This window comes from Trifolium pratense, linkage group LG1 (genome assembly GCF_020283565.1).
Source record: "Trifolium pratense cultivar HEN17-A07 linkage group LG1, ARS_RC_1.1, whole genome shotgun sequence".
In the NCBI taxonomy this organism is placed as follows: domain Eukaryota; kingdom Viridiplantae; phylum Streptophyta; class Magnoliopsida; order Fabales; family Fabaceae; genus Trifolium; species Trifolium pratense.
The window spans coordinates 28,508,355-28,652,533 of NC_060059.1; the positions used below are offsets into that span (position 1 = coordinate 28,508,355).

The following is a 144,179-nucleotide window of genomic DNA, read 5'->3' on the forward strand; positions in this document are numbered from 1 at the left end:
TTAAGATTCTTTTGATATGTTTCATTAGTGGGAGTTATTTTAAATTTTATATTTACTCTTTTATAATGTTGAAATTATTTCTTATATATCAAATATAAATAAATAAATAAAGTTGTTCACTATGAATCTGTCACTACAATTTGCTATCATATAAGAGTAAAATGTGTGAATCCTTTTCTTATACACATTTTTTTTTATAGTCTATCAAGTATAAGATCTTTATGTTGAATATGTAAATTGATTTTGGGTTTGTTAATTTTGGGCCTTAGGAATTTTAAGCCCAAACTTAGTAATAAGTAGTAGGTCTAAAGAATGTTCTAGAGATATGTAGAAATAACTAGTAGAAGTTATAATATGTAGTAGTAGAGAGAAGTGTGTAGAAGTCTCTCATAGAATTATGTAGAACTCTCTCTTAGAAGTATGTAGAAGAGTCTCTAGGAGTATGTAGAACTCTCCCTTGAAGACTATAAATAGGGAGAGGTAGTCATTTGTAAACCAAGCCAAAAATTACAAACACTCGATAATATAAATAGCATTCCCTTCCAACAAGTTTTATATCCTCTCTCAAATACTTAAACACTTTCTCCACCTATTAAAGCTTCCTTCCAACACTTTATGCTACAGGTGATGCATACCTTTGCCTTATATGTACAAATATGAAAGAATTCTAGTTTTTGATAATTTTTCTTAGTCTCAATTTTGGTTTGGTTTGTTTGGCTAATTTGTTGCGGAGATCAAAAGCTTGTTGACTTAAACTGAGCCTATGTGATTTTGTGAATGTGTGGTTTTACAAAATATGGGTACATATTCATTCACACGTTCCTTTCTTTAGCTGGAAGCTTTGGTTACTGTTATTCATTTTAAAATAACCATGTATCATGGTTTGTTGGAGATATATATTAGGGTAAATAGTGTTATACCCCCCTGCAAAATAGGCGAATTTTGCGTTACCCCCTGCAAAATATTTTTTTGAGATTACCCCCCTGCAATGTCAAGATTCTTTGCGTTACCCCCCTGACTCAACAAGTGGGCATCTGATATGACATGGAAGAATCTTGACGTGGCATGACACATGGAAATTAATTTATTTTTTATTTATTTTTAATTGCCAACTCATTAATTAATGTGGGTTTTTAATTAAAAAAATGAAAAAAAAACTTAAAAGTTGTTATATTTTTATGAACTTACTTAAAAGAAAGTTTTTTTTTTTTTTTACTAAAAGTTGTTATTATATATATATAAAAAAATTCTTATATATATATAATAACTAATAATAGAGTAACCAAAAAAAAAACGAAGATGAAAAAAAAACTAATAATAATAATAGTAACCAAAAAACTAATAATAATAATAATAATAATAATAATAACTAATAATAATAGAGTAACCAAAAAAAAAAACTGCAATCACATAGTAACGCAAGAACAATCGCTTTGCCCTAACCCCCAAATTGAAATTGAAAACGAAGAACAATCGTTGCATATGAACGGAACGAAAAAAAAAAAAGTTTCTTTAAATAAAAAAATTTCTTTAAAAAAAAAAGTTTCTTTAAAAAAAAGTTTCTTTAAAAAAAGTTTTTTTTTAAAAAAAAAGTTTCTTTAAAAAAAAAAGTTTTTTTCATTTTTTTTAATTAAAAAATAAATAATTACTGAGTTGGCAATTAAAAATAAATAAAAAATAAATTAATTTCCACGTGTCATGCCACGTCAAGATTCGTCCATGTCATATGCCCACTTGTTGAGCCAGGGGGGTAACGCAAGGAATCTTGACATTGCAGGGGGGTAATCTCAAAAAAATATTTTGCAGGGGGTGACGCAAAACTCGCCTATTTTGCAGGGGGGTATGACACTATTTACCCTATATATTAAAGACTTATCTACCTAAATAATTCAAGTTTTCATATATGATGGATTGGGTTTTTGAGTCAATTCAAAATTTTGATTCAGGCTTTAGTTTATGCAATATGATGGATTGTTGTGCCTTGCTGAAGGAACCGTAGTGTATGACAATTGATATATGTGAAAATTTTGAGCTCAGTGTTATTAGGACTGTGCCCGTGGTCTACAATATTTTGGAGTTGAGGCATTACATAAATCCTACCAAGTAAAACAAATAGATAAAACTCCAAAAGAAGTTACAGATATTGAAAGAAAACCATTGCATTTTAGTTTTACAATTCCAACAAATGTTGTGAAAGTCCCTTAGCCCCAAACACTTTGCACCTAAGATGGTGGACAAAGGTGGAAATAGGAAACTGTGGAAGATCAGATAAAATAATGACCATTTGATGTCATGCTGCAAATTGAACAGGGAGGAATCTGATTAAAAAAAAAAAAATACATGAATTTTGCCGAAAAATTAATACTCATGGCAGTGACAATAATGACTCAGTAACAAAGTGTCCAGAAATAAAAGTTAACTTATAAATATAGTGAGCTCGATGTTTCAAAAAAATACAGAGAGCTCGAGACAAAAGGATCCGGTACTTATTTCTTGTGGGTGAGCTTGGTATGGTTCGAAACTGATTTGAAATGCGGGGATTGAAAATACAAACATCTTTGATCGTAAAATAAATTGGTGGATTTCGTAAATAAGATAGTGAGGAATATAAATCTGATTTTTTTTTTTTAAGATCGAATTTTGTGGTGTGCGGAAATGGCCTTTGAAGGCGGAGGAGCTCTAACAAGAATAGTGGTAGTTTGTTGAGTTGTTTGGTGTCGGTGATAGAGTTTGACAAGGGGAGAAAAATGGCGGTGGTGGCACGTCCATTGGTGGTAGCTGGTCGGTAGTGGAGATACTCTGTTGCTATATATTTTGGAGATGGTGAGAAGAATATCTAATATAATGGATTGTAGAAGATACTGTGAGAACAAATGTTTATAAGCAAGTGGCAGTCGTCACCTTATAAGTTGGTTTTGTGAGAATGACTTAGGCTCATACTTATTTCTAACAGAAAAATTTAAAAATGTTGTATGAGATGTGAATTAACAAAGTTGGTAATTAACAAAGAACCATGTTAAGGTCATGGCAAGTGTAGTAATGCTGCTGATTTCAATGGAAAGTATTCTTTCTCAAGATGCATTCATGTTATGGAGGTAATCTCTCCTTTTCCGTATAGTGCACAAATTATAACCAACTCATCCCGCCGATACCCACCATAACCAACTTTCGTTCCAAAACCGAACCTTTTGTAGCAGCAAAAATACATCATCAATCAACCAAAAAAACAAAAATAGAAATACGTTTCCAAGGTAGTTTATATATATATATATAGGATGGGGTCAGCCTCACATATTTATACACTTATCATCCACCACACGTCTAATTTGGACCTAGGTCCAATGTCTACTTTGCAGTCCTTAACCGGCTCTAATACCATGTTATCAAAAGTGGAATACAAAGGAGAAGACAAACGGAGGCAAGAGTTTCATAAGATTACAATGACATGACATATAAAAGTTACAAGCAAATGTATAGTAAAACTTAATGGACTAGTACATAGAAACTTTATTGCCTAACAACATAAGCTCAATAACTTATTATCGAACCATGAGAACAAACAATTATTGATCGATCTTTATCTACTTCGTAGCCAAACTCTAAATTACCGAACTTTTCCTCCTAAAAAACCTGTAATGGCAAAAGTGTCATTCTCATTGATATTGATCGCATCCTATGGTCTTATATAGGCAAAACACCATATACAAGTCAATGAGCCTAAGTACAACAATTACACAATGGACCTAAACATACAATAAGGCCCAATACACAACAAAACCAAGGTATTTTCCTTTGAAAATCAGAGAGTTAATAAAATAAAATAAAACGAATTCTAATTACTTTTGTTCATTCCAATACTTTGCATCTCTTCTCATTCGTTATATTCCAGTTAATGTGATTTGATAAAATAAAGAATCAAAGTCTTGGTACTCACATCTTACATCATGATAATATTATGTATTACACCTAGTTTGAAAATTATTAGTTCAATGTTGTTAAAATCAATTGTTTATAGTTTCTTTTTTTTTTTTTGACTAATTGTTTATAGTTTTTTATTAAGACGTAATCAAAGTTTCTTATTACTGGTATATCGATCATGTATTGTTATATATAATTTGTAATTTACTGCAAGTAGCCATAAACGCCAATTTTTTCCAGCTCATACCGTGATTAAAATAAATAGTATGGTTTGTCAAAAATATATATAGTATGGTAAGTGGTTACGACACTTCGCTAATTTATAAATAAAATGGCATATCATTGAAAACACACGCACAGAGGACAGGGGTTTGTACCTCAATCATGACGTCTGATCTAACAATTTCGACATTTCAGTCAATTAAGCTAGGATTTATGGACTAACTTAGGTGTATTTTATATGTAAGTAAATGCAACTTTTAAAATTGAACATGTTGGTAGTCACATTCAATTCACACCTAATTTCAAGTTGTTAATAAAAATACGAAAAGACTTTTGCTAGACATTGACGTACCATGTAGTATATTATTCTTCTAATGCCCTGTAATCCACCACATTGCATAGCCATTGACTTTTGCATTATTCCTCTTAGCTTATATGAACTTACTTCATTACCTCATTGCTTTCATTCCCACTTCTGCTCACTAAAACCCAACCCAAAGCTAATCCACATATGGCAAAATCACTCCTCTTCAGTGTTGCAGATTCATTCATAGGCAAACTTACTTCTCGACTTCTTGATGAAGCTTCCTTGGCACTAGGCGTCTATGACGATTAACGACGGATCAAAGACACTTCGTCACTAATCAAAGCTGTGTTGTTGGATGCTGAACAAAAGCAGTGGCAGAACAATGAGTTGTGTGAATGGTTGAGACAGATTAAGCATGTCTTCTCTGATGCCGAAGATGTCATTGATGATTTTGAGTGCGAGGCATTGAAGTTGCAAGTTGTCAACACCTCTGGTAGCATTAGAAGGAAGGTACACCGTTTCTTCTCAAGTTCTAATCCTTTTGTTTATCGCGTCAAGATGGCACATCAGATCAAAGATATCAATGCAAGATTAACTAAGGTTGCGGCTGATAGGCATAATTTTGGCCTTCAAACCAATTACAGTGATACTCGTGTTGTGCAAAAGCGCGAATTGACTCATTCTCATATAAATAATTCAGATGTCATAGGAAGAAAGCATGATAAACAAATAATCATAGACCTCTTGTTGGAATGGGGGGTATGGGAAAGACTACACTTGCAAAATCGGTGTTCAATGATGAACGTTTAGGCGAGGCTTTTCAAAAAAAATATGTGGGTATGTGTCTCTCATGATTTTGAACTTAAGCATTTACTTGTTAAAATCCTCAATTCTGCTAGTGATTCTTCTCCTACCACACTTCAACAAGAAAACTTTCAAAACATTGATATACAGCAATTACAAAATCACTTAAGAAACACACTTGCCGATCAAAAGTTCTTGCTCGTCCTAGACGACGTATGGAACGAGAATCGGGTAAAATGGGAAGAATTGAAGGATTTAATTCAAGTATGTGCTAAAGGAAGTAAAGTACTAGTGACTACACGTAGCCACAAAACAGCTGATATGATGAGCACTAACACATCTCACATTTTAGAAGGTCTTTCCCAAAAGGATTCATTGTCTGTATTTGTTAAATGGGCTTTCAAAGAAGGAGAAGATAAAAAACATCCAGAGTTGATGGAGGTGGGAAAAGATATTGTGCAAAAATGTGGAGGTCTTCCTTTGGCCATAAGAACATTGGGGAGTTCCCTGTTCTTAAAGATAGTGAAGATTTGTCAAAGATAGTGGGATTTGGAATTTACCACAAGAAGATAATGGTATTTTGCCGGCTATTAAATTGAGTTATGATCAATTACCTTCTTACTTAAAACGATGTTTTGCATGTTTCTCCCTATTTGAAAAGAGCACTCGTCTTAATGATTTTCATGTTACTGCATTTTGGGACGCACTTGGTTTTCTTCCAACACCAAAACAAGGTGAAAATTCGGGAGATATACGAAAGCAACTCTTGCTTGAGCTTTGGTCAAGGTCTTTTCTTCAAAATTTTGTAGATTTTGGTGGTGGTATCAATTTTGAATTGCACGATTTGGTGCATGATCTAGCATTATATGTTGCAAGAGATGATTTTCAACGGTTGAACTTTCAATATGAAAATATAAGAGAGAATGTCCGCCATTTGTCAGTTCTTGAAAATGATTTGTTGCTTGGACAAATTTCAATTTCGGCTGGGTTGAGAACCATACTTTTTCCTGATGGAGCAAACAGTAAACCTTTCTTGAACACTTGTCTATCAAGGTGCAAATACTTGCGACTTTTGAAATTAACCAATTCTAGATACAAAAGTTTGCCCCGCTCCATTGGCAAGTTGAAACATTTAAGATGTCTCGATCTTCGACGAATGCAACTGGAGAGGCTTCCTAATTCTGTGTGCAAACTCCAAAATTTGCAAACTTTAAATCTCTAAGGATGTGAAAAGCTACAAAAATTGCCTAATGGAATAGGAAATTTGATTAAACTAAAAGAACTATATATAACCACAAAGCAATCTAACTTCCCAAAAGAGATAGCCAAATTGTCTTCTCTAGAAATTCTAGAATGCAGTCATTGTGATAATTTGATGTTTTCTTTTGAAGGAATACAATTTCCTAAACTTAAAAGGTTAATATTTGAATCATGTGGGAATCTGAAGTCATTGCCTTTTCATATCATTCCAAATATAGAGACTTTGATCATTAAGGGGCCGTTTGGTGCGCAGGATAGCATAGTGACAAGATAGAATAAAACAGGATAATGATAGGATATGATAACAGCATGATAACTGTTATACTCAGTTATCATATCCTATGTTTGGTGCACACAGGATAACAAACATGATAACTATTATATTTTGTTTTTAATACATACTTGCTCATAATAATATGATAAGATATATAACATATTTAATTGACAAAATTAGTCTTGTAAAACAATTGTTATTTTTTTAAAAATATTTTGTAATACTTTGAGTTTTATAAATAAAAAATATAAATAAGTAATCAAATAACTTTATATAATTTAAAATAAAAATCATGAGAAAATAATCAAGTTTAATTTGTTATATGAATCATGATCAAATAAATAACTCAATAATATATACATATTAGATAAGCCAAATAAATATATGATATATCTCATACGTAAATAATAAAACTACTATTGCAAAAGAATTATATTTAATTTTTTATAAAATTTAAATTAATATCCCTATTTGTCAATTTTTTAATAATTATTTTACTTTAAGATATTGTAATTTTAGTAAAATTTTGATTTTTTTAGAATATCTAAATTACAAAATTACCCCAGTGAGAAAATCACATATATATTTAAAAATTAATTATTTTATTATTTATATTTTATTTATTTTATTTTATTTTATGTATTTTAAAATATATTTTATAAAATAGATCAGTAATTTTTTTTTTCTTATACTATCCTGCTGGTAACCCAGCTCAAATTCAGGATAAGAATTATAACTAGAGAGACAGGATAGGATAAGCTTCAGGATTAACTTATCATATCCTGCTGTATCACCAAACACTGGATTGCGGCAGGATATGATACAGTTATCCTATCCTGTCTCTTATCCTGTGCACCAAACGAACCCTAACGGTTGTAATATGGTGATATTGTCAATGGGTGATAACAACAACCAAATACCCAATTTAAAGTTAAAGTTACTAACTCTTAAATCACCCTAAACCCTAAAGATGTGCATCACCTTCCAAACCTTGAACGTTTAACATTGATTGATTGTCCTGAGTTATATAGAAGATACAAGCCAGAAATTGGACAAGATTGGTACAAGATACTCCCTCCGTCCTGAATTATAAGAGAAAATAAAAAAATCACACTTATTAAGAAAAAGTAAAACATTAAAATTTGAAATATGTTTTTGTGGGTTTTCCTTGAATTAAGTTGCATAGGAAGATGTAAAAACAATTTTTATTGGTTATTGTTTATTGAGAAAATGGTAGAGATAGAAAATTAAATGTAATTTGCATTTAACTTTATGAGAATAAGAAAAAAACATTCTTGAAAATGACTTTCTCCCTTATAATTTGAGACAAAAAAATGGGTTTTTTTCCCTTATAATTTGGGACGGGGGGAGTATCACATATCAAGAAATGTACAATCAAACTTCGAATGTATTAAGTTTCTCTTGTTTGATTTTCTTTTTTGTATTTTATTATTATTTGAATAAAAATGTCTGTCTATCATGTATTGTATAACATTTCTGTTTTTCCTCTTCCTAGTATCCCTTACCTATATATTATCTTGGTTTATTTATTCTATGGAAAGTTTATTGCATTTTCATGAGGCATGATATTTAAACACAAAATCTCCAGACAAATTTTTCACAACGTATGGACATTAGAGTTTGCACGGAAAACAATAAAATGGATTATATTATTTAAAAATTGAAAAAAGTGTTTGGACAGTATATTTGTCTGGTTTGTGTTCATAAACTGTGTCAGCATAACATTTCTCCATTTTCATGTATACCACTAACAGAGATAAAAACTTATTAAAAAAACAATAAACACTAATTTAGGAAGTTGTATTGTCTCTGACTGAGATTAACAATTAAAAAAAAACAATTAATCAATCTATTAAGTACTACCTCCGTTCCTGATTATAAGATCCCATTAAAAAAATTGCGAAGATTAAGAAAGTGAGTTGTGGCATTAAATTTGTTCACAATTGATATTATTTTTATAATTTTATCCTTCAAAAAAGAGAATGAGTTATTGTTTTTGGTACAATTAAAACGGTAAACTATGTGTGTCTATACTCAGAACACTTGACTTGTATTTATTTATAATGGTGCTACAATAAATACTTTAAATGCTTACTGAATAAACACTAATTTAGGAAGTTGTATTGTCTAAGGAGATTAACAATCAATCTATTAAGTTATTCAATTAAAGGAATATCTAAAGATTTTTAATTTTAAATTGAATGAGAACATGTTTTGTAGCTTTGAGCGATTCATTTTTAAAATAGTGAAAAGTTCAACATATGAAGTTCTAGTTGATACAAGCATGGTCCATGAAATATAAACTTTTAGCGGGTGTATTGAATTCAGATTTCAAGAGATTTTAAAAGAATTTTTGATGAAAAAAGAACCGGGTGGTATTAAATGAAGATTTTTATGAAATATAAATAAATCTTGTGATATTCAATTAAGACAATTAAAATTTTTTTTAGGGCAACAAAATCTGTTGGTATTCAATTGAGATTTCTCACGACTTATAAAATGTCCGTCGGTATTCAAAAGTAGACAAATTTTGATAGATTCTTGTGAGAAATGGATTTTATAAGACTTTTTTTAGTTAAAAATATAATTTGATTTTCCGTGTAGTTCTAATCTCTTATGTTTCTGGCTGCACTTGTATCGTAAGCAGCATCATTCAACGACACACACCCGCTCTAATTTTATAGTAGCAAACATGTCCTCCTCTAAGATTTCTTAAAATAGATGGGATATCTTCCTTAAACTTAACAACGGTCAAATCATTCTACATCTTGTTCGACACTGTAGTTGCGGACGTACAAAGTCGTGGCTCGCCATTACTCAATCACAAAGGATCTAACGTGCGTCACTGTAGTGGCGGACGAGAGCTATATACATAATACATGCATAAAGCATGTGGGGACTGCATATGCGGAGAGCTATATGTGTCGTACAACACTGGTTGCTCTAGCGGTTAGTTGGTGACTTCCGCCTACTTTCCTATCTATTTATAAGGTTTTTCATGGAAGTGAATGGAGACAAATGGCTCGTGTTATTGTTAGGTGAGAAAATAGATAGGAGGTATAGGATTTATATCTCTATAATAGCTTAGGTTAAATTACTTAGTTTGGTCTATATGGAATTCTCGGAACGATGTAATTTTTGCAAATGGAACTGTTTATGTCGAATCTTTAGTTGCAAAGGTGAAACTTTCATCTTGAAAGTGGTAATTGACTAAGAATCCTAGTAACTCATGCTCTTTCTATGAGTGAGAGGTGCAATCTATCTTATGCTATGCTGGAGCCGATAGCAATCGGTGAGTTTTGGTGATGAGTCTCGGTGTCTCTAGTTGGTGGGTGTGGCCTGTTACAAGTCTGTCTACTCCTCTAAGTTTCTCTTCTCCACTTATCTTAGTTCATGTTTAAACACTTTGTATTATCGTTTTAATGATGAGACCCTTTCAGTGTTGATCGAATAATAAGGATGTTTCTGTCGTTTGGGACATTAGACTACCATTATAACAACTACATTTATAGATAACCACATAATCTCTTGAAAAATATGGCCACATAGATTTATAGATAACCAGATAATCTTTGAAAAAATATGGCCACATAAAGTAATAGATAACCAGATAATCTTTTGAAAAATATGGCCACAGATTAATACAAAAAATTAATTTTAACCACACATTGAGCGGGTCTTATCCTAGTTCGCAACTAAGCTGTTGCTGAACAATACAGTTAAAAATAAACCTTGTGCTAGCCGTTGACTCACTATCTATATATTCCTCTTAATTGGCTCTGTAATCAACAACATTCTAAAAAAAAAATCTATTGCATTTCAAATTAACTTGCTCTGTAATCACTTCTACCTCAACAACAACAACATACTCAAAATTATTCCATATGGCAGAATCACTCCTCTTCAGTGTTGCCGAGACATTCATAGGCAAACTTACTTCTCGACTTCTTGAAGAAGCTTCCTTGGCACTAGGTGTGTATGACGATTTACGACGGATCAAAGACACTTCATCACTTATCAAAGCTGTGTTGTTGGATGCTGAACAAAAGCAATGGCAGAACAATGAGTTGCGTGAATGGTTGAGACAAATTAAGTGTGTCTTCTATGATGCTGAAGATGTCATTGATGATTTCGAGTGCGAGGCGTTGAGGTTACAAGTTGTCAACACCTCTGGTAGCATTAGAAGGAAGGTACGTCATTACTTCTCAAGTTCTAATCCACTAGCATATCGCCTCAAGATGGCACATCAAATCAAAGATATCAATGCGAGATTAACTAAGGTTGCAGCTGATAGGCATAATTTTGGCCTTCAAAACAATTATAGTGATACTCGTATTGTGCAAAAGCGCGAATTAACTCATTCTCATATAATTGAGTCAGATGTCATAGGAAGAGAGCATGATAAACAAATAATCATAGACCTCTTGTTGCAAGATGGTGATGATAAAAGTCTATCTGTTATTCCTATCGTGGGAATGGGGGGTATGGGAAAGACTACACTTGCAAAATCGGTGTTCAATGATGAACGTTTAGGTGAGGCTTTTCAAAAAAAGATGTGGGTATGTGTCTCTCATGATTTTGAACTTAAGCATTTACTTGTTAAAATCCTCAATTCTGCTAGTGATTCTTCTCCTAGTGAAAACATTCAAAACTTTGCTACAGAGCAATTACAAAATCGCTTAAGAAATACACTTGTCGATCAAAAGTTCTTGCTCGTCCTGGACGACGTATGGAACGAGAATCGGGTCAAATGGGAAGAATTGAAGGATTTAATTCAAGTATGTGCTAAAGGTAGTAAAGTACTAGTGACTACACGTAGCCACGCAATAGCTGATATGATGAGCACTAACACATCTCACATTTTAGAAGGTCTTTCTCAAAAGGATTCCTTGTCTGTATTTGTTAAATGGGCTTTCAAAGAAGGAGAAGATAAAAAACATCCAGAATTGATGGAGGTGGGAAAAGATATTGTGCAAAAATGTGGAGGCCTTCCTTTGGCCATAAGAACATTGGGAAGTTCCCTGTTCTTAAAATTTCACATAGAAGAGTGGAAATCTGTCAAAGATAGTGAGATTTGGAAATTACCACAAAAAGATGATGGTATTTTGCCAGCTATCAAATTGAGTTATGACCAATTACCTTCTTACTTAAAACGATGTTTTGCATGTTTCTCCCTATTTAAAAAGAGCACTGTTTTTAGTCATGTTGAGGTTTCTATATATTGGAAAGCACTTGGTTTTCTTCCAACACCAAAACAAGGTGAAAATTCGAGAGATATTGTAAAGCAACTCGTGCATGAGCTACGGTCAAGGTCTTTTGTTCAAAATTTTCTAGATAGCGGTAGTAATATCTGTTTTGAATTGCACGATTTGGTGCATGATCTTGCATTATATGTTGCAAGAGATGATTTTCAACTCTTGAACTTTCAAGATGAAAATATAAGAGAGAATGTCCGCCATTTGTCAGTTCTTCAAAATGATTTACTTAGCCAAATTTCAATTCCCACTGGGTTGAGAACCATACTTTTTCCAGATGGCGCTAACAGTAAACCTTTCTTGAATAATTGTCTATCAAGGTGCAAATACTTACGACTTTTGAAAATAAAAAATTCTAGATACAAAAATTTGCCCCGCTCCATTGGTAAGTTGAAACATTTACGATGTCTCGGACTTGTAAGCAATCAGGAATTGGAGAGGCTTCCTGATTCTGTTTGCAAACTACAAAATTTGCAAACATTGGATCTCCGTGATTGTCAAAAACTACAAAAATTGCCCAATGGAATAGGAAATTTGATCAAACTTCAAGAACTATGTATAACCACAAAGCAATTTAACTTCCCAGTAGAGTTAGTCAAATTGTCTTCTCTAGAAATTCTACTATTCAATAATTGTGATAATTTGATGTTTTCTTTTGAAGGAATACAATTTCCTAAACTTAAACAGTTATGTTTTGCATCTTGTGGGAATCTGAAGTCACTGCCATTTCATATCATTTCAAATATAGAGACTTTGATCATTGTGGATTGTAATATGGTGATATTGTCAATGGGTGATAACAACAACCAAATACCCAAGTTAAAGTTAAAGCTAATTCGTCTTGCGTCTTTGCCTCAAATAGTGACTTTCCCACAATGGCTTCAAGGATGTGCAAACACCCTACATACCTTAATTATTGAAAACTGTGAAAATCTTGAGGAGCTTCCTAATTGGTTGTCAACTTTTATTTCTCTCAAGATCCTTTCTATTGAAAACTGTCCAAAATTGATTTCACTCCCCGAAGATGTGCATCACCTTCCAAACCTTGAAGGTTTGGCAATGAGTGGTTGTCCTGAGTTATATAGAAGATACGAGCCAGAAGTTGGACAAGATTGGTGCAAGATATCACATATCAAAGAAGTTGAATTACAAGAAACTGAAGATTAAAAGGAGTTCCTAGATATGTACAATCAAAATTTGAATGTATTAAGTTTCTCTTGTTTGATTTTCTTATTTGTATTTTTTTTTTTTTTTGGTACAATTCTTATTTGTATTTTATTATTATTTGAATAAAAATGTCTATATGTATTGTATAACATTTCCGTTCTTCCTCTTCCTAGCATATATCACATAGATCATTCATGGTCATATGCCTTTTATGGTGGTTTATTTATTCTATGGAATGTTTATTGCATTGTCATATATACAATTAACAGATATAAAAACTTATTTTTGTTATGTTTTTCAAGATGTTCTGTTTGATTCATCTTCACAATTTTAAGTGGTAGGAAAATTGACCAGAAATCAATTGCTAATAATACATGAATTGTAACTCATGTCTTATTCCCCATTTTATTATCATCATCATAATCATTTAATATATTTTATTTTCTACTTATTTGTGTCTGATTCCTTGTTGTGTGTAAGTGGCAAAACTGGTAGTTACTAACACATGTACAAATACAGGTAATTAGTTTTGACATATCTATGATTATTTTTGCTGATTTTCACATTTTTTAGATTCAAAAAGGTATATAATATAATTTATAGGGATAAAAAAGTCAAATTTTGTTTTGAAAAATCAATTTATCTCCATAACTCATTGAACACAATCAATTCATGCCCATCCCTTATCTAGTTTGTATAAAAATTATAGTTTTTGTAAAGGAATACCAAAACGTTGATGAAAGAATTAGATAAAACTCCAAAAGAAGTTACAGATATTGAAAGAAAACCATTGCATTTTAATTTTACAATTCCAACAAATAAATTGTTGTATTTGCCTTGAAATTATTATCAGAAAAAAACAGGTTGCTGCCTGCGCGAGACGCAGTGCTTGCTTCAGCAGACAGTTTTGACTTTTTTAAGGAGATTTTAGGGTTTCTAAAGCCAACAAAATACTAGGGTTTATAAGAGAACTTCTCTTGGCAAACACTAGGGTTGGGATTGATCCATCACCTTGGGAAACATTTTCATATTGAATTTCTTGGTCACGGGAAGAAATTCGGGCTTAGGGTAGAATGAAGAACAAAGCTAATTCTTGTAACTCTTTGGAGGATTTCATTGTAATCAAGTACTTCATTTGATAGTGAAACAGAGAGTTGCTCTCTCCCCTAGACTAGGTCATTGTTGGACCGAACTGGATAAATAATTCTATTGTGTTCTTTATTTATCGTCGTTTTATCTTTTCTTGTGATTGTTATTGCCGTTCACTTATTTATTTGCTTTAATCATATTTGCTCCACACATCAAGTTCCATTATTGGTGTGATTTTTAATCGAATTCACAACATAAATCACGAAAGAAATGAAACAAGGTAGTATTAAAAGAATTCACAACACAAATGATAGCCCCTGTTTTATGAAATACTACTATATGCATAATTTCTTTCCTCTGTAAATTTAAAATAGACACTAAACGAAAATATAAGATAACATAAGATCTGTTGTGTTATGTTATCTTATATTCCTCAAGATAACATAAGAAAATTTTAACGTAACCAAGTATTAATTTTGGTTCGATCTTTTACCACCTAATTTTTTTAGTCTTAAAAACAATTTTAAAACTAAAGACAGTACTATTATGGTTTTTTTTTTCTTCTTTTTTTACTAAAGTATTATTATAGTTTTTTTTTTTTACATAAACAAAATGGTATTCATTCAAATTGACGGATTACATCAAATACAATCACATAATCAACATCGCTAAAAACGTAAAGGATGAATCTGCAAACAAAACTCACAGCATCCGAGTTAATAGCATATAATACAACGACAAAATGCCTACAACAAATAATATATATGATAGTTAAAGTTAGTCACCGGAGTATCATGCCTCCGAATTTGCAGCGTTGATGTCCAAATCATTGGTTGAAGCTGTAATTGAAATGAACACCGCAACAATACGAGATAACATCGCACAAGACGACCAACAACACAACGTCGCACTCAGACAACGAAATCCCAAAAAAAATACAAAAGAAAAAACTTGATCAATATAATGAATACCACTTATTTATATTAAAAGAAGAAAAAAAATAAATGTAGAGGGATGATTCTAGATAAAAATGATCTCTAATGAACAAAGAAGAAGAATATAAGAGAAAAGAAAGATTTTTTCTCAATGGAAAACTATTGCCGGCTGGAGTTGGAATTTTACTATTATAGTTATCTTATCGAGTCTCATCGAACACATATATATTCCGGTCAATGTGATTTGATAAAATAAAGAATCAAAGTCTTGGTATTCACACCTTACATCACGATACTATTATTTATATATATTACACCTAGTTTGTGAAAATTAATATCCCAATAATGTTGTTAAAAATAATTGTTTATAGTTTCTTAGGACGTAATCAAAGTTTGTTAATACTAGTATATCATAAGAATATTGTTATATTTTTTGAAGAGGAAGACTATTGTTATATATAATTTGTAATTTACTGCAATTAGCCATTAACGCCAATATTTTCCAGCTCATACATTGATTAAAATACATGGTGTATGGTAAGTGTTAACGACACCTCGCTAATTTATAAATGAAGTTGCTTGCATATCATTTTTCTATGTAAAAATCGTCTCTTTTAGTTTCTTAAACAAGTCTTTAAAACATTTATTAATGTAGATGTAATTTTTTTTGGTACATGATAAAATAAAATGGAAAATTATTGAAAATAAATATAAAATGGAGGACCGGATTTTGTATCTTGATCATGAGATTCGACTTAACAATTTTGGTATTTTTGTCAATTTAGCTGGGATTTGTGAACTACCGTACTTCTATTTTTTTTTTTTTTTTTGGTATCTACAGTACTTGTATTGTTTTTTTGTCAAATAGTCTAGTGGCTAGAAAATCCACTTTAAAGATGAATAAGTGAAGTGTCCCGGGTTCAAACCCGGACTCCTGCACATAAAGTGCGATGTCTCTACCAACCGAGTTAACCTCACGAGGACACCGTACTTGTATTTTATATGTAAATAAATGTAACTTATAAAATTGAACATGTTGGTAGTCCATTCAATTCACACCTCCAAGCTGTTAATAAAAAAAGACTTTTGCTAGCCATTGACGTACCATGTAGTAAATTATTCTTCTAAAAAAAACTAGGTAGTACGCACGGGAATTAGGTCGTAAGGAGTCTTCAGCGCATTGCGCGTTATGAAGTTGATTTCAACGTAGTTAATTTTATAAACATAAAGAATTAGTTGATTTAAATTGTTGTGATATAATTAATTGACACAACGATCAATTAGAAGAACTAGCTGTGAGGCTGAGTATATAGCAGCAACACAAGCAGCTTGTCAAGCAGTTTGGCTTGAATCCTTAATTACTAGAAGAACTGAAGATCAACTATGTGAAGCCTATGAGATTAAATGTTGACAACAAGTCTGCAATCAGCTTGGCAAAGAACCCCATTGCACATAGAAGGTCAAAGCATATTGAAACCAAGTATCACTTTCTAAGAGACCAAGTCAACAAAGACAAATTGAATGTGATGCATTGCATAACAGAAATTCAAATTGTAGACATCATGACCAAACCACTGAAGGCTGATAGATTCAAAGAATTAAGGAAAATGGTAGGCATTACCATGATTGCATACAAGACATTGGATTGAGGAGGTGTATTGAGAAATACAATCCAATGATTTGGTGAAAACAATCAACAACTTGTTAGTTACTTGCTTAGCAAGTTAGTTATTAGTTTGATTGTTGTAACTACTTTAGTTTGTTAGATTGTTAGTAACTAACTTGAGTTAGTTACTTTAATCATGGTTACTTGTTAACCAAGTATCACACTACAATTTGTATCCCTATAAATTGTATTTCTAAGATCAATAATAATCAATCCTCATTGATGAAACTATTCCATCTCTATCAGTCTCTTCCACTCTAACATCTTGCATATCATTTTTCTATGTAAAAATCGTCTCTTTTAGTTTCTTAAACAATGTCTTTAAAACATTTATTAATGTAAATGTAATTTTTTTTTGTACATAATAAAATGGCAAATTATTGAAAATACATATAAAATGGAGGACTGCATTTTGTATCTTGATCAAGACATTCGACTTTACAATTTTGGTATTTCTGTCAATTTAGCTGGGATTTGTGAACTACCGTACTTGTATTATTTTTTTTTTGTTTTGTATCTACCGTAATTATATATATATTTTTGTCAAGTAGCCTAGTGGCTAGAAAATCCACCTTAAAGGTGAATAATTGGAGTGTCCCGGGTTCGAACCCAGACTCCTGCACATAAAGTGCAATGTCCCTATCAACTGAGTTAAGCTCACGAGGACATCGCACTTGTATTTTATATGTAAATAAAATGTAACTTTTAAAATTGAACATGTTGGTATTCAATTCACACCTCCAAGTTGTTAATAAAAAAAGACTTTTGCTAGCCATTGACGTACCATGTAGTAAATTATTCTTCTAAAAAAACTAGGTAGTACGCATGGGAATTAGGTTATAAGGGATCTTCGGCGCATTGCACGTTAAGAAGTTGGTTTCAACGTAGTTAATTTTATAAACATAAACAATTAGTTGATTTAAATTGTTGTGATATAATTAATTGACACAACAATCAATTTAGTTAGTTTATTAAAAAGTGTATCAGCGAAACAAAAATTCAAAATATTGTTGCTTTACTGATAAATATGATCATGTTAAAAATAATATTTGTCTGCAATAATACTTCGAAGAATAAAGATTAACAAAATAATTTTCAGAAAACAATTTTCCATAATATAAATAACTTTCAAAATAACTTCATGAGACTAAAAATAATGTCTTCGACAATGTTGTTGAGTTTGGTAACATAATACAGATAACAATATAGGAAGACAGTACAATCAACGAACAGAAACGCGCCACGCGTCCCTCCGTTCCCCATTCAACTGTGTTGAATTTGTTCAACACCTCTCTCATCCACATTATTCAACAACCATTTTCAACACTCCTCTTCAATGGTTTACTAGTGTTTAATGCCCATTCAACACTCATTTTCAACATCATTGTAAATGGTCTAATGAAGAGGAAACAAACGGCTAATCAACATGTACTTCTAGTTTAGTTAAAAACCTGCTATAAACATGAAACATGTCAAGATTCTCAGTCAGAAAAAATAAGAAGATTTCTTAGTAGAAGAAAATTTTACAATAAAGTAAGGAAGGTTTTGAAAACAATAAAGAACATTTTGTCAAACACATGGTGTGCATTCATAAAACTGAAAAGAACATTTTGTCAAACACATGGTGTGCATTCATAAAACTGAAACAGCATAACATAAAATTATCATCTGAAATCAAAACTTTATTCCCAGAAATAATCGGGAACTTTTTTATGAAAAAAGATAAAAAAAAAATTTCCAGAAAAAACTATCATAAATTTGTTCGGGATAGTTTTCGATTTTTTATGATAGTTTTCGGGAAAAAGATCAAAAACTTTATTCCCCGAAATTATCGGAAACTTTTTTTGAGATAGTTTTCAATTTTTTTTATTAATTGTTTATAGTTTATTAAGACGTAGTCAAAGTTTCTTATTAATTTCCAGTATATCATAAGAATATTGTTGTTTATGTATAATTTCTAATTTACTGCAAGTAGCCACCAATGCCAATATTTTCCAGCTCATACAGTGATTAAAAATACATAGTATGGTAACGACACCTCGCTAATTTATAAATGAAGAAGTCTTTTTTCTACGTAAAAATCATCTCATTTAGTTTTTAAAATGGGAACACATTGATAGAAATCTCAATCACATTGAGTTTGCTACCCATTTGAGTCCCACAAGACTCGATGAAGTAGTCTTTGCAGTTGCGCACAGTGGATATCCCACCAAAATGTGAACACATTTTTAATGACAAAATTATAACATCATGTACAAAGTGTGTGGGAGAGTATTAAAATAGATGTATAAAGAAATAATGGTATACCGTGTTGTAATTTTGTCAATGAAAATATGTATTTTTTTTAGATAGACAAAATAATAAACTATTATAATTTATAAACATACACATCATTTGTTCGTCATTTTTTACATCACTTCTTCGGTTTGGTCTTTTCTTTTTAGGTGGTTGAGTTTTCAATTTGTGTCTCCCCTAGTATTGGTAGTTTTTTCATGGTTTTTTTGGATGGAAGTAGGTAGAAAGTATAATTTAGGGTGATTGTTAATTTGACATGCTACAGTTTGGTCAATTTGGAATTCTCGGAACGATCTAATTTTTGTGAAGGAAACTATTTATGTTAAATCTTTGGTTGCAAACGTGGAACTTTCATCTTGGAAGTGGTATTTGGCTAAGAAAAATGATATCCCATGCTCCTTCTATGAGTGGGAGGTGCAATCTATCTTATGTTGGAGCCGATAGTGGTTGGTGAATTTTGGTGATGAGTCTTGTTGTCTCTGGTTGGTGGGCAGGCCTTTTCCAAATCTGTCTACTCCCCTAAGTATCTCTTATCCATTTGTCTTGGTTCAAATTTAGATCCTTAAGTGGGACAAGTGGTGAATGGTGCACCACTTGTTATTAGAATTTGAGAGACTTATACTCAACCACAAAAGTTAGCTTGAGAGTTGAGGTTTACACTACATTTATAAAGAATATATCTATGTCATATCTCTAGCCAATGTGAGACTTCTAACACTTGTCAATAACTCTATAACGAACACGAATTTTACAAATTCCACCGTTGAATTGAATGTTCAAATCATATAGATCCTCCATACAAATTTTTTTTTTAAAAAAAAAAAATATTATTTGATATGTTATTGGGACCCATTAAGATTAACAGTTTATGTTTTTTTTTTAATATCGCTAATCTTGGTTGATCTCAATAACACATCAAATGATTTTCAATTTTTTCAAAAATTTGTATGAATGATTTATATGATATAAACTTTAAATCCAACGATTAATTTTTTAAAATTCGTATTTGTTATGATGTTATTTACAAGTGTGCACCACTTGTCCCACCGTTTCATGTTAGAAGCCGCCTATTTTTTGGTGATGTTTTTGCCGATTTGTGGCATTATACTATCATTGTAAATCAGTCCACTATCTCACAACTACTTTTATTAGTTTATAGATAAACCACATAATCTTTTGAAAAACATGGCCATATATTAATACAAAAATTAATTTTAAAAGACTAAGTTGTTGCTGAACAATTAATACTGTTAAAAATAAAAGACTTGTGCTAGCCGTTGACTTACTATCTATATATTCCTCTTAATTGGCTCCTGTAATCAATTGCATTTCCAATTACCCTGCTCTTTGATCTTACTTCTCATTGTTTTCATTCTCCTTCTACCTCATCAACAATAACATAGCCAAAATTATTCCATATGGCAGAATCACTCCTCTTCAGTGTTGCCGAATCATTCATAGGCAAACTTGCTTCTCGAGTTCTTGATGAAGCTTCCTTGGCACTAGGTGTGTATGACGATTTACGACGGATCAAAGACACTTCATCTCTAATCAAAGCTGTGTTGTTGGATGCTGAACAAAAGCAGTGGCAGAACAATGAGTTGCGTGAATGGTTGAGACAGATTAAGCATGTCTTCTCTGATGCCGAAGATGTCATCGATGATTTCGAGTGCGAGGCATTGCGGATGCAAGTTGTCAACACCTCTGGTAGCATTAGAAGGAAGGTACGTCATTACTTCTCAAGTTCTAATCCACTAGCATATCGCCTCAAGATGGCACATCAAATCAAAGATATCAATGCGAGATTAACTAAGGTTGCAGCTGATAGGCATAATTTTGGCCTTCAAAACAATTATAGTGATACTCGTATTGTGCAAAAGCGCGAATCAACTCATTCTCATATAATTGAGTCAGATGTCATAGGAAGAGAGCGTGATAAACAAATAATCATAGACCTCTTGTTGCAAGATGGTGATGATAATAGTCTATCTGTTATTCCCATCGTGGGAATGGGGGGTATGGGAAAGACTACACTTGCAAAATCGGTGTTCAATGATGAACGTTTAGGTGAGGCTTTTCAAAAAAAGATGTGGGTATGTGTCTCTCATGATTTTGAACTTAAACATTTACTTGTTAAAATCCTCAATTCTGCCAGTGATTCTTCTCCTAGTGAAAACATTCAAAACTTTGATATAGAGCAATTACAAAATCACTTAAGAAATACACTTGCCGATCAAAAGTTCTTGCTCGTCCTAGACGACGTGTGGAACGAGAATCGGGTCAAATGGGAAGAATTGAAGGATTTAATACAAGTATGTGCTAAAGGAAGTAAAGTACTAGTGACTACACGCAGCCACAAAACAGCTGATATGATGAGCACTAACACATCTCACATTTTAGAAGGTCTTTCTCAAAAGGATTCATTGTCTGTATTTGTTAAATGGGCCTTCAAAGAAGGAGAAGATAAAAAACATCCAGAATTGATGGAGGTGGGAGAAAATATTCTGAAAAAATGTGGAGGCCTTCCTTTGGCAATAAGAACATTGGGGAGTTCCCTATTCTTAAAATTTGATATAAAAGAGTGGAATTTTGTCAAAGATAGTGAGATTTGGAATTTACCACAACAAGATGATGGTATTTTGCCGGCTATCAAATTGAGTTATGACCAATTACCTTCTTACTTAAAACCTATGTTGCATGGGTACTCCATTTTAGACCGAGTACCGGTACCGGATACGTACCGGGTACCGGTACGCGTATGGTACTCCCCCGGTACGCACCGACGCCGTACCTAATTTTTTTTTTTGTTTTTTGCAACGGGTACACGCGTGGTACACCTGTGGTACTCGCGTGGTACACCAATTCAAAAAAACACGATTTTTTTTCTCCTTTTTCTTTTATTATTAGTTTTTTTATAGGAAGATTTACGTTTTTTATTTGTTTATAATATAAAGTAGCAATTATTGCTAAAAAACAATAACAAAAGTAGCCGCCGGAATTATTCACTCATTCGTTGAAAAGGAATAGACTAAATTCAAAGAGAGATGAAGATCTAGTTTTTATTCATACCAATCTTCGTCTTCTCTCAAGAAAGAGAAATATTAATATTTATAATGAAAGTGCAACAAAAATGTGGGATATTCGTAGAGATGAATGAGATTTATTTAATATATAGTTGATATTCTTGAAATTGCTAGTCTTTCTCGCGGTGAACCTAACTAGAGGTCACTCTTTTTAGTGATGATGAAGAGGGAAATAATTGACTCTTTTTGAGCTAATTGGTTTTAATTTCATATTTTGATGTTTCGAACAATTTAAATTACATTTAAAGTGTGTTGTGATATTTTTATGTTTAATTATTTGTTTTAACAATATAACTATATTATTTGATATATATAATTATATTTTTTTAAAAAATTATAGGGACGTACCCGTACCTTAGTTTTTATAAAAATGACGTACCCCGTACCGGTACCGGTATCGGATACCGGTACCGTACCCGCACCCGGGCAACATAGCTTAAAACAATGTTTTGCATCTTTCTCCCTATTTGAAAAGAGCAGTGTTCTTAATGATGTTGATGTTACTACATTTTGGAAAGCACTTGGTTTTCTTCCAACACCAAAACAAGGTGAAAATTCGGGAGATAATGGAAAGCAACTGTTGCTTGAGCTATGGTCAAGGTCTTTTGTTCAAAATTTTGTAGATGGCGGTAGTATTTTCAATTTTGAATTGCACGATTTGGTGCATGATCTTGCATTATATGTTGCAAGAGATGATTTTCAACTGTTGAACTTTCAATATAAAAATATAAGAGAGAATGTCCGCCATTTGTCAGTTTTTCAAAATGTTTTGCTTAGCCAAATTTCAATTCCCACTGGGTTGAGAACCATGCTTTTTCCTGATGGAGCTGACAATAAACCTTTCTTGAATAATTGTCTATCAAGGTGCAAATACTTACGACTTTTGGAAATAAATAATTCTAGATACAAAAATTTGCCCCGCTCCATTGGTAAGTTGAAACATTTACGATGTCTCAGACTTGTAAGCAATCAGGAATTGGAGAGGCTTCCTGATTCTGTTTGCAAACTACAAAATTTGCAAACATTGGATCTCACTGATTGTCAAAAACTACAAAAATTGCCTAATGGAATAGGAAATTTGATCAAACTTCAAGAACTATGCATAACCACAATGCAATTTAACTTCCCAGAAGAATTAGCCAAATTATCTTCTCTAGAAATTCTAGAATTCAGTGATTGTGATAATTTGATGTTTTCTTTTGAAGGAATACAATTTCCTAAACTTAAAGTGTTAAGTTTTGTATCTTGTGGGAATCTGAAGTCATTGCCATTTCATATCATTCCAAATATAGAGACTTTGATCATTATGGACTGTAATATGGTGATATTGTCAATGGGTGATAACAACAACCAAATACCCAAGTTAAACTTAAAATTACTAGATCTTAAGTCTTTGCCTCAAATAGTTACTTTTCCACAATGGCTTCAAGGATGTGCAAACACCCTACATACCTTATCGATTGAGGACTGTGAAAATCTTGAGGAGCTTCCTAACTGGTTGTCAACTTTTATTTCTCTCAAGATCCTTATAATTGTAAACTGTCCAAAATTGATTTCACTCCCTGAAGATGTGCATCGCCTTCCAAACCTTGAACGTTTATCATTGATTGATTGTCCTGAGTTATATAGAAGATACCAGCCAGAAGTTGGACAAGATTGGCACAAGATATCACATATCAAACATGTTAAGGTTGTTGAACTTGAAGATTAAAAGGAGTTCCTAGAAATGTACAATCGAACTTTGAATGTATTAAGTTTCTCTTGTTTGATTTCATTCTTTGTATTTTATTATTATTTGAATAAAAATGTCTGTCTATCATGTATTGTATAACATTTCTGTTTTATTATCCCTTACCGATATATTATCTTGGTTTATTTATTCTATGGAAAGTTTATTGCATTTTCATGTATACCACTAACAGAGATAAAAACTTATTAAAAAAACAATAAACACTAATTTAGGAAGTTTTAGTTAAAAAAAAATAGGAAGTTGTATTGTCTATGACTGAGATTAACAATTAAAAAAAACAATTAATCAATCTATTAAGTACTACCTCCGTTCCTAATTATAAGACCCCATTGAAAAAATTGCGAAGATTAAAAAAGTGAGTTGTGGCATTAAATTTGTTCACAATTGATATTGTTTTTATAATTTTATCCTTCAAAAAAGAGAATAAGTTATTGTTTTTCTAAAGTAATTATTATATATTGTAGAAAAATATACACTTTAATTAGGGTATGTTGGTAAAGAAATAATTAAATCCCTTAAAAATATGAAAGAGATCTTATAAAAAGGTATAAAGAAAAAAGGTCTTATATTAATTAAACGAATAAAGAGGAAGCAAATAAACAAGTTTAAGGTTAAATTGAATGAAAATATGTTTTGTAGCTTTGATACATGCATGGTCCATGAAATATATACTTTTATATCACCAATTATTTTCTATCTAATTATATTACACGCGTAAATAGAAAATTATATGAGTCCATGTAGAACATAGCGTTATAAATATAGGAGTTGAGGTTTGAACTCCGGACACTCCACTTATCCGCCTTTAAGGTGGAATTTTTAACCACTAGACTACTTGACAATTGAAAAATATATATATATTTTAATATCCATATCATTTTTTTGATTTCGGACTATTTAGCTTGAAAAAGCAATCATCTCGCTTGCTGCTTGCTGTAGGGAGTAGCGGTACGTGGACTGTATCCGTGTTGACGGTCGGTTCATTCGCCTCGTATCTTTGAGACCTCTATTTTATCTTTTAGGATTAAATAGAAATTGGTATATTTTACTGTCCACACTTTTGTGTGGACTCACTGGGTTAGGTTTATGTCCCCCAGTTTTGTATATATTTCTTTTTTTTTTCTTTTTTAATATAATAAAGATATATAGACAAATGATGGGGCCGAAGCCTGAATTGTCCCTTAATGTCTAGATCTTCTTCGCCTTAAAAAAAACTAGTCACCGACCCGTGCTATCGCATAGGTTTTGTACAGCAGTTTATATGATATCAAAAAAATATATAATAATAATTTGAAAAAGAATAAATAAAAACAACACAATATAGTGATGATAAAAATAATAATATTCAGTACAACGATAGATATAGATAAATAGTTTACAAATTAACTACTAAACATTATGAAAAACTTATTTGTAAACCACATTTTCAGTTTCGTCTGTGTCTTTCCCTTCTTCATCGGTTATCAATATTTTCAAACCTTTCTTTGAAGTAACTCTTGACACTGCAACATATAGTTGGCCATGGGAGAAAATTGATTGTGGAAGATACACACCAACATGTTTAAGTGACTAGCCCTGACTCTTATTGATAGTCATAGCAAATGAAACAACCATTGGAAACTGTCGATGTTTAAACTTAAAAGATATTCTTTTATCTAAAGGAGTCAATGATACTCTAGGAATAAAAACTTTCTCACCAATAGGTGGTCAGTTGTTTCTGGCAGATGATCAGGAAAATATGATGAAGGAGGAGTGAACTTAGTTGGATGAATAAGATAATCAAATATGTCCTTCATAATCAATCCAAACTGACTCATCCCAATGTATAACAAAGTTACCCAAACACCAAACTGGATATTATACAAATCACGCAACGCATGTCATCCATGTGTTAAATATACATTACCATTAATTTTGTCAACTAAAACATCAAATTGATTTCCTTTTGGATCAATTAGTGTAGCATAATCATTCACAGCCTCACCAAAATCTGATGAAAATATTTTTGGCAACATGACGGAGCCCTAAAATAAAAACAATAAAATTGTTAAATTTTTGTCAATGTTAATTGACTTATTGCAACACATACGAACATATGATATGATAGAAATACTTACTTCATCAGGATGAAATTCAACATAATAAGTTTGATATTTGATCCAACAATGATTAACGTACTTTTTTAAGTCAGTTATTGGATTTGGATCCAATGGTGCTATGTGTTTAATAACAAAAAAAAAATCATCAATAATATAAAACGGGGCGAGAATTATTAGTTAGAACATATAAAATAGAGATGAAAGCAATAAAAACCTTTTAAACAACGTAGCGCAAGTTGAGTTTCTCTATTTTGATGATCCATATTGTGAATGAAAACAGAAAACACGTGAAACTTCATCTATAACATAAATGAAATGGCTTAGTGGTAAGTTTATTAAGAAATATAACTAAAAGGTCATGGGTTCGAATCCTAATGAATTTATTTTTAACATTTTGATATGAATTATTAGGGTTAAATTAGGTTTAGCCGGAAGCACTACTACTTTATATATATATATATATATATATATATATATATATATATATATATATATATATATATATATATATATATATATATATATGAGGAGGGTTATATTGACTCCAAGAGTAACTTAAAAGAGTTACTCCACATCCTAACCCTTTATTTTGTTTTAATCTAATGGACCAATATTAATCATCATTAATAATTATGTGACCTCATGTTTCTTAACTATTCTCACAATATTTATGGATTCCATTTTATTTATTTCAATTTATGGTTTCCATTTATTACTTTATGTATATTCATTTTTTCCTAAAATATTAATGCAAGAATCCAAAATTAATTATTGGTAAAAACAAAAATAGAAAGAAATGGTGCTGTTTTTTCCCACATTTTTTTCTTCTTATTTTTTTTTTTTTATAAATCGGATATTTTCCTCTTCCAATTTACTTTGATCTTGATCTCTTGCATAAAAAAAAATTACTTTGATCTTACACCAGGACGTATGGCAATCATGAATTTCTTTTGGTTTTTTTGGTTGATAAATAAGAAGAAATGGTGAATGATTTTATGATAATCAATGGAAAAGAAAATAATGATTTATTTTTTTCGAAAAAAAAAGACTTTTTTTTTGGTTTATGATGAACGTGGATCGAACCCAGGACCTATAACGTACTACCCAAATACATCATCAATAGACCAAACCTAGTGACTTTAAAAATTAAATAAATAATACTTTTGATAGAATAAAAGGAAATGTAAATATAGAGTAATTAAAGGAATCCATAAATATTGTGAGAATAGTTAAGAAACATGAGGTCACATGATTAGTAATGATGATTAATATTGGTCCATTAGATTAAAACAAAATAAAGGGTTAGGATGTGGAGTAACTCAAAAGAGTTACTCTTGGAGTCAATATAACCCTCCTCTATATATATATATATATATATATATATATATATATATATATATATATATATATATGAGTCAGGATCCGTTGACACCAACTAGTTTGACACCAAATGTTACACCTCTCAATAACGTTTTAACCGATATAAATTTTATAAAATCCACCGTTGGATTGAAAGTTTACATCATATAGATCATTTGTGTAAAATTTCAAATAAATCCAAAATCATTTGATATGTTATTGAGATACATCAAAATTAACGGTTTTTGTATTTTTTTAAATGTCGTTAATCTTTATGTGTCTCAATAGCATATCAAATGATTTTGGATTTGTCTGAAATTTTACGCAAATGATCTATATGATGTAAACTTTCAATCCAACGGTGGATTTTATAAAATTTATATCGGTTAAAACGTTATTGAGAGGTGTAACATTTGGTGTCAAACTAGTTTGTGTCAACGGATCCTGACTCTATATATATATATATATATATATATATATACTAGAACATCGACCCATGCGGTGCACGGGTCAAATTAGCCGTAAGATGTAATGATAAAATAAAATATGATAATTGCAATCATGAAAGGTATATGAAAAAATTTGAGTAACATTAAACGATAATTCAACAATAAATTTGGATAAATATTCATACAAAAAAAAATTATGGTATATTACGGATGACTTCCTTATAGACTACATTGGAAGTCTTATTCGTATTTTCACTGTCATCGTCGATGATCAATATTTTTAATCCTTCTCTAGAAATAACTCTTGAAATCGCAACATAAACTGACAATGTGAAATCACTGACGACGGAAGATATATCCCAACATGCTTTAAAGATTGTCCCAGACTCTAATTAATAGTCATCGCAAAAGAAATCATTAAAGGAAATTGTCTCCGTTGAAATTTAAAATGAATTCTTACGTCAGATTGTGTTAGAGAAAATCTAGGTATGAAAACCTGATCACCAATATTACTTCCTGAAATAATTTTTCATTCAAGAACACGTTTTCTCAATCTCGTAATAATATATAAGTCTTGTTCCATTGCATAATTCTAATTTTTTATTCAAATTCCTTAATAGCATAACTGGAACTCCAACTTTAAGTCTCAACTTGTTGTGATTTGGTAGTCCTGACATAGAAATTATTTTCAAAAATTAGGGAGTATGAACATCATCTACTATTTGACCATCTACATTATGTGTGAGTGGAGTATCATAACTCAAATATGTTTTTTCTTCATCCGAAATTAAATCCAACATATAATTATTTATTGTGTCGACTATGGAATTTTTAGGAGCTAGTATAGCTCTACTTTGAAAATACATTATATCGTTCATGTTTTGTAAAAGTTGTGGATATGTGCTTTCAACGATAGAAGCAAGAGGATCACCTGAATTTGGAATCAGTAAATCTGATGGAATGTCAAGTTCTAAATCACCGTCGTTGCCATCTCCAATTTCTCCATCGCCAACACCCAAAACCCATTCAGAAAACAATTTTCTCTGTTCAACGTCTGAACTCGAAGCACCACCGGGAAGCCTCATGTTTTTACTCAATGTTAAAACTTCACAAAAATTCCAAAGAACCGAATAATTAATAGTAGCATGAAAAACTTATGGCCTTGTACATTTGGATATTACTGGTAGAATTTGTCTGAAATCTCCGCCAAAAACAACAACTTTTCCACCGAAGGGAATGTGTTTATTTTTTTTTATCAACAGACTTGAGAATATCTTTTAAAGTTCGATCAACGGCTTCGAAGCAGTATTTGTGCATCATTGGTGCTTCATCCCATATAATGAGCTTTGCTTTTTGTATTAATAGCGCCAAAGGGCTTTTGGGAACTATGGTACATGTTGAAAACTCGTCAACATTTAGAGGAATACAAAACCTTGAATGTGTTGTTGTACCTCCAGGTATAAGCAATGCAGCGATCCCACTTGAGGCAACTGTTAAAACTATCTCACATTTTGACCGTAATGCGGCTTACATGGCCCTACAGATAAATGTCTTCTCTGTACCGCCATAACTATAAAGAAAATGACAAAGCTCTTTCTTTTGTTTGTCAATCACATGCCTTCTTTTTTTAATCTATTTATGATTTTTTTAATCTTAGCCAACCAAATGATTCAGGATAAGAAAATGTAAGTTTTTTTCGTAAAATAAGGGGGGTGTATTCAATTGAGATTTCAAAAGATTTTAAAAGACTTTTTTATAGAAAAAGAATCTTGTGGTATTCAATCAAGACTTTTATAAAATATAAACAAATCTTGTGGTATTCAATTAAGACAATTAAGATTTTTTTTTCAAGGCAACAAAATCAGTGGGCATTCGATTGAAATTTCGTATGACTTTAAAAATGTCTCTAGGTATTCAAAAGTATACTGATTTTGATGGATTCTTTTGTGGAATGAATTTTGAGAGACTTTTTTGTTGAAAATATAAATACCTTTGTCATATAACAATCTCACTCCAACCCTCAAGACTTTTCTTTTCTTCCAAAGACTTTTTTCAGCCGGCAAAATTGGTGTTCACGTTCTATTTTTTACAACCTCCTGTACTTTTCAATTGTCTTATTGAATGACTATCATATACAATTTCAGTTTGAAATCGTTGATCATATACATCTATACACCAAAAAAAGCATATATGATTGCAGAATGATCCTTCGTATACGCCAAATACATATTCTGCAACATGATCCTTATTTCAATCATTATATATATAATATATGCAACTTTGAAAAAATTTCTGCAACTTGTTACAACAAAAAACATGATTCTGCAACCATTCATAGTTTTTTAATATTTTATAATTAGTTTAAAAAAAATAAGATTGATTTATTGGTTTAATTTGATATTTATTGATTGATGATTGATATTTTTAAGGAATGATTCATTTTCATTGATTGATTCATTATTTTTTTAGAAGAAATTTGTATTGGATTTATTGAGGAATTTAAATCTTTAAAGTCTATCTTTGAAATCTCAAAAGTGTGTGATATCAAATCTCACATATTCTTGTGTTAAGAATCTTGATTGTAAAAAGTCTTTTAAAAAAGTCATTTAAAATCTTACAAAATCAATACAATCTCACAAAGTCTTATGTATTGGATTGAGATTTTATTAGACAATTTTGGCAAAAAAAAAGTCTTGATGATTTTATGAGATTTTGTTGGACTATATTGATTTTGTGAGATTTTAAAAACTTTTTTACAAGACTTTTTTACAATCAAGATTTTTAACACATGATTTGAATGGATTTTGAGAGATTTTTTTCAAAAGACTTTTTACAATCAAGATTTCATAATACTTTATATATTAGGAAACTTTCGTATATTTGGAAAATTTTAAAAGAATCAATAAATTTTAATAAAATAAATTATATTTTTTTTGGGAATCCAAATATTAAAAAAAAAAAAAAAAACCTTACTTTTTTTTAACGTATATGTTTCTAATCACCAATAAAAAAGTCATCACCACCACCATTGATGGGAAACAAAGGAAGATGAATGTTGTAACACCCAAACCCATTATTTAATAAAATTCTACCATGATAAATCTTTTTCAAAATACGTGGCGGAAAATCAAAGTTTGTTATTATAAAAGTCATGGTTCGAGCATTACACTCTTCAACCAAAATAATACTTATGTAGTTAATTAGTAAAAATGTTTGTTTATACAAAATAATCCTCTTTATTGAAAGATACAATTTTACAAATGAATACAAGAATGTCATAAAGACTCTATACCCTAAGTACACCCCTTTCCCGTGTCACAATCAGAGCGGAGCTTCACCGACGACTCGACATCGATAGTCACAAAACCTGTGAATCTGGACCCCCAACGGTCCAGCACATAACACAAAACATGAGAGTTAGATCACATAATCAAAATATAAGTGTAAGTAAAACGGTACTTAAACACTTCTTCATAAAACATGCATAATCATACATTATACATATACATCATCATCTATCATTCAATTATAAGTTCTAGATCATTATAATCAAACATCACTTCATCGAATAACAATAAGCACACTTAGGAAAATATGTGTCACATAACAATTATCACATAAATGCAAACATATGTGTCACATATCAAATATCAAATAATGTACACATATCCTAATGCAATCTAATGCCACAATCTTCATAATATGTCCCCTAGATATATCTAATGCATGTGGTACCATCGTCTTTATTAGAGTATCCCACCTCTAATATTCGTCTTTATCGGATAAATATAATCTGATATCCTTCTTTATTGGAATATCCAATATACATCAACAATTCATGAATGCATGTATGTAATTCATGAATTCACACTCACACAATTAGCATTTTGCTCGTCATTTATAATGTGGAACACTATCCGACATTTCGTCTTTATTAAGATAACACTATACCTTAATATACGTCTTTATCGAATAACATAATTCGATATACTTCTTTATTAGAATAACATACTATAATATCCTTCTTTATTAAGTTGATTAACACCTTAATATACTTCTTTGACATTTAAACAAACATCATCAACACAATCAACAACAATTATATTCCACACATGCAATCAACAATTCATCAACAATTATCATCACAGTACAATTAATCATAGTTATAAACACCTAATTGTATGTTAGAATACTCTAATCATATGTTACAAGTGCCAAATTACACTTAAACAATTAACAAAAATGTTGTTGTCACAGCGCTGTTCGCTGAGCGAACAGTAGCGAGCAGTGGCGAACCTGTTGGCGAGCTCTGGCGAACCACACCGGTGGAACACCTGCTCGTGGCGAGCAGTGGCGAACCACACTAGTCAGGAATGCTCAAACCTTGCGTTTTTCACCCAAATTCACCCAAAAATCCCATTTTTCATGTTATAAACCCCAAATAAGTTTATATTCAAGTGCAACAAACATATCTAAACACAAAAGGACGGTTCATTTCACCGATCTACCATTTTTACTACGAAAAAGTAAAGATTTACCACTTTTACTTAAAACACTCAAGAACACAATGTTCTTGAGTTTAATCCTCTATAAATCCCGTTTTTATCCATTAGATTCGTTCATACATCATGATAAGAGCATGTTAAACATGTTATGAACCTTAGAATCGATTTCCATTAAGAAAAATCCATTCAAAACTAAAACGAAAATGGGGTGGAGGAAGTTCGGGTGAGGAGAAATCGACATTCTCCCCTTCCTCGAGTCACCCACGATTATGAAACCTACTCTCATACCTTAATCCGACGAAAGCTTGACGATTGCTCCTCGAATCTCTCCTTCAAGCCTTTGCCCTAGCTCTCCTCTTGCTCTCCTTTCTCTCTACTTCTCCAAGAACAACAAAAAGTGAGACTTTCTCTCACTACATGGGCTAAATAGCGCCCCCCCTCTAACTCACAAGGCCCAATGGCCTCAAGCCCAATAACTTGGCTCAACTCGCGTTAACCCTCACTAACTCGCGCGTTAACTAAAGCTCTCGATAAATAACTTAAAGTTACTATCTTACTTAAAATCATGTCACCAAATAATTAAACACTTACATAGTGAATAATAAATTTGGGTCGTTACAAATGTGACGAAAAAAATTCGTTTGTTGTAAAAAGTTGTAATGAATCAAAAGTTTGTAAAAAAGATGTAAAATTTGTTAAAATATTTTTTGCAATAAAAAACATATTTGATAAGTAAAGAAGAAGAAAAAAAATTGGTATAATGATGATGAAAGTAAAAAGTCTTGGAGAGTTTGAAAAATTCTCAAGGCTTTTGGTGAGATTGTTGAAAAAGTGAACAAAGAAAAGAAGAAGCAAAAATCGGGTACAGTGACGATGAACTACGAAAGTAATAAAGAAAAAGAAGAAGAAGAAGTTTGATACAGTGATGATGAAAGAAAAAAGTCTTGGAGAGTTCAAAAAAGTCTCAAGGCTTTTGGTGAGATTGTTGAAAAAGTCTATCAAGTGTATTTTCAACTAAAAAGTCTCTCAAAATCCATTCCCAAAAAGAATCCATCAAAATCGGTAGACTTTTGAATACCAATAGACATTTTGAAAATAGTAACAAATCTCAATTGAATGCCAACGGATTTTGTTGCCCTGAAAAAAAAATCTTGTTTGTCTTAATTGAATACCACAAAATTTATTTAACTTTTGTAAAAGTCTTGATTGAATACCTCAAGATTTTTTTTTCATAAAAAAGTCTTTTAAAATCTCATGAAATCTCAATCCAATACACCCCCCTTAAAATTTTCAAGATTTTTTTTGTCAAAATAGTCTTGTGAAATCCCAATCCAATACACCCCCCTAAAACACAAAAAAAAAATGTATGATTTGATGATTTGCTAGATTTCTAATTATCAGTTTTTAATTGTATAAACTTTGTAATGAAAATTGGTGGTGCTTAATTGTCCTATGAAATCTTTAATATTTGATTGATGATAATTGATTCCTCAATATGGATGTAAATTAATTCCGTAAGTAATTTAATTGATTCATAACGTGAGTCAGATTTAACAATGTATCCTAATATTCGTTAAAAAAAAAGTATCCTAATATATTCAAAAAAAAAAAAACAATGTATCCTAATAACTAAATTATAATAATTGAGCTAGATGTCTACATTGGAGCGTTGCATGAGAGAAAAATAAGTGAAAGAAAGTAATAAATTTTTTTTGGAAGTGAAAGAAAGTAATAATCACTTGTTTTGGAAGTGAAAGAAAGTAATAAATTTTTTTCGTTTGGTAGGAAAGCAATTGCATGAACGAAAAGAGAAAAAATTTATTATTTTGATTGGATATAGAAAATGATGAAGAAAAATCTAATATTTTCAAAAAAAAAAAAAAAGTATCATAATATGGTGCTTAATTGTGGTATGAAATTTTTCCTTTGAAAATTGATGGTGCTTAACACTTTGTGTACATAATTTTAATCACAATTGATTCATTTGTCTTAGTGGTTGAAATATTGTATTCCTTTAATAAATTTCAATATTATTGATGGTGTTATAGTGTATATATATATATATATATATATATATATATATATATATATATATATATATATATATATATATATATATATATATATATATATATATATATATGTAACTTTCTAAATCACACGTGATAATAACTTTTCAAATCTCAAATGATAACTATTCTCTAAATTTATGATCCGGTAGAAAAAAATCATTGATCAGGAAAGACATAAAAATATTTCGTGATGAATAATATAGTTAACAATTTTTTTTTATAAGCAAAAATTGAATTATAAAGAGTACAAGGGGTACCCAACCCTTACAATTCTTATAACAACCATTACATACTAATAATACGTTTTAAGGGATCCTTACACCAATCTGAAAAAACACAAGAAGACTTACTAGCTATTTTACCTATAAACCAAAACCATGAAATATAAATAATCTTGTCTTCTAAGGCTTTCCAATTGATAGCTTCTCCTCTAAAAACCACATTGTTACGCGCACGCCATATACACCAAGTGGTGGCCAACCAAATAACGTGACGAGCTTTTTCATATTTCTTAATTTTCAATAAAGCTCCAAAAGAGGAAAAATGTTTCCACCCGTCATCAAAAGAGATGAAATCCACATTCATCCATTTAAAAATCCGCTTCCACAACTTTTGAGAAAAAGAGCAATTAACAATAATTTTGATATGATATACTTTTAAAATTGGTGGTGCTTATCAATTATTGCACATAATTTTAATCATAATTGGTATACTTGCCATAGTCATTGGAAATATTGTCTTGCACTGAAGGGTTGCGGGTTCGAATCCTAGTCAAGATAAAATTGTATTATTTTTTAATAAAAATTGCAAGATAAAATGGAGGGAAAACAGGGAAAACAAATTAGGGTTTATGGTTTGCTTGTGTATACAAGCTTATATATATATATATATATATATATATATATATATATATATATATATATATATATATATATATATATATATATAATAACATTATAACTTGCCCCCTAAGATCTCATTAAACAACATAAACACCCGCTTTAAATTTATAGTAGACATGACCACCTCTAAGATTTTATTTTTTTTTATAAGCAAACAATATATTATAAAGGAGTATAAAGGGGTACTCAATCCCTCACAATATAAAGCAAATTATAGTATGCTTTGAAGACATACAATAGGATCTAAACACCATTCAGAAAAAGAGAAAGAGGACTTACGGCCAAAACGACCCATAAACTAAAACCAAGAAAAAGTTTTAATATCATCTACAAGTTTGGAAACATCCGGTAAGGCTCCATTAAAAACAACATTATTTCTAAGCTTCCATAAGCGCCATGTAGTGGCCAGCCAAATCAAATGACGAATCCGATTACCTTTTTTTGATATAACCAAAGAACCAAAGGATAAAAAGTGATTCCAACCTTCTAAGATTTCTTATAAAATAGACGGATGTCTCCCTTGACAAGGTTCAAGGGCATTACATTACAGACTATTTAATGCATTTATTTTAGAAGTCACATTAAGCTCTGTTTGGTAACAAATAGCGGATGATTGATAAGTTAGTTTATAGCAGATAAGCTAGTTTATAGCTTATATCGGTTCGTCCATCGGATTTATGCTCCTCTTTCAATTCTTTTGGTTTTCCTTTCAACATTTGCAAGATTCGAAGGAAAGATTTGCGCATGAATTGGCAAGCGGTGGCTTGATCCTTATGGAAAGCTAGGAATGCTTGTATTTTTTAGGGAAAGGAAGTATCCGTGCAAGAATTGGTAGAGATAATTAAACATGTGTCTTTGAGGTGGTTTCTTGCTAGAAGTATACATCCTAGAAAGCACCGACACTCCTCAGATTAGGCGTGTCCGTGTAGGACACGTGTCTGTGTCTGTGTCCGTGTCCGACACTGACACTTATGATTACACTAAATTATGTCATTTTTTCAAATTTTTATCAGTGTCGACGTGTCAGTATCTGTGTCGTGTCCGATGTTCGTGCTTCTTCATAGTTGTTGTGAATATGAATGGGTAAAATATCCATTGGAATATATGTTTGGTTAGATAGATTCTTAGCATACTAGTGTTTGAGGTCTTAGGTATTTTTCGTATGCCTATAAGCGTTCTCCAGCATTATTTTTTGTTTTTTGGGTTTAGTACCACTTGTAATTCTCGGATACAGTACTCATTGTACTTGTCTCATCTTTTATATATATATATATATATATAGAGTCAGGATCCGTTGACACCAACTAGTTTGACACCAAATGTTACACCTCTCAATAACGTTTTAACCGATATAAATTTTATAAAATCCACCGTTGGATTGAAAGTTTACATCATATAGATCATTTGTGTAAAATTTCAGACAAATCCAAAATCATTTGATATGCTATTGAGACACATAAAGATTAACGGCATTTAAAAAAATACAAAAACCGTTAATTTTGATGTATCTCAATAACATATCAAATGATTTTGGATTTATTTAAAATTTTACACAAATGATCTATATGATGTAAACTTTCAATCCAACGGTGGATTTTATAAAATTTATATCGGTTAAAACGTTATTGAGAGGTGTAACATTTGGTGTCAAACTAGTTGGTGTCAACGGATCCTGACTCATATATATATATATATATATAGTTAATTAATATTTAATTTTTTCATGTAGGATCATATGGGTAAAATTTGAAGAAAAATATGATAAACTGTAAGTTATAAACTCAAAAAATTAATTGAAATAGCATCTAGAAAATAAGCGATAACTAGTAAAATAAATTATAAGCTTATAGTAAAAAACAGTTATCAAACAGAGCTTTTTTTATCATATGAGCTTATAAGCTATAACCTCAAATTGAGATCTTAACATATAAAACAATCGTATATTATCTGTAACTGATTAAGCATGTCATTTGTTTACTCTTTAGCAATTTTTTTTTTTTTTTTCACTTTGCTTTTCATGTACATTTACTTATCTGTCAATTTACTTTTATATGCACTTTATTTTGTACATTTTCTTTCAACTTCACACTTTTTGAGTATTATAAGACAGGCTAATGCTACGGTGGACTATCTTTACAAGTGGTCTACCGTGGATAAATGGTCTATCGAATATGAATTTTACGAAATTTACTGTTGGATTGAAAGTTTATATCGTATAGATCATCCATAAATTTTTTTAAATTTTTTTAAAATCATTTGATATGTTATTGAGGCTCATCAAAATTTACGTTATTTAATAAACTGTTAATCTCGATGTGCCTCAATAACATATCAAATGATTTTCAATTTTCTAAATTTTTCTATAGATGATCTATATGATATAAACTTTCAATCCAACGGTGAATTTTGTAAAATTCGTATTCATTATAATGTTATTCAAGACTGGTCCACCATGGACCACTTGATGAAATTGTCATATTATAATTTATCATGATGCTGTTAATTTCCACAAAGTATATAAGCATTGATGCAATACGTAAAATTCACATACTTGTAAGAACATTCTGAAAGAGTTAAATTTTATGGTGTTGCTAACATGTGTCATAAGGAAATACTATGTTAAGGAACTTAAAAATAGAATTTTATATAAAGAAAAAACAATATTTTGACTTTGAAATTAACCTTAAATGCACAACTTTTAAGACTAATTTTATAGTATTAAGTTACCTTAACATGTGTTATTATGACATATGTTTTTTTGAAGAAGTATTTTTTTTTTTTGAAGAAACTAAAATGGAATATATTAACACAAACAGCCTCCCCAGCACAAGGCGTACCGAGGTAGACTACACAAGTTTACAATAGAGTTAAAGAAATGCAATCACACCCAAATCAAACAAAACTCAAACACAACAATGGACTAGATAACCAGCTATGGTAGTTTAAAGCTAACGTGAAACTCGTCATCCTCAACCACCTAAAAGAGAAAAGCTTGATCTTATCCAATAAAAGATGAGGTGTGTCTATTGAGCCTTTGAATAAACGATGATTTCTCTCTGTCCATATCACCCAAGCACAAACGAGCCAAAGAAGCTGCATAAAGGATCGCCGCGCTCGGGATACACCTGCAGAAGCTGTAAACTGGACAAAATGATCACGCAAAGTAGTAGAAACCACCGGAGGAATGTCAACCCATTCGCGAACTAAGTCCCAAAGAGATCCAGCGAAGCTACATGAGAAAAATAAATGATGGGCCGACTCAGCCACTCCACAACCAAAAACACAAGTATCAACTGAAGAGGACAAAACACCACGATTGACCAGGTTGGCTCTCGTGGGCAATCTATCCCGCAATAAACGCCAAGCAAAAATGGACACCTTCAACGGAACCTGAGGGTGCCATATAAGGTTCTCCGCAGCATGCAAAATAACTGAAGCCTGAGAGGTTAGAATCTGATAAGCTCCCCTGACAGTATAACTTGTCTCTGGATCTGGGCACCACTGCCATCTATCCGAAGTCTGATCCTGCAAAGAAATATCAAGAAGTAAAGACTGACACTCCCCTAACAACTCCTCCTCCCACGCCCTCAACTGCCTCTGCCACTTCCACGCCTCTCCACCTCTCCCCCATCCTAAAACAAACCTCTCTGCAACCGTATGAGATTTAGTCTCTGCCAAAACAAAAAGGCGTCCAAACCGCTCCCTCAACGAGATCCCATCCACCCAGGGATCGGTCCAAAACAGAGTATCAGAACCGTCCCCCACCCTCCTCGACACATGCTCCCCAAACCAACTGCCTCCTGACTCACCCACACCCTCCCTAATACGCGCTACCTCCCTCCACCACACCGAACCTCTCTGACCACCCTCCCGAAGTCTACCGCCCTCAACCCCATACCGAGCTACCAATACTCTATACCACAAACCCTCTCTGTCTACCAACAACCTCCAACAGCACTTACCCAACAACGCTAAGTTGAACTCCCTCAACTGTCTAACCCCCAAACCTCCAAACTCCTTACGCAAGCAAATGGATTTCCAGCTAACCCAAGAGATTTTCCTAGAATCCTCACACCCCCCCCCCCAAAAAAATTTAATGAAAAGAGATTCAATAGAGGAAATGATACCTGAGGAAGCTTTGAAGAAAGAAAGAGCGTAAACAGGTAAAGATGTCAAAACAGACTTTAACAGAACCAGGCGACCACCAAACGACAAGAAGCGACTTTTCCACCCAGACAATCTATTCTTTATGCGAGACAACACCGGTTCCCAAAACACCAGGCGCCGCGGATCACCCCCAATCTGGAGACCCAAGTAAAGAAAAGGAATTTTTCCCACTTTGCAACACATAGCAGACGCAGCTTCATCTAACCAGGACCCAGGAATATTAACGCCAACCAACATGCTCTTGTTAAAATTCACCTTCAAGCCCGACATAGACTCAAAAAGCACTAAAACAGCCCGAAGAGCCCGAACATTCGCCCAACTTTTAACCCCCATCAATAGAGTATCATCAGCAAACTGAAGATGCGACACCATAATCGACTCTTGTCCACCAATACTGTACCCTGTAAACAAATTACGCGCTACCATAGCTTTCATAAGCACATTAAGACCCTCAGCCGCCAGAAGAAAAAGGAAAGGTGACAGCGGATCACCCTGCCGAAGCCCTCACCTAAGAGGAAATTCATCAGTTGGACTACCGTTAACTAACACAGAAGCTGTAGCCGTGCAAACACACTCTCTAATCCACTTCCTCCACAAAGTTGGGAACGACATTCTCCCCATAACGTCATCAAGATACCCCTAGTCCACCGAATCATACGCTTTCTCAAAATCTACCTTGAACAACATAAGATCCTTTTTAGACTTACGCGCCTCATCCACTATCTCATTTCCAATTAGAATACCATCAAGGATTTGTCTGTTCTTCACAAAAGCAGTCTGGGCCTCGGAAATTACACTGCCCATCACTTGACGCAGCCTATTAGCTAGAACCTTCGCCAGAATTTTATAAAGGCTTCCCACAAGCGAAATAGGTCGAAAGTCATTCAACCGTTGGGGACTATCCGTTTTGGGGATCAGAGCAATGAAAGTGGAATTGATACCTTTAGTCAACCTACCATTCCGATGAAAATCAAGAAGGAATCGCATAACGTCGCCCCGCAAATCGGCCCAGAAATCTTTTATAAAACCGAAATTAATGTCGTCGGGGCCCGGGCTTTTATAACTATCACAGTCCCACACAGCTTGTTTCACCTCAACCTCCGTAAAAGGTTTGATTAAGCCACCAATCTCCACCTGGCTCAACCGCTTAAACTGAAGGTCGTCAACCCCAGGTCTCTCCACAATAGGAGCCTTAAAGTGAGACTCAAAATGCGAAAACACCGCCTGCCTAATCGGAATCACGCCTTCTAGTGTTTCACCATCGACCTGAATAACGGACAAAGCATTCCTTCGTCGACGACTTGCCAAAACCGAATGAAAGTACTTAGAGTTTGCATCGCCTTCCTTAAGCCACAAAGACCGAGATTGTTGTCAACTGATGCTGGCATGCAGCTTAGAAAGCGAAAGAATATCATACGAAACTCCATGAAGCTCATCTAATTCCGCCTCAGAAAGATCATCATCCTCCCCCTTCTCATCGAGAGCTGAAAGCCTGACCTTCAAAGTATCAATGCGACTAGGAAGATTTTGAGCATGAGTCGTATGCCACTCTCTCAGGGCCTCCTTAATCATCTTGAGTTTTTCCTTGAGCACATATCCACCCCACCCATCAACCTGGAGCGAATTCCACTTTTCTCTAACAAACATGTTGTAACCGGGTATATCCTTCCAACACTTAAGCATCCTCATAGGACGAGGTCCCCAATCTTCCTCATTTGCAGACAAGACCAGAGGACAATGGTCAGACAAACCCCTCAACTTGGCTACTTGCTTGCAATTAGGCCACGTCAAGCACCACTCGTCAGAGAGAAGAAACCTGTCAAGACGGCTCATCGAGAGACCGTCCCCTTTAAACCATGAAAACTTACGTCCAATTAAGGGAAGATCTATCAAAGAGTTATCTTCAATAAATCGATTGAACGGAATATGATCCGAGGATCGATGCCCGCTCCTAACCGACCTTCTTTCATCTATGTGTTTGACAGCGTTAAAATCCCCACACACGCACACCTTTCTACCCGCCAGCAAATCGAGACGCACCGAAAGAGAATCCCACAAAGCTTGCTTAGCCCCATCATCACAAGGCACGTAGACATTTGCCACATGAAATTCGTCCCCAGTCCTAGAAAACCGACCGTGACACCACAAAACATGCTCTCGACTCTCAACCGACCAAACCTCCACCTCAGAAGAATCCCACAGAGTTAAAAGCCCTCCTGACGCCCCAACCGATGGGCGATACGAGAACCCGTGAGAAGAACTACACCAGAGTGTCTTACAGATAAAATCATCACAATATTGCAATTTCGTCTCCTGGATACAAAGAATAAAGGGTTTCAAATCCCCCACCATCTTACGCACCTCCTTCCTCTTTTCAGGGCCTCCCAGCCCTCTGATATTCCAAGAAATAATCTTCATCGGAACACAACACCCCTCCACCCCTACCAACAGAAGACCGCTACACTAGCACCCGTCAACCTTCCGGGTCCCCCCCGCACCAGACACCTGCCCTGAATTCCGTTTCTTGCCCTTGCCCGCCCTAGAAAGAATCTGGAACATATTCACATTATCTCCCTTAAACTTCACCCCAATGGCTTTCCCGATCCCCCACACGTCATCTACCGCCATTTGGTCATTGCCTTGAACCGCCACCCAATTCTTCCAATCGTTATTGACAGAAACCGACGAGGATGAACCTCCTGAAGAAGCTTGACGACTCAAAGAGCATGATCGATTCACCTCATCCCCACCCCTACGCCGACGAACGCTCTTTTTTAAGACCTTTAGCACCTCGCAACGATCTTTGCTTGGCATCCTAGCAACTTTTTTGATGCTATGTAGTGGATGGCGAAGCGGCCCTCCTGCTTTCCTTCTCCTCCGGTCCTGCTCTCCCTTTTTGACAAATTTCGGTCCTTGGTGAAGTGCCTTTCTACTCCTCTTACTAGCTGAAAAAATTACTCCCGCATCCCCATGATTCTGATCCTGCAGCCATTCCAAGCTCCAAGGCCCTGACAGAACGGAGCGTCTTGCCTCCGGAGGGCAAGAACTGGTACGCTTACTAAAAAATGACCGATTAGTAGGACGCATATGAGCCTCCTTCATGGGGGTAGACGTATCTTCCTTACCCTCCTGGACTCCGGACAAATCTTGGGAGCCCTTCCTCAAAACTGATAGGGTCCCGGCTCTCGAAGAAACTGGTCTAGCATCAGACTCATCAAAAATCTCCTTATCCCGCATACCTTGAACTTCGTTAGGCTCCTCCTCCTCCAGTCCTTCCTTAAATCTTTCAACTAACATATCAACACTGCGGTAGACCTCCGGATCCACATGACCTTCACCACAATCAGCTTGGGATTCCTCTGACTCGCTCTCCTCATCAATGAGACAAGAATCTTCACCCATAGAGTACCCCCATTCCTCCACAATCTTAATCTCCACTTGAATCCCATCCACAAGAGCAGTCACACTACTTTTGATTAAGTCAAGTTCGGGTGTAGCAATTAAAACTCGCGCGAAGTCTAATCTGTTCTTACCAACAGAACAACAATCTGTTCGGAGGAACCGTCCACTTTCAAAAACGCATAGCTGAAAGAATTGCTCATTCCAAGCATGAAGAGGGACACCGTACAAACAGACCCAAGCACCTCTCCGATAAGATGACGACTCCTTTTCCCAGCGCATCCAATTCGCGAAAACTAGTTGGAAAAACTATTATGACATATGTTAGCTTTCTCCAAACTTTATTATGATTATAATATAATATTATAGATTATAATTTTGAAAGAGTTAAAAGAAACATTTATAAAATAGTCGATTTAATAATATTTTTTTTCTTTCCTCAATTTATTTTAATAAAATATTTAAGAAATTGTTGTTTCAATTTCATTTTGATTTTTCAAGTAAGCCTTTTATGAATTGGATTATTATTCAATTTTTACATCTATTTTTGTATATAATTTTAAGAGTTTAATTGATATGCACTGACGGTGTAAAATAGTTTTACACCATCGTCCAATAAATAACAATCATTTTGTTATGTCATGTCAAGAAAGTGAGGTGAAGTTCGGTGATGTGGCGGAAAACATGATTGGTATTGGTTGACAGTATAAACACTGGCGGAACTAGGGGGTGGCTGGGGTGGGCCGCGGCCACCCCCGAAAAAATGAGAAATTACTTTAATACCCTTAGTAATTTTATAATATTAAATCTATATATATTTATTTGCACACATAGAGTATTAAAAGTCACGTGTAGCCCAGTGGTAGTTCAAGAGGTCATAGCGCCCTTGCATCCTGGGGTCGCGAGTTCAACTCTTGCTGACCCCAGTTTTGATTTTTAGTTCTTTTAAAAAAAGTATGTTCAATACCCATGATTTGAACCTAAGACATTTCTCACGCCACTAAACGTCTAAACCAATATTATTTTATAGAAAGTTGATTTTTATAGATATAATAATAATAATAATAATAATAAAAATAATAATAATAATAATAATATAAATGTTGAAAATAATAATAATATAAATGATATATCAATACGAACAATAGATAATTTCTATTTTTTTTCTCCAAAAAACAAACTAACTATTTTCAAATAAAAACAATCATTCTCTTTTAAGTATACATGTATTATGATGAAATATATAATTTTTTTATGATTAATTTTGTGCAAGTATTAGTTTAAAGTAACACGTGGTACACGTAGAATATTATTTACGGTATGCAATTTAATATTTTTATGATCAAATTTGTATTTTCTATTACTTAAATATTTGTTAGAAATATAATTTTTTTAGCGGCCCCCCTAGTTTAATTTCCTGGTTCCGCCACTGAGTATAAAATTATTTTACACCGTCGGTGCATATCAATTAAATCCTAATTTTAATAATAAAGAATCGACATTATTTTTAATTAATATTATTAGTAATTAGTTCTTACTAATGTAATTAGTTCTTATTATAGATATGAATTTTACCGCATTTAATAATGAATACTTTTCGTAAATAAAATGTTAGACACGCAAAATCATATCCAGAGATATGGCTATTGTGATGACGGTCAGGCAGCAATTTGAGAAAACGATTCTTTATTTTTTTGTTAGAGAAACGATTCTTATTTCTCAAATGAAATGTGAGTTACATTATTTATAAGAAGAAAAAAATATTTAAGGATAAAAAGGTGATAAGATTGTGATAGGATAATAACTAGATAAGTTTCTACCCAAAAGAAAAGAAACTAGATAAGTGCATCAAACACATGATAGAATAAATAGTAATCTAGTTTTTTTTTTTTTTTGGTAGAAACTTATCTAGTTATTTACTATTTTTTGTGCTCGTAAAGTTACGATCACAATTATTGATCAACTGTTAATATGATTTTCTTATCATGTGTCCATCAAATGCACAATAGGATAGGATAAGTGTTTTTCTTGTCACTATCATATTATAATTATTCTATTATGTCTCTATCTTATCTTGGGCGTCAAACGAACCCATAATAATTAGTGGAAGTTTTTTTTTAATGGAATTATTTCATTTTTATGAAAGAGGAAAAATTGCGGATTTACTTCTAAATTAAGAGATATCGGTGGATTTTTTTTCTGAGGAACCAATGAAAAATGAAGTACAACATTGTACTTAACTTTTAACCCAAGTGGGGGCATTAGTGTGATGGAACATGGTTTTGGTTCATTGGGTTGGGCTGAGTTGTACTCTATTCTGGCCTGCCCGCTTGAAGTTGAGAGTTGGGCCATGGGATTTGGGCGAAGGCCTAAATATCCTGGTCTCTAGAATAGAGGGAACCGCATAAGGTTGGCTTTACAGAGCAGTGAACACCTCCTGCTCTTGACAGTGAAGGGATAATAGGCTGATGTACTCTCAGTCCACATAATCTGATGGGCTTAGCACATTGAACCATCACTTTTATGAAAGAAGTAACCAAAAAAATAATACTTAACTTTTTCTAAAAAAAAAAAAACATTATACATAACTAAAAATTAATAATACCAAAATCCCTCAAAATAATTAAGACCTTCCTTTGGAATTTATTTGTCCTTTTTGTAGGATCATTGTCTAATTTTCACCCGTTATTTCTTTATCTAATTATTTTACGTCTTTTCTTTAAGATATAATAATATGTAAAAAAGAATTAAATGATTTCTTACTCAAAGAATCAATTTGGAAAAACAACACTAATTGTTAAAAAATTTAAAATTACTATCTTTTTTTTAATTTACGTGATTTAGTCATTAGAATCTTTTTATTTTTCAGAAAAAGTGGTAATGATTAAAATTTGAGTAACATCATAATATATTTTATATGTGTGTAATCACAATGTTAGTAATTATTTTGCATTTGTATCATTTACCATATAAGCTCTAATTCCTCTTTTTAGGCTTGTCCAAATCCACATCACCTATTTGATTTAGTTTCTCTATAAAATAATTCATTTTTCATTTGTAAATCATGTTCTTTAATTTCACTTAATTAAAAAAGTTTATGCAACAAAACCTAAGATCAAAAAACATTTGCATTCTATATGGCTAACATTTACCCCTTCAACACAACATGCACCCATTTATCATTGGGTGTGTGTCCATGTCCCAAGTCAAAAGCACACACATATCACATTGGAAGAAGATGGTGGGGTTACTCAACCAACTTGATGCTATATGATGATCCTTGGAAGATCAAGAAAGTACTTCAAGAGAATGATCTTGATGATAAGCTAATGTTGGACAAAGATTTAGTAGAGGAGTTGGTGTTACCTGTGTTGGCTGCTGGTTCTGATGTTGAAAGAGGAACTTTGGTTAGGATTTTTGATTGCGACAACGAATCGAGGCATGTGTTGGTTCTCAAGAGATGTGAGGTTTGTTCAGCAAACTATGTTTTCTTTGAGAATTGGTTCCATGATTTTGTTAGAAGAAGGGGATTGAAGAAAGGAGATGAGATTGGCTTCCATTGGGATCCATATATGAAACACTTTGATTTCTCTGTTTTATTTAGGACTATTAGGATGTAGTAGCATGCATGCACTAGAAGAAATTATTTGTACTATGTTTTTGGGTGTTCTTTTACACAACCATGCATTACCCCCTCTTTTATTTTTTTGGTTTTCTGTTTTTTATTAATAATGGTTATGATAATATTATCAAATTCATTTTGTAGTCCTAACTGGTTCGATCGATTAGTTTATCTCCAGTTGTTTACAGAGAATATCTGGTAACAAAAACTAAGCTGTCCAATAAATTGCATGTTACTTTGTGAAACACTCTGTTTTACTTTCTAGGCATAAATGCATAATGATATTATCTAAATTCATTTTGTAGTCCAAACTGATTCTAGTGATTAGTTGATCTCCAGTTGCGCACAAAAAATATATGGTAAAGAAAACTAAGTTGTCTAATAAATTGCTATGTCTTTTATGTTACTAGTTACTACTACATTTACATTTGCGAAACACTGTGTTTTACTTTCTAGTAGGGGTGCTCACGGTATGGTTTGGTTTGGTTCGGTTTTGAGTATAAAAGTCATTCTAATCGAGAGATAAAAATGTATACGGTTCGGTTTGGCTCGGTTGATTTTTAAAAAGTCTGGTTCGGTTAGTTTTTAAAAAGTCATCCAAACTAAACCAAACCAATGCGGTTAGGGTTGGTTCGGTTTGTGCGGTTTGTCACGATATAAAAAATAAGACAATATTTCCAACTTGTTACAAAATAAACATAGAAAAATTTATTTTATTGTTTATATGCTACAATATGCATATACATAAATTGCATATATATAATAATTGATAGAGTTAATTTGGGTTGATTGTTAATAGTTGATAGAGTTAAGTTAAGTATTGCGGTTTGGTTTGGTTTTCTGAAATGAAAACCGCAAATCAAACCAGACCGTGCGGTTTAGAAGATAAATGATCCGTGCGGCTAAAATTAAATGTGTTTTTTGCGGTTTTAGTTTGGATTGGTTCGGTTTGCGATTTTACTTTTGGATTTGTTCGGATACGAACACCCCTACTTTCTAGACATAAATGAATAATGATATGGCTAAGACTCGGCTCCAATTTTTAGAGAGAAATTTCACCTTCTCTATAACTTTTCTCTTCATAATCCATTTTAGATGGGGTGATTTTAAATCATTTGTTTGGTTTAGAGTCACCCGTTTACATTGATTTTTCTTTTTTTTTTTTTTATTTTATTGTCTAAATGCGGCTTTATTTGCGTTGTTTGAGTTCTCATTTGATTCAGATTGACATATCAAATTTGATCTATATATTTAATCAATGACTTAGACGTTGACGTTACAGATTCGAAAGTATGGATCTTCTAGTCACTTTTGTAGACATTTTACCATTTCATGTTATTCATCTTTTCAGTTTTAGCGACGTGTTGTTTTCATTGTTGTTCTTTTTTATTTATATAGTATAAGTATGAAGTTTCCACCAGTGTTTTAGAAATGATTAATCTCTGTCGAAAAACTTGTTAGACAAGCATGATGGATCTCCATACGCAAGAATTAGGAATCAAATAACCACTTGCTTAAAAGGAAAAAAAAACGAGTTATGATATATTGGCCCGAGTCCGGTCCCTGTTGGTCTACGGATTAAATGGATTGACCAGCGTACCATTACAGAATAAAAAATATTTTTAAAAAAAAAAAGAAACTAAAAAATGGTATCATAAGAATTCTTTTTTGAAAAACTAAAAAAACAATATCTATTACTAATATATTAAAATCGATTACCACCAAAGTTACTAATTTATCTTTGTTACTTTTAACCACGTTGTAAGTTTTATATACTTCATTGTAATTTCAATAAAAAAAATATTAAAAAAAATATAGAAAGATGATATGCTTAAATATAGGAACAAAACATACTATAGATAACAACAAAAACAGAACAATCTATACATAAAAATAGGGGGGAAACAATAAAAAATTATAGAAAATTTAGTAAATAAAAAAATTATAGAAAAAACCGCATAAAAATAGAAATATAGAAATAATAAAAAATATAATTAATTGGCCAGACAGGCGCGTTATGTCAAAAAAAAAGATAAGTCTTATGTTGTGGTCAATTTGTTAATAAAAAATTGTTGTTGCTAAATAAAGATGTGTCTTATGTTATGATGAGTTTGTTAATAAAAGATTTTTGTTGCTACTAAAAAAATCAAGAGTATTGTTGGTATTATAAAAAGTCCACACCAAAACTCATGTATTCTCTTTATATATAGATATAGATATAGATATAGATATAGATATAAACGAAACTAAACAATATTACTACAAAGTTTACTAAATTATCCTAAATATTCCTAATAAAATTTCTAATTTTTTATTAAAAATATATACGAAACCATTATTTATCACTTAAACATAAAAATTGAATAAATAAGTTTACAAGAAGTAACTAACACTTTTGTCAAAAAATAAAAATAAATAAATAATTAACACAATAATTCTACTTATATTTTAACAATATTATTATATAACAAATTTTTAAATATTTAATTTTAAATAAATTGTCTACATTAATATACTGACAAACTCAAATATCGAATAAAAGTCAATAGACCCGTGCGAATGCACGGGTCTTTAACTAGTTAATGTTAATAATTTTATACTATAACATGTAAGTTGCAAGTAATAAATAAATAAACTACAAATGATATTCAATAGAAAAAATTGGCCATTTATATATAGTTTGTGACATTGTTATGATTTTAGCTATCTTTTCCATGCAGCTAATACTGTGAGTTAAATCAATAAAAAAAATCACATGATATATGTCTGGTTGTGATATTTTATGATTTTATGATTTTATCTTTCTATATTTTCTATATAAATCAATGAGGGAGAAGAACATGTATGTTTGTTGTGTCGTGAAGAAAAAAGAAAAAAGAAAACAATATGTCGCTATTAGAGTGCTATAAATTTTATATATATATATATATATATATATATATATATATATATATATATATATATATATATATATATATATATATATATATATATATATATATATATTTAAGTGTACACTTCTTTATTTTTGGAGACATTTAGTATTGGACATGAGACAAATTATAAGTGATAAAAGGTACTACTTTTTTTATAAGCTAGAAATTTATTAGTGTAGATTAAATTCATGCCTGTTTCGGCCTACGATAAAAATAAACGATAATACAGGGATTTTGTGATCACAACGACACAACCGACCAAATGTTGATCTAGAACCAAGACCTATAAGTCTAACCAGTACAACAAATACAGCAAATAATGTTCTATCATATCATATTATTACAAAATTGTGCAAACTTATGCCTTGCATTAAATAAGAAGCAAGACAGATGATACTAACCAGCATGCGTGTGTTGATTTCATTTCAATAGCATCTCACTTGTCCAGAGTGCAACCTCAACAGCCAAATTAAGGGATCACTTGCCTTTAGAGCTTATTTATTTGTTGCAATCATGAGCAGACTGCATCAGTGACATTACTAACCACTTCCATAAGTAACAGTCTTTCTCTTACTTCTTACGCTGCCTGTTGTGTTTAATTTTAATATGCTTTCGACCAGACTTATCAACACCACCAGTGCCCAGCGAGAAACTCCCTCCAGCGTTAAATTCTAGACTGCCGGAAGCCAGAAATGGAGATGGATTCTGTGGAGCAATATTCTGTTGACCCCCAAACTGGAAAGGATTCGCTGCTGGTGGAGTTGGTGCACCGAATACAAAATTTGATTGAACCGGGGGAGGTTGTTGACCAAATACAGGAGTGACGGATGGAGTTGCTTGAACTGTATCCTCGGCCATACTGTCCTCCATGCTCGTTTGATCATTATTAACAGAAGCTGTCCCAAATGCAAAGACAGGACTAGGGTTTCCAAAAGCAGGCTGTGTATTGGTAGTAGCTGCAGCTGAATTAAATGAGAATGGAGGAACTGATGCACCTGTAGATGATCCAAACACCATGGGAGAACTGGTGGAAGTAGACGGAGTGGATGTTCCAAAGGAAACCCCAGAAGTAGATGATGATGATGATGATGAACTAAAGGGAGTACCAAACAGAGATGACTTGCTGGGCTGCCAACTCGGAAGTCCAAATGAAGTAGAATTTGTGCCACTATTGGAGTTAACAGGGTTGGCTTCCAAAGAGGAGGCAGCGGTGCTTTGTCCAGAAATTGTACCAGAGTTAAAAATATTTGTTGCAGGACTTGAACAAGGGAGCGACGGAGTCCCTGAAGAAAAAGCTGTATTCCCGGTCAACTCAACTAATGGGGATGATGTAGATGACCCAAATGCCACAGACTGACTCTGAGTCGAAGTTGCAAAACCACTAGTAGCACTTGGTGCCAGAGTACCAACGGAAGACCCACTTATAGTGCCAAAGATAGAACCCTGAGTCTGGGACTGGCTATTTGCAGATGTTGCCGACGAACTAAAGCCAAAAATGCTATTCCCGGTACTTCCAACAGCAGCAGAAGAGCTTCCGAAGGAAGTGGTTCCAAGATTACCAATTCCAGTATTCTGTTCTCCCTTGGTTTCCACTGGTTCTGTGGAAGATGATAGAGGTAAACTTGTTGATGGCGAAGGAGTGGATCCAAATGTGAAAAGGGAAGTTGTGGAAGATGAAGACACCATCACTGGGGCAGAGGTGCTGGTTGTCATGCTGGGTATGGAAGTTACAGCGGCACTGATGCTGCTGCTTGTTGCAAGGGATGAACTACTGAACATATTCTGACTAGTAGAATTATTTGTAACCACAGGAAGAAATGGGGAGGAAAATACAGGGCTTGGAGCAGCAGATCCATTACTTGAACTAGAACTGTTACCAAAAGTAAATATATTTGTGGGTGATGTTAACAATGATGTAGATGCTGAAGATGGTTCTGATGATGGAGCAGGGAATCCAGAAACTCTATTAGTCTTGGCATCAGCATTATCTGATTCATGAACTTTTGGCACTGAATCAACATTACCAGCAGCAGAACTGTAAATGAAGGGGTAATTAGTGCATTGAATGTTGTATCACTTCACTGAATATAATGTAGGATGTGGCTATATCTATTTCCATTCAACAGTGCATCAAATTAAAACTATAATTATAATCATGGTTTACATCACAGAAATCAGAGTCAAAATGTATAAAGTAAACAGGAAATAAGTTCAAAATGCATTTTCAACGAGATTATAAAATCAAAGTTGAAGATAACACAACACAGCATGATAAATTAGTTTAATCAACAAGTCTGACTCTGACTGTGAGTGCAAAATGTGTTCTGCGAGTCAAATGATACCTAAGCAATAACAGGGAATAATGGAAAGCACTAAATGAAGACATATGAGTATACCGTAGCTAACACAGGAAAAGGTAGAAGTTAATTATGAAAGAAAAGATATACTCCAAAATGCAAAATGAGATTACTAATCCAGAAACAAAAAATTCTTCGCTGATGAAAATGTCAATAGAACAGCCAGAACAAAACACAATTACACTGACCTGGTCGAGCATAGCTTTGAGTCAGGAGCTCCACCAAATTTGAAAAAAGTAGAGTCACCACCAACTGATGAAGAGGAAGTAAACGGCACTAGTGGAACACTGTCATTATTTTTGTTGAACCCAAAATTAACTGATGGAGCATCAGTAGCACTTGTTTCCTTTGATGGTGCAGCGTTATCCAAACCAAATACTGGACCTGTTTTAGTGGACTCTTTTGGTTGATCATCAGCACCTGTCAGCTCTGTCGAAGGAACAAAATTATTCCCAAAGTTAAACAGGGGAGGATCAGCAACTGATCCATTTGGTGAAGTAGGCTTGTCAGAACTTAAATTAGTGTGCTTCGATGTTTTAACTGCACCCATATTTGAATTAACAGTAGGACCAGCGGCAATAGACGAAGTTATTGATGTTGGTGCGTCAACCTTCTCATCAACTATCAAACTATCATGTGTCCTAAGTTTACCATCTGCTGTAAAACTTTTGGATGACATCACTACAGATGAACCTGGTGGCGTCTCCTGTACAGGTTTTTCAATGGCAGAGGCTGTTTTCTCAGCCACAGCAGTAGAGCCTTTTGTGTCTTTCCTAGATGTAGAGAAAGGAGAGGCAGCTCCATTAGGACATGCATCATCATCATCATCATCCAACTCCAGAAAATCCTATGAGAGAAGGAGGGAGAGGAAAAAACAGTCAATAATAATCACGGTCTAATATTAAATCATGCTTCGCTTGAAAACTCAACTCACTTCATATTATCAGGAATCAAAAATCAAAGGTGAAAACAAAAAACACCTAGGCAACTGCTCCAATCATCATGTGATAACTAAGTGGACGAAAGAAAGAATAAAAAACTAAATATAAATATAGTAAAGAACTAAATATAAATATAAATATAAATATAAATAGAGTTTTTTTTAGAGATTTTTTCAGAACTTACATTTTTTAAGTTCCAAAAAAAGTAACGACAGATATCAATTAGATAACAATTTTTCAGAACTTAAAGATTAACTACAGCAGTCCATCAACTAGATAACAATTTAAAGAAATCTAACTCACCTCATGTGCACTCATACAGAAAGCCCTCTTTTTTGAGGGAGGGTCAGAAGAAACTTCAGATTTTCCAATAGACATGACTTGGTTCCTTGGGACAGTAGAGTCTGAACCAGTTACTGCTGGAATTAATCCATTATTCAGAGAAACAGGCTTCAGACCATTTTCCATCTTGCTCCTCTTTGATGTCAACTTTTGAGCACTAGCAGACAAACTTCTAAGAGTATCATCTAATTCATTATCCTGGACACTATCCAACAATTTTGATGAATCTACTGTCTCCATGCTTCGGAGAGCTTGTCCTCGTAACATGGAAGATGACAACTTCGTTGGAGATTTATCATTCACATTTGGCATCCTTAGTATCGACGATTTTTCTTTGGGAGAAACCATCTTATCAAGTTGCTGCAGTATTTTTGAGGCCATCTCACTAGATTTTGATGGTAAAGGAGGAAAGCTGCTACTAGGCATGGTGTCATCTTCATTTTCTGCTGAGGATTTGCTATGGCTATGCTTAACTTCACCGGACAGAATAGGCTTCTGCATGGACAATGAAGATTGCTGAGCAGCATTAATAATACCAACCCCGCTACTAGTTATAGGCAGAGGGCTGTCTGAGTGAGTCAGGGTCAATCCTTTAGAGGATAGAAGATTAGCCTTGTGACGGATTCGGCGTATAGGACCTAAAGATCCTATATCATTGCCTAATACAGAACTTCTACGTTTTAATCCCTGCAAGGGGGGGGGGGGGGGGGGGGGGGGGGGGGCATCAGTAAAATATCCCTTGAAAAACCTTTAAATATTATAAAAGGATAGATCTAATAATCAAAAGTTACCCCTTGTTTAGTTCCAGAAAGTACACCATGATCGAGTGCATGCTGAGTTGAAGATGATGGCCCATCTTCAACATGAATCCCAGCACCCTGTAAAGTGAGGAAAAATATATTAATTTCGGCTTCAGAAATATCTTAATCTAAAATACTTTCAGTGAATGGCAAACCTTGAGTCTGGAGGCTGGATAAACTCTAGGATAAGGTGTTGCAGCCATATTATATATTGCCGATCTGCCACGAGATCTTGGGGTCAAAAAACCATTTTCAGAAACCCTAGCATGGTTAGTAGCCCTTGGCACAATTGACATAACAGGGGATTTTTGAACAAAGTGATGGCCTTTCAGTAGAATTGAATCCTCCCCGGTAGGACTTCGCGAGCCTACCATTAATGGGGATACCTGGGAAGGCCTGCTCTCCATGTAAGCCTTTCCTAGTTGCGCAGGTGAAGCAACACCTTCAACAGAAATCTATACACAGTATATGATTGTACATGTTAAATAGAACATGATGTGGTTTCACATCCATAACATGTAATATAATAATATATATACATATAAAGATAATGAAGAAAATTGTCATACACTGAAAGTGGAATGTGGGGTGGAAACAACATGGTTTTCGATCCCATTTTCTAATGCTGGGGTTTGGGGATACTCTTCCTTTTGGTTACGAGGCAACACTGATTCTAATGGAACCACTTCTGTCCTCTTTCCTTCTTCCCTGGCAGCTGTATCTACGGATCTAGAATGCATAAGCTCTACCAAATGATCAATCTCTGATCTGTGGAAAAGTATACACTTTATCATGTACAAAACCAACAAGAAGCAATCACAAAAGACACATAGAAATTAAGAAGAAGCATATTGCAAGTTTGAAAACAAGTAAGTTTTAATAAATTAGAAAGGAAATGGAATTATAACCATCAAGCATATTCCACCAAGTAGACTCAACTACATGGATCAAACAATGACAACATATATTGTATTAAAAAGAACAAATTATTGCATTATTGTTTACCAATTCATGTCATCCAGATTCAAAAAAGTTTTATGTCAACTGTCAGGAGCAGCCAACCCAACAACAACCTCCTCTTTTGCTCTCATATAAATAAACAAACCAAAATTATTTTATTGACACAAGACAATACAAACCATCTAAACTTTAATATCATACAAAAAGCAAAATCAAGTAAATGCACACCATTATTAGAAATAAAATTGAAAATCAGATGAATATATATCTGCTTAAACCACTGATAAAGCCAATATTTCACTGTATGACATCACAACATGCAACACAGAACTTCCTTGGTTGTCACAGGAAGAGGTAATCCTAATCATAATATACTATAAGACAATTGGGATTAAGTAAAATAATCTTAGTTATTCACGTCTGATTGGACAATCAAAAGATTAGCTATTCTGCCTCTGACCTGATATGCCCAATGTGTTTTTGTTTGAGTATATAGAAATAATAGATCCAAAATGCAGTGTAAACAAGTTTATCAAATGTAGAAAATAAATACATTTATCGAGCAACCCAATACCAATCAGTTATGCCACATGTACAAAGCAGACCTGGTAAAAGTCTGATGCGTTAACATTTTCTCAAGCTCAGGTAAACCAACTTCAGCAGATAGGTTAATCTGATCACTACTTTCGCCTCGTACTCTTTGTTGCTTGCCAGATGACTCATTTGCAACCTGTACCTCCTCATACAACAAAAAATAACAGAAACCATCAATTATGCAAGCAACAATATTAAAAAAATAATAAAAGTTAGACAAGAATCATGCACAGTGACTAATGCGAGCATGGATGGCTCTGTACATTGAAGGAAGCATATTCGGATCCAGTTCAAGTTGTCGTTGAACAAGTTGTGAGAGTTTGCTTGAAGGATACCCATTATGTCTAGAACAAGATTCCAAACCATTGCCTAGAGAGGAAGGGTACAGGTGCTATGCAAAGTTCCTCCACACTCCTAGCTATCGTTCTCTTTAAACAAGATCTGAGTATACCTCCTTTCCACATGCTTCAAGCATCCATGCTCATATCAGTAATAACAGCAACCACTGATGAATAACGCTCTTCAACACAATGTTATCAATAACAGATGGCGGATCTTGACAGCCAGCCAAATATCTGCCATATAAATATGGCTCATTGATAAAAAAATCCTTTTTAATTATATTTTGTTTGGTGAATAGAGACAGAGAGAAAAGGGAAGTCTTACTACTAGCCATTAGCCAACCATCGTGAATTCCTATCTTCAAAAAAATTAGGGTTTTATAATCTTAAAGCACCATAAGAGCAAAATCTGATTGAGTCATATGTATTATTATCGAATGGCATATTCTTGAGGTTATTTCGAAAATCAAAATCATTGCATTTCACCATGCACGATTTATATTTTATGTAATTCACAAATGCTAGTAACTATTAAAACCCCATGCTCACAGTATTATTGAGGCAAATGGAAGACCATGGCAGAAAGCCAGATATCCACCATAAAATACCATGGCACCGCCATCCTTCACGAATTGCTCATGGTGGTTGTAAACAATCCACCACCGCAATTCCCCATGGCGCCACCATGGCCGATTTTGACAACACCGCGTGCTTATATATCTACATTTACCAAGCATTAAGCAATAATTCATTTATATGGAATAATTATAGCAATTACAAACATAAACACTTTTGAGTCTACTTCATCTCCTACCTAGATAACTAACAATAGAGTGCAATACCCAACCAAACGTGCTACAATATATTTCAACGCACTGTAATCCTGCTTACCAACACAACTAAATCATTCCATGAAAACTTGATCCATTACAAAATATGTTGTAGTTAAGTACCAACAAGGTTTTAAACAACATTTTTTCAGGAAAACTAACAAACTCCCCATAAGTAATGCCCATTAATCTTAAGCATAGGTTTCTACTCAATGCAGAAGTATATTCAATCACCATCAGTTGAACATGCCACAAGAACCCATGGAGGTCCTTGACAAATGAACAAGTAGTCCTTAATTAACAAAAGATAAAACCACACCTGAGAATAAGTTTGAATAGAAACGGGCAAATAAACAAGATCCATAAATTTTAATCAAATTTCATTAAGTGATTGAAAAAATGAACAACCAAATAATTATTAGTAGCTTTATGGTAAGGTAACAAATAATAATACAAACTTTAAAATGAAGTATATGGGAAGCACATTTGAGGAATGACTCCTAAGAAAAGGAACCGGTGAATATATACATCAGAAGCAAGCATACTTACAAAGGTAGATGTTTCCTTGCGATTGTCCCTTGCTTCTTGTACTGTTTCTGTGCCCAAAAAAATCACAGGATAAACATGGAATCATTTGATTACTTCAATATCAGAGAAGAATCGCGCACAAAGCAGATAGGAAGAAAAATCAAAGAAAATTTACAACAAATTACTAAGCATATACATACCATTATGACAACTTTATACAAAATATATATAAAACGACCAAAGAGAGCTCGCAGAAAATTTTCATAGCCATTGTTCCCCGTTTTTTATCTTCACTGATTCAAGTTTACAAATTATACTATTTTTATCATGTTATTGAAGATACTGTTTACATATCCATATAGGGGCTAGACGGGAACTAGTCTACAACTCTACATCTAAAGCATTTTGATCATGTTCGCCTTACAAACTGAATCCAACAGATATGTGTTCAGTGATGCAGTCCAATTTGATAACTGCACACACACTTCTTAGTTCTTATGCCATTCATCGCCCCTACTTTCAAAACGCTAAAATCATTATCCATTTAATCTAACCAACACACTTAGCTCAACTTAATACTGCATTTACATTTACAGTAGCTCTACTAAGACAACATGCAAAAATATAATACAATGAATTGTACCCTGTTTGGATATATAGCTTATTTGCAGCTTATAGCATAACCGCTTATTACAATAAGTGTTTAAGAATAAGCTTACATAAGCTATTTTTATAACATCAGATAAAATTAAATTAAATTGTTTTTGTATCTGCTATAAACTATTTTCATAAGCTATCTTGGAGAACTTGTAAAAAAAAACTTAAAAAAAAAAACTTATTAAAAAATGTCATAGGCTGTTTTTTATAATTTCAACCAAACAGTTCACAAAACTTATGCCAGTAGATAAAAGCTCTAATAAGCTAATCCAAACAGCCCTTAGCTAGAACCACAACACAAAGTATCAACCTATCCACAATTCATGAACTAGAATTCAATTAGTTACTAAACGCATAACAACAATCTAATAACAACAAAGACAATTAACACGATCTTTAATGCTAAACATTGACACTATCATTAATCATTAATTAATTAATTAATTAACAATAACACCAAAAACTATCAATTCTCGTGAAGAAATGCAAAAGAAAAACTGAAAATGAAGAAATCTTAGCTCAATTAGATTAAGTAATTGAGGAATTAAAGAAAAACCTGAAGGAGGTGGAGGAAGGCGTTTGCGGAAAACGGAGGCGAAGAGACGGTGAGCGCTATAAGTGATGAGCCTCTGCGCGGGATCTAAGAGCTTCGAGAGCCAACCGTTGTTATGGTTAGGGTTTCTCAGAGCTGTCGGCGGCCGATCGTAAGGCGTTGTTTGGGTTCTCCGGAATGGTCGTTTTCGGAACTTGCCGAAACCTCCTCCGCCTTCGTAACCGTTTTCTTCACGCGCCGTCGCCATGTGAGAAAGAGAGAGCGGTGAAGGAACTTCAAATTCAAGGTTGAGAGCGTGCAAATAAATTAGGGTTTAGTCGGTGAGAGAGATATGATGATAATAATTAACTAGAACTTTGACCCACGCATGGGTAGGTTTAATATGTAATAATAAAAAATAAGGAGGGTGTATTGGATTGAGATTTCATGGGATTTTAAAAGACTTTTTTATGACAAAAAAATCTTGAGGTATTCAATCAAGACTTTTACAAAAGTTAAATAAATCTTGTGGTATTCAATTAAGACAAATATGATTTTTTTTTCAGGGCAATAAAATCCGTTGGTATTCAATTGAGATTTGGTACTACTTTTAAAATGTCTACTGGTATTCAAAAGTCTACCGATTTTGATGGATTCTTCTATGGAATGGATTTTGAGAGACTTTTTAGTTGAAAATACACTTGATAGACTTTTTCAACAATCTCACCAAAAGCCTTGAGACTTTTTTGAAATCTCCAAGACTTTTTATTTTCATCATCATTGTATCAAATTTTTTTTTCTTTATTTTTTCATAGTTCATCATCACTGCACTCCTTCTTCTTTTCTTTGTTCACTTGTTCAAAAATCTCACCAAAAGACTTGAGACTTTTTCAAACTCTCCAAGATTTTTTACTTTCATCATCATTATATCGGTTCTTCTTCTTCTTCTTCTTCTATCAAATATGTTTTTTTGCAAAAAAATATTTTAACAAATTCTACATCTTTTTTACAAACTTTTGATTCAATACAACTTTTTACGGCAAATTTTTTTTCGTTACCTTCATCTGCTTCTTTTCCCATCAATGGTGATAATGGTTTTTATTTGTGATTAGAAACATATACGTGAAAAAAATGTAAGGCTTTTTTTTTGTTTAAAAATTTGGATTCCCAAAAAAATATAATTTCTTTTATTAAAATTTATTGATTCTTTTAAAATTTGCCTAATATACAAAAGTTTCTTAATATATAAAGTATTATGAAATCTTGATTGTAAAAAGTTTTTTGAAAAAAATCTCTCAAAATCCATTCAAATCATGTGTTAAAAATCTTGATTGTAAAAAAGTCTCTGTAAAAAAGTCTTTAAAATCTCACAAAATCAACATAGTCCAACAAAATCTCATAAAATCATCAAGACTTTTTTTGCCAAAATTGTCTCATGAAATCCCAATCCAATACACCCCCCTAAAATACAAAAGTTTTAAGAGCATTTATAATAAGAGTAGAATAGTGAATTTTATGGACTAATTATTCTATATTTGTTTATGTGCTTATTTTATATTTTATATATTTTTTAAATATTTTTGGAACCCCATCGTTTTGTTTACTTATTAAAAAAAATTGTTGATAACTGAAGGTTAAAAAATTGATGATAATTAAAGGTTAAAAAAAATTAAAGACATAATCAAGAACATAAACTTAAGTAGACGTCCATAAATAAATAAAAATTGTGATTAATTCCGCCGTTCAAATTTATTGAAAACAGGGTTAACATATTAGGATTCCTAAATTCTTTCATAATTGAAGCACATGTTTTAGCGGTTGAAAGATTTTATTGTAAGTAAGGGATGCAGGTTCGATGACAAATATGTAATTTTTTAATATAAAACTACGATAAAAAGAAACAAAAAATGAGAGGGGAAAAAATTTGGTTTAGGGTTAGCTTATTTTAGCAAGCTTATAATATAAGAGATTATCGGTTTTTAAATGTTTAAATTGTGCAATGAAAATTGATGGTGCTTAATTGTCGTATGAAATCTTTCCTATGAAAGTTGATGGGGCTTAACACTTTGTGGACATAATTTAAATCACAATTGGTCTGCTAGTGCATATTGTATCAAATGATCATCGGTTAATATTAAATCTGCAATGTTAAAACCAAATAATGAATGTGATTAGTGACATGACTATTATTGTGTTTGGTTGTATTGCAAAAAAAAATTGATTTAGCAAAATTGAGTTTGATAATATAACTTTTCAAATTACACGTGATAATAACTTTTCAAATCTCACATGATAATTATTCTCTAAATTTATCATCAGGTAGAAAAAATTCATTGATCAGGAAAGACGTAAAAATATTTCGTGATGAAATAATATAGTCAACAATAATTTTAATATGATATACTTTTAAAATTGATGGTGCTTATCAATTATTGCACATAATTTTAATCACAATTGGTATACTTGTCATAATGGTTGGAAATATTGCTTTACACTGAAGGGTGAAAACAAATTAGGGTTTAGAGTTTGCTTGTGTATATAAGCTTATAATATAAAATATAATATTAAAGATAAAAGATAATAAAAATAAAATAATAAGGCAAAATTACATTTGTGTCTCTTTTTAATTTCATACCATTTTTAGTATTTTTCTCATGGACATGAATTTCAGATTTTAAATTTATAATTTTCTTTTTTTTATGTTTTCGGTCATAAATATATTTAGTATTTTATGGGTTACAAAAAATATGCTTAATTGCACTTTTAGCTCTTAAGTTTCATAATTTTGCAATTTTGACTACCAAATTTAAAATGAGTAATTTTGACTCCTCAAGTTTATCCTGCGTCAAAAAAAAGTTTATGTTTTTTTTTTTTTTTGTAAACAGAGAGGGACTAAATCCGGAGGAAAAAATATTACAAGGGAATTAAACGAGGGGTCGCGATTCCCAAAACATTCGCTAAGAAAACTTGATTAATGTCATTAGGACACTTATCAAAAAAGACACATTCATCCGGCATGTTACATCCAATATTTACTAATGCATCTGCGCATTGATTTGTTTCGCGATACGAATGCTTCACCACAACCTCCCAATCTAAGTCAATTAGCCCACGGATCTTGTCCACTAAAGATCTCCCGCTCATTCTTCCACCACAACCATAGAATCAATATGCAGTTATATACACATCACCGTCGTGCCCAATAAATTTTGCAAAACCACCTAACCATTCACCTTCGTTACCCCTAATGATACCGCCACAACCAATAAATCCATCCTCACGACACGATCCATCGGTGTTGAGCCTAACCCATCTTACAACCTTAGGGTGTGTTTGTTTCGGGGATTAAAATTATAATCCTAGGATATTATTCCTATCAATATTATTGCTGGGAATATTATTCCTATCAATATGTTTGGTAAATAAATAAAGTTCCTTGGAACATTTTTAAAATAATTTCAATTAATATTTTAAAATATTAAAATAAAAAAATAAATGAGTTAAAAATATTGGGAGAGTGGGGAGTTATGGGTGGTTACTTCTTATTCCCATGGGAATGTAAGATTCCCACCATTTAACATGGGAATAAAAAGTGGGAAAGTCATGTGTAATTTATATTCCAAGGAATAAAAAGTTCCTGGGCATAATTTTTTAAAACTTGAAACAAACATAGGAATTAAAGATTCCCAAAGTCACATTCCTGAGAATAAATTTATAATCCATAAAACAATCACCCCCTTATTCTCTTATCTGCTAGCAGGTAACTCTGTTGTCTCTGCAAAACTACCGTGGCTGGTGCACTAGGCCTCATGAAATGACTAGTGTGCTTTTCATTATTTATCCTTTTGGCATTTACTAGTCCTTGTACATATTTTGACCGATTTAAACTAGATAATGCTGACTTGATTAATTTTAATGGTGTGGAATCTTCATGTGTTCGTCGAAGTGGGAATTTAAATTAAATAAATAAATAAATAAAAATGCAAAAAAAAAACAAACAAACAAAAGGTGAAACTAGAGTAGAAGTTACAACCTCCCTCCATACGTACAACAAGCATGACAACACCAGTTGGACTACATTTCAATCTTTTAAATTTAGGAAAATGAGGCACTAGTTAAAGATGCAAAAATAGTAATTTGACATTAGAGTTTGTGCAGTTAACTCCTCAAAAGTTTAAAAAGTGTTCTTTTATTTTTAAAACTTTATTTTTTTTGTTTCCTTAACCAGTGGCCCGAGGACACCGGTTAGCATGACCCTTAAATTTATCCGCAAACAAATATATATAGAATAAATTTATTATTTTTTATACCAATAATTAATTGGTTCAAGTGATAAGAGTCTTGGTATGTGATCAGAGGTTCGATTCATTTGTCATGCGTATTGAGAAATTCGAATGGGCACCAAGTTGAGATGCTCACTAAGATTATCACAAAAGTAAAAGATAACAGTTATTTGATGATTTGGGAACCAAGTGCCTATATAAAGAAATGAGTTGTGCACTTCAGAACCAAGAGATTCCAAAGAGATAAAAGATGATAAACAATCTAAAATAAGGTTGAAAAATCAGAGGCATTCTCAGTAGAGTTTTCTATCCATTATAAACCTATCGCCCGGATTAGGATTCAAACTGCTTCAAAGGATTCTATCAAGAATCGATCATCTCTTCAAAAATTTCAACCACTCAAGCTCAACACAATCATTTGGTGATTTTATCAAGATAGTTCATTCTCAAATAGTGACATCATAATCACTATCTCTTTGTAAACACTTTTAATCTTTCTTAGGCTTAAGGAAGAATTTGCTGTGTTAGTTGTCTAGAGGTTGCGGTTTATGCCTAGTGCGGCATAGAACAAACTCATAGGGTCGGTTAAACAAAGAAAAAAGAATGCAGAGTTTGGGAGGAATAGAACAAACGTATATCCAAACATATTACAAGAGTCAAATGTATCGTTCCCATTTTTTCGCCCCTGAAGGGACAAACGCGCTAATATATGAAATTCACAATGTAGAATTTGTTCCTTTCAAGAATAAAGATCACTTCACTATCATTTGTTCACATCAACACCTCTATTTAATCTTTCATACATTCTCATAATTACAAAAATCCATTTGAACTAAACACAAACAAAACAGCTGAAAGGCCAAACCGGCATCCAATGAGTTGTGCTAATGCACAAAATATTGAACTTTCAAAGGAAAAAATAGAGGGAGAGGAAAAAAAATTCTTAATGTTGCGACTGAATACTACAATTTTAATGCCTCCTTGAAACGAATGCTGAAGTTATTTTCGAGGCCTTTCTTACCAACCATAGGATTTCCTTTCTGCATCATAGCCACAAACTCGTTATAATCTATGCGCCCGTCCTGCACAAGATAAAACATGGTATATTAATCATAAATGTAAAGAAGCATAAGATTTTTGTGAAAAGGTGTTCAGTTTTTCAGCCAACATCGAATATAACACACTGCGTTCTTTTACTTGTTCGTGTTCGTACGTTAGAGGAGACTGAGTGTGATGACGGGTTTCAAATTACACACAAGCAATAGAAACATTTGTATCTCATCGTTTACAATTCTATCAGACTATGTAGCGCTGACACAAGCAATAGAAACATTTGTATCTCATCGTTTACAATCCTACATGTGTCAGTGTCCAACACCAACACTAGTGGTTACGTTCAATAACTTCCACTTTCTCAAATTATTATAGTGTCTACGTGTTACTGTCATAAACTAAATATATGAAAGAAAAGATAGCTAAAAAGGATAAGAAAGCCAATAAGTTAAGACCACTTACATTATCTTCATCAATTTCCTTGATTATTTCTTCCAAGCGAACATCTTTTATACCAAACTCATCACAAGCTTGTTGAAGTTCTTCTTGAGTAATATAGCCACTTCCATCTTTATCAAAGTAAGAAAAAGCAGCGAATAGATGATCTTCTCTTTCAATCTTGTTAATATGCAACGTTGCCGCAATGAACTCACCATAATCAATCGTTCCACTGTTATCTACGTCAGCCTACAATTTCAATGTATAGTAATATGTTAGAGATTTGAGTTAGCCTTTTAAACAAAACACGTTAATTTATGACTCGGATTCGAAGATAAAGTAAAATTTCTATAGAAAGATCCCAAAGAAAGCTTAACAACTACTGCTATAGATCTTCACTTTCTATTCATTTTGTCGAATCATCAACCAACTACTACCATTTGTTTCTTTCTATTTTTATAACATGTTCTATAATGATATCTTACCGCTTGCATTAAATCATAAATTTCAGACTCCTTAAGATTAGCACCAACTTTTTTCAAACCAGCTTTAAGTTCTTCGAAAGTGATTTGACCACTGTTATCTGTATCGATCATCTTGAACATTTCTTTTAGGCCAGCCAATTCTTCTTCTGATAAGCTCTCTGCAATGACCTGAAAAAATGCAAAGGATGATAAAATGATAGGTTGAAATTATCTCATTTTTACCTTGTAGCCAGAAATACATAATGAAAGATTTCCAGTTTAACACATTTAGCGTAATTATCGTTTTACTCAATTTTATGTATTACTATCATGTCCAAATCACATAACAAACGAGTGAACGACCTTGAAATTTGCAATCGACAGACTTACTATAAGAGCCATTTTCTTGAGCTTGTTCATAGCAGAAAATTGCTTCAATCGACTTAATACAGCAGAATCAAGTGGCTTGTCAGGAGCTACACCGTCAACTTGAACCCAAGGATGACCTGCATGAAATTGAATATATATATATATAAGCATGAAACGAAACAAGTTCACTGGAATACTATTAGAATGCACCGATTACGCAGACAAGAACATGTAGGCTTTATTATTACTCCGAACTTTCAATAGTATTCCAGCTGCAATGTACTATGTTGTAATATGTAATGCCAATTGCCAAGGACATGGCTTAGGAGGTAAGGCAAAGCTCTATACAAAATTAAATCTTTGAACAATTAGCAGGTTTTCTTCATTAGTGACTAACACAAATGTCGCGCGAAGTTTTTGCCAAACCACACAAAAAGGCCAACATGACTGAAAATCGGGAGTTCAGGGGTTAGCACGGTGGTTGAGCTGGCGAAGTTAAGAAGCGGAGTGATACGGAGATTGAGGGTTACTAAATATACTAACATTTGTCATTTCTAAAAAAAAAAGAATGAAAATCAATTAGTAAAACCATATTACATAATACTTGATGTGCAGTCATCCGCCTTCTAGGGTCACGAACAAGCATTTTCCTTACTAAATCTTTTGCACTTTCAGAAATTGCAGGCCAAGGATCCGAATTGAAGTCAAGATCACCGCGCATAACCTGTTCGAATATCCCTTGTTCGCTTTCTACACAACCACAATAAGCATAAGAAGTAGGGAGTATCAATAATCAGAAAAATTTGGGTATAAAATTTCACAATGTCAAAATGACAACAATGCTCAAATAAATGCAGAAAATCTCACCAGCCCAAAATGGAGGTACTCCACTCAAAAGAATGTAAAGGATAACACCAGCACTCCAAACATCTGCTTCAGGACCGTAACGCTTTTTCAAAACTTCTGGAGCAACATAATATGGACTGCCAACCACATCAATAAATATATCACCTGGAAGCAAAATATAATCAGTTTTTCTTCGTGTAATCAATTTACTTTTTCAAATTGTATGAAGCTTCGGTTTACAAATGTATTGGTTAAAACACAGTCAAAGCAGTATAATACTTGAAAACCGATAAAGTCATATAAAAGAAATATGAATTTAAATTCAGATTATATTAAGACAAACGATTATGATTATGATTATATCAGTCCTCATAAACTAAGGACTTTCTAGTGTTGCTAGGATCATTCAATATAGAAGATGGAAAAGTCTTCAATGCTTGAAAGCTTTGACAAAGTCAATGAGAATTATTAAGTCTTTTGGATAATAAAAAAGTCTATACGAAAAACATGATTGAAAACATTAAAATATAAATACAGCTCTACAAACCACATTGCATAAGAATCAATAATGTGAAGATCATTAATGTGCTTTCACCTAACAATTGAAATTTGTGGGGTATTTAGTTTACTACATGGTTTCAAAGTCTTCTATGAACACATGTGATTTAAAATTTGATCATTGTCATGGCATTACCCTATTCTTCTAAACAAAGTTAAAATTTCAGCAAAAGATTATGATTGAAATCTTCCATTTTGTTTTAAGATATTATTTTTCTGAATTTGAGTCTGTATAAATGTTTTGGTTTCTCTCCTCAACTTGGCCGCGCTTGTGCACATTACATAAATGTGCACAATAAGACCAATTAGATATGAACTTAAACTTAATTAGAGGTTAAAGGAAGCTTCTTTCGAGGATAAAAATGGTAGCTTTCTCTATATATATTTTTTTTTGGTACATAGCTTTCTCTATATTTATTTAAGAATTAAACGTTTTTAATCCCTATAAAATTCAGAATTTTTCAAGTTTAGTCCCTACATAAATTTTATCCACTTCGAGTCCTTATTTTTCTTTTATAGCAACTAAAAACACTCATTTTTTTTAAAAAAAAATATGTAGAAACTAAATTTAAATAGATGTAATTTATTGGGACTAAATCATATTTAACCCTTTATTTGATCAAATAAAAGTATAATACCACAATCATCGGAAAGTACCTGGCTTAAAGAACACAGATAATCCAAAGTCAATGGTTTTGAGTAGCGAATCCTCTTGCTCATTAACAAAGAGAAAATTCTCCGGTTTAAGATCTCTATGCATCACACCAAGAGAATGACAAGTTTCAACAACACCAACAATAGTCCTAATAAGTTCAGCCGCCTTTCTTTCGGTATAATGTCCGCGCTGAATAATCCGATCAAAAAGCTCACCACCAGCACATAATTCCATCACAACATGAACAGCCACTGCATCCTCATAAGCACCTTTAATCGATATAACATTAGGATGTCCAGCCAAATGATGCATTATCTGAATTTCTCTTCTCACATCCTCAACATCGTCATCAGTTACAAGTTTCCTCTTCGCAATAGATTTACACGCAAACTGATACCCGGTTTCTTTCTCTATACACAAAAACGTTGTCCCAAATTGACCTTGTCCGAGTTTCCTCCCAAGACTAAAAAATTCCTTGAAATTACCAGTTTCTCTTAGCAACACGGAATCAACACGAAGTCCTGCACTAGAAATTCTCTTAACAGAAGGTCTCTTGGGTTTCTTCTTCTCCTTTTCGGACTCCGGTTCTGATTTCGTCTCTTGTTTTGCTTCCGGTTTCGGCATAGTTATCTGCTCAGGAGGTTTGTTTTGGACCGGCAAAGGAGATTCGGGCTCATTATCAATTCTCCCCTCGTTTACTGATCCTCTATTAGACACTGATCCTTCAGGATCAGGTGATTGCGTCCGCCAAATCGCCGCGGAAAATGATTGAATAATACCATTCTTTGAAATGCTAGGACCAACACAAGTGTTCCCCATTTTGCTTCAATTCACACCAGTTTCATCACTCAGATCTATACCTATATCATCTGCTAACACAAAAACACAAGATCTGAATATACAAACTTCAAAGTTCAAATCCTTGATAGCATGAATCTAAGTCAAACCCCTTATGTTACATCTATAATTTGCTATAAACAAACAAATCCAAAGATTCAAAAACATCAACAAAAGAGTGTAAATATATTGAACTAGAAATCAGAACTATAGTTTTATAAAAAAAATGATTATAAAAGATTAATAGCTAATGATTGATATTGGCAAAAAACAGTTAATGAAATGAAAAAAGAATGAAACTTTATTGGATTTTAAAATGGCCCTTTTGAATAAATGCATAAAAAGAGAATAAATCAGGGATTAAAAAGAGTAAAAGAAGGTTAATAAAGTAGAAAGATTGAAGTAATAGAGAGAAAATGAAGAGAGAAGATAAAGAGAAAAAGGAATAGGAAGAAAAGAGGTTGGACCAAACTACCTTTGAGTTTACCAAGTCAGTTGAAGTTGTTGATTAAAGTTTAAGACACAAATGTTTGTGTTTCTTTCTGGTTTTGTGTGGTTTGATTATTAAGTTGCTTCTGTGTGTATTTCGTTTTCGTTTATTTCCAAGTTAGCTACTTCCATTTTTTTATTTATTAAATTAATAAATAATAAATAAATATTTGGAGTGATGGCAATTTGTCAATATAGTTCTACAAGACTAGTCCCGTTTGTATTAGCTTATTTTTTAGTTTATGTAAACAATTTATATAATTTTTATGCATTATTATAAGTTTGTCAACGTATTTTATGATAAAATAGCTTATAAAAATATAATTTCCACTAGTGTGAACTTATAAAATAGCATAAAATCTAATTGATATTACATAAGCTCAAAAATAAGTTAATTCAAACGGATCATAATGTAAAATATTTTCTTTCAGTCAAATTTATTATGAGTATGAGTTAAAAATCGAACATCTAATCATTTGTTTAAGAGTTCAAAACTTTTACTTTTATGATCAATTCATCATTGATAATGATAAAACAAATAAGATGACCATGATTTAATTTTTTTCTGATCAAATACTACATTTGTCCTAAAATAATCTTAATAATGAAGGTTAAAAAGGTTAATAGCAATTGATTTTACCGATGACCTTCACCTCCTAATTGATAATGATAAAACAAATAAGATGACCATGATTTAATTTTTTTTCTGATAAAATACTACATTTGTCCTAAAATGATCTTAATAATGAAGGTTAAAAAGGTTAATAGCAATTGATTTTACCGATGACCTTCACCTCCTAAATAAAGTACACTCTCCACTAGACTATATATATATATATATATATATATATGGGGATTTCTAAGTTAGCAAGGTGCACCTTTCCAATTGGACCAAAATACCCATTCTTTTTAATTAATTAACCAAAATACCCATCAATGGACGCAGATCCAGTGTCGCGCGCGTACCGAAGGACCATGGTTACAGACCGTTGATTTCCATCAGACAGCCAAGATCTGATCTCATCAAGACTGTCTGATCAATCCGACAGCCCAGATCATCCTGATCCATCAGATTCCAGCGCGTGCGCCACATTGGATTACACCCTGGAGAGAGAAAAATTTGCTTTTTAAAAGTAGGACACGTGTCACACAATGGTTGGCTGGACGTGATTTTTGTTCATTTAATACTTTGAACTCAATTATTTCGTTGTAAATTAATTTTTTATTTTTTATTTTTTATACCAAAATTCATAATTTTTTTTTTCTACAAATAGAGACTTGGTTCGTTTGATTTGGACACTGAAAAAAAAATGCAATTTTTCACTACCTTAATCTCATTTTTTGTCTACTAAATACGTTACTTGTGTGTTGTAATTTAACACGCACCACTCAACCAACTCACTGAAACCATTATACCAGGAAAATAGTAGATAATATTCTGGAACTTTTGGTATATTTTATGAAATTTTTGGAGACCTGAAACTATTTTTAGTTAATTAAATGAGATAAAACGGTAATTAAAAACTAGTGTTTGCTTCTGAAACCATTTTACTGATAGAATGGTTGCACATAGTTGTATTCTGAAACCATTTTACTGGTAGAATGGTTTCAATGAGTAATTTATTAATTGTGTTTGCTTCTGAAACCATTTATCTGGTACAATGGTTTCAGAGAGTTGTAATCTGAAACCATTTTGCTGGTAGAATGGTTTCAGTAAGTTGATTATTAGTTATTTGCTTCTGAAACCATTTAGCTTCTAGAATGGTTGCACATAGTTGTATTCTGAAACCATTTTATTGGTAGAATGGTTTCAGTGAGTAATTTATTAATTGTGTTTGCTTCTGAAACCATTTATCTGGTACAATGGTTTCAGAGAGTTGATGTAAGGTAGTGAAAAATGAGATTAAGGTAGTGAAAAATTGGGTTTTTTTTTCTGTGTCCAAATCAAACGAACCAAGTCTCTATTTGTAGAGAAAAAAAATTATGAATTTTGGTATAAAAAAAAAAAATTAATTTACAACGAAATAATTGAGTTCAAAGTATTAAATGGAAAAAAATCACGCTCAGCCGATCAGACAGCGACACGTGTCCTGCTTTTAAAAAGTAGATTCTTCTCTCTCCAGGGTGTAATCAAGTGTGGTGCACGCGCTGGAAACTGATGGATTCGGATGATCTGGGCTGTCTGATTGATCAGACAGTCTTGATGAGATCAGATCTTGGCTGTCTGATGGAAATCAACGGTTTGTAACCATGGTCCTGCGGTACGCGCGCGACACTGGATCCGCGTCCATTGATGGTAATTTGGTTAATTAATTAAAAAGAATGGGTATTTTTGTCCAACTGAAAAGGTGCACCTTGCTAACTTAGACCCAACTGGGTCTAAGTTAGCAGCCCCCTATATATATATATATATATATATATATATATATATATATATATATATATATAATACCCTTGGTATTTTTAAAAATAACAAGGGTATTATAGTAATTTCCATTTTTTAAAGCTTAAACAAACATGCTCTATGTTAGTATATTTTAGCTCCATTCAAAAACTTCAATGAAACATGTCATGAAATATTCTTTTTTCTTCTTTTTTTTTTTCAGAAAAAATATGAGGATTTCATATAAGGTATAATGAGACTAAAAGAAGATAAGGGAAACTATAGAGATACTACTGGTATAAAGTCGGAATCATCCCCTATTATAGAGGTATAAATAATGTTACATTATACACACGATATTCAAACTGAAATTAAATTGATTTTAATTTGAATAATTCGATTAGTTTACTCAAATTCAATTTACCTCACATTAAGCTTCTTAATTGGTATTGATTGGTGGCAAGTGGTACAAAAAATACCTGTTGTGAAAGTGCAATAGAGTAAGTAAAATTGTCATTACTTGTTTTTCGTGAGATAAAGTAAACCTTAACCAGTTGTTATTGATTTTTATACACTTTTTTTTCTTCGTTGAAATGATGATAGGCTTAGATTGGAATATTCCACTATCAAAGATTTACCTAAGAAGCATAATAAAAATAGAGTTTGAACTTTACTCATCAAACTTTAATGGTTTTAAAATTAAAATTTAATGGTTGTTTGGTCAATTTCAAATTTGAAAAAGTACAATTTGTGTTGCTTGTGTAATGCTAATTATCATTATTTTTGCTACGGTGCTTGGAGATATGGTTGGCATGGATTTTCCAAGGCTTTTTGCATCTTTTCTTTCAAGACAATCAACGGTCAAAGTAGTCTTTCATTCATCCTAAAACAGAAACTGGTGGATGAATAAAAATTTGAGAATTTTGATTGAATGATGGATATACACTTTGGAGACTCTCTAAAATGATGGTTATTTTAAGCTCATGAATTGATGTTTGTAGGCTATAGAAGATTCTATCCGTAAACATTCATACAATTATTTATGTCAAACTAGATTAATTGAACTTATATAAAGATTTCATATTTTGTTCTATTTTTGCTTTTGTTGAATACATAACAGTGAAATTATATAATTATGACAAAGTTAGATGTTATTAGTGAAACATAACAAACATAATCAAATTAAATATATTACGCACGGCTAAGTTGTGTTTAAAACTTATTTGTGTTCGATGTTCAAAACGACTTTTACTTGATAAATGCATCTTAAATTTAGGTATATAAACAATTACCCTTAATTCTTAAAAACAATGAATAACAAACATAATATTGCAAATTGATTTTTAGAGATACAAGAAAGCTAGCAACATGCATTATCCCCATCATCATCCCTAAACAGTCTGTTGGTTAATTATTTTTTTGACAAAATAGACTAGGGGTTTGCACATTGTTGAATTCATTCCATATAAGATGATGCATTTTTTCAACCAACTCAAAATTAGTTGGAATCGTGACACTAGTCTCCATTGAGACACAAAATGAGTGAAGAATAAAAGACCGCGAGTAAAGGCTATGGGGAAAACGGTATCTATAGCTGCTAAGAACTCCACATGACGTTGATGAGGAAGCTACCCATGATTTAGGTAACAACAGTATTTTTGGATTTTACCACATCCCTCGCAGATACTCTTTGGGGCGAATCATGCCTCCCGACCCACAAAAGTCGAGAAACAATAATGGACGAGATGCATCTACTGCATTGCATAATGTTGTCTCTGCATAGTAAAAAAAAAAACAAAAATATTGGACGAAAAGTTTAAAAGCATGGCATAATACTAATTCATATTGTTTAAACTATATATCATCTAATACAATCTACCATACAAATTAAACTAATTCTATTGTGACGTGAGATTGTTGTAGTTTTGATGCCTAATTAATCAAAGTGTTTAGTATGCGTGATTACTTATACTATGTGAATTTCAATAACTAACTATCTGTTACGTGTATGTGATGGACCCTTGGAGCTCCTGATTTTTATACTTTTTTTTTTCTTCGTTGAAATGATGATAGGTTTAGATTGAAATATTTCACTATCAAAGATTAATTTACCTAAGAAACATAATAAAACAGAGTTTGAACTTTACTCTTCAAACTTGAATGATTTTTAAATTAAAATTTAATGGTTGTTTGGTCAATTTCAAATTTGAAAAAGTACAATTTGTGTTGTTTGTGTAAGGCTAATTATCATTATTTTTGCTACGGTGCTTCGAGATATGGTTGTCATGGATTTTCTAAGGTTTTTTGCATATTTTCTTTCGAGACAACTAACGGTCAAAGTAGCCTCACATTCATCCTAAAACAGAAACTGGTGGATGAATAAGAATTTGAGAATTTTGATTGAATGATGGATATACATTTTGGAGACTCTCTGAAATTATGGTTATTTTAAGCTCATGCATTGATGTTTGTAGGCTATAGGAGATTAATTGAACTTATATAAAAATTTCATTTTTTTTTCTTCTATTTTTGCTTTTGTTGAATACATAACAATGAAATTATATAATTATGACAAAGTTAGATGTTATTAGTGAAACATAACAAGCATAATCAAATTAAATATATCACGTATGGCTAAGTTGTGTTTAAAACTTATTTGTGTCCGATGTTCAAAATAATGATTCTTGATTTTTTTTCTCCCTGTACCCCCACTTTTTTTGTTTATTTCCGTAATACCCCATTTTCAAAATAATTATCGTAATACCCCTGTTCTAGACAAAAAGTGTTGCTTTGCAGGTGCCTGCACATGGCGAAAATCAGAGTCACGCCATGCAGGCAGAATGGCGGAAACTGCAGTCACGCCATGTCCATATGGATGGCGAAAATCAGAGTTCCACCATGTGCATGTGGATGGCGGAACTGCCAGTCATGTCATGCTAAGGAGATGGCGAAACTGGCAGTCATGTCATTGATTGATGTCACACGCTGCTTCTGCATAGGGACCAGTTTTGGTTTTTTTTTATTCAATTCTCATATAATTCTATAAATATTACACTCTACAATTTCATTTTTCACACACTAACTTCATCTTCTTCATTTTGTTTGTGCTCATTCACTTTTTACACTTTTTATTATATAAGAGATGATATATTCTTCCAATGTTTATGACAACTATTTATCATCAACACCTCTATTTTCTGTGAAATTTGAAGGCCGCCATGAACATTTTAAATTAATGATTGACAAATTGAGTTCTCTTTTTGCTTTAAAGAGTAAGATTCAAGAAATGTTTTTGTTGAAAAACAATGAACATATAGAAATCGAGCATATGGCCTATTTAAATTCATGCACGGACATCATAAGTGACTCACTCGAAGCTACAATGACAAAATATTGGTACAAATTGAAGGGTGATTTGGAAGTGCAATTGATGTTTTCCTTTGTTGAAAATGAAAAAGAACCACATCGTTTGTACACTACCTTGAAAAAAATTGGTTAAGTTGTTGTTGTATGTGGTTTCGATTTTGTGATGTCGATGTCATATAGTGAATCCGATTTTGTGACCCCATTTCCACAAACGCGGAATTTCTTCGACTTCGACCACGCCAACTTCGAATCACCGGGAACGCAACGTTTCAATGAGAATTTCAGAAATCTTTACCAATCCGGTGAATCTACACAACCCCAACCAACCCAACAACCCCCTCAGGAATTAACGTTGGCACAATTATCGGGCGAATATTTAAACTCATCGTGGGCTCAAGGTCAAGGTTCTGCGTCGGCTCCGGTTGAACCCCCTCTCCAGTAACAGCGGCTAGAAATTTTCTTGTAGTGCAGGAGAATAATGACACCGATGATGAAGAATTATTTGGACTTGGACTTCGTCATCGTAATCGTCCCTCTTGTGGCATCGGCGGACACATGTAGTATTAGTGTGTATTATTAGTACTATTTGAATAAAATATATTTCGCAATGTATATATTTATTTTAATTTTTTATTAATAATGTTTAGTTTTATTAATTATAATTATTTTAAAAAAAAGGCCATTTTTGGCCAGAAAAACGTAAAAAAAAAAAACACCTGCTGTATGTACGCAAGCACCGAAAACGGTGTCAGTCAATGGCGTCACTCCCTTTTCCACCATCACGTGTACATGGCGAGACACCCAATTCCGCCATCTCACTGACATGGCGAGACTCCCAATTCCGCCATGTGCAGGCACTGCGTAGCTGCAGTTTTTGTCCCCGAACAGGGGTATTACGAGAAATATTTTGAAAACGGGGGTATTACAGAAATAAACAAAAAAAGTGGGTTTACAGGGAGAAAAAAATCATGATTCTTACCTGATAAATACATCTTAAATTTAGGTATATAAACAATTACCCGAGTTTGATTTCTGGTGAGAACAATTTTTAACTGAATTTACTTACTTCGCAGCCGAATTATGAATTACCAAAACCCATTACCTTGAGAACTACATGGTTGATATTTAAAAGGTGAGACCCTACTCCACCCTTCATTATTTGAGGGTATTTACCCATCAACCAATGAGAACAAGCCACATAAATAAATTTGCATATATAACCTGCAACTAACTTATAACAATTTTTTTATGTCACACTAGCAGTCAGACACGCGCGTTGTGTAATCCATATTTTCTACTATGCAAACTTATGTAAAAAAAATACTATATTTTTGCTACTAAAAAAATAAATTTTTTTAGGCAAAAATACACAAAGAGTCGTTTATCTTATTTATTTGTAACACTTTAGTCATTTTTCCTATTTTTTATTAAAAAAGCAAGCCACATCAGATAATTTAATTTTTTTAAATATATTTTTATTAAAAAAATAAAAAATATAGAAAAAAGATGAAGAACTTCATCATCTTCAACAAGTTCTTTTAAATCTTCGTCCTCTTCCATTGAATCTTCAACATCTTTCTTAAATAAAAAAAATTCTACTCAAATATACCATTTAATGTCATCAATCTTTGTTATGTACGTTAACGTCAAATCTTCTTTTAAACACAAAAATCAAAACCCCAAATTCTCAATAAGCCCACAAACTCCTTCATCATCTCCAATATAGTTTCAAGAAGGAAAAATAATTTGAAATTTTTGGTGAAGTGCAACAAACATATCTCTGTATTGAAGTTGATGAACAACAAACACGTCTGCAAACATAAATCCAAGCAAATCCCATAAAGTAGCTAACAACATTATTATTCATCTGGTTTAAATCTCTATTAATCTCAACATTCATTCAATGATAATTAATTTTCAGGTTATCCAACCACCCACTGATTCTGTTTCGAGGCTTGTTTCAGTCCCAAAGTCAATTACATCATTGCTCAAGAACCACAATTATTTGCAAGCCTTTACAAACTATTGAATCCAATTTAGGGTTTATTGAGAATTTGAGGTTTTGATTTTTGTGTTTAGAAGAAGATTTGAGGTTAACATAACAAAGATTAATGATATTAGGAGGTATATTTGAGTAGAAATATTTTTTATTTAAGAAAAATGATGAAGATTCAAAGGAAGAATATCAAGATTCAAAGAACTTGATCAAGATGGTGAAAATTTTCATCTTGTTCTTATTTTTATTTTTCTAATAAAACTATATTTAAAAAATTAAATTATTTGATGTGGCTTAATAAAAAATGAGAAAAAAGATTGAATTGTTACAAATAAAAGATAAAGGACTAAAGTGTTACAAATAAATAAGATAAAGGATCCCCGGTGTAATTTTGCGTTTTTTTAATTATTTTTTGGGTCATGCTAACCGGTGCCCTTGGGGCACTGGTTAAGGAAACCAAAAAAGGAAATTTTAAAATTGTAAATAACACTTTTTAGACTTTCGAGGCGTTGACTGCACAAACTTTAATATGATATTACTATATTTGGTTCCTTAAACAGTGCCCCGGGGGCACTATTTAGTATTTTCCTTTTTTTATATATATACTAGGTATAGATTATTGCATTATATTATATTATTATTATTATTATTATTATTATTATTATTATTATTTTGGGTCAAGTAGCCTGATGGCTAGACTCCCACACATTTAAATGTGAAGAAGTGTGAAATTTGGGGTTCGAACCCCGGCTACTCCAATAATGTCCCTGGTAGCTACCATTTGAGCTATACTTACGAGACATTATTATTATTATTATTATTATTATTATAATTTTTTATATTTTTACTAAGGAAAATTGAGAAGTGAGGCCACGACGATAATGCCCAATCTTTTTAACAAATTCCCGCACTATCCTTTTCCGTACCAAACGGATGCTAAGCAGCCCATCTCTACTAACAAAACCATTTCCTCTTCGTTCTCTTCCCATTCTTCACTCTCTTTTCTTCACTCTCTCGCGATTTCATTATTCACAATTCTCAAACCTTCTTTTTCATCACTTCATCATTCTTCAATTCAATCTCATCCTCATTCATCACCACCACACTCTCCGATGACTATTACCACAACTCCGCCATTAGATGTAATCATCAAAAATCCTTATTCGCGTTTCAATTTCGTCGTTATTCATTTCTGCTTCAATTTTATTCACGAATCGTTTTTCACATTCCGTTGATTTTATAATTTTCTCTCGCGATCTTTTTTTGTTGATTTTTTTGTTTGTTTTGTGAATAACTAGGGTTTTAGATAACCGGATCTGATTTTTGCGTGTTTTTGTTTGTAGCAACAGAATCTGGAAGAGGATACTGAGATGCTTGTTCCTAACTCTGATTTGGTTGTTGAAGGTCCCCAACCTATGGAAGGTAATTTTATTTTTTTGGAACTAATGTAATGCTTGTTGTTGGAGAAGTTACTGGATGAGTGTGTGAATTTTTGTAGTATCGATTGAATTTCGAGAGTTCGGCTTTTTAATTGAATTCATGTAATGCTTTTGTTAATTGTTATTGGAGAGCTAAGTGGATGAATAAGTGGAACGACATGGGGTTAGTTTAATTTAAGAGGATTTTTAGTGGTTTTTATCATTTTAATTTTTGTTTGGGTTAAATAAGTTTTTTTTTTTCTTTTTTCGAATTCATGTAATGCATTTGTTATTGGAGAGCTAAGTGGACGTGGATGAATGTGTGAAACGGCATGGGGTTACTTTAATTTAAGAGGATTTGTATTGGTTTTGATAGTTTTAATTTTTGTTTTATTGAAATTGACGAGGGTGTGATGTGACTGTTTCAATTTTTCGTAACTGGTTTTTTGTAATTGAGCAATGGTTAGACTTATTTTTATTGTCCTGTTTTTATTTTGGTCCTTTTTGTACTTGGTAGTAGTACATGCAGAAAACACAAATACAGTGGATGCTATGGCAGTAGAAGATCCACCAGCTGGGAGATTTACTTGGACTATTGACAATTTTTCGAGGCTTCCAAAGAAACATTATTCGGACGTTTTCACTGTTGGGGGCTATAAATGGTACGTTTGTCCATTTATGGTCTTGTAAATCAGTGTTAAATCTCTAATATTTTTGTGTATTGCGGGTGCTAAACTATTTTTAAGTTTTTTCTTTTGGCTGATATTGATTGAAATGAGCAGGCGGATATTGATCTTTCCGAAGGGGAACAATGCTGAACATCTGTCAATGTATATAGATGTTGCAGATTCAGTGACAATGCCTTATGGCTGGACTAGATTTGCACAGTTCAGTTTAACTGTGGTCAATCAGGCTCACAGTAAATATTCCATCAGAAAAGGTATTTTTTCTTCAACTGATGTTCGTTGAGACATGTTTTTCTCTTTATTATGCTGTATTTAAGTGGCAGAACTATTAAAGTTATATTTTATGGGGTGTTAAATTAAATGTATGGAAATCTTAATAGGAGTTATGTTGTTATGTGGACACTGAATAGTTAAGAAAGGGGAATTGTGTTGCAGACCAGATAATGAAAGGGGAGAGGGTCTTGGCAGTATGGTGTCAAGAAATATCGCTTTGACTGACATTTTTCTTTCGAAATTGATTTATTATGGCACTAGGTTATATAGAGTTGAAATACTAGATAAATTAAGATTAGAAATGATAACATTGGAGTAAGTTGGAGTGGCACCTATTGTAGAAAAGACGGTTGAATCTTGACTTATGTGGTTTGGGCATGTGTGGAGGAGACCAGTTGATTCTATAGTAAGGGGAGTAGATCAGATGGAAGGTAAGGTAGCCTATTTGGTAGAGGTAGGGGAAAACCAAGAAAAATTATGTTCGAAACTCTTAAGAAAGAGCCGCTTTTTGGTTCCATGTTAGGACCTCCTAGATTCATTTTTGGTTAGTCAAACATGTTTGAATTCTATCTTAAACATTATTGCTCTGCATTTTAAGATGCTCTGTATGTTGCCTCAAATACAATACTGCTCTTTAAGAAGTGAGTTTTAGGGAGGTTTTATAAATGGCATTCATTTGTGATGATTAAGATGCCCTGTATATTACCTCAAATAGAATATTGCATGAGAAGACCACACTAGGATTGATTATCATTTCGGCGGAGATTTTTTTTACCTGATGACATCACCGCTAGTTTCGCTAGTTCAAATGATTTATTGGTGTATATATTTTTTAATAATGTCTTGGAGATGTTCTCAGATAAGTTATATATCTAACAAGCCTGGTGTATATGATTTGTATGCTTGGGCTTAAGGGAAATTGTTTAAAGAATATAAATACAGATTTTGTATCATGTGATTGTGGTAGTTAGGATGAATATAAATCTTTGTTACCTTTGCTTCATGTAGAATATATATTAACATAACTGTTGTGTGGTTTACACACGTGACACATCAATTAAAAAAAAACACATGTCATTCCTTTTCTCTGAACAATCCATATATGTTACTCTTGGGGTGTTCACTTTTCAAGATCTTAAATTTTTGAGAAACTAATAATTAAAATCTTCTTGTTTTACTTTTTCCTTGTATTTCTGTTCTGTCTTTGGATCTCTGGTCATTGTTTCTTACTGAATTTCTTTGTCTGATATTGAGAGGTTGGACACTTATGTTAGATTTTTAGTCTCTATTACTCTCTACTTTATATATTTTTCATGTTTTTTGTCTTTCTGAAGATAACATGTTTGGTGCATTTCTCTTTTCTTTTATAGAGAATAACAATCTTGAGCTCTTTGATATTGCAGAAACACAGCACCAGTTTAATGCACGTGAGAGTGATTGGGGTTTCACTAATTTCATGCCTCTTTCTGAATTGTATGATCCTAGTAGAGGCTATGTCATGGATGACAGATGTATACTTGAGGCTGATGTGAATGTGCGCAAAGATCTTGATTACTGGGCACATGACTCAAAAAAAGAAACTGGCTGTGTTGGTTTGAAAAACCAAGGAGCTACCTGTTACATGAATTCTCTACTTCAGACACTGTATCACATTCCTTATTTCAGAAAGGTTAGTCAGTAGCATAGAACTTTATTAATTGTTTTTCCCAAAGAAGGTTGTCCCTTATGCTTAAAATTCTTTGTTCAGGCTGTGTACCATATGCCCACGACTGAAAATGATATGCCATCTGGGAGCATTCCTCTGGCATTACAGAGTTTGTTTTACAAGTTGCAGTATAATGACAGCAGTGTATCAACAAAAGAGTTAACCAAGTCTTTTGGATGGGATACGTATGATTCATTCATGCAGCATGATGTCCAAGAACTTAATAGGGTTCTCTGTGAAAAGCTAGAAGACAAAATGAAGGTAAAGGTTTTTTAATGGTAGCTTCATATAGTTATTTTGTAGGTAAATTAGATTTTACTCTAGATACTTCCCACTTGTGTATTATGTCTGGAAGATTATTTATTGAGGCTTCCACTTCCCAGGGAACTGTTGTTGAAGGCACTATACAGCAGTTGTTTGAAGGCCACCATATGAACTATATTGAATGCATGACTGTGGATTATAAATCAACAAGAAAAGAATCATTTTATGGTATGTATTTTTGGCATTACGATGCCATTGTTTACACATCATCCCTTTTCTATTCTGGTACCTTCTGAATTTTGATTATTTGATTTTTTCTTAATAGATCTTCAGCTGGATGTCAAAGGCTGTACAGATGTGTATGCTTCTTTTGATAAGTATGTGGAAGTAGAAAAGCTTGAGGGTGATAACAAGTATCATGCAGAGCAGTATGGTTTACAGGTACAATCCATACCATAACCATGTATTTTAGCTTTTGGTTAGGATGAACTTCCTTACCTACAGTTTTTATCTTCATATTTTAGAATTGTTATTTTTTACATCATGATTGTGATTATACTTTCAGGAAGCAAAGAAGGGTGTATTGTTCATTGATTTTCCACCTGTTCTTCAGCTTCAGTTAAAACGGTTTGAGTATGATTTTGTGCGAGACACAATGGTAAAGGTTAGTATTAGATTAAAGAATCAATAAAAACCCCTCACCTTTGATATTCTCGCATGTTTTGAATTAACTACACAACTTCCAAGACATTATTACTATTTTTTATTACTTCCTTTACGTTTATATTGCCATTGCATGTGAATAAAATGAATGATTGTTTTATTTGTTGGCTTAGTATTGCATTAATAATCTTTTACTCTGTGCTACCTGTAATTGTAATGGCCATTAACTTAATTGTAAACAGATCAATGACCGCTATGAGTTCCCCTTGCAACTAGATCTTGATAGGGATAATGGAAAGTATCTATCTCCTGAAGCAGACAGAAGTATTCGCAACCTTTACACACTTCACAGGTATTGGAAAATTCACTTGGTTGATCTTAAATATAAGCATATTTTTTGTTCTGTTCGATCTGATTATTGAAATGGTTTTTCTTATCATGCTTGTTTGAATTTGGGGAATGGGTAGGTAGAAAATTTGGAATGGGAAGCGGGTTCATACTCAATTAGCACAATAGAAACATGGATGTATGATGAAAGTTGTCCTTGAAGAGGAAAGTATGCTAAGAGTGACATTCAAAACCTCGTCTTCTCTTATTTTGAACCTAACAAGTATTGCCTAAACCAAAAGATTAGTATGTAGTAGAGTTCGTTTTTAGGTTTCGAAAGACTGCAGCTGGACTACAGAATTGTGCTTTTACATATCATCTCTAAGAGTATACTGAGAAGGCTTATAGGAAAAGGTTATGAAAATTCAGTCGTATCTAGTGCTGTGTTGTTGAAGTGTGATTTTTGTATCTTTTCCCATCGCGAGAATTGTGGATTTTAGGTTGATTAACATTTGTTATGATTTGTTTGACTCAAATGCATATAATCTGTTTCTTATTATCCATGGCTATTTCAGTTTTATTGGTAAATATTCTGGTTCTTTATATAACTTTTAGAAAACTGCTTCTAATTTAACAACAAAACCGCCTTGTATGGTGAGTGTTGCGCGCTACTAATAATCAATATTTAGACCAATTCCATATCCATATCTATTTTACACCTCACATACAGGGAGTAATATTTGGAGTGTGGCCGAGGTGGCCCAATGGATTTAGGATAAGATTCGATCCCATCTTAGAATATGGTTGAGGCCTAACTCAACATCACAGCCCATAGTCTAAGAATACTGGTCTTATCATTATTGTTGACATCTGCAATCTGCATGGCATAACTTTTGAAACTGGTCTTTATTATTTAGACTTTTGAGATGTGATAAAAATGATTCATGTATCCTTGCTCAATGGCATAATCTTTTGGGATAGTTGGTTCTTGACTTGGTATTGGAGCCTCCATGACAAATATATTAGGATTTCAATAGTTGCTGTCTCCATTCTTATAAATTAACCTTAAATTTCAGCACATAGTAAAACTTGATTAGTACATTGGTTATACTCCAAGCCTAAAAGATTCGGGTGAGGGGGCATAGTAAAACTTGATTAGTACATTGGTTATACTCCAAGCCTAAAAGATTCTGGTGAGGGGGTGTGTTAAGAGATGTAATGAAACCCTTTCATATATCTTCAACCTACTACTGAAGTTTTGGGATAGTTGGTTCTTAATTGGACTGACTTTCATGGATTCTATTGTACTACAACCCATTACCTGATCTTAGTTGAATTTTCTGGATGCTAGAATTTCAACCGAGTTACAGATTGTTTTGACAAGATGCTTTGCTCAGATTTTAAAATTTGAACTTTTCTTCAGTTCTTTATGTCCGTCTGTTGGACTTTTGCTAAACCAGGATTTCAAAGACAAACAAGCTCATATCATTACCAGCTTATATTTAAATCTTTATATTGTTAGATGTAATAGGTTGATTCTTTGTGACTGCCACATGGCTAGGCTTCATTTGGAATATCAGCAAGGTCATGCTAATCTCTTTGGGATAGTCATAGGGCCAGCATAGGTCTAGGAAAGCCGTGAGGTCAGGCTTAAGTTTAGGATTTCTTTCTTTCATCCGTATTTCTGAATTCATTTATCATGTTCTTTTTTATTCCTACACATTCCATCAATCCAAAGATAGCCCATGGCAATAAGGAATAGCTAAACACAATGTGCTCATGAGCCATGAAGGCGTAATGGAAAGGTAGTCACGAAAAATATAATAGGATTGTATATATTAGTTGAAAGTGACTAGCCATGAAATATCTTTGTAGCGACAGAATGAAAAAAAAAATACCTGGGTGAGGAAGGTTGATAAGCATCCGCCTGATGAAATATCGAATTTGCTCCCAATAGGCGTTGGGCTTTGCTGACACTAATTGAAGCTTGAGGCTAGGTACTAGGTAGCCACTTGGTAGAATCTGTATTTGTTAACTTGATAATTGGCCTATCTGTTGATGACCAAAACTGAATCGACTTATTATAGTATATTTGTATGATGGGTGATTATTTTAAAAATATACAATATCCCACCCTTCTCGTTGATTTTCTAATCTACGTGTGGACCTTGTCTTAATTATTTGTTTGCAGTGTTTTGGTTCACAGCGGTGGAGTTCATGGTGGACACTACTATGCATATATACGTCCAACTCTTTCAAATCAGTGGTATGTACCAGTTTAAGGAATCCTTTAAATATTGATATCTCTTATTGTATTCACCACAGTTTATAATTGTGCACTTATTTATTTTTTCACGAAATCTATATAGTGAGGTAAATGATTCCTAAGAACTATATTGACCACTACTGAAATAGGAAAGAAATGTGTTACGATGCTGGTGGTTGTAACACAGTGATGTGATTGGTGAACAATATCTTTATGAAAACTTCAAGTTTTCTTATGATATTGCTGTTTAAAAAATGATTTGGACGTTTATTGCTGTTGTTGATGTGTTCAGTTTTGGGCTATTTTTTTGTTGATATGGTAGGATCAAATGGTATTGGTAATTATTTTTTCTTTCTGTTTTGATAAATTTTTGTTTCAGTTTTGTTAAATCTCTTGCTAAAATTGGGTTGTTTAGACACAATTATAAATTCAGTCACAATTTGAATATGATATCCCTTTTTAATTGACTGGTTTTACTTCAACCAAATTGACACAGATCAAGAGTTCCATATCTTTTTTTTATCGATACTTGAAATAATATTGTGAAGAACTGTCCTTGTAAGTTGTATCTGGACGAGGTGGTAAAAGTTTCATCATTTTTGTTTTTCGTTTTTGTACATAGTGCTGCATATGACTATCCTTGTAGCATGAATTAACAATTTGATGTATTTATATAAACTGCTTATGGGGTTGTTGGATCTTAATATATCTATGTGTTTTGTTCCTGATTTTAAATTTGAAAAGAAAATGTAACTTGCTTGTTTCAGGTTTAAATTCGACGACGAACGAGTAACAAAAGAAGATACAAACAGGGCTTTAGAAGAGCAGTATGGTGGTGAAGAAGAGGTAATATTCTGTTTGCATTTGTTTGGCTTCTCTCTGATATTTGTTTTTGTTATTTTTTGACACATTCATGCCGGTTTTTATTTGCTTTATTTTTTGTTGTTGACAGTTACCTCATACAAATCCTGGGTTCAACAACTCTCCTTTTAAATTTACAAAGTATTCAAATGCATACATGCTTGTCTATGTGCGTGAATGTGACAAGGATAAGATAATTTGTAATGTGGATGAGAAGGACATTGCCAAACACCTTCGAGTAAGCTCTCTGATTCACTGATTTCGTATGGTTTTTATCTTGTATTTTCAACATAAAATGATTCCTTTTCAACAATACATTTTAGATAAGATTAAAGAAAGAGCAAGAAGAAAAAGAGAAGAAGAAGAAGGAGAAGGCTGAGGCTCATTTGTACACTATTGTAAAGGTTACAACTCTAGCTCTCCCTTTCAAGTTATCATTATAGTTTTTATCTTTGGGTGCTTTGTATGATAAAAGAGTTTGTAACTATTTTATTCTTCTGTTGGCCCCAGATTGCCCGTGATGTTGATCTGCATGAGCAAATTGGAAAGGATATATTCTTTGACCTTGTGGATCATGATAAAGTGCGAAGTTTTCGCATTCAAAAACAGACACCCTTTATCATTTTCAAGGTATGACCTATTTTATTATGTAATTAGTGTACAATCTTTAATTTGTTCAATTATATATATGTAGAAAATGTGATTAAGATCTTAGTAATTATTGTATAGTTTCTTTTACAGGCATATTTTATAATTTAAATAGGAATATTATCTCCTACATTTATTTGTATTTATTGCATTAAGCCTATATAAAATGAACTTTGTTGTGCAGTTATATATAGACCAAGCTCTAACTAATGGGCCTTGTTAATTGGCCATATAAAAAACTGCTAATAATTACAGAATAATGTGCCTACGGAAATAGTTACATATTAACAAGATTCCCCCTAAAGTGAGTGAATATATATCATTCCCAGTTTGTTAGTAAGTTGGTTGAGTCCATCTGTCAGGATTTTCTCCCTTTCAGCTGGGCAATCCCCACTGAACAGTAATCAATTCGTATCAAAGGAAAGGCAGAAGAGAGAAAGAGAACAGAAATCTGTATTAAGCAAGAACAAAAAACTCAATTATTCAAAGATATCACCCCCTCTACAAATTGAGGGCTATTTGAAGACTTGCTATCAGGCTGAACAACCACATAATAGTTTTGTATTTTATAAATACATCAATTTTCTCATGAATAAATTCTATACAGCATAGTGCCAAGTTCATTGTTTACTTCATCACATCTTGTGATATTGTTGAATGATCTATTTGGCTTTAGGTGTCCTATAAAACTAATTATCATTTGAATTTATTTATATCTTTCTGATAATGAAGCTTTGATCAGGAAGAAGTTGCGAAAGAGTTTGGCATACCAGTTGAGTGCCAACGTTTTTGGATGTGGGCCAAGCGTCAAAACCATACATATCGGCCAAATAGACCAGTGACAGCTCAGGAAGAAACACAATCAGTAAGTAGATCAAAGAACTTCCAATGTTCTATGTTTTGTTAATAACAGGGTGGCTGGCAGGTCTTTGTGTTTTACGTTAGTTATGATGACCTCATTCTTAACCTTGGCAGTATGTGATTTTGAAAACTGATTTGTCTGCTTTTCTTGATGATATGATTTTATTTTTTGCAGTTGCTAACGAAAGTCTATTGTTAAATGATGAAATGTTGATAAATTCCTGATATTTGCTAAAATACAGTGTCATGGTGTACGTATTGTAAAATCGTATTAGTTACCTGGTAATTTATTGAGATTTAGCATCAGACATTCAAAAAAGCCCAAACACTTAAAAATCATAACCGTGCCAATCCAAACACATTGTTCCTACCATTTTTAGAAGTTTGTTGCTAACGGTATTTTTGTCCAAGTCGTAATATGTTTGTGTCCTGTGTTTTGTCTGTCCTTTCTTAAACATATGTATTAATATTGTCAGACAATTTTTTATTCGTAAAATGAATACACATTTTTTCAACATCGGATTGAAAATTATTTGATACAAGGTTCCATAACAGCAATTGATAAATTTCATGACAAATTTTATAAAACAATATGTAAAAAAAATGAATTAGAGTGGCAGAGTAAAAGTTTTTTTGAAGCTTCTGAACTGTTACCTTTCTAATCATGATTTGTGACACGGCATTTTTATCATTGTAGGTTGGACAGTTGAGAGAAGTTTCTAATAAGGCAAATAATGCAGAGCTAAGGTTATTTTTGGAAATAGAAACGGGGCAGGTAATGTTTTTCTTATTCATTTCATCTTTCTGATAGTGTGGTAGTTGCAACTAGTATTTTCCTTTCCCTCTCCAACTGAGCCATTACTGACATGGATTTGTTATTTATCTCTTGAACAATGAATTAGGATTTGCGACCTATTCCTCCTCCTGAGAAGTTGAAAGAGGAGTTGTTGCTATTCTTTAAACTTTATGAACCTTCAAGTCAGAAGCTTCGGTACGTGCTTTACCAATCGCAATTAGGATTAGTGTTATCATTGGCAGATTATGGCGGCCATTCCCAAATGCTTCATACAAATATGAAGTTGAGGGCTATGGCAGAAGAATGGTGGATACAATAGGCGTTGCAGCCTATGGTGGTTGTTACAGTATCCCCATGTCATAACACAATGCTAGTGCCATCACGACAATTTCACAGCACTGATTAGGATTGTAACTACATTTAATTGATGAAATCTATTTTCTTTTGTTTCCTTAGGTATGTTGGGAGGCTTTTTGTGATGGGTAGCAGAAAGCCAGTAGATATACTGATGAGACTAAATGAAATGGCTGGATTTGCTCCGGATGAAGAAATTGATCTGTTTGAGGTTAGTCAATCTCTGCATCTCATTTATAATTATCTTCCATCCTGGCAATAACAATATAATGAGACACTGCTTACATGATGATGTTCATATTCAGGAAATAAAATTTGAACCTAAAATCATGTGTGAACATGTCGACAAGAAGTCCACTTTTCGTGAAAATCAGGTATAAATTATCAGCGACTAACTGTATATTGGGTTTCCAGTGCTTTTGAGAATGTTTCAACTTTGAAGTGTTTTATATTCTTATTTTTGCTTTAAGTGTTTATAATTTGGCTTTAGAATTATATCAGTCAATATTTGCAATTATGATTGTAACTTTTGTTGGCATGGTTGTGTTTTGAACAGCTAGAGGATGGTGATATTATTTGCTTCCAGAAGTCCCCTCAAGTTAGCGATGGACAGCAATATTGCTATCCAGATGTCCCTTCATTCTTCGATTATGTGCAAAACCGTCAAGTATGTATATTTAAGTTAGACTATAATTGCTTTTTCTCTGATATTCAACTTTTAAGTCATTGTTTCCTCAATTTCTATGTCTTCTTGCTCTAGGAAGCATGTACAATGCAAAATAGATAGTGTAATTGTGTGGCCACTTCCCTGATCTCTATATGTTAGGAGTTAGAATATGGAGAATTAGTTCTTAAGTTAGTTATTTATTTGTTTAGTTTGAGAAGTATTTGTATTGACAATGAGCATGTTGTTCTGGGGTATCGCAGTGTTTTTGGTTTGGACAATGTTAAAAAGAATCTATTTAAAAAAGTCTTCTATTAGGGTCTGTATATTGGGCAATATTGTTTTCATAGTTGTTTTATTTTCTTACATCTAAGATTGTGAATCATGTCTGTATTATTAGTAGTGCCGAGGATTTCCTCAAGCAATTCAGACCATCCGATCCATCTCAAGTTGATCCCAGCCTTTGAAAGTTGTGTGCCTAAATCCTAAAACCTAAATAACAACGTGCCATCCTTCTTCCTCTCATTGCAAGTCTGGATTCTCCTTTCCAGATACCTATTCTTATAGGAGTATGTATAAACACTCCTCATCTCTCCCTGACTTGTAGAATACAGCTTCTGCAGAATTAGCATCGGTTAGTGTTTCTTCAGTTAATTATGCCTATCTGGCAATTAGTTAGGTAATTAGCTTTTTGTTATAGCTGTGCTAAACTGTCATCTCCCATCAGTCTGTTAGACCAATTTTATTTTAGTAAGCAATATAATAGAAGACCCACGAGGGTTGGGCTGTTTTCTTAATTAGAAGTTATGGCAGGTACATCTTTTTTATTATGCAAACTATCTAATGCGAATAAACAGACAAGTTATTGGAAAAGGGAGGGTTGGTTGTTATTCATTACAAATGACTAGAAATTGGGAGAGAGAGACCAAACTCACGACTCATGGAAGGGGAAAACCTTGCAACTATTCTATTCTTGTTTCTCTAAACTTTCTCTCATGTATTGGTGTGGGAATGGAATACTTCATTATTTCTTCCCGTCCCTAAGATACAAACCGACTCATATAAAGATTAGCGCAAACACTAAGAGCGCCGTCGTTAACAGAACCTTCTTCCCAATACACTTCTAGCTAACGAAATCTATCTCATATTCCTTCCCGTTGGCAAGATTGATGCTGGCCGAACATAGTACATGCGTTCTTTGTGAATTGTTCCGGTTTACGTTAGTCAGTTGGTATTAAATGGCTCCATGTATTTGATTTGATTCTCCATTCCCCTGCAATGATTAAACATTAAACATATTGAAAAGAATCTTGCGTTTTGGGTACTAGTTCTGTATATTTCCAAGTTCTTTTCCATAAATTACTTTGCTTTGATGTGCAGGTTGTTCGCTTTAGGTTCTTGGAGAAACCTAAGGAGGATGAGTTCAGTCTTGAGCTGTGAGTTTCTGTCGAGGATACAATTCTTTTGTTTTTTTTTTTTTTTTAAGAATTTTATGTTAATTGTGGCATATCTCTGGTAGTTCATTTCTGCTCTGTCATCAAATAGGTCAAAGCTTCATACTTACGATGACGTTGTAGATAAAGTCTCTAAACATCTTGGTTTGAATGATCCTTCTAAAATCAGACTCACATCTCATAACTGCTACTCCCAGCAACCTAAACCACAGCCTATCAAGTACCAAGGGGTGGATCATTTGTCTGACATGCTGGTTCACTACAATCAGGTTACTAATTGCAGTGCATAGTTTTGAATGGATTTTTTTTTTTGACAAAATGTTTTGTTACCAAAGTTTTAAAATCTGTGCATAGTTTTAAAACTGGTTTTCCCTGACTTTCGATATGCTAAATTAATGTTGTTTGATTTTATTACCAGGCTTCTGATATTCTATACTATGAAGTATTGGATATCCCTCTGCCTGAATTACAATGCCTAAAAACACTCAAAATTGCTTTTCATCATGATGCCAAGGATGAAGTTAGTACAGTCGGTGGTTGCTGTTTCTTATTACAGAGTTATTTGCTTTTTCAATTTTTATATTTCTAACCAAATTATCCTTCCTTGTTCAGGTGATGATAATTAGATTACCGAAGCATAGTACTGTCAAAGATGTAATTAATGATCTAAAATCAAAGGTAAAATGGTAAACCACATGAATTATATGCACATACAGATTTGTTCACACATTTAGACATGGTTTTTGGGCTTGTCTGCCTAATCCAATACTTAGATTAGTATATTTTTTATAGTATTATGTTTTAATAAAATTTGAGATTTCTGTCTAAATCAGACCATAGCTGACTGTATGATATATATATATATATATATATATATATATATATATATATATATATATATATATATATATATATATATATATATATATATATATAATGGGATTACAATAAATGCCTAATTGGTATGATTGTTAATTTCAATCCTAATTTGCACAATCTGGGATTCTGCACAGCTAAGGAATTGCCTAATTGGCAACACTCTCCCTCGAGTTAGAGCTTACACATCATATGCACCAAACTTGTTATAAAACATTCAACCTGAGGACCTCCATGAGACTTGGTAAACATATAAGCCAGGCAATCATTAGAACAACACTGATAATGATTTTTACTTGATAAAATTTATCTCACAAATTGACCCTCTATCTCTATGTGCTTAGTTCTTTCAAGAAAAACTAGGTTGGAAGTAATGGAGCAATTATCGCAGCCATGTGAGTTCACAGGTTGTTGCTTCCATAGAACAATATTCTACTTCTGTATTTCTTGGTCTCAAGGGATCAACTTACATCCAACAAGGACACAATATCCAAAAGGAGGTCTTCTATCTGATGGTGAACCTGCTCATTCAACATTAAAATAGCCAAGAGCTTGGGCGTTACTCTTGGTTTCATAACGTAGTCCTTCATTAGTACACTCTTGATGTACCTAAGAAAGCGAACCAGAACATTTTGGTGGCTATCACTATTAGCGTTCAGAAACTTGCCAACTACACTTTCATCAAAAGGGAGCATGTCAATTAAACTGATGTCGTCATTAGTTTATGCCTCCAGAGTCAAGCTTGTACCTGTAGTGACTTTGAGTTACCTCAGAACACAATGTAGAGCCTGCAAATATGACCCCCTCGGGTCATGCATGAACTGACTCGCAACACTGACTGCATATGCTAAGTCTGTTCTAAGGAGATCAACTTTTCCACTAGGTCATTTGAATCCCCAAAAAGCACTTGAGTCTTCCAAGGAGCCTACAAATGATTTTCCCTCAAGAAATTGTCTCTTAAACTGATCATCAACATAAACAAGAATGAAGAAGAGATCTCCGCTTTCTGTTTATAAAGTCTCTCTCAATCTTCACACTTTGTTCACTTTGTTGACTCAATCCTAGATGAATCTTCATACAAGTCTCCTCCTCTAAGTGTCCATTCAATAAAACATTTTTGACTTTAAACTGTTGTATTTCCCACCCTGAGTTGGCTGCAAGATGATGTAAAATAAGAACAATGTTTATCTATGTCATTGTAGCGAACATCTCATAATTGACACCATAGGTGATCGAGCTCTGACTTCTTACAAGAAGACACTAATTTATGCTTTGGAGAGTAAATGATTTGGACACTAGCGGCCAACACTCGGTGGGATTTAGTCCCACATCGGATAGATAGGATTCTTGAGATGGGTTTATAAAGAGGAGGCAATCCTCACCTTACAAACCGGTTTTGTAGGGATGAATTAGGCCTCGATATTCATGACAACAACTTCTGCTCTCATAAACCAAAAGAGAAATCAGATAATCCAATGTACCAAGTTGTACACAAACTGTACCCAATTCGTTGTTTTTTAAAAAGCTATTCTAGTGTGTATCCAGTATGCACTAACAAATACCAAATGTGTACTTTCCCCAGAATACCCATTGGGTACCAGGTATGCGTGCCTTACAGCTTCAAGTTCAATGGTTCCTCTTAACATGCATGTTATGTGCAGTTCTGAGAGTGAGATTGGCTGGTTTAATTTTTCATTGATGCGGCCTATCTATGTATGCGATAAGGTTTTGGTATTTTTGTTGTCGATTGGGCTCATCCATATGTGTTGGATCATATTCTTATGTTCATTTTCAATGGTAATTAACAAGATTAACAAAATCCGGTAGCAAAGTGTAGTTTACATGATTTTCTTCCGTTTTTTATGGTTGGAAAGATTGCTCCTATCTTAGGAGTATTGTTGCCTTTAATTTTGTTTTAGGATAGGCTTGTGTGTACAGTTTCTTTTATGCTGATTAGTTTAATATAACCATTATATCTGTTTATTTGTTTTTTTTTTTTTCTGGACTGAGGATTCCTTATCATTCATCATTTTGCTACTCCTTTCTCTTTTTGATACCGATAAAAGTTTATTTTCATTAAAAAAATCATACTTGTATTATTGTGCTAAATACTCGTGACTGCTGTATTAATGGAAATTCATACCTAATATACTTTCCGTCTGATACAGGTAGATTTATCACATCCTGATGCGGAACTTAGATTGCTCGAAGTATTTAATCACAAGATCTATAAGGTGAAGATAATATGTAGATTTTGAATTTTACTTTGAAAATACTAACATTGGTCATTATCAGTAAACATGATTTCCTATAGTTGTCTAGTTGATGTTTCAGTTTCTTTATCAGGCAAAAAGTGGATTTGTGTGTTGTTCCTGAGAGGAACACACCTCTAACAGGAACAAGCACTTAGGTGATCCAAGATTTAGTGATGTGCCAAGTGTCAGATTAGGAAAAGATTAGTAATAGTTCAGATAATAAAACCTGCACTTAATGCAATTATTATAACACACCTTCCACATTGGGATTCTAAGAGCATCCACAATGGAGATACTCATTCTTGAGTACTTAACTGGGTCCCACGTGTACACATCACTCATTTATAATTTTTTAATAATAGTACCTAATAAGTACTCAATCCCTCCAACCCAACATCTCTTAAAAAGTTCTAAATAGGCCTTACCAATAACACATCTCACCAATAATTATACATCATTATAAATGGGACCCACAAAAACAAAATAGGTACTAATGCTTATTGTAGAACTATTACCTATTAGGTACTCAAATGAGTATTGCTCCAATGGTAGTACCTAATAAGTACCATGAGTAACTAATAGGTACTACACCATTGGAGATGGTCTAAGAGTTTGACCTAGTAATCTCAAGGGACATAATCAATATTCCCTCTGGGACGGTTGTAATATAACCATTACTGCCACTTTAATTAATAATAACCTGCTCTTAAATCTTAATGCATTTAAGTGTCAAGTGTCATCATTTAGAAAATTACAGATAGACAGACATAAACTCGGAATATGAAAACTCAGGTAAAAGAAAAATTTAAATTGTTTCTGTTAAGAAGTCCCACATCGCTTGTGAGATGACTGACCTGATTAGTAGAGACAATCCTCACCTTACAAGCCGGTTTTGTATGGTTGAGTTAGGCCCAATCTAAGAGTTTTGAATATTCTATATTTTGATTTCATGAATCTTGAGAGTCAGGTTACAAGAATTTTAGATCATTTAACCTTCACTCACTCACTCAAGTGCTACCCTATGTAACTAACTCTAAAAACAGTTACAACAAATAGTGCTTACGTAGCACTTCTCAAACTAACTCTTCCGTGCTTATGTGAGACTTTTAGATGCTGTTAAGAACAACTAACATAAGCTAAAGCTACTATATTCACCCTCTGTAACTTAATGCATATACTTGTATAGTTATGTGCTGCTGCTGTTTTCATTCTTTCTTTATAATGGATAATGATTGTGAAGATGTTTCAAGTTTTTGGTAATTCTCATCATATCGTATGATCTATCTGTTGCAGATTTTTCATGTCAATGAAAATATTGAGAATATTAATGATCATTATTGGACATTACGAGCAGAGGAGGTAAATATATGCTGTTTTATAATAATAAATTATTTTGTTGGTATTGGTCAAAAAAATTATTTTGTTGGTACAAATTGTTATCTGGACTGGAGATATTGGAAATGACAGATGCCCCACCCAAATAATCAATCAAATTAAACCATATTCGTAATAAAAGGTGCACTGTTTCACCTCCCTTTTTATCTGACACTCTAACTTTAATACGCTAAATTATACTGTCCTCCATGACCCGCCCCAAGTTATCTAATGCTTTGGATTGTACTATAATAATTGCATTTAGCATCCTTTTCCTTTCATCGCCTTCTTCCTGGCTATCGAACTTTTGTTCTTCTCATGGCACCTTAGTTGTCAGCTTTTTGTGCCTGGTCAAGTTTGGTTTCAGGGTCCTTCTGTTGAGACCATTTTCAAACTTTTGGGTATCTCATTTGAGTTTTCCGTTGGTGCTTTTGCAGTTTCAGAGGAACCCTTACATGATCTACCTTGTTTCTCCTATGCAACAAAATGTTCAATGTGTTTCTCTGAAAAATGTATTTGCAGTTCAGTCTGGATTAATTTTAATTAATTTTAAGCCCCCATCTAAAAATAAAAACAAGATGCAGTTTGGATTGAATTGATTTCTATTTTTAATTTACCAATCCAATCTGATTAAAGAACCTATTGCTTTCTATTAGATAGTTTGGTTTTTACAACATAAACATGTTATTTTATTATAGATATGAAACTCCAATCCAAAGTAGGGAAATCTTCGTGCTTAATTAGCACTACTGGAACGTAAATTTAAATAACATCAATATATATATAACATTTAACATACGCCATCCTAAACCATTATGAATGTACAAGTATCTGTTTATGTTTGGAACATATGACATTGTAAAAAGTTAGATTGTACTAAACTATTATAGAAGTTGTTTGAAATAGAATATCATTGATGTTTCACTTTTCAAGTATAATTAGAATTTATTATATCATTGGGTTCATTGCACATGCTTTGTCTTATAATTAAATATTTGGTTTCTTAAATTTCTAGCCCAACAAACTAACAACCAACATTACTCGTTTCAGAAAAAAAAAAAATTTAATCTTTCATATTCCATTAGTCTCTTTATTCCAATTATTTGTCTTGAGTTTATCATTAATATCATTTTCTGCAATGGTATGATGTCATACTTTCTCACATTATTCTTCTCCGGATTAAGTATTTGCTACAAGTTTTATATGGATTTTTTGTTGCCGCAGATTCCCGAAGAAGAGAAGAACCTCGGCCCTAACGATCGGATGATACATGTTTATCACTTTTTGAAAGACACTGCTCAAAATCAGATGGTAAGACTCATTGACTTGTATGTTTATACTTTATTTAGTGCTCAAAATTCATTTTCAACCAATTGAAGTTTGTTACTACCTCTAAAATAATCTAATATTTTGTTTGTACTGGGGGTGATTTGGGAATATCAGCATGTTCAGAACTTTGGAGATCCTTTCTTCTTGGTTATCCATGAGGGTGAGGCATTAGCTGAAGTCAAATTGCGGATACAAAAGAAGTTGCAAGTTCCAAATGAAGAGTTTTTGAAGGTAAATTTTGTGAATCTGATTTAATCATCTGCTCCTGTTTTTATGTTTTAAATTCTGATACAATTATCCCCATGTTGGTTAATCGTGTATAATGGACTTGTAAGTTCTTCAAATTTTGTCCAACTTGTTTTCAGCGGTGGAGATGTATGATTAAAAATGTCGTATTTAAAAAAAAATATAAATAGTGAAATGTAAAAAACTATATAAACTAAAATATTATATATGTACATGAAAATAATTCATGATTCAGGTCAATCAAAATGACAGAAAAGTGGCTAGCTACACAAAGACAGGTTTGATTTGATCCATGCTGCAAATCAGGGACGGACCTAACTTTAACAATGTGGGGCAACTGCCCCCACTAAGATTTTAAACTATTTCAAATATATATACTAGTATAGTGTAGCTTGCCATAGTGTGTAACAGATTAACATAATGCACTATCCCAAAAACAGTTATTTGAACGAATTGGAGAGCCCTTGTTGAGGTTTTTTAGGAACATAAATGTTTACTTGCAGGAGAGTTTAATGAATGATCGGCATTCACAGGGTCCTCGTTTAATATATTAGTGTGAATTGATTTTGTAAAACTAAATAAAATAGTTGAGATCGAGTGAATTTTGAAACTCAGGTATTCTGTTTTCATTGTGATATTGAGGCTTGTTACACATTGTTTGAAATAGTTTTTCTGTATACTGTGGTTATCATATATTTATATATAGTAATATACTTATGTTTTCCTATGCATACTTTATTATAATGACGTCTTTATACACTTCATGTTGCAAATTTCAACACGAGGCATGAATGATTACTTTTTAGTCTACTGACTGAAAAATTGTTTCAATCTTGTATTTAAGGCAGTTGCTTTTAGGTTTCCAATAATTGATTATTGATATATTTTTTCTGTCTGTTCCCTGCAGTGGAAGTTTGCATTTGTCTCACTTGGTCGTCCTGAGTACCTTCAAGATTCTGATATTATTTCTAATCGGTTTCAGGTATTTTCATTTCTCTCTGCTCTGTAATTCGACATTTTAGTTGTCATCTGTTTCTAAGCTTGAGGGGATTTTCATGGAATTAGGAGTTGGCTTCTTTATTTTCTACTAGATTTAGTAATAACATTGTAATATTGTTTGGTTGTTTAGAGAAGGGACATATACGGCGCATGGGAGCAGTATCTTGGACTGGAGCACACTGATAATTCACCAAAAAGATATACAGCCAATCAGGTAAAATATTATTAGGAAGCTAGTTCCCCCTTGTTTTGAGGTATAATATGGAGGCTTGTCTTGAAGTGGATACGTGTTGTGGTGGACAATGAGTTAGTGAGGTGTACTAAAAAATATGGAAGAGGAAAAATTCATTTAAACACATCCAGACATGAATCTTGCAATATATTGCTATTGTTTCCAGCACTTCTGTGATAGATCATTCCTCCCAACTATTCTCCCCCTTACCATAAAAGACACTTTTAACATGAATGCGGAATCCCTCCCCCTCTCAAAACTCTTGTTCTTAATTAAAAGAAAAAGAGAGCAGCCATTTTTAGCCTAAAAAATAATTGGTAGTTGAGTTTTTGTTTAAAGCATATAATAATGGCAATAATGGAAAGATGATTTTAATGTCACTGGAATTAATTTCATATTTGGATTTCAGAAGCCTATAATGATTATTTCTCAATTTTGCAGAATCGTCATGCATTTGATAAACCAATAAAAATCTACAACTAGAGAGAAAAGCTTGTATCATCTTGGCCAGTCAATTTGGTCGTACTGTGTCCAGCAGCAATTGAAGCTTTCTCAAGGTAGTAAAAAGAAGCGTAGAGAAGCTGTGAATCTTCTCCTGGGTAGTCTGTCTGATTCCATTTTTCTGTTCAGCTGAGAAGGTGACGAATATAGCCTTAAATAGTGATTCAAACACATTTACACCGGAGCAATTTTAGGTGTTCAGGAGGTTAATTTATATTCCTTTATCATTTGGTATATAAGATTTTGGGTTGGGTTTTGTATAGAAAGTATAGGTATAGGTATACTTAAATGTTTTCTATGGCCCGGTTCACCCATTGTGGGTTTTTCACTTTGCTTTAGTTGGAGACTGTGCTTCGAGTGGTTGGGGAATATGTTTCCTACAGGGTCTAACTTGTAAAAAATTTCTTGTGCTTTTTTCACCTTAATTATTGAGGCTTAAAGCTGTGTTAATTTAAGGACAAAATTGCCAGATGTGGAACTTGATTTTGCTCTGAACTCCACTTTGCAAAGGAATGCAACATGATTATGATACTGTTGACATGGTTTTGGTGTTGAAAAGATCCATTTTTTTTTTTTTGTGAAATAAAAATGTTGATTTTGGTGTTGAAATGATGCAAAAACGAGTTTAGATAGTTTTTATTAGGCTTAAATGCAGTTTTACCCCCCCTATTTTGAAAAATGCGGAATTTTACCCCCCCTATTTTAAAATGCGGAATTTTACCCCCCCTATTTTATAATTTGTTGGATTTTGCCCCCCCACCAAAATTTTGCACAAAATCTGCTTTCGAGTCACAACTTCAAAGCTACGCACAGAACTCAATTTGGATCAATAATTCACCAAACTGGTACCGAAACGACCGCAATCGAGTTAGTTTTCCACAGAATCAAACTCCACTAAATTTGGAGTTACAGAGAGAGATTAATTACTGTTTTAGTGAAGGTCTGTTCAAATTAATTATCGTATGAAACTACTACTGGTATTCTCGTCATTCCTCTCACCCTGTAGCTCATTTTTTAATACTATTAACATGTATGGAAATCTAACGAAATTACCCTTGTTGGCATTTCAATTTCGTCGAATTTGGAGTTACGATGTGTTCGGTAGACGATGTTGAATTTGAAGATCACAAGTAGATTTTTGCAGAATTAGTAATTGGACAGACCTTCACTAAAACGGTAATTAATCTCTCTCTGTAACTCCAAATTTAGTGGGGTTTGATTCTGTGGAAAGCTAACTCGATTACGGTCATTTCGGTAGCCATTTGGTGAATTATGGATCCAAATTGAGTTGTATGCGAAGCTTTGAAGTTGTGACTCGAAAGCAGATTTTTTACAGAATTTTGAGGACATACCTTCACTAAAACGGTAATTAATCTCTCTTTTTAACTTCAAATTCAGTGGGGTTTGATTATGTGGAAAGATAACTCGATTACGGTCATTTCGGTAGCCTTTTGGTGAATTATGGATTCAAATTGAGTTGTATGCGAAGCTTTGAAGTTGTGACTCGAAAGCAAATTTTTTGCAGAATTTTGGGGGACATACCTTCACTAAAACGGTAATTAATCTCTCTTTGTAACTCCAAATTCAGTGGGGTTTGATTATGTGGAAAGATAACTCGATTATGGTCATTTCGGTATCCTTTTGGTAAATTATTGATCAAAATTGAGTTGTGTGCGAAGCTTTAAAGTTGTGACTCGAAAGCAGAATTTTAGGGGGGGCAAAATCCAACAAATTATAAAACAGGGGGGGTAAAAGTCCGCGTTTTAAAACAGGGGGGGTAAAATTCCGATTTAATCAAAACAGGGGGGGCAAAACTGCATTTAAGCCTTTTTATTATTTAGAATGATCAAATTTTGAAAGTATAGACAATCTTGCTTTACTAAGGCACCCTCTGGAAGTGGACTTTCGGACAAATCATGTTCCGAATTGTACATAAGAACTGTGGCGAAATCGACCATAATGGCAAATTTTTAAGAAAATCCAGGGGAATAATACCTTTTATAAAATTTAAAAGTATTTAATTAATGTATTCATTAAATGAATTTTATTCTTAATAAGTTAAGAGTTTCAAATTTATTATTTTTTTAATTAACGTGCCAAACTTTAAAAGAATTAGCCTGTTTAATGTTTATAGTCAGGGCTGCAGTTGGCAATTGGATCGTGGTCAGATCAATGTTTTAAGAACCGGACCGGAAGTCGAACCGTTGTGACCACCGGTTTAAGGTTCAACTGGTCGGATCGGTTCAACCGTTATTGAACCATTTATATTGAACCGTTCATATAATTTTACTATAATAACAAAATATAATAGAATTTTTTTTTCTCTATAACAAACTAACAACACACAACTTAAGAAAGTAATAAATAAATAAATAAATATTAAATAAAATAAAAAGAAAAGCCACTAGGTTTGGTCTAGTGGTGAGGGATTTGGCTAGTATGTTATAGCTCATGAGTTTGATTCCCATTCATTGTAAACAAAAAAAAATAAAATAAAAAGAATAATACTTAGCTCAACAATAAGCCCAATTTATTGGTGAAAAAAGAATATACTTGACCCAAAGCCCATTTACTAAACCCTAAATATAAATATCTAATCTAGTCTTAGTATACAATACAAACAATATGCAAATGTAAGGTAATCAGCCGTCACTGTTCATCTTTCTCTTCTCAATCACGTGAGATTTTTTCATTCTTTCTTTTTCTTTCTTATTTTTTATTGGCACATCCTTTCTTATATCTCTTCTTCAAGCTCAGTCTTGTTCTTTTTCTCTCTTTTCTTTCTCTTCTTCAAGCAAATCTCTCTCTTTTCTTTTACTTTTTTAAACAAATCAGTTACTTTTATTTGTATAAAAGCAAAGGAAAATTGAATCTTTCTGGTCTTTGTATCTGTATTTCTATGTCCGGATCAATGACAAAGGCAAAGGTAAAGGCAAATCTTAATCAATGGATAAAAGGAAAAAAAAATTGACAAAAAAAAAGCGTGAAAAGGAAAAAAATAGGGGAAAAAATGTTTTTTTTTTTTTTTTTTTTTAAAGCTAGATTCCGAACCGGCCGGTTTTTTAAAACCGCCCCCGGTTCAACGGTTTGAGCGGTTCAAGGCGGTTCAGAACGGTTCCAAACAGTTTTTTTCCGGTTCTGCAGACTACCGGTTCTTAGCACTCATCCGGACCGCTGCTGTGTCCGGTTCCCGGTCGAACCGGTCGAACCGGCCGGTCCGGTCCGGTTCTTAAAACATTGGGTCAGATAGTATATTTGGAGCTTGTTTTTAAACAAATATTTTAGCCTAGAACAGGCAAATAATTTTTTTTTTGCTTAAATGCAGTTTTGTCCCCACTGTTTTGATTAAATCGGAATTTTATCCCCCTGTTTTAAAACGCGGACTTTTACCCCCCTGTTTTATAATTTTTTGGATTTTGCCCCCCCTAAAATTCTGCTTTCAAGTCATAACTTCAAAGCTTCGCACACAACCCAATTTGGATCAATAATTCACCAAACGGATATCGAAATGACCGTAATCGAGTTATCTTTCCACAGAATCAAACCCCACTAAATTTGGAGTAACAATGAGAGATTAATTACCGTTTTAGTGAAGGTATGTCCCCTAAAATTCTGCACAAAATTTGCTTTCGAGTCACAACTTCAAAGATTCGCACACAACTCAATTTGGATCAATAATTCACCAAATGGATACTGAAATGACCATAATCGAGTTAGATTTCCACATGATTAAACCCCACTAAATTTGGAGTTACAAAGAGAGATTAATTATAGTTTTAGTGAAGGTCTGTCTGATTACTAATTTTGCAGAAATCTACTTATGACCTTTAAATTCAACATCGTCTACCAAACACATCGTAACTCCAAATTTGACGAAATTTAAATGACAACAAGGGTAATTTCGTTAGTTTTACGGAAGTGTAAATACTATTGAAAAATGAGCTACAGGGTGAGAGACATGACAAAAATACCAGTAGTAGTTCCATACATTAATTGATTTGGACAGACCTTCACTAAAATGATAATTAATCTCTCTCTATAACTCCAAATTTTGTGGAGTTTGATTCTGTGGAAAACTAACTCGATTTCGGTCATTTCGGTTCCAGTTTGGTGAATTATGGATCCAAATGGAATTCTGTGCGAAGATTTGAAGTTGTGACTCGAAAGTAGATTTTGTGCAGAATATTTGGGGGACATACCTTCACTAAAACGGTAATTAATCCCTCTTTGTAACTCCAAATTTACTGGGGTTTGATTCTGTGGAAAGATAACTCGATTACGGTAATTTCGATATCTTTTTGGTGAATTATTGATTCAAATTGAGTTGTGTGCGAAGCTTTGAAGTTGTGGCTTGAAAGCAGAATTTTAGGGGGGGCAAAATCCAAAATATTATAAAACAGGGGGGGTAAAATTCCGCGTTTTAAAACAGGGGGGGTAAAATTCCGATTTAATCAAAACGGGGGGGCAAAACTGCATTTAAGCCATTTTTTTTTTATTTCATTAGTAAGGGCTATTTAGGGCCGAGTGTTATGTTTTACAAATTCTGAGTGTTTTTTTATGAAATTCTGAGTTGATTAGAGATTAAATTTTATTTTTGTCAGAGATTTAGTTGGATTGTAAAAAAATTGTGAGAGATTGAATTCGATAATCACTCTATTTTTGTTTTATTTTGTTAGATAAATAAAATGACAATATATATAGCTATTAAAAAATTAATAGCACAAGTGTATGAGTCGGATTTCTAATAAGATACTCACTTTTAAGTTAAAGGCTTAATCAGTTTATTGATTCCTTAAAGACATTTTAGGTTTTATAGTGGTCCCTTAAAAAAAAAGGTCCGGATTGGTCCCTTAAAGACACATATGTTTTTCAAATTGGTCATTTCCGTCAATTTTTTACAAAAAACGTTAGTTTTAGTTGACTGAATTGTGGATGTCTTAAGTATAAGTGGTACACCAAAAACCTTATTAATTTTTAAAATTTTAACCATTGAAATTTTTTGTTATATTTGGAGTTAAAATTTAACGGAAATGACCAATATAACAAACATATACGTCTTTAAGGGATCAATCCGGACATTTTTTTCTTTAAGGGACCAATCCAGATCTTTTTTTCTTTAAGGGATCATTGTGAAACCCAAAATATTTTTAAGGAACCGATAGACTAATTAAGCCTAAGTTAAACCATATGCTAAAGGTGGTGAATATGAAATCGGATTATGATGTTAAAATGTTAAATGCCACCATCGGTCCCCACTACCCACTTGGCTATTTCTCACCAATACCATCCTCATCAACTTTCCCTTCTAGTCATATTCTTTCATTCATGCTTAAGAAATAAAGCACTTTTCCTTATCGTGACACACTGTTTCCTTCCATTCTACTTCTCTCATCGATCAAATAATGTAAAGCAAAAAGCAATCCAAGAAAATAATCATACTGTCTACACTCTCTCGCCAAAATTATTCTCTTCCCCAAAATAATCGTTTTCTTTGGACCAAATTTCCCCCTAATAAACGTGACACATAACAAAATTAGTAAAATAATATTTTCATATAAAATATAAACAAAATTCATCTTTTTAATGTATAATTAATGTATCTGTTTATATTATAGACCAAATTCATTAATAATGCAATGAACCTAAAAATATGAATTTGCTCATATTTTATCAATGGTGTATAGGAAGACCCGAGCCAGTCTTGCAATTCATCCTGTTCCAAACGCAATGAGTTGGGTCTGAACCCATCCAAAAATAAAATAGGTTAAAAAAAACTAAATCCATTAAGAAAAATTGCATAGGAAATATCTCTAGTCAAAATTAAAGAAGCAAACACAAGAATATAATCGAAAATTCTAACACTAGTAATTACTAAATGTAATCTTATATTAAACGTGTAGGACACTCAATTTGGTCAAATAATTACATAAATTTAATCTTAGAGTGCATCTTAATTTGGTCAACGATCTCATCAACTGAAATCTCCTTATTACCAAAAACTTTATTGTTACGAGTTTTCCAAATCATCCAAATTAAAGCAAGCTAAATGACATTAAAGCTATCTTTTGAAACACAAAATCACACTTGTTGCCACAACTTCTCTCTGAATAGAATTCAAATTCTTCCACCAAACCAAAATTATTCTCCCTCATCACCCCATACTTATATGTGTTAGCACCTTAAACCGCAAACTAAGAACCCCTTCTAAGTTTCCACCACAACTCTTTTAATAATGCTAAATTAAATTCCTTAACATGCTTCACTACCAAACTTCCTTACTCCTGAGCAAAATTCATCCCAATGAATCTAATGCACTTTATCCGACTCCCCATCCCCACAAAAAATAAATAATTAAAAAGAAATTCAATTGAGAAAACATTACATGCTGAGAAAACAATACATGTGGAAACTTTGAAAAAAAGAAACCCAAAATCTTCAACTCGTCAAATGATTCTTAATGCGACCAATTAAAGATTTCCGAAAAGACAAACTTCAGAATTTGTTTTTCTACCCCAACAATTGTCAATCTATCCCAATATTAATTTTGAATGGACGAATTTACCCTAATATATAAACTAAAACCCTGAAGAAAAAAATTTGGTTACCGGAACACTTTGGAAAAAAGTGTTCTGATATGTAAATTTTTTTTTGGTTACCGGAACACTTTGGAAAAAAGTGTTCAGGTATATAAAAATTTTCTATTTTTTTTACCTGAACACTTTGAAAAAAGTGTATAGGTATGTAAAATTTTTCCAAATTTATTTTGTTACCTACGCACTTTGGAAAAAAATGTCCAGGTATGTAAAATTTTTCTAATTTTTTTTTGTTACCTGAGTACTTTGAAAAAAAGTGTGTAGGTATGTAAAATTTTTCTAAATTTATTTTGTTACCTACACACTTGGAAAAAAAGTGTTCAGGTATGTAAAATCTTTCTAATTTTTTTTGTTACCTAAACACTTTGAAAAAAAAAGTGCAGGTATGTAAAAAAAAAATTAATTTTTCCAAAGTAATAGGTAACAAAATAAATTTGAAAACTTTTACATACCTATTACTTTTGAAAAAAGTAATTTTTTTTTACATACCTACACACTTTTTTTTTTCAAAGTGTTCAGGTAACAAAAAAAAATTAGAAAAATTTTACATACCTGAACACTTTTTTTCCAAAGTGTGTAGGTAACAAAATAAATTTGGAAAAATTTTACATACCTATACACTTTTTTTCAAAGTGTTTAGGTAACAAAAAAAAATTAGAAAAATTGTACATACCTGAACACTTTTTTCCAAAGTGTGTAGGTAACAAAATAAATTTGGAAAAATTTTACATACCTACACACTTTTTTTCAAAGTGTTCAGGTAAAAAAAAATTAGAAAAATTTTATATACCTGAACACTTTTTTCCAAAGTGTTCCGGTAACAAAAAAAAAAATTTACATATCAGAACACTTTTTTCCAAAGTGTTCCGGTAACCAAATTTTTTTCTTCAGGGTTTTAGTTTATATATGAGGGTAAATTCGTCCATTCAAAATTAATGTTGGGGTAGATTGACAATTGTTAGGGTAAAAAAAAAAATCCCAAACTTCATACATTACCACCAATTAAAAAACCACGATAATAACTTCAAGAGTTTCAAGAGTTTAGTCCAGTGATATAAAGACAGGTTTTAGATCGGGAAATCCTAAATTCGAGTCTGGAGCCCCACTAACATTCTTAGGGGGAGGTAAATGTAATTATATTTGTAAGTATTTTAAGAGCCATAAAGTATTCCCTATCTTAAACCTCTCGCCTTAAATTTTTCTTAGCAAAAAAATAAAAAAAATTCAATTTTACAATGCAGAATATCATAAGCTTTCACTCCTACTAATAAACTTTTGTACAAATTTATTAGTAATATCAAATCTTGTAATTATAAAATAAAATAAAAAACAAATATCAAATCTTGTAAAATATAGAATTTTTAATTTAAGCCCCTCAAAATAAGGATAAAAAACAGTACATAAACTAAAAAAAACTAAAATTATATTAAAAAAAAGAAAAGTTTAGTTGACAAGGGCATTACGTTATATATACAACGATCAAAATTTAATCTCTACCATCCTATTTATTCACTTTAAAAGTGTAAAATTTCATTTTTTTTAGTCTAATAGTCTGGTAGCTAGAAATTTTATTTTAAAATGTTTGGTCTAGTGGTGAGGGGTTTGAGTAATATGCATGAGGTCCTGGATTCGATCATCTACTTCGTTGTAAACCAAAAAAAAAAGTGAATAAGTGAAGTGTCTCGGGTTCGAACCCTGACTCCAACATAATATATGTGATGCTCATACCAACTGAGTTAAGTTCACATGGACAAGAGTAAAATTTCTAACACCAGAGTATATTCATATTGGTTTTTGTCGGCTTATCAAAAAAATAATATTGGTTTTTGTAGATAATTCTTAATACAATCTAACCCACTTGAGTTGGTCTAGGTGTTGACTTGAGTTCTTGGAGTATTCCCTTTTAAGAACTTAGACTAGTTACAATGGTGGGTATTAAACTCCAAAATAAAAGTTGATTGCATGCATTGGTGTGTATTAATACTATGGTTGAATGAGTTGGAGGGGAGAGAGGATGAAAAAATTCAACTCGGTTGAATGGAGAGAAAAGGTGAGAAAGAGGGAAAGTGAGAGAGTGGGAAAGTGAAAAGGTGGGGGAGTGGAATGGATACGTGGCGAAAGCTGTGAGGCCACCTCCAACAAGTGTGGTTCACTTGCTCAAGAGGTAGGTGATTCTTGTTTTTTCGTTTTATTTTTTTAAATGTATATATATATGTGTAATATTTTGATTGGTTGTGTATATTTTTATTTATTCTAATACTTTCAGGGCAATTATTGCATAACATATTTTTTTCAATTTTTTTTTTTTTAATACCAAAATTCATAATTTTAAAAACTCTATAAATAGAGATATGATTTGATATACTTTCAACATAAAAAAAAACTCATTTTTATACTTCTTTCTCTAGTTTTTACTATAGTTGAGTTGTTTTTTATTATCTTAATTGAGTTAATAATAATAAAAAATTATTGTCATATTTAGTTGATAAATTAAGGAAGAATAATAATTTTAAATATTAAATATATAAAGATAATAAAGAATGTGGGGTATATGAAAGTGAGTTGGAAGAGAGAGTATTTGGTTTAAACTAAACCATTGTAGGAGTAAAAGTTGAACAATTGTTTAATTGTTATGTGGCATAGAGACAAAATGATGTGGAGTATTGGGAAGTGAAAAAATTGAGGTTTAAACTTTTAACCATTGTTGATAGTCTTAGAGCAAAAATAAAACCTCTAGCTTTAAATGAAGCCCGCAAATGGATGGTGAGATTGGTCCCTTCAGATTTGTCGGTCTTAGGATCGAATACAATTTTCCAAAAAAAATAAAAATAGAACCATGATTATTTTATCTTCTTTTAGGTTATCGGAATAATCTTTTAGTTGTACAAACTAAATAAATAGAATCATGATTTTGAGTTATACTATTCTTAATTCAAAAAAAAAAAAATGATATAAAAAAATAGTATCCTAGATTTTTTTTTTTTTAGAAATAAAATAGTATCCTAGATGCTCTTGTCTTTTTCTTCAAATCCTATTCAAAATCTATTACTGATATATTAAAATCGATTATCACCAAAGTTACTAATTTATTCTTATTACTTTAATTTTACTAAAATAAAAATAAAAATAAGATATAAGATAAATACAAAAAAAAAGATGATATCTTAAAAATAGAAACAAAACATATTATAGATTAAAACAAAATAGAACAATCTATACTCATAAAAATAGCAACAAAACAGATTATTACAATAAACTCAAGAATCTATTAAAAAAAAACGAGAATAAAATAGTCACTAAAAAGAATTATAGATAACATAAGATGAATACGCATAAAATTATGAATATATAAATAAAAACATAACAATTTCAAAAAAAAAAAAAACATAAACAATATTTTTCATAAAAAAATACTATTAACTATTAATAATCTATAGAATAATGCTAGCAACACACTCTTTAACAAACACACTCCAACACACTCTCTTTTATTGGTTGAAATTCACATGAGTCCCATAAAAAAATGTGGACCCATATAATTTTTATGGGACCCATATAAATTTTAACCAATAAATGAGAGTGTGTTTGTTAAAGAATGTGTTGCTAGCACTTCTGATAATCTGTATTTATATCTATACATAATCTTATATCTATGCATACATAATATAAAGAAAATACATGACTTTGATATGATTTTTTCATCATCCCAATTTTACCTCTTTACATGATATAAAGATGATACATGACTTTGGTATAAAATTTTCATTATCCCAATTTTTTTTTTTTTTTGGTGATATCATTATCCCAATTTTACCCTTTACAAGTTATAGTTTTTTTTAAAAAACTATTAATACAAAATAAATGGTGTAGTTACTTTTTTTAAGGAAACTTATTCAAACCTACCGTTAATACAACCCAAGTAAATCATAAAACAAAAACTTCCTCTTTGTAGTTATTTTTTTATAGGGTTATCAAAAACTGTTTTAGTTGCTTATAAAAAAATAATAATAATGTTTTAGTAGTAACAATAACAACCTAATAAGTTATATGTAATTTGTGGTGGTAAACCATTCCTTTGTGTCATAGGGAGATGAAAAATAGAAAGTTATTATACATCTATTGCTTATCTCATAACTACTGCCATTGTATATTTTTTAGTTAAGTTTTTGAAAATAACCATTCCTTTGTTTTGTTAAGTTTTTGTTGTTGCTATCTTCTCCATGTAATGATGTAGAGTTGATAACTTCATTACTGAGATTGCTGTTCACTTTTTTTTTTTTTTTTTACTTTGTTGCTATGTCCACTTTTGGGTTTGAACAATGGGAAAAAAAGAAATGCATCATGTTTTATTTTATAGTTTTTTTAAAAAAGACTTAACTTATTGTTTTATTTTATAAATTGAATAATTAATATAATTAATGATCCATTGGATTTTATTTTAAAAAGACTTAACTTATCGTTTTATTTTATAATTTTTGTTTATCGATTGGATTCAAAATTAATATAATTAATGATCCACTGAATTTTAAAAGTAAAGTGGATGAATCCAATCCAATCAATTAACAAATTTTTTACTAATGGATGGATTGGATGGATCCATCAGTGAATGAATTGGATGGATAATGGATAAATGAATTTTTTTGACACCCCTAAAATTATTGATGGTCAAGAAGAGTAAATTTGGCTTCTTAAAGATGAAAATGTTTGTAACAAAAATAAATAAATCATCCTCAAGATTATATAAAAAAATATTTTCTAGATTATCCGCTCAAGCTTCCATCAAATTTAATAATCCTAATAAAATTCCATCAGAAGATAAAAAATAAAAAATAAAACAACACAAACAACAAAACCGAACATTAAAAAAAGCACACGAATAAATAAACTTTATAAAACAATCCAACAATTCTTGTCAAAAAAGAAAAAAATATAATAAAATCCAACACTCCACCACACATTCATAACATTGTTTCTCTTTTTCCCTTTCATCCCAAACCTTTTTTCATCATCTTAAACTGAAACCGCTCCAAAACCCACCAAACCAAAAACACCAATGTCATCACCAATTCTTGTTTCCTTAGCTCTCATTCTCTCTCTCCCTTTCGTTTTCTTCTTCACCCAACATCTCCTCCCTCAATTCTCTCCTGACTCCGACGACCTCTCTCTCTTCCACCGCGCCACCACCACCACCACAACCACCGCCCACACCACCAATCACTTATCCACTAAACCTAAAATCGCTTTCCTTTTTCTCACTAACACTAACCTTACCTTCGCTCCTTTATGGGAAAAATTCTTTACTGGTAACAATCATCTCTTCAATATTTACATCCATGCCGACCCCACTTCCTCCGTCGTCTCACCTGGCGGCGTTTTTCATAACCGTTTTATTCCTTCCAAATTAACCCAACGCGCTTCTCCATCACTTATTTCGGCCACGCGCCGTTTAATAGCATCTGCTCTTTTAGATGACCCACTTAACCAATACTTTGCTTTAGTCTCACAACACTGTGTTCCGCTATTGTCGTTTCGATTCGTTTATAAATATCTTTTTAAGAATCAGTTACTGTCGTTGGCTAGTTTTACTGCTAACGACGGTAACTTTTTATACCCTAGTTTCATTGAGATTCTGGCCGATGATCAGAATCTCAATGAACGGTATAATGCTCGCGGAGAGAATATAATGTTGCCGGAGGTTCGATTTGAGGATTTTCGAGTTGGTTCGCAGTTTTTTATCTTGAATCGGAAACATGCAATGGTTGTGGTGAGAGATAAAAAGCTTTGGAAGAAGTTCAGGTTGCCTTGTGTAAATGTGTATTCTTGTTATCCAGAGGAGCATTATTTTCCTACCCTTTTGTCAATGGAAGATCCAAATGGGTGTACTGGTTTTACACTGACAAGAGTTAATTGGACTGGTTGTTGGGATGGACATCCACATCTTTATACTCCAGAGGAGGTTTCACCGGAGCTTGTTCGACAGTTGAGGGTATCAAATTCAAGTTATTCTTATCTATTTGCGAGGAAATTCTCGCCGGAATCTCTTGCGCCGTTGATGGATATAGCTGATGATGTCATTTTCCGGGATTGAAGCTTGCTTGGTTAGTACAATGCACACTTTGACAACATTTTTTTTGTTAAAAAGTACAGTACTATCATATTTCTGGTTTTTTTAACTTCAGTGTTTAAATTTGAGTGTTATTATTTTTGGTGTTTTATAATTGCATAAATAATCTGAATTGATTAGGGGTCATTTGAACTTTGTTTAAACCTGATAGGAATAAAGGAAACAAATGGATCTGGATTGTCTGACTTTTGAAGTGTGGGACTTAGTGATTAGATGAGAGATAATAGTGATTAAAATAAGTTTGTGTATGAGAGAGAATGGTCACTAGTCACTAAAGAGAGATAGAGCATGACTACCTCTCCTTAATGTTGGACAATCCCTTTGGATAAAATGGACCCATAGTCCATGGGACCCAAAAGATGTATGTTGTACCTGCTTCAGGTAGTAGGTGATATCGGTCATAGATTTCTGATCAAACGGCTCCTATTTAAGATTAAGAAGTCAGATTTAACTGTTTAATGCAATATTCAAATTCAGTTATTCAATATCAATTACTGCGTCCACTCAGTAACCGTGTGAAATCCAAACCCGATTCGATGCACTAGTAGAATCACACAGTTGCGTGCAGTAGGAAATCTCTACTTAGTGCAACTCAGAGAATCTCTGTTATTGGATTAAAGTAGGACAATTATGCTCATACGAACTTAAACTACATTGCAAAATCTGGATCAAACCGACTAAAATATGTAACTGTGTCATGCAGTTAACACATCACACAGTAACAATGGAAAATCCATTTTTAGAAAAAGGCTTGTAGTTTAAGAACTACCAAACAAAGAGAGTAGAGACTTTGAATAATGTAATCTGTAGTATCTTAAGTTTAAACCATTTAATTCAGCCCCTAAACTGAAATAATTTAGTGACAACAAAGTATGGCTTTTAGTCTATGTTGGACTCTTTGTGTGGTTGATATAGAGGTTACAGGCTGTCAAGATTCCGTGTCCTTCTTTTATTCTAATTTTGTTACATAACCTGCTCTATCACCTTCTAATTTGTTTGGTTGTACTTTACTGTAGTGGAGCCAACACCACTACTGATAGCTGCACTTCATGAGTTGGCACTGTTCATACTAGTACTTTAGGGTGATTAATGTTGGATATTTGAGTTAGATAAAGTAGTGAGTTATTTTGGGTTACTTGAATTGACAATAAGTTTGACAGAATCACGGTGTGCCACTGTGATATTGGCATAAACTATACAAATTCAACTAAGTGTATGTTTGGTATCATGGTCTCGGTGAGTATGTCAGAATCACGATAACCCACTATTATACCAAACATAGGATGACGCTGCCACATGATTTGTTTGAACTCATTGTGATTCCAAATATGCATCAAAGAGTTGTGTGCAAAATTATACTTGTTAATCTGTTAAAATTGTGTGAACCAAAACGATTTTTTTTCACTCTCTCATAAGTATATACACTTTGAAAGGAAAGAGAGAGAGAGATGGAAAAATAATAGAGAAAAAAAGTGTGAGAAATGTGTTGAGTGATCTGATGGAAAAGAAAGAAAAATAAAAGAATCAGGGTATGAATTATGAAAAAATCAATATTGTTCGTAAGAGAAGTAATTATAAGACATTTGAATTTGAAAAACTGTGGTTTACTTTACACACATAAATTCACTTTTGAGATTGATCCACCCTTCAATTAATTTTGAGAGTAGTTGGTTTCTGTAATATAATAACCAATTTGTTACTCATTTTCTATTTTTGCTTTTGTTTGTTGAAAATAATGGATTAAGGAAACTTTATTTTATTTTACTCACAAATTGTTGAGTTGACTAAAGAGAGAAAAAGATATATTGTTAGTTAATTGAAATGGGAGTTCAGTAATGAGTTAGGTATTAGCAGTATGGAAAAACATATACTATTATAAGTCTCCCATTATCCCTTAACCATTTGGTCCAGGATTCGACTTCTGACCGGTGTGCATATGGAAAAACATTTGTTGAGAGAGGACAACCCCTTAAATGGTCAGTTACCTCGAGGGATTAGTTACACGGGGAGAATACCTCGGTTTATCGAAAACAGTGAGAAAGAGATATTATTAGGTATTAGCATAATCATTGATCTAACAGGAAGAGCTTTGGTTCAACAATCAAAATAAAAAACACTAAATGAAACTTTGACATACAAAAATAACTTATTAGGAAACAAATGTTTGTATGAAACATAGTCAGATTCTTTTGGCTTGTTGTCTTCCATATGATTTGTGATTTGTCTCTTGTGTAATAAAGTTATATAATTCACTTTCTTAGTAAAATATAAGAAGAAAGACGTGTTATTCCTGTCTCATATAGGAGGCCACTAACTATGCACAAATTTGGTTATAACCTAGAACAAATTAGACCAACTTTTTTGTTTCCATTACTAAACCCTAAAACGGCTCTGTTTGCTTGGGATACTCTTTTTTGCTACTCGTCAAAATAATTCCCTCAAACTTAACGGCTCTGTTTGTTCATCACAAATCAAGGCTGCCTTTGAGAAATTCTCTCTTGTTTCTGTTCTTGTCTCGTCTTGTTCATCACAAAATCACGGTTGTCTTGCACAACCCTTGTTCACAACAACTATTCACTAAGGTTCCAGCATTGCTTCGGTTCTGCCATCATCCTTCGCAAGCCCAAAATGTTTCTTTTTTTTTTTCACTCTTTTTTCATCCAAAGGTTTTTTTTTTTTTTTTTTTATTTATTTTTTATTTTTCTTTCTTTATTTTCATCTTAACATAGAAACCACCGCTCTATTCCTTTCTAGGGTTTCACTGAACTCACTCACTCTATTGCATTCTTCCCTTTTTAGCAATGAAGATTGATGTCTTCCCTACAAATTCTCAGATGATTTAGGAGTCTTTGTGATTGATCATGACACCACTCAACTTCATGCCATTGCAGAGATGTGTTTTCAATGTAACTATACAGTTATCACATGCACTCTGTCTTCGTTTGCCCTACATCTTTTGAAAGAAACATAGGGTCGTTGTTTTGATTTCATACTAATTGAAGCTCAAATGCCGGATATGGTTTCGTACCAGTTTTTGCAACGTGTTACATACAAGAAATCAAAATTCCGGTCATTATAATATGTGCTGATGACACAACAAGTGCAAAGATGAAGGTTATTGAAAAAGGAGCTTGTGATTATTGGCTAAAGCGTTTGAATGTGAATCATATCTACACATGTGACAACATGTTGCGACAATTCAACAACATGATCAAATTATTCAAAGAATCTTTGAGTTAAAAACAGGACAAAAACTAATGAAGAGAGATGAAGATAGTGAAACAAAAAAAAAAACAAAGAAGAATCGGGTATCATGGCGGTCATCACCAAGACTTCAAGAATTTTTTGGGTGATGACTGTCATGATACCCGATTCTTTTTTGTTTCTTTTGTTTCATTTTCTTCATCTCTCTTCATTAGTTTTTGTCCTGTTTTTACCTAAAATATTCTTTGAATTTGATCATGTTTTTGAATTGTTGCCACATATTGTTGATATGATTCACATTCAAAGGCTTTAGCCAATAATCACAAGCTCCTTTTTCAATAGCATTCATCCTTTCACTTGTTGTGTTATCAGCACACATCATAATGACTGGAATTTTGATTTCTTGTGTAACACGTTGCAAAAACTGGTACGAATCCATGTCCGACATTTGAGCTTCAATTAGTATGACATCAAAAAAACGACCATTTGTTTCTCTCAAAAGATGTAGGGCAAAAGAAGCCACAATGCATGTGGTAACTCTATAGTTGCATTGAAAACACATATTCGCAATGACATGAAGTTGAGTGGTGTCATGATCAATCACAAAGACTCTTAAACCCTCTGGAAGTTGGTATGGAAGGTCATCAATCTCCATTGCTAAAAAGGGAATAATGTAATAGAGTGAGTTCAGTGAAACCCTAGAAAGGAATAGAGCGGTGGTTTATATGTGCCTTCTTCAATAGATCTAAAATCATTTAACTATTTCTCTCTCGTAATTTTGTTTTCTTTTCACTTTTTCAGGGCATCTTTATTGGTATTGGGAAGCGAGAAACTCATGTTGATTGATGCACAATGCCAGTGTTTTATTGATGTGTATAGAAAATCTAGTTTCGTCAATTGTAAAGTTTAGTAGTATTTTCTTCAATGTGAATGTAGGTTTTAGCGTGGATTGCGCAAAGGAAAATATGGTCTCCAAAGGAGTCCGCCTCCGTGCAAGATATATTTAGTAAAATGTATGCACAACTTCTATCCTTAGAAAATCTAAGATGGAAATAGATTTTATATGTTCTGGTCATCGAATCTCGTGTACAAAACAAAATGAAAACAGGCAATTTCCAAGTTATTTTCCCTTTGTTATCTTTACTTTGTTACCATCCTTTCATCCCCTCTGAAAAATTAATTTGACTCGAAAATGGAAAGTAAAGATAAAATAAAAAAATGTGCGGATGTACTTTTCACACACTCTAAAAAACCACTTCGGATGCATTTGTAAAAAAAATAGTTTTTGTTTTCAAAATTGTGTGCCACTGTTTTTGTTGCAAACCAAATGTACATACATGATACTGTTGTTTTGCTTTGATTTTTTGTGGCTGTTGCTTTTAACTTTTGCTAACCACTTTAATTTAGAATTTTATATTAAACAAAAATAAGAAAATTGTCTTAAGATCTAAATCATTTAATCTTAATCAGAGGGTTCTAAATCGCTAATTGTATGTAATTTGACTGCACATGATCCAATTTTGTATTTTTGTGTTGAAGAAGAGCTCAGTTAAAACTTTAGTAACTACTTTATAAATCACACTGCAAAGAGTAATTGTTCAAGACCATATGTATATACACTTTGAAAGGAAATTGTGAGGGATGTGTTGAGTGATCTGATGGAAAAGAAAGAGGTGTAAGAATCAATTCGTTACTCATTTTCTATTTTTGCTTTTGTTTGTTGAAAATAATGGATTAAGGAAAGTTTATTTTACACACAAATTGTTGAGTTGACTAAAGAGAGGAAAAGAGATATTGTTAGTTAACTGAAATGGGAGTTCAGTGATGAGTTAGGTATTAGCAGTATGGAAAAACATATATACTATTATTATATGTCTCCCATTACCTGAGTCCCTTAACCATTTGTTTCAGGATTATACCTCAGTTACCTCAAAGGATTAGTCTCTATAGTTGCGTGCAGAGAATACCTCGGTTGTCCAAAAAAGTTAGAAAAAGAGATATTGTTATTTGTTAGGTATGAGCACAGTAATGACTAATGAGTTAGGTATTAGCATAGTCACTAATCTAACAGGAAGAGGTTTGGTATTAGCATAGTCACTGATCTAACAGGACGTGTTATTCCTGTCTCATATAGGTCACTAACTATGCACAAATTTGGTTATAACTTAAAACAATTTAGACCAACTTTTTTGTTTCCATATTCCATTGTAAATTGTGAGTAATGAGATGCTTTTACAGCACTTCTAATTAATAAAGTTCACATTCACAACTGTTATTGTGAGTCATTGATTTGATCATAACTTCATAATTTATATGTATAAATTCTAAATGCTTTTTGAAATCATTCAACTGAATAGTGTATGTTGAGGTATAGCCATATGTTTCACTAAAATTACAAAACAAAGTAATATGCACAGAGCCAAAGAAAGATCTATTTCAGACGTTTTTAACTTATGAATCAATACAACTAGGATTTAATTGATATGCGCTCACAGTGTAGGTTCTTTTTATAGGTTAAATCAATCATATTCATAACCGTTAGATCTTTAAACATATTTGACTTTAATCATATTTACCCTAGAAGTCATAAAAATGGTGGTTTGTGATTGATTGACAATGTAAAAAGTTTTACACTAACAATGTATCAAAATTAATCTGATACAATAATTTAAAATTCATCAAGTAATTTTTTGTCAATGGTTGTTTGAGGTTAGAGTTACACAATATAGCCAAATCTTTGGATTGTCAAGTTCCATCTGAATATAGGATATGATTTGTGAATGCTGAATGGTCATTTTCGGATCCTACACTTAACAGCCAAATTGTTGAAAGTTGTAGCTTGCTCACTATGTGGAAATGAGATCTTCACTAGATCTCCTAACTTAAAAAAATATGTTAGTTCTTGATATGTGCCTTCTTCAATAGATCTAAAGTCATTTTACTATTCCTCTCGAGTAATTTTGTTTTCTTTTACTCTTTTTCAGGGCGTCTTTATTGGTATTGGGAAGCGAGAAATTCTTGTTGATGCACAATGCCAGTGTTTTATTGATGTGTATAGAAAATCTAGTTTCGTCAATTGTAAAGTTTAGTAGTATTATCTTCAATGTGAATGTAGGTCTTAGTGTGGATTGCACAAAGGAAAAGATGGTCTCCGAAGGAGGCCGCCTCCGTGCAAGATATATTTCGTAAAATGGTATGCATAACTTGCATCCTTAGAAAATCTAAGATGGAAATAGATTTTATATGTAGTGGTCACCGAATCTCATGTACAAAACAAAAGTGAAAACAGGCAATAGCCATTTTATTTTCCCCTTGTCATCTTTGTTATCTTTACTTTGTTACCATCCTTTCATCCGTCTCCCACAAATTAATTTGACTTGAAAATCAAAAGTAAAAATAAAATAAATGTGCGGACGTACTTTTCACACAATCTAAAACCACTTCGGATGCATGTGTAAAAAAAAAGTTTTTGTGCCGTTTAGACGTGTACTTTCAAACACAAATATAACTTTTATCGTGTCTGAAAATACACTTAAGGTGCTTTTTTAACAACACATGTTGAATTTTTTTTCTCAAAATTGTGTGGCAGTGTTTTTGTGGCAAACCAAAAGTACACTATCCATGGTACTATTGTTACTTTGATTTTTTATGGCTGTTGCTCTTACTGTGAAATTTCAGGCTCATTGGTAAGATGTTGCTGTTTGGGAATATTGCAAAATAGAAAGACAGCTATACCCAACCTATAATCAAATTCTCAATGATATATACTGTTCTTTTGAAGCAAAATTCTCAATCTTTTAAAAGACACCAAATAAGGTTCATTATAGAGTAAGTTGATAGAAAGACAGATACTGTTACTTTGCTTTGGTATTTTTGTGTTGAAGAAGAGCTCAGTTAAAACTTTAGTAACCGCTATAAATCAAATTGGAAAGAGTAATTGTTGGAAATTGGACTTTAGTAACCAACTTTATACACTACATTGTAAAAGCCTTATATTTTGGAATGAGAGTAAATAGAACACATGCAAGTAAGATGGGAAGTGGTGTTACCAATTGCGGACGGGTGAGTAATGCTTAATAACGTGCCCCTGGGAGGGGGACAATAGCTGGAAACGGGCGCTAATACCTTGTAGGCTGAGGAGCGAAAGGAGGAATCCACCCAAACAGGAGCTCACGTCTTATTAGCTAGTTGGTGAGGTAATAGTTTAAGCAAGGCGATGATCACTAGTTGGTCCGAGAGGATGATCAACCACATTGGGACTGAGACAAGGTTCAGACTCCTACTGAAGGTAGCTACAGAAATTTTCTGCAATGGGCGAAAGCCTGATAGAGCAATGCCACGTGGAGGTAAAATTTAAAGGCAGACACATATAGTATGGGTAACATAGGAGACAATTCTATTTTTAATCTTAATTATTTGCCTAAAAAATAGCCTATTTACGTGACTATTAGAGCATCTCCGATAAGGGTATCTAAGAGAATTTCTTAGACTAATGATACGGTACCTTAATTTTTTTATCATTGGAGTTCTATGACATGGCACAGAAGGTATCAAAGTTGATGATACCGGTACCTTATCATCAATTTAATGTTATCATTATTTTTAATTTTTGTATATAAATCCAATTTAATAGCTTCCATATATGTCAAAAGATTACCGTTTGTCATTAATGTATGATACTCAAAAAGTGGTATCATCATTGAGTAAAATATGTATGAGTTGCATAAATATTACATGGCATTGTAGAGACTACTTGTTAGTAATGTATGATACTCAAAGTAGTATCACCATTAGATATGCTCTTATCTCTCATCACATCAAACGTAAAAAAAACGTCTAATTTGATTTTTCTTTTTCAAACAAATCTCTAATTTGATTGTTACAATTTAGAATTATTTTTTTAATAAACAGCAAAATAAATTTTATATAATCCTTGTTTTCCATAGCCGCCGCCCTCACCTTAACCTAGTTTTTTTTTCTTCTTGATCTATCAAGGAGGGGTGGTTTTAGGGTCAATTTTTGACCCAAAATCACCCCTCATAATTGTTTTTCATTTTCTTTTTTATTTAAATAAGTGATCTTCACATTGATCAAGTTTTTCTTTTGTATTTTCTTTTTTGTGATTTCGCCGTCTGAGTGCGGCGTTGTGTTGTTCGTCGTCTTGTGCGACGTTTTTGTTGTCCCGTATTGTGCGGTGTTCATTTGATTTCTATTGAAAAGATCGGCTTCAGTCAACTACAGATTCAACCAATGATTTGGGCTTCAACGCTGCAGATCCGGAGGCATGGATACTTTGGTGATTTTAACTTTATCATATTATTTGTTGTAGGCATTTTGCCGTTGTATGCTATTAACTCGGATGCTGTGAGTTTTGTTCGCAGATTCATCCTTTATGTTTTTAGCGATGTTGATTATGTGGTTGTATTTCATGTAATCTATCAATTTGAATGAATGAATATCATTTTGTTATTGTCAAAAAAAATCATATAGGCACATACCTATGTATCATACTTTTTTAGTTTTTTTTTTTTAAGCCTTGAAACTAAGTAAATGCATCAAAATAATTGGAAACCCAACTAATGAACTCCATATCTATAAAAATTAAATGCACTTTAATTTCTAAGGTATCAATATTATTGAAAACAAATATCACGATAAAATATGCTATTAATGTGTAACAATTATATTAATTTTCCAATCAAATAAATAGTCAACTGTGTCACTCAATTTGGGACAGAGGGATTATTCACTACTTTATCGATATAAATAAAGCGCTAAACTTTGTTTGATACTCACTTGATCAACCACTTGGTCTTGAAAAAACAAATGAGAGATATACACCAATCAAGAGGGGATATTGTTTTAAATGTTGCATCACTTTGCAGAGAATTAACTTTAACCGCTAATTAATACAAGACTTTTGATTTCACTATATTTATATTTTGATTTTGATTTCATTTTATTTTTATACTTGCAATTTTAATCATAATAATTTAAATCATATCGCTAACGCTCTACAAAATCCGTGCAACGCACGGGTCGGAATCTAATTTAACTAAAAAAATTGTAGTTTTTCACCCTAGTCACTTCAACATAAACAAATCATCATTTTTGAGGTCAAATAAATAAGTAGCGACAAAAATTGTAATAAAGTACGAATCTTGAGAACCAGAAATAGCAATTTAAAAATGGGGATATAAATTTCAGGCTTTGTGTTCTCCAAGTTGTACATGGTGCATAAGTAGTGATTTATATTATAACGAATACGAATTTTATAAAATTCATCGTTGGATTGAAAGTTTATATTATATAGATCATTTATAAAAAATTTGAAATTTTTTGAAAATCATTTGCTATGTTATTAAGACTCATCAAAATTAACGGTTTATGGATTTTTATTGAATACCGTTAATTTTGTTTGGTCTTAATAATATATTAAATGATTTTCAAAAAAATTCAAATTTTTTATAGATACTCTATATGATATAAACTTTCAGTCAAACGATAAATTTTGCAAAATTCATATTTGTTATAATATAAATCGCTACTTATGCACCATACACAACTTGAAGGACTCGCTCATGTTAAAATTCGCCATAAGTTTCAATTTGAGATAGAATCAGAATAGCACATAACCCGAATTGAATACTCAATTTATTGGACCATGATGATGCAATGCAAGGCGCCCACAGAATTGACAGTAAAACTGGCAAATAGTATAGTCATCGTCATCTGTAAGTACAAAACCAAATGACACCTATCTATCTATGATCTATCATTCTTATCTTATGCTCGTCAATCTCGATTTATGTCAATTTATAAGTTGTCGCTAATAAAAAAAAACTTAATTAGTCTATTGGTCTCTTAAAGATATTTTAGGTTTTACAATGATTCTTTAAAGAAAAAATGTCCGGATTGATCCCTTAAAGAAAAAAAAAGACTCGGATTGGTCCCTTAAAGACATATATTTTTGCCATATTAATCATTTCCGTTAAATTTTAACTCCAAATATAATATAATAAAAAATTCCAGTGGTTAAAATTTTAAAAATTAATAAGGTTTTTGGTGGACCACTTACATTTAATGACATCCACAATTCAGTCTACTAAAACTAACGTTTTTTGTAAAAAATTGACGGAAAGGACCAATTGAGAAACAACTGTGTCTTTAAGGGACAAATCCTGACCTTTTTTTCTTTAAGGGACCATTGTGAAACCTAAAATATCTTTAAGAGACCAAAAGACTAATTAAGCCTAAAAATAATATCTTATAAGTTGTTTCTAGAATGCGAGCAATTTTTCACACTCTAAGTAACGAGTGTCAATATTTTAAGCTCAAATCCATCCCTAGAAATAGAAAAAATCATGAAAAAAGAGTTTGCATTCTAGAAAGCGAACTCAACTGAGTTTGCTATCTAGAAAGCGAACTCTGATGCATTTTGCATTCTAGAAAGTGAACTATTTCCCTCCAGTTTTTACTATTTCCACACTCGTTTTCTAAGTAGCGAAAGAGATAAAATGAGGTTTTCAGGGGATGGCCATGTATGCTGGGAGCGCCAGAAGTAAATCTCAAAACCAGTACTATAAAAATTTATTGTCCATTCTGTCAATTTTTTTTATTGTCCATTTAAGGAAAGAAAAAAAAAGAGAAAGTAAGAAAACACGGAAATTAAAAATAATAAATGACAATTAATGTCTAAATATTTTCATAATAAAATATATTTAAAATGGAAATCGTGACACCTTTGCCTTGTTATAAATGAACATGTCGATGGAACTATTACAAGCATAGAAAACAGTAAGAAAAAAGAAAGAAAAAAGATCGATGGCCGAGAAAGTAGAAGGATTCGAATTCTCACAGAGTCACGGTAAAGAGAGAGTAAGAGTGGCGCGTGTCTGGAAAACCAAAGACGGTCAAAGACACTTCGTGGTTGAGTGGCGCGTTAGCATCAATCTCCTTTCCGATTGCATCAACTCATATCTTCGCGATGATAATTCTGATATTGTTGCTACTGATACCATGAAAAACACTGTAACTACTTACTCACTTTTCAATCTTTCTTATTTTCATAAGCTTTTCTAGATTTTATTGCTCTGTTCACATGCTCTGGATTTTTCTACTTCCATTTTTAATCTCTTAGCTTTTTATTATATTATATATTGTGAAAAATATACTAAAATTCAGGGATCTGGGTTTGTTAACTTTGTTCTTTTTATTCTCTTGGATCATAAAAAAATATTTTTTTAAAAAAAATTTAAGGTACAAGTATATTAATGCAGATTATTAAAAGAATTATTTTTTGAGTGAATTTGTCCACCGTCTCTACTATTTTTGATCAAAAGCTAGAGTAATAATTAAAATGTGATAAAAAAAATTAAAATATTTTATGTGTCAAAAAAAAAAATTATGCTATTTTTTCACCACATGCACATTTTTGTCTATCGACCATCCCGAATCAACCAAATAAAAAGGAATTCGGATTGGTGCCGTATGCGTACCCGATTGTTTTTATACGAAGATTACCCTTTGGGGCTAGAATTGTGATGCTAATGCTATTAGAGTAAAAGAAATATATTGGATTGAGATTATGAAATAATATAAGGGCAGTTAGGATCGACTTATTTGAGCTTATCTACTAATATAATCAATATTGTGAGACTATTTGGGAGACTGTATTAAAACAACTTATGACCTGTTCATAAGCTGTTTTCAACTTATTTTCACAAGTTTTCTAAAATAGCTTATATGGACTTTTTTTAGGTTTATTTTATCTTTTTGTTATAAAAATAATATTTGATGCATAAGTTAAGTCCTTAAACTATTAAGTTATAAATTAAGCTGTTTATCCAAACAAGGCCAAAATATTCTTATGATTTAAATTCATTAAAATTTGAACCACAAAATCTTAATTGTTTATCAAAAGAACTTATAAGTTATTTAATTCTTACATAATTTTTAAAATACAATTTTTCTTTTTATGTCAAATTAGTCTTAATTGAATGCACCTCTTAACAAAACTAGTAATATATGACATTGTCACGGTATCTAGGACAAAGTTGACTAAGTGTGCAGTTTTAAGATTAAATCATACATTACAGGAAATTTTAATTTCTTGTTCTAGGATATGTTTCTGTTAAGTTGAATTTATACATTACAGGAAATTTTTGCCTGTGGTTGGAAATACTGCATGCTAACGGAATATGTTATCTACTGTCACATCATATATGTCTTGAAATTTTAATTAACCTGTAATTAGGTGTATGCAAAAGCAAAGGAATGTTCGGAAATACTTTCGGCCGAGGATTTTGCTATTCTACTTGCCAAACATTTTACATCATTTTACAGGCAGGTTGGTAACTGAAATTGAATTCTGCAATATAGAGATTCTTCATACTTTTGTTCTTATTTTTTGTTATCTTGCTCTGTGTTTTTTATTTTTGATTTTTCTTTACAATCATCGCCTCTGTAAAACAAAATGAAATTCCAACTTTTTTTTTTTGCAGGTTACCACTGCTATTGTAAAAATTGTGGAGAAACCATGGGAGCGAGTTAGTGTCGATGGTCAACCTCATGAACATGGTTAGTCAAACTAGTATACACTTCAATATTGCTTGTTTTAGAAGGTATACATATTTCTTGCGTTCTGTGTAGAGGTTCTTTGTTAGCTATTGCGTTTAATATTTGTTACAGCTATAGTTTCTTTCTTTTTGTAAAATCTGAAATGTTTTGGTGATAGTTTGAGTTATCTATTTTTGTTCAAACTTGTATAAAATATTGGTACTTTTGATTTGAGTTAACCATTAGTTAGAAAAATGATATGTATGAGATTTGGATTTAGTGATTGGTGATGTTATTCCCACTGTCATAATCTTTTTCTGCAGCAATACTAGATTTAACTCATTTGTCAAAAAAACTCATGTTTTGCTCAATCAAAGGTGATAGTCCTATGAATTTTCAGTTATAAACTACTGTTTGATTTTATTAAGGTTTCAAACTTGGATCTGAGAAGCATACAACAGAGGCAATAGTGAAAAAGTCCGGCGCACTACAATTGACTTCTGGAATTGAAGGACTGTCTGTGTTGAAGACAACCAAAGTAAGCGTGCAATATAGAATAGGAACTTGTGCTTTTAATCGTCATGTAGTTTTCCTAATTGTGCATCCGACTCATTACGTCCTTTTTTTTTCCCTTATTTTTTTGGTGTTTAAGAGTACTCCATTTGTCTTATTTTGCTCTCCATGACGAAATCTGAACTACTAATTGATAAAAGATCATTTCTCACACTACGAAACTATACAGTTTCAGAGATTTTGCTGTATGCTAATAAAATAACATGTTGATTTTCTTTTGGATTTGTTGTGATTTGCGAGCAGTCTGGTTTTGAGGGTTTTATAAGAGACAAGTATACAGTACTTCCTGATACACGCGAAAGAATGCTGGCAACAGAAGTAACTGCACTATGGAGGTAATTTCTTTTTCTGGTCCTTCCACTTAGAAATTTTTAATAAACAAGAAGTATGATGGAAGTTCATTAACAATTTCTAGAATTTTTTCGTATTATTCGATAATTATTATAAGATGGAAGTTTGTACTACATACTCCGATAAATGAAATCATTGCACATGTGTTCTCTTTAACTTGGAAAATAGAATTCACACTTCTAAATTGAATGTGGTTATAGGTATTCGTATGAATCAGTAAATAGCATCCCGCAGAAGCCGCTTTATTTTACAGACAGGTACCTGGATATAAAAAGGGTTCTGGTTGACACCTTTTTCGGCTCTCCAAAGGAAGGGGTCTATAGTCCATCTGTTCAAAGCACTCTCTATCAGATGGCAAAGGCCTCACTGAACAGGTTTCTCTCTGACCTACCTCTCTATTATCTCGGTGTCACTGCCACATCATGTTGTTCTCTATGTTCCACAAATTTATTGCATACGCTATATGCTATGATCATGTTGCGACTGATAATCAAATGTTATGCTTCAGATTTCCAGACATAGCTTCTATTCAACTAAAGATGCCAAATATTCATTTCTTACCAGTCAATCTCTCAAATAAGGATGGTCAGATTGTAAAGGTATTGATTCTTACCTGGAAAAGCTTCCAGACATAGCTTCTATTCAACAAAGCAATTTTAAATCAGTTTTTTTTTTTGGTTTACAACAGAGCCAATGAGGATTGAACCTAGGACCTCATGCATTAATTTTAATCAGTTTTAGTACAGTTGACATCTTCCTTTAGGAGCAGATTAAGTGGAAAATCATATATGATAGTAATGTTTGGTCTTGAATGTCCTAAGAAAATATAGGTTCTTCTACCTTCACACCATCCTTTTGGAGTTGATAAATTTTAGTCAAAAAAAAAAGTTACTGTGAAAATATAGGTTCGAGTAAACCACCACCAAATCATTCTCTGACTCTGTAAGACACTCTCAATTAGGTCCATGACTTTATGAATATTTCAAAAAGGTCCCTGATTCTGTTAAATTTTATCATATTAGTCCTTCAAAAAATATGTTAGGAGCTAAATTGAGAATAAGTGGATGAACTTAAGGACCAAATTGATAGTAAGTTGTAAAATACTAGGATTTAATTGATAGTAATTGGTTAAACATAGGGACCAATTTGACGGTTTAATAAAGTCAGGGATCTTTTTGAAATATTTATAAAGTCAGGGGACCTATTTAACAATGTTTTACAGAGTCAGAGACTAATTTGGTGGTTTACTCGAAGAACCTTCTTCATACATACTAGCAATGACATCAATAAATCTGTTAAATGAAATTGATTCTTATGCAGTTTAATGACGATGTGTTTTTACCAACGGATGAGCCACATGGGTCAATTGAAGCTAGCTTGAGCCGCAGTCGGTCAAAGTTGTAGAAACTAATAAAACATCTCAGTTCATCCCTTCTGGTCAATCGGCGGTGCAGCTTAATTTAAGATCATGTAACAAGTAAACATGGAAAGAGAGACACTGTTTTCAATTAACATGTGATATTAATGTGAATATGCTGGTTTGTTTTCTTTGCATATGATGGTGTTATGATGCATGTTGCACCAATGATCAAAACTGTTGTTGGGTTATATAGTTTGGATGAGGGAAATTCTAATGAAGTCAAATAAATCCCTTATGTCCTTAGGGAGAATGAAATAATTAAGAGTTACATTTATGATATTAATGAAGTACTGTGTTTTGGTCATGCAATAATCTCTTGAAATATGGATTCTTGCCCATAAGTTAATTATTTTCTTTTTGTTTATATTCAAGTTTTGTCCTTTCTCTTTTCTCATGAAAATGTCAAATTGCAATAGAAAGCTAGCGATGGAAACCCTAGCAGAGAACATTTCCTCACGTCTTTCTTTTGAAGTACTGTGTTTTGGTGTAAATGTTGATACCAGACTTCTTGAGGCGGGGGCTGTGTTTTTATCTTGTAATACGGCTGCTATTCCTTTTAAGTTTCTGGGTTTACTGGTAGGAGCTAATCCGCGGAGGAAGGAAACTTGGAAACCAGTGGTAGAGGCTTTGACTAAACGACTAAATTCTTGGAATAGTCGACATCTTTCTTTTGGCGGCCGCTTATCTCTCATTAATTCAGTCTTGGCAAGTATTCCCCTTTATTTTTTTTCATTTTATAAGGCTCCACGCTGCGTTTTAAAATCTTTAGAACGAATTCAGCGGAATTTCTTTTGGGGTTGTGGTCTAGAGGAGAGAAAATTGTGTTGGATTAAATGGGAACATGTTTGTTTGCCCAAGGAGAAAGGAGGTTTAGGGGTAAAGAACCTAGAACTATTTAATTTGGCGTTGTTGAGTAAATGGAAGTGGAGATTTTTGAATCATAATGATGCGATTTGGGTTGATTTGCTTCGTTTTCGTTACGGGAAATTATCGTCTTCTGTGATGACTTCTCATGTATTGGAGGGCCGTGTTCTTTCGTCACTATGGTGGAGAGATATTATAACCAGGGGGCGTGAATTTAGTGATTGCTGGTTTTCGTCCAATATTAGTTGCCGCGTTGGTAATGGTGATAATATCGAGTTCTGGAATTTTAAATGGTTTGGCTCACAATCTTTTAGTTCTCTGTTTCCTGATTTGTATGCTAAGGAGGTCAATAAATTTGCCATGGTTAGCGAGCGAATCGGAAGGGAGGGTGCATCATCAGTTTGCAGATGGAGGTGGAATGGGCTTCTGGATGATATTGAGCAGCAGCAGGTTCTTGAATTGCAGGAATTACTTGCTGGGTTTATATGTTCGGATTCTGATCCAGATCGATGGTGGTGGTTACCTGATAGTAATGGCATGTTTTCTGTTAAATCCTGCTATTCTTTTTTATTATCATCCAGACAGGTTACGATGTTGGAAACCACCGAGGCTGAAGCGCTATCTAGGCTTTGGAAATCTGATGTGCCTTCTAAAATCAATGTGTTTGGCTGGAGGCTTTTGCTCAATAGATTGCCTACAAGAATGGCTTTACACCGTCGAGGTATTTTGTCTAATCCGTTTGAGTTATCCTGTGTGTTTTGTTTCCGGCATAGGGAGGATGGTGCACATATTTTCTTTTCCTGTTATTTTAGCAAAGTGGTGTGGCACAATGTGCTTAAATGGCTAGGATTATCGACACCGATGGATGTTGAAGGCATTGATCACTTTTTGTTATTTGGCGAATTATTCAAAGTGAAAGACAAAGGACGTGTTCGTCACTTGGTATGGTTGGCAACTACGTGGAATTTATGGAAGATGCGTAATAAGGTAATTTTCAAGGGCGACATTCCAGACACTTCGGCGCTACTGGATTCTATTAACTCTTTTCGTGGATGTGGTTTAATGGTAGATATGGTCGTAATGTTTGTTGTCCTTTTTCTAGTTGGTGTTTGGATCCAATGTCATGTACTCAAAGTACCTAATATTTTGTTGTAAGGGATTGAGTACCCCTTATACTCCCTTATAATAAAATTTGCTTATAAAAAAAAAATAAAATCAGAGCTCATCACATTATTTTCATGAGACATAATCATATTTATGATTAATACATTTTTAATTGAGAGTATATTATAATATGTAAAAGATTTGAAGAATTAATTTAAGCCCTCCAAAACCCTCTTCAGTTCAATTTTTGAGTTTGTATTATTTAAATTAATTTAATATTATGAAGAAAAATAAACTTCTCTTCTCTCTAAAATCTTCTATTCCTTCTACTTCCTTCATTTAGAGGCACATGTCCTACCACATTAGTTTTACTCTTCTTCAAGTTTCAAAAACCTACTTTCACAACAACATGCCTAAGATATTCTGATTAATAAAATGCTATAAATACTTTTCTGTAAAAAAAAAATGCCTAAAATGTTAATTAAAATCATTTAAAAGTTCAAAGATGTGATTAAAACTTTTAAGTTCAGGAAGAACTTAGTATAAACTGTGAATAAAGAAATTCAAATACACACATCATTATAACCCTCTAATAAGCTTTTAAAAACCTAGAGGTTCTCTTTTCTTTTCTTTTATTTATTTATTATTTTTTCTTTTTTTTGAAATTTCTGATGTTTTCAAGGTCATATAATTTTTTTTAATATTTTTTAAAAATTATGCTTATCTAATGTCGCTATGGGATCAGCCAATTGAAGGGCAAACATTCATTAAAAGACAAAAGGATGCATATTCCTAAGCTCCTTGTCCATTCTGAAAGTTGTCACATATGAAAATGTTACATGCCAACACATCTAATAAATCAACAATTAGCATATATTTCATTCTCAAATCAAAATCAAAATCAAAATCAATATCAAACTAAAATAAAATAAAACACAAATACAACAACACATCATTCAAAACACAAAAACTTATAATAATCACCACTATATAAACATCTAAGCACACTAAAACATAACAAAAAGGATTAAAACTATGTTTATGTTTTGTTTTAATCCCTTCACAACAACCATGTTTATGTTTTTATTTTTGTTTACCTTTATCAAAACTCTAAAAGTTACAACAAGCACTGTAATTAGTCCAACTACATTCTCCTTTATTTCTTTTAGTCCTGAAAGTTGCAACAATGGTGAATTACTTTGTATGGGATCAGCCACTTCAAGAAATGGTTATGTAAGTCTCACACCAGAGCCAGAGGAAGAACAAAGCATAGTAAATTCAGGTTCATCTAACATAGATAACAAAGTAGGAAGGGTTTTGTATCCTCATCCAGTTCATGTTTGGCCAGCAATTATCACTACTACATTCACTCTTAGGATCACTCCGTTTGCGAAAAACTCGACTAGCTCTGGTGATGGAATGGCACTTGTATTTTCTCAAGATAATAGGCCTTCTCCAAATGATAGCTATGGTTCTTATCTTGGCATGTTTGATAGGTCTACACAAGGTAAATTTAATTCAGCAAAATATAACTGTTTCAAAGTTCTATGTTTCTTGTCACTATATTGGGCGTAAGTGGTTAATGCGCTTCAGATAAGGTTGAATTATTCGGTTAGCACCCGAGTTTTTTATTTATTTTTTATTACTGAAATAGTCTTTAACCAAATTTTACTTATTTTTCAACCGAACTCCGGATTAGTCAAACTCATTTTCCTCTAAAAACTTGATGGTTAAGATAATTTTTGGCTAAATTGCACTTTTGACACACTAATTTTTACAACCTTGCAATTTTGACCCCTTAACTTTCATAATAGCACTTTTGACCCCCTAACTTTCAGAAACTTGCGATTTTGGCCACCTAACTTTAGCCCCTTTTGCAAACGGATGGCCTATTGTTGATTTTGACCAACTCAATGCACATGTGGCAAGTGACTCACATGCCACATCAACATGTCTTGCCACGTGGACAATGACTCACATGCCATGCGTTGAGTTGGTGAGGGGGTCAAAATCGCAAGTTTGTGAAATTTAGGAACCAAAAGTGCTATTATATAAATTAATGGGCCAAAATCGCAAGTTTGTGAAAGTTTAGGGGGTCAAAAATGCAATTTAGCCAAAAAGTTTAAACTTTTCAGAGAAGTGGCGGTCCGAATCTTATCTGGATTTGGTTGAATTGTAGATGTGATTTATACCATGTCTTCAATCTGAAGTGTCAGTGCTGCATACTTTAATTTACCAAGATTGAAGCGAAAAATAATTTAGTCTAAATAAACTAGAAAATGTTATTGTGCAGGTGGAAATTTTCAACAAATAGGTGTGGAATTGGATACATTCATGAATGAATTTGATCCAGATGGAAACCACATTGGCATAGTGACAACAAGCATAACAAATCCAGTTGCTTTTCATAGTCTCAATAACACTGAAGTTGACCTCAAAAGTGGGAGAGACATTGAGGTTAAAGTTGACTATAATGGATGGACTAAAATGATTTCTATCTCAATTGGATACTCAAATAGCCAATTGAAGAGTGTTCTCAACCATTCAATTAACTTACCTGATATAATTCCAAGCTCAGTTTATGTTGGTTTCACAGCCTCAACCGGCAAGACTTTGCCCGAAACTCATCAAATCCTAAATTGGTTTTTCACATCAGTACCATTGCCTGTTCTTTCTATTAAGCACAGTTCAATTGGAAAATTCAAGATCATAATGATGATTGTCATACCAATTCTTGTGTTATTTACCTTGCTTTCTGTTAGTCGGGAAGCTTGGAAGCGAAGATATGAGAAGGGTGATCGTAAAGAGGACATAGAAAGCCTATCAAGGACGGGTGTGGATGCGCCTAAGATGTTCGGTTACAAGGAACTGTCAAAAGCCACTTGTAAGTTCAGTAAAGAAAATATTGTGGGAAGAGGTGGATTTGGAAGTGTTTATAAAGGCTTCATGCTAGAAAATGGAAAAACCATAGCAGTAAAGAAAATTTCAGCAACTTCTAAGCAAGGTATGTTCTGGTAACTGGTTACAAACTATGACATGAAAATCTTTTTGAACTTGAATTGAATGAAACGTGCAAGTAGAGGGAAAAGTCCCAAGTCCTACCTTGCCTAGAAATATGGCCTAAATAGCGTTTATAAAGTTCAGAAAACCGCACCTTACAAACTGGTTTTGTGTGGTTAAGTCTGGTCAAATATCTAAGATGGTATCAGAACCTATATATCTTAGACCAGTTGTTTAGCCACCGTGCATTAGGTCAAATACTCCTATTCATGAGAGGTGTATTCGAGAAAACCTCAAATCCGATATCACTAAAACTATATTATCATTGTGTCAAAAAAAAAAATTATATTATCATTTGTTACATGAAGTCTTATTTTCTTCTATTATTGAAATTTTTGTTTGGTTGTCTAAATAGGTGAAAGAGAGTTCTTGGCCGAAATATGTACCATCGGCCGTCTTCGGCACAAAAACTTGGTGCAGCTCCAAGGCTGGTGCAATGAAGGCAAAAATCTTCTCTTGGTTTATGATTACATGCAAAATGGAAGCCTTGATCAATTCATAGGCAAAGATATCCTAGATTGGCAAACAAGGCACAAGATATTAACAGGATTAGCATCAGGATTACTATACCTTCATGAAGAATGTGGAAATCCAGTAGTTCATAGAGATGTTAAACCTAACAATGTAATGCTTGATTCTAATTACAACGCTCATTTAGGCGATTTCGGACTCGCAAGGTTACTCAACAATGAGGATTCTGTAACTACAAACTTAGCCGGAACACCGGGCTATTTAGCACCCGAAATAGGCTTCACAGGAAAAGCTACACCTGAATCAGATGTTTATAGCTTTGGAATGGTTATACTTGAAGTCATTTGTGGCAAAAGGTCAAAAAGAGTAATGGAAGATAATAGTTTGGTAGATTATGTTTGGAATTTACATACTCAAAATCAAATTATTGAGTGTGTTGATGAACAATTGAAAAATTGTTTTGATGTGGAAGAAGCTAAAAGGTGTTTGATGGTTGGATTAGCATGTTTGCATCCTGATTCTTTGTTTAGGCCAAAGATGAGGAAAGTTGTGCACATTTTTTTGAATCCAAATGAACCTTTAATGGAATTGCCGGAAATGCGACCGGCCGGAGTTTATGTATCATTTTCTTGTACTTCAATGACAGATTTTAGATCAAGAACTGAGTTACAGCTTCAATCATCCACAACATCAATGGAGAACATCAGTGATACTTCATTTTGTTTAAATTCATCCTCTGAGTGATGGAATTATTGTTAGTTAGACTATTTAGTTATTAGCTTTTTATACTCTGTTATCTGTTTGTTCTTTTTTGTGCATAAGTTAGGCTCTGTTTGGTAAAATTAAGCTATAAGCTAGCTTATAGCTGAAAAACTAGTTTATAGGTGATAACTTATGGTTGGAAAGCTAGTAGAATGAAATTAAAGTGTTTGGCAAATTTAGCTGTTATAGATACAAAATGACATAAAAGTACACGGTTAGTGGTTAGTTATATTATATTATTAAAGAAATAAAGAAATAATAAAATGAAAATAATAAGGGTAAAATTGAGATAAAATGTAAATAATAAATATCAAGATTTTGATTTTAGCCCCTCTAGTTTTTGTTTTTAGTCTTTACAAATATTTCACTTTTGCTTTTGGCCTTTATGTTTTGTTTTAGTCCCTACAAATTTTATACATATTGGAAGTGGTCCCTAAAATATTTAGAATATTTGAATTTAATCCCTCAAAGTAAGGACTAAAATAAGATTTTGCAAGGACTAAAACATGATCTAGAAATAGTAAAATGTTGAATAAAGCCAACTTTTGGAATGAATTAGAAGAGAAACATATTTCAAGAACATTGGTTTGATATATAATCACTTTTTTATTTGATTTAGTGAATTGTTATTCGATCATCAATCATTCAAAGATTATTCCTTCATCACCTCGAGATCAGACAAAAAGAAAAGGTAACCACTGTCCATTCAAACAGACAGCCCTTCCTCATTACCTCTTTATTGGCAGCATACCCTTCTCTTTTCTCTTTGTCTTTCCATCATCAAGTTTTGAGCTTATTCATACCAAAAGCAATTATTCCATTCCTTGTGTTCAAAATGTGTTGCTTTGTCATATTTTTTATGGTTCAACAACATTCAAAATAAGCAGCTTTTGATAATCCACATAACTTTACATTTATATTATCAGAGAGAGAAAGAGAAAGCAAAAGTTGCATCACATGCAAAGCACTTTCACATGCAAAGCCAAAATTTCCCTCACTTACAAGAAAGGTACAAAACCCAAATCATATCTTAGTAGCAATATCTTCCTCAAGCTATATCTAGTAGCTTAATCATATAGCTTATGTTAGGTAGCTTCAAATTTAATAACTTTCAAGTTTCATTCCAAACAAACTTGATTAAACCAAAAGTCGAAAAATGAGATTAAGAATTTGCAGCACACAGTTGCAGGCTTTGACACAAGAAGCTGCAACATTTGTTAAACAAGCTGTTAATCTAGCAACAAGAAGAAGTCATTCACAAGTTACTCCTCTTCACCTTGCTACTGTCATGCTTTCAAATTCCACTACACTTCTCCATAAAGCTTGTCTTCAATGCCATTCTCATCCTCTCCATTACAAAGCACTAGAGATTTGCTTCAATGTTTCGCTCAACCGTTTGCCTTCATCGACAATATCAAGTCCTCTTTTGGGAGGTCCTCAATATTCATCTCCTTCACTTTCTAATTCGTTAGTTGCGGCTTTCAAACGTGCTCAAGGTCACCAACGCCGTACTACTTCTATTGAGAATCAGCAACAATCTATTTTAGCCTTGAAAATTGAAGTTGAACAGTTAATAATCTCTATTCTTGATGATCCTTGTATTAGTAGAGTTATGAGAGAAGCTGGTTTCTCTAGTACACTTATTAAGAACAAGGTTGAACAAGCACTTATAAGTCATTCTGAGGAAAACACTTATACGCAACAAGTCCGAGGTAACAATGTGTCTTCATCTACATCTTTTGATCTACTTGGTGGTTCTATAGACCATAATGATGTAACTAGTGTTTTTAGTGAACTTGTGAATAAGAGAAGAAACACGATTATTGTTGGCGAGAGTCTTGAAAATGTTGAGGAAGTAGCTAAGGGAGTGATGCAAAAGTTCGAGAGAAGAAACGTCGATCAAGGAGAGTTAAGGTACATGCAATTTGTGAGTGTTCCTCTTGTTTCCTTTAAGAATATTAGCAAGGAAGAAGTTGAAAGGAAGATTGTGGAGCTTAGGAGGTTGATAAGAAGCTATGAAGGAAGAAGATTTATTCTATACTTTGGTGATTTAAAATGGTTGTTTGAGTTTTGGTCAAATTATTGTGAACAAAGAACAAGAAGCTACTATTGTTCTGTGGAACATATGGTTATGGAGATTAAAAAATTGATTAGTGGAAATGAAGTGAATGGTAAATTTGTGCTTATGGGGATTGCAACTTATACAAGTTACATGAAATGTAAAATGTGGCATCCTTCTCTTGAAGCTATTTGGGAGCTTCATCCCTTTATTACAACTTGTGTTGGTAGCTTGAGCCTTACTTTAAGTCTTGATAGGTAATTAATTCATTTTTCTATATGTATATTTCTATATCTTGTTTTTGATGCTTGTATATTTTTTATTTTTTATTTTTACTGTTTTTGAATGCATGAATTTTAGGACTGTTTGGATTAGACTATTTGAGATTATATTATATACTGGCATAAACACTTGTGAGTCTGTTTGAGAGAGCTTATAAAAACAACTTATGTCATGTTCATAAGCCGTTTTCAGCTTATTTCCAATAGGATAACATATGAAAAGAGCTTATAACTTATACAAAAAAGTTTAAATTTATTTATGAAGTGAGCTTATAACTTATACATAAGCACTTATTCTATAAGTGCTTAATTAAGTTGTTTATCCAAAACAAGGTCTAATTTGAATTCTTTTGACTGTTTTATTGTTTTAGTAATTTTCAAGCTCAGGAGAGAAGCAAGATGAAAATCAAGGATGAATCTTTCGAAGATGGCGTGAAAGTGAGCAAGCATCCAGTTTTGCCAACATGGCTCCAAAATTGCAAGGAAGTGAGAGTTCAAACAATGGAAAATCAGGTTTGTTATCATAACCATGTTTAGTTATTAGTACAAAATAGTAATAATGTATTTTTAGGAAATTAAAAATCTTGAAACTAATGTTTCTAGCTCTATATTTTTGCCTTATGAATCAGAAAAATGCAAAGCAATGTGATAAAGAATGTGAAGGAAACTTAATAATGTTCATTCCACAAAATGTTTCTAAGCAAGATCTTGTTTCAAATCCAAACTCTAGCCCCAACTCAGCTTCTTCAAGTGATGAAGTTGATGGTTTTAAAAGTACTCAAATGTTCAATGAACTCAATGATGAGAATATGAAGATTCTATGTGATGCAATGGAGAAAAAGGTTCCAAACCAAATTAAAATAGCTAAGGAAATTGCAAGCACAGTCCTTCTTTGTAGGTCAGGAATGAGAAAAGGAGGAGAGAAAGATAACTTCTTGGTCAAGAAAGATGGTAAACAAGAGACTTGGATGTTATTTCTCGGCGTTGATTCTCAAGCAAAAGAATTAATCTCAAAAGAGTTAGCGAAAGTTGTTTTCAGCTCTTACAGTAACTTTATTACCGTTGGTATGAGTAGTTTCTTCGCCGAAGGAAGTGACGAGTCAAAAAAGAAGAGGAAAAGGGATGAGTTTGGTAGTAACTATATGCAGAGATTTGGTGAAGCAATGAATGAGAATCCTCATAGAGTGTTCTACATGGAAGATTTCGAACAAGTTGATTACTTTACTCAAAAGGGTATTAGGAAAGCAATCGAAAGTGGAAGTATAATACTTCCTTGTGGCGAATCGATACCTCTCAAGGACGCTATTGTCATTTTCAGTTCTGAAACAGCTTTTTCATATGATGAAAACATAGGGAAAGAGAATGTTGATAACTTGGAGGAGCAGAAACCATGCCTCTCTTTGGATCTCAATATGGCGATTGAAGTTGATGCACGGAATGCGCATATAACTGAAGAGTTTCGGATACTAGAGTTAGTTGATAAGCAAATTAAGTTTGAAACACAAGAACTGTGACATGAAAGAAAGAATGAAGATAGAACAAACATGTTATGTTTGTGTAATACTTATTTTTTTTCTTCATAAGTGTGGTTAACAAAGTAATGGATGCAAAATTATTAGATAGAATACAACTTTATGTGCATTTTACAATCTTCTGCTTATTCTGATTGAATTTTTCATGTATCTAATATGTTGTAAACTGAACTATATCTATATCTAACATAGCCACAAATAATAAACAAACACAAAGTAAATTCTAATGTTCTAAAATCTCTAAATTATTGAATATCAAAATTACAATTTTTTTTAATCTGTAACAAATAGGCTCATAAACTTTAAAAAGGGCTCATTTTTTGTTCCGTCTTAGACCTTTTCAATGTGTTGCGCTGGCCTTACAATATCCAAGTCGAAAAAAAACTAAGGCCGGCCGGCCTATTGATATACGATATTTAAATTCACATACAATGCCAAAAGGTTAAATATAAAGTTCTTATTTTATTACTTTAGGTCAAAAACTCATAAATATAAAATTACAATTTCACTAAGAAACTTCAAAAGGTTCTCAAGTCTTTTGAAATCCATATCATCATGTAATTATTTATACTTGTGTTTCATTTTGTCTTCTACATGGTGATTCTGTATTAGAGTATACAGCAAAAAAAGGAAAGGGTTGATTCCAAGCATAGGTAAATTCATGAGTACCCTGAGGATTCAAGGTATCACCTTTATATAAGAGACAACTATCCCCTTGGTTACCAAGAATTGCAGTGTCGATACCTATTGCACTTCTAAACCATTTACAATACAAAAATATATGGCTTTGTGGACAGTTACAACGGTTGATAACTGACACAATAAATTGATTTGTGCCTTGTACTTTTCCATGAAACGTTTGTTCAACTTGAAGACTGCTCAGTGGACAGTTACATGATCCTAAAACAAAAATAAAAATTGGATTAAACACACAAAATTAATTAGGATGGTAATTGGAGATTGAGGTTGTACTTTTGACTTCTGTGGAGATATGGCGACTTAAAAAAAAAGTATATTTTTATTTTATAATTTAAAATAATATATTTAAATTAAGGTTGTTCGGTCTTGATCGAACAATTACGGATGTTTGACTGCACTAACTTTATGATTGCAACGATCAATAAAGTGAGAAGGAGGTTGATGGTTCGATCTCCATCCTCAACACAAAATTAAATTAATTAACTATATATTAACAATAATATATTGTATGTTTAAGAAAAACAATGGATATGAAGGAATTATAAGAGCATAAATATATATACCTTTGATGACAAGAGTAAGGAAGATTGTGAAAATAAGATACTTGAACGCAGTCTTCATTTTTCTTTGTTGCTAACTCTTGTGGCTTTGGTGGTCTTATTTATATTTGAAAAAAGTCATGAGTTAGCGAACAATACTCCCTCCGGACACAATTATATGCAAAATTCATAAGTTCATTAAAAAAGTAGTGTATCTGGTCAATAATATAGATCCAATACATTACTTTTTCATTGAATCTAAAAAGTGAATTTTGCTTATAATTGTGTCTGAAATGAGTACAAATTAGTCAAATCAAAAAATAAACAAGACAGAGTATTTGGTCATTTATTTTATTTTTCTATTGACTAATATGGTAGAAAAACAAATACCAAAATTAAAAAAAAAATTGTATAAACATAATAAAGGGCAGTCAACGCTTACTTTATTAATATTTTTTAATTATAATAAATGTAAAGCTTTGTTGTAGACAATTTTCAAAAATTAAAATAATCTTCTTTCAACAATTGAGTGTCACATTTGATCATTTTACCATAATTAAAAATAGACTATAAAAGTTTTGAAAAAAATACTATAAAAGTATCCAAAAAATATATATCTATATCTATATTCTATATTATATATAAGTTTTTGTGTGGACTTTTCATAATAACAACAATACCCTTAATTTTTTTTAGTAACAAAAAATATTTTATTAACAAACTCATCAAAACATAAGACACATTTTTTTTAGCAGCAAAAATCTTTTATTAACAAAAAATATACTATAAATAATAACTTAAATAAAGTTTGACCAAAAAAATAGTATCAATAATCAATAATGAATTGACCCAAGTGGTGAAGGTCTTGGGTCCTTAAGTAGGAGGCTCGAGGATCAATTTCTAATATATTTTTTTTTGTATGGAAATAATTAGATTGAGAGGTGAAAACACACCTTATTTATTTTGTAGGTTTCTTGACGGAGATTAATAATCATAAACGGTGGTGGAAATTTCGTACATATATTATAGTAAAAAAAATACTTAAATAAAAGAAAGGGCAATTTTACCAATTTTTTTTTTGAAGGAACCAAATTATTATTTGTGAATTCTCCTTTATTAGCAATGCAAAGTAAAATATAATGGAAAAAAATTATGCACAAAAAATTAATTAGTAAATAAAATTAAAATATTAAATTAATTAATATTACGGTGTAAATTTAAAATGACCTTTAGTTTGGGACAATTTATTTTAATATCATATTTTTTTGACACAATTTTAATATCATATTTTTAGATGTGTTAACCTTCCGATTTGCAGAAAAATAAAACGCTAATAATCTAAAATTTGTTCGAATTATAAATAAAGTCCGACAAAAAAACTCAAAAATCAAACTCGCGGCTTTCCATTTAAACACAATATGAGAGAGAAAATGAGAAAACTTAAGTGCAGTTCTCTATATACTGTTCAAACTGTTCTTCAATAAAATGATGTCAAGTGGATCACTTATTCCAAGTCAGACCCATCTAAACATTATCTCTCTTTCTTCTCCGTTAAGTGTTAACACTCTTTTGTGTCGTTGACCAGCACGAATAACTCCATAATCAATTGATCAAAACTTTTATAGGGTCTGTTTGTTTCAGATTTTTCACCAAGAAAATCTATTTTTTTGTCTTACTTGTGTTTGTTTCAGATTTTTTCAAAAATTATTTTAGTAAAAAAATCATTTTTTCATCAAAATGAGAATCTATTTTCAATAGTTTTTATCAAAATCCATTTTTTTTATCATTCATCATCCCTCATTATCTTAAAAAAAAAATAGATTTTGATGATTATAAACAAACGGTAGATAGCTTTAATTTTTTTTCAAAATCTCTAAAAAAAAAAATGATTTTCTTGAAAATAATTTTTTTCAAAAAAAATCATTTTTTTAAATCTCAAACAAACATGCCCATAATTACCACAAATTAACCCATCGACCCTTTTACATATATGCTGCCTTTAAGCTCTTTGGTATTTCCAACCATTAACAATTAGATCCTTATCATGCTTAAATTGATTTTGTATTTTTGTTGCATTTATATCAAATTTTGTTTTAGTTAGACGTATTCTTAAATTGAAAATCATAATAGCAAAACTACAACCCACGTTGATGTGTTTGATTTCTACTAACCAGTACATGAACACACTAGAATTCAACCAGAAAAGACCTCCCAAATCAATTGACGGAGAAGAAAGAGAGATAACAGAGAAGAAAGAGAGATAATGGTAGATCCGTTTAGACGAGTCTGACTTGGAATAAGTAATTCACTTGGCATCATTTTATTGGAGAACAATTTGAACAGTATATAGAGAGCTGCACCTAAGTTTTCTCCGAGAGAAAAAGCTTAATTTTGTTATGAAACTATGTATAAAGTAAACATCAGGAATAATAAGGAAGAATAATGAGAAAGGGAGAAGAGAGGAGAATATTAGAGTTTGTATTGTTCCTTAAGGTATGTTTGATTCGTAAATAACAAGAACTTGACAGAACGGTACAAGACAAAACAAGATAATACAAGACAGGACAAAACTGTACCGGAGAGATATAAGGCGATAATATTTTTATATTCGAAAATAAAATGAGTATTTTCGTATTTTTTATAGTTGTACTGTGGACAAAAAGTTGTCATGTGGTTCAGTGAGGGACAAAAAACCTTGTTTTTTTTCCTGTCCCTTGCTGCCTAATTTGTCCAGTTTCATAACCTGTTTCAAATCAAACAGGCTACAACAAAAGTTGTTCAGTCTAGACCCCTATTTTTTAGCAGATCAAACGTACCATAAGAGTATACTTTACATGATAGATATGTTCTATTTATAAACAAACTAGCGGGCCAGGCAGGCGCGTTCTGCGCCTGCCGTACATGTTTTCTTATATTCATTGGTCCAAGATTAAATAATTAAGGAATTCAAATATTTATCACTTGTGTCATACAAGTCATTGATATGATTTTGGAGACTTAAGGATAAATCTATAATTTGGGTCCTAACTAATAAGTAGTATAAATAATTTTAATTACTAAAAAAACACAAAAAATTCAATTTTTACATGCATTTCTAATGCAATCATTCACGGTCACTAAAAATTATGTATACATCTATATGTTATAATATGATTTGTCAAAAAAAAAAAAACTATACCTTCTATATGAGAAAACTAGGGATAACTGACAATGGCAGACCTAGGGGTGGGTTGAGGTGGGCCACGACCCACCCTCACCCCAAAAAAGTAATTTTTTTTATAGGTAGGGTATTTATTTAAATGTATTATTAATAATTTTAAGTTATTCGGTATACGTATTGGTACAAATATTAATGTAAATATTAATTTATAGTTTATTATTTACGATCATAAGTAACTCGATACACACATTACTTCAAGTATTATTGTAAATATTAGTTCATAGTCTATTACTGATGATTTCACGTCACTTAGTATACTTAGAATATTAATTTAAGTTACACGGATTAATTTATAACAATTAATTTAGACTTTGTTTGCCAAAAATAGAGGATTTATGACTAATAGAATCTATAATATTGGATAAAATTAGAAATTGAACTAATATATATATATATATATATATATATATATATATATATATATATATATATATATATATATATATATAAATATGAAATAACATAAAATAATATGTTTAATTAATATATAATTTTTTAAAGTCTCCTATTTTCGCATTTGTTGTAATATTAGTCCTAACTTTTTTTTCTTGCCGTTTTTGCTGTAAAAGTAGCGACTTTTAATGCCAAAAAAAATGTAAATCTTGGTCTCAAATGTGATATTTCATTTTTGGATTCAATGTTGGAGACAATAAATCATTTTTTATGACACAAAAAATCACAATTTTTAGAGTAAAAATATGGATTGAAACCACAATTGCAACATATGAAAATAGAAGGACTATTTTTGTGAGTTTGATAAAACATGAGACCAAAAGTGCAAACAACTATTCATATATTATAATTTTTTCCAGCCCACCTACACTATTTTTTCTGGTTCCGCCACTGATAACTGATGATTGTATTAGCTAATCAATTATCATCATGTTATGATTGTAGCAAAATTCTTATTTGATACTTGATAAAATTATACGTTCACCGATAGAGAATAAAAAAAGACAAACAAAAATAAAAAATTTGTTATATTTTTTTTGTTGGAATTAATAGTCCCCTAAAAGAATTTATGTTACGGCCAAAATTTTGAATTTATTTTTATGGACCTAGAACGGTTACCCTCTTCGTCCTGCCTCATATACGGCCTTGGTGTCATATGATGTTGATAAACATCCACAATCACTTCCACCGCAATCGAGACATTTTTTTAGTGATGGTATTTCAAAACAATAGTTTATTTTTTTGGCGTTAGCCTTTTGGTTTATAGGGGAATCGGTCCCGATAATTCAGAATTCGACCACCCCGATAATTCATAGTTTTTAGTATTCTTTTGAATAAATAAATTAAGCTTTTATTAAAGTTTATTTGAACTATTTACTTGTTTTGTTTCATTTTATAATTTTAGGTCTTAGTCCTTGGAATATGAAGAAAAAAGTGGATTTGATGCATTTTATATGTAGGGGTTCTAACCCCGGATACTTCACTTATTCACCTTAAAGGTGCCACTAAGCTACTTGACGAAAAAATATATCAAGAATTGTTAGAAAGGTCTCCCTTAATGAAGAAAATGTAAAAAATCAATGTAACTCAAGTATCGTCGTAACTAAAGGGCAGAGCAACTGTAAAAGTTGAGCAAATGAAAAGTCAAGAAATTGCCGAAACCTGGAGTCTGTCACGGTCGTGGTAAACAAGTATGAAACAAGGGATTTCACATAAAAGTAATAATGTCTCTTTAATAATGTCTCGTGTTGTCGCTGGCACGGCTGTGGCAGGTCTAGAGTTAGTTTTCGTCTCTTTAATTCACTCTTAATTCTTCATTAAGTGTAATAATGTCTTAATGGTCATTGAGATGTACGAAATTAAGGTCCTTTAGGTTATAAATAGGACTTCATGCGCGTGTAAAAGAAACTGGAGCACAAATTCGTAGTCCCAAATAGAGCACAAAACTGGATATTGAATAAGAGAAAATCATATCCAAAAGGATACACCTCTCTGCCAACACCACTCATTGCATCACCGAGGAAAAACAGGTTTTGGATGATAAAGGAATATGAAGGAAGCAAGAGGTTTTTAGTTAGAAGTTAGAGAAAAGTTAGGTTACACGTTACAGCGAAAAGAAGTGTTTGTAATGTAATTTCCATAATATTTAAATTCACAATTTCAAATATTTAAATATAAATCTCCTTTGCTAAAATAAAATATAAAGCTCATGTTCTTTTTAATTTAGGACATTAACCACTTAAATATAAAAAAATTACAATCACATAAAGAGTATTCAAAGGTTTTAAATTAATCCTTTGAAATCAATATTATTTCTAAAAATATACTTCTATTACTTTTTAACTATTACATGGACCAGTTACAACAGTGCTTATAGTAGCAAAAGGAAAGGCTGCACCCCAAGAATAGGTAAATGCATCTTTATTATTATATGCCAAACCATGTCCATTAAATAAGAGGCAAGTATTCCCTTGTTTTTTAAGAACTATTGGATCAATACTCTCAGCAGTTTGGAATCCTGCACAAGAAAATGTTATTTGGTTTTGTACACAATTGCAATGGTTGGCAACTACCACTCTCCATTGGGGCTTTCCATTTATTAATTTCCCAGTTTTACTTTGAGTAATTACAAGGCTGTTCGATGGACAGCTAAGGCATGATCCTGAAAAAAATTGGGTTTAAAAAATATATTATTAGAACGAGGGCATAGATATACTTCATATTTTATAAATAAATTTCATATTTCTTTGTTCAACTTGAAGACTGCTCAGTGGACAGTCACATGATCCTAAAACAAACATAAAAATTGGATTAAACACACAAAATTAATTAGGATGGCAATTGGAGATTGAGGTTGTACTTTTGACTTCATAGGAGATATGACGACTTAAAAAAAAGTATATTTTTATTTTATAATTTAAAATAATATATTTAAATTAAAGTTGTTCGGTCTTGATCGAACAATCACGGATGTTTGACTGCACTAACTTTATGATTGCACCGATTAATAAAGTCAGAAGGAGGTTGATAGTTCGATCTCCATCCTCAACACAAAATTAAATTAATTAACTATATATTAACATTAATATAGGTTTAAGAAAATCAATGGATATGAAGGAATTATAAGAGCATAAATATACCTTTGATGACAAGAGTAAGGAAGATTGTGAAAATAAGATACTTGAACGCGGTCTCCATTTTTCTTTGTTCCTAACTCTTGTGGCTTTGGTGGTCTTATTTATATTTGAAAAAAGTCATGAGTAAGCGAACAATACTCCCTCCGGACACAATTATATGCAAAATTCATAAGTTCATTAAAAAAGTAGTGTATCTGGTCAATAATATAGATCAAATACATTACTTTTTCATTGAATCTAAAAAGTGAATTTTGCTTATAATTGTGTCTGAAATGAGTACAAATTAGTCAAATAAAAAAATAAACAAGACAGAGTATTTGGTCAATGTTATTTTATTTTTCTATTGACTAATATGGTAGAAAAACAAATACCAAAATTAAAAAAAAAATTGTATAAACATAATAAAGGGCAGTCAACGCTTACTTTATTAATATTTTTTAATTATAATAAATGTAAAGCTTTGTTTTAGACAATTTTCAAAAATTAAAATAATATCTTTCAACAATTGAGTGTCACATTTGATCATTTTACCATAATTAAAAATAGATTATAAAAGTTTTTAAAAAAATACTATAAAAGTATCCAAAAAATATATATCTATATCTATATTCTATATTATATATAAGTTTTTGTGTGGACTTTTCATAATAACAACAATACCCTTAATTTTTTTTAGTAACAAAAAATATTTTATTAACAAACTCATCAAAACATAAGACACATTTTTTTTAGCAGCAAAAATCTTTTATTAACAAAAAATATACTATAAATAATAACTTAAATAAATTTTGACCAAAAAAATAGTATCAATAATCAATAATGAATTGACCCAAGTGGTGAAGGTCTTGGGTCCTTAAGTAGGAGGCTCGAGGATCAATTTCTAATATATTTTTTTTTGTATGGAAATAATTAGATTGAGAGGTGAAAACACACCTTATTTATTTTGCAGGTTTCTTGACGGAGATTAATAATCATAAACGGTGGTGGAAATTTCGTACTTATATTATAGAAAAAAAAATACTTAAATAAAAGAAAGGGCAATTTTACCAATTTTTTTTTGAAGGAACCAAATTATTATTTGTGAATTCTCCTTTATTAGCAATGCAAAGTAAAATATAATGGAAAAAAATTATGCACAAAAAAATTAATTAGTAAATAAAATTAAAATATTAAATTAATTAATATTACGGTGTAAATTTAAAATGACCTTTAGTTTGGGACAATTTATTTTAATATCATATTTTTTTGACACAATTTTAATATCATATTTTTAGATGTATTAACCTTCCGATTTGCAGAAAAATAAGACGCTAATAATCTAAAATTTGTTCGAATTATAAATAAAGTCCGACAAAAAAACTCAAAAATCAAACTCGGGTTTCCATTTAAACACAATCACTTGGTACAACCTTTCTTAACATGAGAGAGAAAAGGAGAAAACTTAAGTGC

The 144,179-nt window shown here is 32.4% G+C and overlaps 13 protein-coding genes and 1 pseudogene across 20 annotated transcripts; 9 read left to right on the top strand and 5 right to left on the bottom strand.

Moving 5' to 3' along the window:
* Window positions 1–4,273: 4,273 nt before the first annotated feature.
* LOC123909818 lies at window positions 4,274–6,879 on the top strand (annotated as a pseudogene).
* A 3,642-nt stretch (window positions 6,880–10,521) lies between these two features.
* On the top strand, window positions 10,522–13,396 carry LOC123909800 (disease resistance protein RGA2-like). Its single transcript, XM_045960712.1, has 2 exons — window positions 10,522–13,261; window positions 13,368–13,396. Exon 1 carries the CDS (start codon window positions 10,691–10,693, stop codon window positions 13,226–13,228), a length of 2,538 nt encoding a protein of 845 aa, XP_045816668.1. The 5' UTR covers window positions 10,522–10,690; the 3' UTR covers window positions 13,229–13,261; window positions 13,368–13,396.
* Window positions 13,397–20,631: 7,235 nt separating this feature from the next.
* Window positions 20,632–24,117, top strand: LOC123909809 (disease resistance protein RGA2-like). Its single transcript, XM_045960724.1, has 2 exons — window positions 20,632–21,897; window positions 22,736–24,117. The coding sequence occupies exons 1-2, from the start codon at window positions 20,632–20,634 to the stop codon at window positions 24,005–24,007; spliced, it is 2,538 nt and encodes an 845-aa protein (XP_045816680.1). The 3' UTR covers window positions 24,008–24,117.
* Window positions 24,118–38,364: 14,247 nt separating this feature from the next.
* Window positions 38,365–40,025, bottom strand: LOC123891740. Its single transcript, XM_045941641.1, has 3 exons — window positions 39,627–40,025; window positions 38,514–38,957; window positions 38,365–38,409 (listed from the first exon to the last, which is right to left on the bottom strand). The coding sequence occupies exons 1-3, from the start codon at window positions 40,023–40,025 to the stop codon at window positions 38,365–38,367; spliced, it is 888 nt and encodes a 295-aa protein (XP_045797597.1).
* A 2,037-nt stretch (window positions 40,026–42,062) lies between these two features.
* On the bottom strand, window positions 42,063–43,280 carry LOC123891756. Its single transcript, XM_045941654.1, has one exon. It carries the CDS (start codon window positions 43,278–43,280, stop codon window positions 42,063–42,065), a length of 1,218 nt encoding a protein of 405 aa, XP_045797610.1.
* Window positions 43,281–46,135: 2,855 nt separating this feature from the next.
* Window positions 46,136–46,618, top strand: LOC123909826 (putative B3 domain-containing protein At1g78640). Its single transcript, XM_045960745.1, has one exon. The coding sequence runs from the start codon at window positions 46,136–46,138 to the stop codon at window positions 46,616–46,618; it is 483 nt and encodes a 160-aa protein (XP_045816701.1).
* A 3,069-nt stretch (window positions 46,619–49,687) lies between these two features.
* LOC123909831 (nuclear pore complex protein NUP1) lies at window positions 49,688–58,826 on the bottom strand. Of its 4 annotated transcripts, XM_045960773.1 has the most exons (10): window positions 58,463–58,540; window positions 57,271–57,317; window positions 55,814–56,125; window positions 55,562–55,686; window positions 54,566–54,764; window positions 54,152–54,451; window positions 53,988–54,074; window positions 53,158–53,883; window positions 52,102–52,760; window positions 49,688–51,591 (listed from the first exon to the last, which is right to left on the bottom strand). In XM_045960773.1, the coding sequence occupies exons 4-10, from the start codon at window positions 55,585–55,587 to the stop codon at window positions 50,127–50,129; spliced, it is 3,462 nt and encodes a 1,153-aa protein (XP_045816729.1). In that variant the 5' UTR covers window positions 55,588–55,686; window positions 55,814–56,125; window positions 57,271–57,317; window positions 58,463–58,540; the 3' UTR covers window positions 49,688–50,126. The 4 variants fall into 4 exon arrangements, with proteins under 4 accessions (XP_045816729.1, XP_045816724.1, XP_045816716.1 ...); XM_045960768.1 differs by lacking the exon at window positions 55,814–56,125 and having other exon boundaries at window positions 58,463–58,826; XM_045960760.1 differs by lacking the exon at window positions 55,814–56,125 and having other exon boundaries at window positions 55,562–55,692; window positions 58,463–58,787.
* A 4,603-nt stretch (window positions 58,827–63,429) lies between these two features.
* On the bottom strand, window positions 63,430–68,566 carry LOC123909853 (calcium-dependent protein kinase 1). Its single transcript, XM_045960784.1, has 8 exons — window positions 68,417–68,566; window positions 67,107–67,973; window positions 65,913–66,056; window positions 65,643–65,795; window positions 65,067–65,182; window positions 64,698–64,865; window positions 64,237–64,461; window positions 63,430–63,803 (listed from the first exon to the last, which is right to left on the bottom strand). The coding sequence occupies exons 2-8, from the start codon at window positions 67,921–67,923 to the stop codon at window positions 63,684–63,686; spliced, it is 1,743 nt and encodes a 580-aa protein (XP_045816740.1). The 5' UTR covers window positions 67,924–67,973; window positions 68,417–68,566; the 3' UTR covers window positions 63,430–63,683.
* An 8,495-nt stretch (window positions 68,567–77,061) lies between these two features.
* On the top strand, window positions 77,062–97,785 carry LOC123909861 (ubiquitin C-terminal hydrolase 12-like). 4 transcript variants are annotated; one of them, XM_045960792.1, is made up of 32 exons: window positions 77,062–77,317; window positions 77,519–77,597; window positions 78,111–78,255; window positions 78,376–78,533; window positions 79,956–80,221; window positions 80,300–80,518; window positions 80,641–80,749; window positions 80,847–80,962; window positions 81,087–81,185; window positions 81,427–81,536; window positions 83,703–83,777; window positions 84,545–84,623; window positions 84,730–84,876; window positions 84,962–85,042; window positions 85,149–85,268; window positions 86,029–86,151; window positions 86,845–86,922; window positions 87,050–87,138; window positions 87,400–87,508; window positions 87,603–87,671; window positions 87,854–87,964; window positions 89,342–89,397; window positions 89,507–89,684; window positions 89,834–89,935; window positions 90,028–90,093; window positions 92,460–92,525; window positions 93,840–93,905; window positions 95,145–95,231; window positions 95,364–95,480; window positions 96,403–96,477; window positions 96,625–96,708; window positions 97,168–97,785. In XM_045960792.1, exons 1-32 carry the CDS (start codon window positions 77,288–77,290, stop codon window positions 97,207–97,209), a joined length of 3,351 nt encoding a protein of 1,116 aa, XP_045816748.1. In that variant the 5' UTR covers window positions 77,062–77,287; the 3' UTR covers window positions 97,210–97,785. The 4 variants fall into 4 exon arrangements, with proteins under 4 accessions (XP_045816748.1, XP_045816754.1, XP_045816767.1 ...); XM_045960798.1 differs by having other exon boundaries at window positions 77,069–77,317; window positions 78,114–78,255; XM_045960811.1 differs by having other exon boundaries at window positions 77,089–77,317; window positions 77,525–77,597; window positions 78,114–78,255.
* A 10,948-nt stretch (window positions 97,786–108,733) lies between these two features.
* LOC123909886 (glycosyltransferase BC10-like) lies at window positions 108,734–116,466 on the top strand. Of its 2 annotated transcripts, none has more exons than XM_045960825.1 (2): window positions 108,734–109,918; window positions 116,133–116,466. In XM_045960825.1, exon 1 carries the CDS (start codon window positions 108,874–108,876, stop codon window positions 109,906–109,908), a length of 1,035 nt encoding a protein of 344 aa, XP_045816781.1. In that variant the 5' UTR covers window positions 108,734–108,873; the 3' UTR covers window positions 109,909–109,918; window positions 116,133–116,466. The 2 variants fall into 2 exon arrangements, with proteins under 2 accessions (XP_045816781.1, XP_045816774.1); XM_045960818.1 differs by lacking the exon at window positions 116,133–116,466 and adding an exon at window positions 113,950–114,285 and having other exon boundaries at window positions 108,735–109,918.
* On the bottom strand, window positions 113,378–113,803 carry LOC123891761 (two-component response regulator ORR26-like). The gene has a single exon (XM_045941659.1). It carries the CDS (start codon window positions 113,801–113,803, stop codon window positions 113,378–113,380), a length of 426 nt encoding a protein of 141 aa, XP_045797615.1.
* A 4,424-nt stretch (window positions 116,467–120,890) lies between the features above and the next one.
* LOC123909903 (uricase-2 isozyme 2) lies at window positions 120,891–125,359 on the top strand. Its single transcript, XM_045960836.1, has 8 exons — window positions 120,891–121,179; window positions 122,405–122,497; window positions 122,652–122,727; window positions 123,135–123,244; window positions 123,523–123,614; window positions 123,831–124,004; window positions 124,139–124,229; window positions 124,951–125,359. The coding sequence occupies exons 1-8, from the start codon at window positions 120,973–120,975 to the stop codon at window positions 125,032–125,034; spliced, it is 927 nt and encodes a 308-aa protein (XP_045816792.1). The 5' UTR covers window positions 120,891–120,972; the 3' UTR covers window positions 125,035–125,359.
* Window positions 125,360–127,127: 1,768 nt separating this feature from the next.
* LOC123909909 (probable L-type lectin-domain containing receptor kinase S.7) lies at window positions 127,128–131,486 on the top strand. Its single transcript, XM_045960847.1, has 3 exons — window positions 127,128–128,525; window positions 129,312–130,022; window positions 130,434–131,486. The coding sequence occupies exons 1-3, from the start codon at window positions 128,054–128,056 to the stop codon at window positions 131,291–131,293; spliced, it is 2,043 nt and encodes a 680-aa protein (XP_045816803.1). The 5' UTR covers window positions 127,128–128,053; the 3' UTR covers window positions 131,294–131,486.
* Window positions 131,487–132,378: 892 nt separating this feature from the next.
* On the top strand, window positions 132,379–135,452 carry LOC123909919 (protein SMAX1-LIKE 3-like). Its single transcript, XM_045960855.1, has 3 exons — window positions 132,379–133,627; window positions 134,023–134,164; window positions 134,281–135,452. The coding sequence occupies exons 1-3, from the start codon at window positions 132,468–132,470 to the stop codon at window positions 135,163–135,165; spliced, it is 2,187 nt and encodes a 728-aa protein (XP_045816811.1). The 5' UTR covers window positions 132,379–132,467; the 3' UTR covers window positions 135,166–135,452.
* The last annotated feature ends 8,727 nt before the right edge of the window (window positions 135,453–144,179 follow it).

Coding starts and splice junctions, on each gene's coding strand:
- LOC123909800 (XM_045960712.1), top strand. CDS start 10,691: ATGGCAGAATCACTCCTCTTCAGTGTTGCCGAGACATTCATAGGCAAA.
- LOC123909809 (XM_045960724.1), top strand. CDS start 20,632: ATGGCAGAATCACTCCTCTTCAGTGTTGCCGAATCATTCATAGGCAAA. Junction 21,898..22,735: donor ACCAATTACCTTCTTACTTA/AAACCTATGTTG, acceptor CAACATAGCTTA/AAACAATGTTTTGCATCTTT.
- LOC123891740 (XM_045941641.1), bottom strand. CDS start 40,025: ATGGTAGCGCGTAATTTGTTTACAGGGTACAGTATTGGTGGACAAGAG. Junction 38,958..39,626: donor TGTCGTTTGGTGGTCGCCTG/GTTCTGTTAAAG, acceptor ATTTCTTTGCAG/GATCAGACTTCGGATAGATG. Junction 38,410..38,513: donor TTATGCAGCTTCTTTGGCTC/GTTTGTGCTTGG, acceptor TTTCTCTTTTAG/GTGGTTGAGGATGACGAGTT.
- LOC123891756 (XM_045941654.1), bottom strand. CDS start 43,280: ATGCGCTGGGAAAAGGAGTCGTCATCTTATCGGAGAGGTGCTTGGGTC.
- LOC123909826 (XM_045960745.1), top strand. CDS start 46,136: ATGGCTAACATTTACCCCTTCAACACAACATGCACCCATTTATCATTG.
- LOC123909831 (XM_045960753.1), bottom strand. CDS start 58,706: ATGGCGACGGCGCGTGAAGAAAACGGTTACGAAGGCGGAGGAGGTTTC. Junction 54,765..55,561: donor ACGCATCAGACTTTTACCAG/GTCTGCTTTGTA, acceptor ACTTTTCCACAG/ATCAGAGATTGATCATTTGG. Junction 52,761..53,157: donor TCTGTATGAGTGCACATGAG/GTGAGTTAGATT, acceptor CTTCTCTCATAG/GATTTTCTGGAGTTGGATGA.
- LOC123909853 (XM_045960784.1), bottom strand. CDS start 67,923: ATGGGGAACACTTGTGTTGGTCCTAGCATTTCAAAGAATGGTATTATT. Junction 65,796..65,912: donor AGTACCTCCATTTTGGGCTG/GTGAGATTTTCT, acceptor GTGGTTGTGTAG/AAAGCGAACAAGGGATATTC. Junction 64,462..64,697: donor TTTATGATTTAATGCAAGCG/GTAAGATATCAT, acceptor TTGAAATTGTAG/GCTGACGTAGATAACAGTGG.
- LOC123909861 (XM_045960792.1), top strand. CDS start 77,288: ATGACTATTACCACAACTCCGCCATTAGAT. Junction 85,269..86,028: donor CACCCTTTATCATTTTCAAG/GTATGACCTATT, acceptor AGCTTTGATCAG/GAAGAAGTTGCGAAAGAGTT. Junction 89,936..90,027: donor ATCATGATGCCAAGGATGAA/GTTAGTACAGTC, acceptor TTCCTTGTTCAG/GTGATGATAATTAGATTACC.
- LOC123909886 (XM_045960825.1), top strand. CDS start 108,874: ATGTCATCACCAATTCTTGTTTCCTTAGCTCTCATTCTCTCTCTCCCT.
- LOC123891761 (XM_045941659.1), bottom strand. CDS start 113,803: ATGGAGATTGATGACCTTCCATACCAACTTCCAGAGGGTTTAAGAGTC.
- LOC123909903 (XM_045960836.1), top strand. CDS start 120,973: ATGGCCGAGAAAGTAGAAGGATTCGAATTCTCACAGAGTCACGGTAAA. Junction 121,180..122,404: donor CTGATACCATGAAAAACACT/GTAACTACTTAC, acceptor ACCTGTAATTAG/GTGTATGCAAAAGCAAAGGA. Junction 123,615..123,830: donor GAAGTAACTGCACTATGGAG/GTAATTTCTTTT, acceptor ATGTGGTTATAG/GTATTCGTATGAATCAGTAA.
- LOC123909909 (XM_045960847.1), top strand. CDS start 128,054: ATGTTTATGTTTTGTTTTAATCCCTTCACAACAACCATGTTTATGTTT. Junction 128,526..129,311: donor GTTTGATAGGTCTACACAAG/GTAAATTTAATT, acceptor GTTATTGTGCAG/GTGGAAATTTTCAACAAATA. Junction 130,023..130,433: donor TTCAGCAACTTCTAAGCAAG/GTATGTTCTGGT, acceptor TTGTCTAAATAG/GTGAAAGAGAGTTCTTGGCC.
- LOC123909919 (XM_045960855.1), top strand. CDS start 132,468: ATGAGATTAAGAATTTGCAGCACACAGTTGCAGGCTTTGACACAAGAA. Junction 133,628..134,022: donor CTTACTTTAAGTCTTGATAG/GTAATTAATTCA, acceptor TTATTGTTTTAG/TAATTTTCAAGCTCAGGAGA. Junction 134,165..134,280: donor TTCAAACAATGGAAAATCAG/GTTTGTTATCAT, acceptor CTTATGAATCAG/AAAAATGCAAAGCAATGTGA.